Here is a 144,179-nt window from a genome sequence, read left to right as displayed (position 1 = left end):
ACACACAGCGAGGGAGGGACATGCTCACACACAGCGAGGGAGGGACATGCTCACACACAGCGAGGGAGGGACCCGCTCACACACAGCGAGGGAGGGACATGCTCACACACAGCGAGGTAGGGACACGCACACACACAGCGAGGGAGGGACACGCTCACACACAGCGAGGGAGGGACATGCTCACACACAGCGAGGGAGGGACCCGCTCACACACAGCGAGGGAGGGACATGCTCACACACAGCGAGGGAGGGACACGCACACACACAGCGAGGGAGGGACATGCTCACACACAGCGAGGGAGGGACATGCATACACACAGCGAGGGAGGGACACGCACACACACAGCGAGGGAGGGACACGCTCACACACAGCGAGTGGGGGACACGCATACACACAGCGAGGGAGGGACATGCTCACACACAGCGAGGGAGGGACACGCTCACACACAGCGAGGGAGGGACACACACACACACAGCGAGGGAGGGACATGCTCACACACAGCGAGGGAGGGACACGCTCACACACAGCGAGGGAGGGACATGCTCACACACAGCGAGTGGGGGACACACACACACACAGCGAGGGAGGGACATGCTCACACACAGCGAGGGAGGGACACGCTCACACACAGCGAGGGAGGGACACGCTCACACACAGCGAGGGAGGGACATGCTCACGCACAGCGAGGGAGGGACACACACACACACAGCGAGGGAGGGACATGCTCACACACAGCGAGGGAGGGACACACACACACACAGCGAGGAGGGACATGCTCACACACAGCGAGGGAGGGACACGCTCACACACAGCGAGGGAGGGACATGCTCACACACAGCGAGTGGGGGACACGCATACACACAGCGAGGGAGGGACATGCTCACACACAGCGAGGGAGGGACATGCTCACACACAGCGAGTGGGGGACACACACACACACAGCGAGGGAGGGACACACACACACACAGCGAGGGAGGGACACACACACACACACAGCGAGGGAGGGACACACACACACACAGCGAGGGAGGGACACGCTCACACACAGCGAGGGAGGGACACACACACACAGCGAGGGAGGGACACGCTCACACACAGCGAGGGAGGGACATGCTCACACACAGCGAGTGGGGGATACGCACACACACAGCGAGGGAGGGACATGCTCACACACAGCGAGTGGGGGATACGCACACACACAGCGAGGGAGGGACACGCTCACACACAGCGAGTGGGGGACACGCATACACACAGCGAGGGAGGGACACGCACACACACAGCGAGGGAGGGACATGCTCACACACAGCGAGTGGGGGATACGCACACACACAGCGAGAAGGGACACACACACACACACACACAGCGAGGGAGGGACACGCACACACAGCGAGTGGGGGACACGCTCACACACAGCGAGGGAGGGACACACACACACACAGCGAGGGAGGGACATGCTCACACACAGCGAGTGGGGGATACGCACACACACAGCGAGAAGGGACATGCTCACACACAGCGAGTGGGACACACACACACACACAGCGAGGGAGGGACACACACACACACACACAGCGAGGGAGGGACACACACACACACACACAGCGAGGGAGGGACACACACACACACAGCGAGGGAGGGACACACACACACACAGCGAGGGAGGGACACACACACACACACACAGCGAGGGAGGGACACACACGCTCACACACAGCGAGGGAGGGACACGCTTACACACAGCGAGGGAGGGACACGCTTACACACAGCGAGGGAGGGACACGCACACACACAGTGAGGGAGGGACACACGCTCACACTCAGCGAGGGAGGGACTCACACACAAACAGCGAGGGAGGGACACGCACAAACACAGCGAGGGAGGGACACACACACACAGCGAGGGAGGGACACACACACACAGCGAGGGAGGGACACGCTCACACACAGCGAGGGAGGGACACACTCACACACAGCGAGGGAGGGACATGCTCACACACAGCGAGGGTGGGACATGCTCACACACAGCGAGGGAGGGACATGCTCACACACAGCGAGTGGGGGACACGCACACACACAGCGAGTGGGGGACACGCACACACACAGCGAGGGAGGGACATGCTCACACACAGCGAGGGAGGGACACGCTCACACACAGCGAGGGAGGGACATGCTCACACACAGCGAGGGAGGGACACGCACACACACAGCGAGGGAGGGACACGCTCACACACAGCGAGGGAGGGACATGCTCACACACAGCGAGGGAGGGACATGCTCACACACAGCGAGGGAGGGATACGCTCACACACAGCGAGGGAGGGACACGCTCACACACAGCGAGGGAGAGACATGCTCACACACAGCGAGGGAGGGACACGCACACACATAGCGAGTGAGGGACACGCTCACACACAGCGAGGGAGGGACACGCTCACAGACAGCGAGGGAGGGACATGCTCACACACAGCGAGGGAGGGACATGCTCACACACAGCGAGGGAGGGACATGCTCACACACAGCGAGGGAGGGACACGCACACACACAGCGAGGGAGGGACATGCTCACACACAGCGAGGGAGGGACATGCTCACACACAGCGAGGGAGGGACATGCTGACACACAGCGAGGGAGGGACATGCTCACACACAGCGAGTGGGGGACACACACACACACACAGCGAGGGAGGGACACGCACACACACAGCGAGGGAGGGACACACACACACACAGCGAGGGAGGGACACACACACACACAGCGAGGGAGGGACAAGCTCACATACAGCGAGGGAGGGACACGCTCACACACAGCGAGGGAGGGACATGCTCACACACAGCGAGGGAGGGACACGCACACACACAGCGAGGGAGGGACACTCTCACACACAGCGAGGGAGGGACACGCTCACACACAGCGAGGGAGGGACATGCTCACACACAGCGAGGGAGGGACACGCACACACACAGCGAGGGAGGGACACTCTCACACACAGCGAGGGAGGGACACGCTCACACACAGCGAGGGAGGGACAAGCTCACACACAGCGAGGGAGGGACACGCTCACACACAGCGAGGGAGGGACACGCTCACACACAGCGAGGGAGGGACACGCTCACACACAGCGAGGGAGGGACCCGTTCACACAAATCGAGTGAGGGACACGCTCACACACAGCGAGAGAGGGACACGCTCACACACAGCGAGGGAGGGACACGCTCACACACAGCGAGGGAGGGACCCGTTCACACAAATCGAGTGAGGGACACGCTCACACACAGCGAGAGAGGGACACACACACACACACAGCGAGTGGGGGACATGCACACACACAGTGAGGGGGACACAAACACACAGCGAGTGAGGGACATGCACACACATAGCGAGGGAGGGACACGCTCACACACAGCGAGTGAGGGACACGCTCACACACAGCGAGTGGGGGACATGCTCACACACAGCGAGGGAGGGACACGCACACACACAGCGAGGGAGGGACACAAACACACACAGCGAGGGAGGGACACACACACACACAGAGCAAGAGAGGGACATGCGCACACCCAACGAGGGGGAGACACATGCACACAGAGCGATGGAGGGCCAGGCACACACACAGCGAGGGAGGGACACGCTCACACACAGCGAGGGAGGGACGAGCTCACACACAGCGAGGAAGGGACGTGCTCACACACAGCGAGGGAGGGACCCGCTGACACACAGCGAGGAAGGGACATGCTCACACACAGCGAGGAAGGGACCCGCTGACACACAGCGAGGAAGGGACCCGCTCACACAAATCGAGTGAGGGACACGCTCACACGCAGCGAGGGAGGGACCCGCTCACACACAGCGAGGGAGGGACCCGCTCACACACAGCGAGTGAGGGACACGCTCAAACACAGCGAGGGAGGGACACGCTCACACACAGCGAGGAAGGGACCCGCTCACACACAGCGAGGGAGGGACACGCTCACACACAGCGAGGGAGGGACACACACACACAGCGAGGGAGGGACACACACACACAGTGAGGGGGACACACACACACAGCGAGGGAGGGACACGCTTACACACAGTGAGTGAGGGACACGCTCACACACAGCGAGGAAGGGACCCGCTCACACACAGCGAGTGAGGGACACGCTCACACACAGCGAGGGAGGGACACACACACACAGCGAGGGAGGGACACACACACACAGTGAGGGACACACACACACACAGCGAGGGAGGGACACGCTTACACACAGCGAGTGAGGGACACGCTCACACACAGCGAGGGAGGGACACGCTCACACACAGCGAGAGAGGGACACGCTCACTCAGCGAGGGAGGGACACGCACACACACAGCGAGGGAGGGTCACACACACACAGCGAGGGAGGGACACACACACACTGTGAGGGGGACACACACACACAGCGAGGGAGGGACACGCTTACACACAGCGAGTGAGGGACACGCTCACACACAGCGAGGAAGGGACCCGCTCACACACAGCGAGTGAGGGACACGCTCACACACAGCGAGGAAGGGACCCGCTCACACACAGCGAGTGAGGGACACGCTCACACACAGCGAGGGAGGGACCCGCTCACACACAGCGAGTGAGGGACACGCTCACACACAGCGAGAGAGGGACACACACACACGCAGCGAGGGAGGGACACGCTCACACACAGCGAGGGAGGGACACACACACACAGCGAGGGAGGGACACACACACACAGTGAGGGACACACACACACACAGCGAGGGAGGGACACGCTTACACACAGCGAGGGAGGGACACGCTCACACACAGCGAGTGAGGGACACGCTCACACACAGCGAGTAAGGGACCCGCTCACACACAGCGAGTGAGGGACACGCTTACACACAGCGAGGGAGGGACACGCTCACACACAGCGAGTGAGGGACACGCTCACACACAGCGAGGGAGGGACCCGCTCACACACAGCGAGTGAGGGACACGCTCACACACAGCGAGGAAGGGACCCGCTCACACACAGCGAGTGAGGGACGTGCACACACACAGCGAGGGAGGGACACACTCACACACAGCGAGTGAGGGACGTGCACACACACAGCGAGGGAGGGACACGCACACACACAGCGAGGGAGGGACACGCTCACACACAGCGAGAGAGGGACACGCTCACACACAGCGAGAGAGGGACACGCTCACACACAGCGAGGGAGGGACACACACACACAGCGAGGGAGGGACACGCTCACACACAGTGAGGGGGACACGCACACACACAGCGAGGGAGGGACACGCAAACACACAGCGAGGGAGGGACAAACACACACGCAGCGAGGGAGGGACACACACACAAAGCGAGGGAGGGACACGCACACACACAGCGAGTGGGGGACATGCACACACACAGCGAGGGAGGGACACGCTCACACACAGCGAGGGAGGGACACGCACACACACAGGGAGAGAGGGACATGCTCACACACAGCGAGGGAGGGACGTGCTCACACACAGCGAGGGAGGGACGTGCTCACACACAGCGAGGGAGGGACGTGCTCCCACTGCGAGGGAGGGACACACACACAGCGAGGGAGGGACACACACACACAGCGAGGGAGGGACGTGCTCCCACAGCGAGGGAGGGACACACACACAGCGAGGGAGGGACACACACACACAGCGAGGGAGGGACACGCACACACACAGCGAGTGGGGGACATGCACACACACAGCGAGGGAGGGACCCGCTCACACACAGCGAGGGAGGGACCCGCTCACACACAGCGAGGGAGGGACACGCTCACACACAGCGAGGGAGGGACACGCTCACACACAGCGAGAGAGGGACACGCACACACACAGCGAGAGAGGGACACGCTCACACATAGCGAGGGAGGGACACACACACACAGCGAGGGAGGGACACACACACACAGTGAGGGGGACACGCTCACACACAGCGAGAGAGGGACACGCTTACACACAGCGAGGGAGGGACACGCTCACACACAGCGAGGAAGGGACCCGCTCACACACAGCGAGAGAGGGACACGCTCACACACAGCGAGGGAGGGACACACACACACAGCGAGGGAGGGACACGCACACACGCAGCGAGTGGGGGACATGCACACACACAGCGAGGGAGGGACACGCTCACACATAGCGAGGAAGGGACCCGCTCACACACAGCGTGGGAGGGACCCGCTCACACACAGCGAGGGAGGGACACACACACACAGCAAGGGACACACACACACAGCGAGGGAGGGACACACACACACACAGCGAGGGAGGGACACGCACACACGCAGCGAGGGAGGGACACGCTCACACACAGCGAGGGAGGGACACGCACACACGCAGCGAGGGAGGGACACGCAAACACACAGCGAGGGAGGGACACACACACACGCAGCGAGGGAGGGACACGCACAAATAGCGAGGGAGGAATACGCACACACAGCGAGGGAGGGGCACACACACACAGCGAGGGAGGGACACACACACACAGCGAGGGAGGGACGTGCTCACACACAGCGAGGGAGGGACACGCACACACACAGCGAGGGAGGGACACGCTCACACACAGCGAGGGAGGGACGTGCTCTCACACAGCGAGTGAGGGACACGCTCACACACAGCGAGTGAGGGACACGCTCACACACAGCGAGAGAGGGACACGCTCACACACAGCGAGGGAGGGACACGCACACACACAGCGAGGGAGGGACACGCTCACACACAGCGAGGGAGGGACACACACACACAGCGAGGGAGGGACACACACACACAGTGAGGGGGACACACACACACAGCGAGGGAGGGACACACACACACAGCGAGGGAGGGACACACACACACAGCGAGGGAGGGACACACACACACAGTGAGGGGGACACATACACACAGCGAGTGAGGGACACGCTCACACACAGCGAGGAAGGGACCCGCTCACACACAGCGAGGGAGGGACACGCTCACACACAGCGAGGGAGGGACACGCTCACACACAGCGAGGGAGGGACACGCACACACGCAGCGAGGGAGGGACACGCAAACACACAGCGAGGGAGGGACAAACACACACGCAGCGAGGGAGGGACACGCACAAATAGCGAGGGAGGAATACACACACACAGCGAGGGAGGGACACACACACAAAGCGAGGGAGGGACACGCACACACACAGCGAGTGGGGGACATGCACACACACAGCGAGGGAGGGACACGCTCACACACAGCGAGGGAGGGACACGCACACACACAGGGAGAGAGGGACATGCTCACTCACAGCGAGGGAGGGACACACACACAGTGAGGGAGGGACACACACACACAGTGAGGGAGGGACACGCACACACACAGGGAGAGAGGTGCATGCTCACTCACAGCGAGGGAGAGACGTGCTCACACACAGCGAGGGAGGGACGTGCTCACACACAACGAGGGAGGGACGTGCTCCCACAGCGAGGGAGGGACACACACACAGCGAGGGAGCGACACACACACACACAGCGAGGGAGGGACACACACACACAGCGAGGGAGGGACACGCACACACACAGCGAGTGGGGGACATGCACACACACAGCGAGGGAGGGACCCGCTCACACACAGCGAGGGAGGGACCCGCTCACACACAGCGAGGGAGGGACACGCTCACACACAGCGAGGGAGGGACACGCTCACACACAGCGAGAGAGGGACACGCACACACACAGCGAGAGAGGGACACGCTCACACATAGCGAGGGAGGGACACACACACACAGCGAGGGAGGGACACACACACACAGTGAGGGGGACACGCTCACACACAGCGAGAGAGGGACACGCTTACACACAGCGAGGGAGGGACACGCTCACACACAGCGAGGAAGGGACCCGCTCACACACAGCGAGAGAGGGACACGCTCACACACAGCGAGGGAGGGACACACACACACAGCGAGGGAGGGACACGCACACACAGCGAGTGGGGGACATGCACACACACAGCGAGGGAGGGACCCGCTCACACACAGCGAGGGAGGGACACGCACACACGCAGCGAGGGAGGGACACGCTCACACGCAGCGAGGGAGGGACACGCACACACGCAGCGAGGGAGGGACACGCAAACACACAGCGAGGGAGGGACACACACACACGCAGCGAGGGAGGGACACGCACACATGCAGCGAGGGAGGGACACGCACACACGCAGCGAGGGAGGGACACGCAAACACACAGCGAGGGAGGGACACACACACACGCAGCGAGGGAGGGACACGCACAAATAGCGAGGGAGGAATACGCACACACAGCGAGGGAGGGACACACACACACAGCGAGGGAGGGACATGCTCACACACAGCGAGGGAGGGACACGCACACACACAGCGAGGGAGGGACACGCTCACACACAGCGAGTGAGGGACACGCTCACACACAGCGAGAGAGGGACACGCTCACACACAGCGAGGAAGGGACCCGCTCACACACAGCGAGGGAGGGACACACACACACAGCGAGGGAGGGACACACACACACAGTGAGGGGGACACACACACACAGCGAGGGAGGGACACGCTTACACACAGCGAGTGAGGGACACGCTCACACACAGCGAGGAAGGGACCCGCTCACACACAGCGAGGGAGGGACACGCTCACACACAGCGAGTGAGGGACACGCTCACACACAGCGAGGAAGGGACCCGCTCACACACAGCGAGGGAGGGACACGCTCACACACAGCGAGTGAGGGACACGCTCACACACAGCGAGGAAGGGACCCGCTCACACACAGCGAGGGAGGGACACACACACACACAGCGAGGGAGGGACACACACACACACAGCGAGGGAGGGACATGCTCACACACAGCGAGTGGGGGACACGCATACACACAGCGAGGGAGGGACATGCTGACACACAGCGAGGGAGGGACATGCTCACACACAGCGAGTGGGGGACACGCATACACACAGCGAGGGAGGGACATGCTCACACACAGCGAGGGAGGGACACGCACACACACAGCGAGGGAGGGACATGCTCACACACAGCGAGGGAGGGACACACACACACACAGCGAGTGGGGGACACGCATACACACAGCGTGGGAGGGACACACACACACACAGCGAGTGGGGGACACACACACACACAGCGAGGGAGGGACACACACACACACAGCGAGTGGGGGACACACACACACACAGCGAGGGAGGGACATGCTCACACACAGCGAGGGAGGGACATGCTCACACACAGCGAGTGGGGGACACGCACACACACAGCGAGGGAGGGACATGCTCACACACAGCGAGGGAGGGACATGCTCACACACAGCGAGTGGGGGACACGCACACACACAGCGAGGGAGAGACACACACACACACAGCGAGGGAGGGACATGCACACACACAGCGAGGGAGGGACACGCTCACACACAGCGAGTGGGACACACACACACACACAGCGAGGGAGGGACACACACACACAGCGAGTGGGGGACACACACACACACACAGCGAGGGAGGGACACACACACACACAGCGAGGGAGGGACACGCACACACACAGCGAGGGAGGGACACACACACACACAGCGAGGGAGGGACACGCACACACACAGCGAGGGAGGGACACACACACACACAGCGAGGGAGGGACACACACACACACAGCGAGGGAGGGACACACACACACACAGCGAGGGAGGGACACGCACACACACAGCGAGAAGGGACATGCTCACACACAGCGAGTGGGGGACACGCTCACACACAGCGAGAAGGGACATGCTCACACACAGCGAGTGGGGGACACGCACACACACAGCGAGGGAGGGACATGCTCACACACAGCGAGGGAGGGACATTCTCACACACAGCGAGTGGGGGACACGCACACACACAGCGAGTGGGGGACACGCACACACACAGCGAGGGAGGGACACGCCCACACACAGCGAGGGAGGGACATGCTCACACACAGCGAGGGAGGGACACGCACACACACAGCGAGGGAGGGACACACACACAAACAGCGAGGGAGGGACACACACACACAGTGAGGGGGACACGCACACACACACACAGCGAGTGGGGGACACGCACACACACAGCGAGGGAGGGACATGCTCACACACAGCGAGGGAGGGACACGCACACACACAGCGAGGGAGGGACACGCACACACACAGCGAGGGAGGGACTCACACACAAACAGCGAGGGAGGGACACGCACACACACAGCGAGGGAGGGACACGCTCACACACAGCGAGGGAAGGACATGCTCACACACAGCGAGGGAGGGACACACACACACACAGCGAGTGGGGGACACACACACACACAGCGAGGGAGGGACACACACACACACAGCGTGGGAGGGACACACACACACACACACACACAGCGAGGGAGGGACACGCTCACACACAGCGAGGGAGGGACATGCTCACACACAGCGAGTGGGGGACACGCACACACACAGCGAGGGAGGGACATGCTCACACACAGCGAGGGAGGGACACACACACACACAGCGAGGGAGGGACATGCTCACACACAGCGAGGGAGGGACACACACACACAGCGAGGGAGGGACACGCTCACACACAGCGAGGGAGGGACATGCTCACACACAGCGAGGGAGGGACACACACACACACAGCGAGGGAGGGACACGCACACACACAGCGAGGGAGGGACACGCTCACACACAGCGAGGGAGGGACACACACACACAGTGAGGGGGACACACACACACAGCGAGGGAGGGACACGCTTACACACAGCGAGTGAGGGACACGCTCACACACAGCGAGGAAGGGACCCGCTCACACACAGCGAGGGAGGGACACGCTCACACACAGCGAGTGAGGGACACGCTCACACACAGCGAGGAAGGGACCCGCTCACACACAGCGAGGGAGGGACACGCTCACACACAGCGAGGGAGGGACATGCATACACACAGCGAGGGAGGGACACGCACACACACAGCGAGGGAGGGACATGCTGACACACAGCGAGTGGGGGACACGCATACACACAGCGAGGGAGGGACATGCTCACACACAGCGAGGGAGGGACACGCACACACACAGCGAGGGAGGGACATGCTCACACACAGCGAGTGGGGGACACGCATACACACAGCGAGGGAGGGACATGCTCACACACAGCGAGTGGGGGACACACATACACACAGCGAGGGAGGGACATGCTCACACACAGCGAGGGAGGGACACGCACACACACAGCGAGGGAGGGACATGCTCACACACAGCGAGTGGGGGACACACACACACACAGCGAGGGAGGGACACACACACACACAGCGAGGGAGGGACACACACACACTCAGCGAGGGAGGGACACACACACACACAGCGAGGGAGGGACACACACACACACAGCGAGAAGGGACATGCTCACACACAGCGAGTGGGGGACACGCTCACACACAGCGAGGGAGGGACATGCTCACACACAGCGAGGGAGGGACATGCTCACACACAGCGAGTGGGGGACACACACACACAGCGAGGGAGGGACACACACACACACAGCGAGGGAGGGACACACACACACACAGCGAGGGAGGGACACGCTCACACACAGCGAGGGAGGGACATGCTCACACACAGCGAGTGGGGGACACACATACACACAGCGAGGGAGGGACACACACACACACAGCGAGGGAGGGACACACACACACACAGCGAGGGAGGGACACGCACACACACAGCGAGGGAGGGACACACACACACACAGCGAGGGAGGGACACGCACACACACAGCGAGGGAGGGACACGCACACACACAGCGAGGGAGGGACACACACACACACAGCGAGGGAGGGACACGCACACACACAGCGAGGGAGGGACACACACACAGCGAGGGAGGGACACGCTCACACACAGCGAGGGAGGGACATGCTCACACACAGCGAGTGGGGGACACACACACACACAGCGAGGGAGGGACACACACACACACAGCGAGGGAGGGACATGCTCACACACAGCGAGGGAGGGACACACACACACACAGCGAGGGAGGGACACACACACACAGTGAGGGAGGGACACACACACACACAGCGAGAAGGGACATGCTCACACACAGCGAGGGAGGGACACGTTCACACACAGCGAGAAGGGACATGCTCACACACAGCGAGTGGGGGACACGCACACACAGCGAGGGAGGGACACACACACACAGCGAGGGAGGGACACACACACACAGCGAGGGAGGGACACACACACACAGCGAGGGAGGGACACGCTCACACACACAGCGAGGGAGGGACAGGCTCACACACAGCGAGGGAGGGACACGCACACACACAGCGAGGGAGGGACACGCACACACACAGCGAGGGAGGGACTCACACACAAACAGCGAGGGAGGGACACGCACACACACAGCGAGGGAGGGACACGCTCACACACAGCGAGGGAGGGACACACACACACAGTGAGGGGGACACACACACACAGCGAGGGAGGGACACGCTTACACACAGCGAGTGAGGGACACACACACACACAGCGAGGAAGGGACCCGCTCACACACAGCGAGGGAGGGACATGCTCACACACAGCGAGGGAGGGACATGCTCACACACAGCGAGGGAGGGACACACACACACACAGCGAGGGAGGGACATGCTCACACACAGCGAGGGAGGGACACGCACACACACAGCGAGGGAGGGACACGCACACACACAGCGAGGGAGGGACACGCTCACACACAGCGAGGAAGGGACCCGCTCACACACAGCGAGGGAGGGACATGCTCACACACAGCGAGGGAGGGACATGCTCACACACAGCGAGGGAGGGACACACACACACACAGCGAGGGAGGGACATGCTCACACACAGCGAGGGAGGGACACGCACACACACAGCGAGGGAGGGACACGCTCACACACAGCGAGGGAGGGACACACACACACAGTGAGGGGGACACACACACACAGCGAGGGAGGGACACGCTTACACACAGCGAGTGAGGGACACGCTCACACACAGCGAGGAAGGGACCCGCTCACACACAGCGAGGGAGGGACACGCTCACACACAGCGAGTGAGGGACACGCTCACACACAGCGAGGAAGGGACCCGCTCACACACAGCGAGGGAGGGACACGCTCACACACAGCGAGGGAGGGACACACACACACACAGCGAGGGAGGGACATGCTCACACACAGCGAGGGAGGGACACGCACACACACAGCGAGGGAGGGACACGCTCACACACAGCGAGGGAGGGACAGACACACACAGTGAGGGGGACACACACACACAGCGAGGGAGGGACACGCTTACACACAGCGAGTGAGGGACACGCTCACACACAGCGAGGAAGGGACCCGCTCACACACAGCGAGGGAGGGACACGCTCACACACAGCGAGTGAGGGACACGCTCACACACAGCGAGGAAGGGACCCGCTCACACACAGCGAGGGAGGGACACGCTCACACACAGCGAGGAAGGGACATGCATACACACAGCGAGGGAGGGACACGCACACACACAGCGAGGGAGGGACATGCTGACACACAGCGAGTGGGGGACACGCATACACACAGCGAGGGAGGGACATGCTCACACACAGCGAGGGAGGGACACGCACACACACAGCGAGGGAGGGACATGCTCACACACAGCGAGTAGGGGACACGCATACACACAGCGAGGGAGGGACATGCTCACACACAGCGAGTGGGGGACACACACACACACAGCGAGGGAGGGACACACACACACACAGTGAGGGAGGGACATGCTCACACACAGCGAGTGGGGGACACACACACACACAGCGAGGGAGGGACACACACACACACAGCGAGGGAGGGACACACACACACTCAGCGAGGGAGGGACACACACACACACAGCGAGGGAGGGACACACACACACACAGCGAGGGAGGGACACGCACACACACAGCGAGGGAGGGACACACACACACACAGCGAGGGAGGGACACACACACACACAGCGAGGGAGGGACACACACACACACAGCGAGGGAGGGACACGCACACACACACACACACAGCGAGGGAGGGACACGCACACACACAGCGAGGGAGGGACACGCACACACACAGCGAGGGAGGGACACACACACACACAGCGAGGGAGGGACACACTCACACACAGCGAGGGAGGGACACACACACACAGCAAGGGAGGGACACGCACACACACAGCGAGGGAGGGACACACACACACACAGCGAGGGAGGGACACGCACACACACAGCGAGGGAGGGACACACACACAGCGAGGGAGGGACACGCTCACACACAGCGAGGGAGGGACATGCTCACACACAGCGAGTGGGGGACACACACACACACAGCGAGGGAGGGACACACACACACACAGCGAGGGAGGGACACACACACACACAGCGAGGGAGGGACACACACACACACATCGAGGGAGGGACACACACACACAGCGAGTGGGGGACATGCTCACACACAGCGAGGGAGGGACACACACACACAGCGAGGGAGGGACACACACACACAGCGAGTGGGGGACATGCTCACACACAGCGAGGGAGGGACACGCTCACACACAGCGAGAAGGGACATGCTCACACACAGCGAGTGGGGGACACACACACACACAGCGAGGGAGGGACATGCTCACACACAGCGAGTGGGGGACACGCTCACACACAGCGAGGGAGGGACACACACACACACAGCGAGGGAGGGACATGCTCACACACAGCGAGTGGGGGACACACACACACACAGCGAGGGAGGGACATACTCACACACAGCGAGTGGGGGACACACACACACACAGCGAGGGAGGGACATGCACACACACAGCGAGTGGGGGACACACACACACACAGCGAGTGGGGGACACGCATACACACAGCGAGGGAGGGACACACACACACAGCGAGGGAGGGACACGCTCACACACAGCGAGGGAGGGACACACACACACACAGCGAGGGAGGGACATGCTCACACACAGCGAGTGGGACACACACACACACACAGCGAGGGAGGGACACACACACACACAGCGAGGGAGGGACACACACACACAGCGAGGGAGGGACACGCTCACACACAGCGAGTGGGACACACACTCACACACAGCGAGGGAGGGACACACACACACACAGCGAGGGAGGGACACACACACACACAGCGAGGGAGGGACATGCTCACACACAGCGAGTGGGGGATACGCACACACACAGCGAGAAGGGACATGCTCACACACAGCGAGTGGGGGACACGCACACACACAGCGAGGGAGGGACACACACACACACACACAGCGAGGGAGGGACACACACACACAGCGAGTGAGGGACACGCACACACACAGCGAGGGAGGGACACACACACACACACACAGCGAGGGAGGGACTCACACACAAACAGCGAGGGAGGGACACGCACACACACAGCGAGGGAGGGACATGCTCACACACAGCGAGGGAGGGACACGCTCACACACAGCGAGGGAGGGACATGCTCACACACAGCGAGTGGGGGACACGCTCACACACAGCGAGTGGGGGATACGCACACACACAGCGAGAAGGGACATGCTCACACACAGCGAGTGGGACACACACACACACACAGCGAGGGAGGGACACACACACACACACACAGCGAGGGAGGGACACACACACACAGAGCAAGAGAGGGACATGCGCACACCCAACGAGGGGGAGACACATGCACACAGAGCGAGGAAGGGACATGCTCACACACAGCGAGGAAGGGACCCGCTGACACACAGCGAGGAAGGGACCCGCTCACACAAATCGAGTGAGGGACACGCTCACACGCAGCGAGGGAGGGACCCGCTCACACACAGCGAGGGAGGGACCCGCTCACACACAGCGAGTGAGGGACACGCTCAAACACAGCGAGGGAGGGACACGCTCACACACAGCGAGGAAGGGACCCGCTCACACACAGCGAGTGAGGGACACGCTCACACACAGCGAGGAAGGGACCCGCTCACACACAGCGAGTGAGGGACACGCTCACACACAGCGAGGAAGGGACCCGCTCACACACAGCGAGAGAGGGACACGCTCACACAGCGAGGGAGGGACACGCACACACACAGCGAGGGAGGGACACACACACACAGCGAGGGAGGGACACACACACACAGTGAGGGGGACACACACACACAGCGAGGGAGGGACACGCACACACACAGCGAGTGAGGGACACGCTCACACACAGCGAGGGAGGGACACGCTCACACACAGCGAGAGAGGGACACGCTCACACAGCGAGGGAGGGACACGCACACACACAGCGAGGGAGGGACACACACACACAGCGAGGGAGGGACACACACACACAGTGAGGGGGACACACACACACAGCGAGGGAGGGACACGCTCACACACAGCGAGTGAGGGACACGCTCACACACAGCGAGGAAGGGACCCGCTCACACACAGCGAGTGAGGGACACGCTCACACACAGCGAGGAAGGGACCCGCTCACACACAGCGAGTGAGGGACACGCTCACACACAGCGAGGGAGGGACCCGCTCACACACAGCGAGTGAGGGACACGCTCACACACAGCGAGAGAGGGACACGCACACACGCAGCGAGGGAGGGACACGCTCACACACAGCGAGGGAGGGACACACACACACAGCGAGGGAGGGACACACACACACAGTGAGGGACACACACACACACAGCGAGGGAGGGACACGCTTACACACAGCGAGGGAGGGACACGCTCACACACAGCGAGTGAGGGACACGCTCACATACAGCGAGGAAGGGACCCGCTCACACACAGCGAGGGAGGGACACGCTTACACACAGCGAGGGAGGGACACGCTCACACACAGCGAGTGAGGGACACGCTCACACACAGCGAGGGAGGGACCCGCTCACACACAGCGAGTGAGGGACATGCTCACACACAGCGAGGGAGGGACATGCTCACACACAGCGAGGGAGGGACATGCTCACACACAGCGAGGGAGGGACATGCTCACACACAGCGAGGGAGGGACACGCTCACACACAGCGAGGGAGGGACATGCACACACACAGCGAGGGAGGGACATGCTCACACACAGCGAGGGAGGGACACGCTCACACACAGCGAGGGAGGGACATGCTCACACACAGCGAGGGAGGGACACGCTCACACACAGCGAGGGAGGGACATGCTCACACACAGCGAGGGAGGGACATGCTCACACACAGCGAGGGAGGGACACGCTCACACACAGCGAGGGAGGGACATGCACACACACAGCGAGGGAGGGACATGCTCACACACAGCGAGTGGGGGACACACACACACACAGCGAGTGGGACACACACACACACACAGCGAGGGAGGGACATGCTCACACACAGCGAGTAGGGGACACACACACACACAGCGAGGGAGGGACATGCTCACACACAGCGAGTGGGGGACACACACACACACAGCGAGGGAGGGACATGCTCACACACAGCGAGGGAGGGACATGCATACACACAGCGAGGGTGGGACACACACACACACAGCGAGTGGGGGACACACACACACACACAGCGAGGGAGGGACACACACACACACAGCGAGGGAGGGACACACACACACACAGCGAGTGGGGGACACACACACACACACAGCGAGGGAGGGACACACACACACACAGCGAGGGAGGGACACGCACACACACAGCGAGGGAGGGACACACACACACACAGCGAGGGAGGGACACGCACACACACAGCGAGGGAGGGACACACACACAGCGAGGGAGGGACACGCACACACAGCGAGGGAGGGACATGCTCACACACAGCGAGGGAGGGACACACACACACACAGCGAGGGAGGGACACGCTCACACAGCGAGGGAGGGACACGCTCACACAGCGAGGGAGGGACACACACACACACAGCGAGGGAGGGACATGCTCACACACAGCGAGTGGGGGACACGCTCACACACAGCGAGGGAGGGACACACACACACACAGCGAGGGAGGGACACGCACACACACAGCGAGGGAGGGACATGCTCACACACAGCGAGGGAGGGACATGCTCACACACAGCGAGTGGGGGACACACACACACACAGCGAGGGAGGGACACACACACACACAGCGAGGGAGGGACATGCTCACACACAGCGAGGGAGGGACATGCTCACACACAGCGAGTGGGGGACACACACACACACAGCGAGGGAGGGACACACACACACACAGCGAGGGAGGGACACGCACACACACAGCGAGGGAGGGACATGCTCACACACAGCGAGGGAGGGACATGCTCACACACAGCGAGGGAGGGACACACACACACACAGCGAGGGAGGGACATGCTCACACACAGCGAGGGAGGGACACACACACACACAGCGAGGGAGGGACACGCACACACACAGCGAGGGAGGGACATGCTCACACACAGCGAGTGGGGGACACACACACACACAGCGAGGGAGGGACACACACACACACAGCGAGGGAGGGACACGCACACACACAGCGAGGGAGGGACATGCTCACACACAGCGAGGGAGGGACACACACACACACAGCGAGGGAGGGACATGCTCACACACAGCGAGGGAGGGACACACACACACACAGCGAGGGAGGGACACGCACACACACAGCGAGGGAGGGACATGCTCACACACAGCGAGGGAGGGACATGCTCACACACAGCGAGGGAGGGACATGCTCACACACAGCGAGTGGGGGATACGCACACACACAGCGAGAAGGGACATGCTCACACACAGCGAGTGGGGGACACGCTCACACACAGCGAGTGGGACACACACACACACACAGCGAGGGAGGGACATGCTCACACACAGCGAGTGGGGGACACGCTCACACACAGCGAGTGGGACACACACACACACACAGCGAGGGAGGGACATGCTCACACACAGCGAGTGGGGGATACGCACACACACAGCGAGAAGGGACATGCTCACACACAGCGAGTGGGGGACACGCACACACACAGCGAGGGAGGGACACACACACACACACACAGCGAGGGAGGGACACACACACACACACACAGCGAGGGAGGGACACACACACACACAGCGAGTGAGGGACACGCACACACACAGCGAGGGAGGGACATGCACACACACAGCGAGTGGGGGACATGCTCACACACAGCGAGGGAGGGACATGCTCACACACAGCGAGTGGGGGACACGCACACACACAGCGAGTGGGGGACACGCACACACACAGCGAGGGAGGGACATGCTCACACACAGCGAGTGGGGGACACGCATACACACAGCGAGGGAGGGACACGCTCACACACAGCGAGGGAGGGACATGCTCACACACAGCGAGGGAGGGACACGCTCACACACAGCGAGGGAGGGACACACACACACAGTGAGGGGGACACACACACACAGCGAGGGAGGGACACGCTTACACACAGCGAGTGAGGGACACGCTTACACACAGCGAGTGAGGGACACGCTCACACACAGCGAGTGAGGGACACGCTTACACACAGCGAGTGAGGGACACGCTTACACACAGCGAGTGAGGGACACGCTCACACACAGCGAGGAAGGGACACGCTTACACACAGCGAGTGAGGGACACGCTTACACACAGCGAGTGAGGGACACGCTCACACACAGCGAGTGAGGGACACGCTTACACACAGCGAGGAAGGGACCCGCTCACACACAGCGAGGGAGGGACACGCTCACACACAGCGAGTGAGGGACACGCTCACACACAGCGAGGAAGGGACCCGCTCACACACAGCGAGGGAGGGACACGCTCACACACAGCGAGGGAGGGACATGCATACACACAGCGAGGGAGGGACACGCACACACACAGCGAGGGAGGGACATGCTCACACACAGCGAGTGGGGGACACGCATACACACAGCGAGGGAGGGACATGCTCACACACAGCGAGGGAGGGACACGCACACACACAGCGAGGGAGGGACACACATACACTCAGCGAGGGAGGGACATGCTCACACACAGCGAGTGGGGGACACACACACACACAGCGAGGGAGGGACACACACACACACAGCGAGGGAGGGACATGCTCACACACAGCGAGGGAGGGACCCGCTCACACACAGCGAGGGAGGGACATGCTCACACACAGCGAGGGAGGGACATGCTCACACACAGCGAGGGAGGGACACGCACACACACAGCGTGGGAGGGACACGCTCACACACAGCGAGGGAGGGACATGCTCACACACAGCGAGGGAGGGACACGCACACACACAGCGAGGGAGGGACACGCTCACACACAGCGAGGGAGGGACATGCTCACACACAGCGCGGGAGGGACATGCTCACACACAGCGAGGGAGGGACACGCTCACACACAGCGAGGGAGGGACACGCTCACACACAGCGAGGGAGGGACATGCTCACACACAGCGAGGGAGGGACACGCACACACATAGTGAGTGAGGGACACGCTCACACACAGCGAGGGAGGGACATGCTCACACACAGCGAGGGAGGGACATGCTCACACACAGCGAGGGAGGGACATGCTCACACACAGCGAGGGAGGGACATGCTGACACACAGCGAGGGAGGGACATGCTCACACACAGCGAGGGAGGGACATGCTCACACACAGCGAGTGGGGGACACACACACACACACAGCGAGGGAGGGACACGCACACACACAGCGAGGGAGGGACACACACACACACAGCGAGGGAGGGACACGCACACACACAGCGAGGGAGGGACATGCTCACACACAGCGAGGGAGGGACACACACACACACAGCGAGGGAGGGACACGCACACACACAGCGAGGGAGGGACATGCTCACACACAGCGAGGGAGGGACAAGCTCACACACAGCGAGGGAGGGACACGCACACACACAGCGAGGGAGGGACATGCTCACACACAGCGAGGGAGGGACACGCACACACACAGCGAGAGAGGGACACGCTCACACACAGCGAGGGAGGGACACGCTCACACACAGCGAGGGAGGGACACGCACACACACAGCGAGCGAGGGACACGCTCACACACAGCGAGGGAGGGACACGCTCACACACAGCGAGGGAGGGACAAGCTCACACACAGCGAGGGAGGGACACGCTCACACACAGCGAGGGAGGGACACGCTCACACACAGCGAGGGAGGGACACGCTTACACACAGCGAGGGAGGGACACGCTCACACACAGCGAGTGAGGGACACGCTCACATACAGCGAGGAAGGGACCCGCTCACACACAGCGAGGGAGGGACACGCTTACACACAGCGAGGGAGGGACACGCTCACACACAGCGAGAGAGGGACACGCTCACACACAGCGAGGGAGGGACACGCTCACACACATAGCGAGGGAGACAAACGCTCACACACCGAGAGGTAGGGACACACACACACACAGTGAGGGACACACACACACACACAGCGAGTGGGGGACATGCACACACACAGCGAGGGAGGGACACACACACACAGCGAGGGAGGGACACGCACACACACACAGCGAGTGAGGGACACGCTCACACACAGCGAGTGGGGGACATGCTCACACACAGCGAGGGAGGGACACGCACACACGCAGCGAGGGAGGGACACAAACACACACAGCGAGGGAGGGACACACACACACAGAGCAAGAGAGGGACATGCGCACACCCAACGAGGGGGAGACACATGCACACAGAGCGATGGCGGGCCAGGCACACACACAGCGAGGGAGGGACGTGCTCACACACAGCGAGGGAGGGACCCGCTGACACACAGCGAGGAAGGGACATGCTCACACACAGCGAGGAAGGGACCCGCTGACACACAGCGAGGAAGGGACCCGCTCACACAAATCGAGTGAGGGACACGCTCACACGCAGCGAGGGAGGGACCCGCTCACACACAGCGAGGGAGGGACCCGCTCACACACAGCGAGTGAGGGATATGCTCAAACACAGCGAGGGAGGGACACGCTCACACACAGCGAGGAAGGGACCCGCTCACACACAGCGAGTGAGGGACACGCTCACACACAGCGAGGAAGGGACCCGCTCACACACAGCGAGGGAGGGACGCGCTCACACACAGCGAGGAAGGGACCCGCTCACACACAGCGAGGGAGGGACACGCACACACAGTGAGGGAGGGACACACACACACAGTGAGGGGGACACACACACAAAGCGAGGGAGGGACACACACACACAGTGAGGGGGACACACACACAAAGCGAGGGAGGGACACGCTTACACACAGCGAGGGAGGGACACGCACACACACAGCGAGTGAGGGACACGCTCACACACAGCGAGGGAGGGACACGCTCACACACAGCGAGAGAGGGACACGCTCACACAGCGAGGGAGGGACACGCACACACACAGCGAGGGAGGGACACACACACACAGCGAGGGAGGGACACACACACACAGTGAGGGGGACACACACACACAGCGAGGGTGGGACACGCTCACACACAGCGAGTGAGGGACACGCTCACACACAGCGAGGAAGGGACCCGCTCACACACAGCGAGTGAGGGACATGCTCACACACAGCGAGTGAGGGACACGCTCACACACAGCGAGTGAGGGACACGCTCACACACAGCGAGGGAGGGACCCGCTCACACACAGCGAGTGAGGGACACGCTCACACACAGCGAGAGAGGGACACGCACACACGCAGCGAGGGAGGGACACGCTCACACACAGCGAGGGAGGGACACACACACACAGCGAGGGAGGGACACACACACACAGTGAGGGACACACACACACACAGCGAGGGAGGGACACGCTTACACACAGCGAGGGAGGGACACGCTCACACACAGCGAGTGAGGGACACGCTCACACACAGCGAGGAAGGGACCCGCTCACACACAGCGAGGGAGGGACACGCTTACACACAGCGAGGGAGGGACACGCTCACACACAGCGAGTGAGGGACACGCTCACACACAGCGAGGGAGGGACCCGCTCACACACAGCGAGTGAGGGACACGCTCACACACAGCGAGGAAGGGACCCGCTCACACACAGCGAGTGAGGGACGTGCACACACACAGCGAGGGAGGGACACGCACACACACAGCGAGGGAGGGACACACTCACACACAGCGAGTGAGGGACGTGCACACACACAGCGAGGGAGGGACACGCACACACACAGCGAGGGAGGAACACGCTCACACACAGCGAGAGAGGGACACGCTCACACACAGCGAGGGAGGGACACACACACACAGCGAGGGAGGGACACGCTCACACACAGTGAGGGGGACACGCACACACACAGCGAGGGAGGGACACGCTTACACACAGCGAGGGAGGGACACGCTCACACACAGCGAGGGAGGGACACGCACACACGCAGCGAGGGAGGGACACGCAAACACACAGCGAGGGAGGGACAAACACACACGCAGCGAGGGAGGGACACGCACAAATAGCGAGGGAGGAATACACACACACAGCGAGGGAGGGACACACACACAAAGCGAGGGAGGGACACGCACACACACAGCGAGTGGGGGACATGCACACACACAGCGAGGGAGGGACACGCTCACACACAGCGAGGGAGGGACATGCACACACACAGGGAGAGAGGGACATGCTCACTCACAGCGAGGGAGGGACACACACACAGTGAGGGAGGGACACACACACACAGTGAGGGAGGGACACGCACACACACAGGGAGAGAGGTGCATGCTCACTCACAGCGAGGGAGAGACGTGCTCACACACAGCGAGGGAGGGACACACACACAGTGAGGGAGGGACACACACACACAGTGAGGGAGGGACACGCTCACACACAGCGAGGGAGGGACACGCACACACACAGGGAGAGAGGGACATGCTCACTCACAGCGAGGGAGAGACGTGCTCACACACAGCGAGGGAGGGACGTGCTCCCACAGCGAGGGAGGGACACACACACAGTGAGGGAGGGACACACACACACAGCGAGGGAGGGACACACACACAGTGAGGGAGGGACACACACACACAGCGAGGGAGGGACACACACACACACAGCGAGGGAGGGACACACACACACAGCGAGGGAGGGACACACACACACACAGTGAGGGAGGGACACACACACACACAGCGAGGGAGGGACACACACACACACAGCGAGGGAGGGACACACACACACAGCGAGGGAGGGACACGCACACACACAGCGAGTGGGGGACATGCACACACACAGCGAGGGAGGGACACACACACACGCAGCGAGGGAGGGACACACACACACACAGCGAGGGAGGGACACACACACACAGTGAGGGAGGGACACGCTCACACACAGCGAGGGAGGGACAGGCTCACACACACATAGCGAGGAAGGGACCCGCTCACACACAGCGAGGGAGGGACACGCTCACACACAGCGAGGGAGGGACACACACACACACAGCGAGGGAGGGACACACACACACAGTGAGGGAGGGACACGCTCACACACAGCGAGGGAGGGACAGGCTCACACACACATAGCGAGGAAGGGACCCGCTCACACACAGCGAGGGAGGGACACACACACACACAGCGAGGAAGGGACCCGCTCACACACAGCGAGGGAGGGACACGCTCACACACAGCGAGGGAGGGACACGCACTCACACAGAGAGGGAGGGACCCGCTCACACACAGCGAGGGAGGGACATGCTCACACACAGCGAGGGAGGGACACGCACACACACAGCGAGGGTGGGACACGCTTACACACAGCGAGGGAGGGCCAGGCACATACACAGTGAGGGAGGGACACGCTCACACACAGCGAGGGAGGGACACGCACACACACAGCGAGGGAGGGACACGCTCACACACAGCGAGGGAGGGACACGCACACAGCGAGGGAGGGACATGCTCACACACAGCGAGGGAGGGACACGCTCACACACAGCGAGGGAGGGACACGCACACACACAGCGAGGGAGGGACACGCTCACACACAGCGAGGGAGGGACACGCTCACACACAGCGAGGGAGGGACCCACTCACACACAGCGAGGGAGAGATGTGCTCACACAGCGAGGGAGGGACACGCACACACACAGCGAGGGAGGGACACGCTCACACACAGCGAGGGAGGGACCCACTGACACACAGCGAGGGAGAGACGTGCTCACACACAGCGAGGGATGGACGTGCTCACACAGCGAGGGAGGGACACGCACACACACAGCGAGGGAGGGACACGCTCACACACAGCGAGGGAGGGACCCGCTGACACACAGCGAGGAAGGGACATGCACACACAGTGAGGGAGGGACACACAGACAGAGCAAGAGAGGGACATGCGCACACGCAACGAGGGGGAGACACATGCACACACACAGCGAGGGAGGGGCGTGCTCACACACAGCAAGGAAGGGACACGCTCACACACAGCGAGGGAGACACACGCTCACACACCGAGAGGTAGGGACACACACACACACAGTGAGGGGGACACACACACACACAGTGAGGGACACACACACACACAGCGAGGGAGGGACACACACACACACACAGTGAGGGACACACACACACACAGCGAGTGGGGGACATGCACACACACAGCGAGGGAGGGACACGCTCACACACAGCGAGGGAGGGACACGCACACACACAGGGAGAGAGGGACATGCTCACTCACAGCGAGGGAGAGACGTGCTCACACACAGCGAGGGAGGGACGTGCTCCCACAGCGAGGGAGGGACACACACACAGCGAGGGAGGGACACACACACACAGTGAGGGAGGGACACGCTCACACACAGCGAGGGAGGGACACGCACACACACAGGGAGAGAGGGACACGCTCACACAGCGAGGGAGGGACACGCACACACACAGCGAGGGAGGGACACACACACACAGTGAGGGAGGGACACGCTCACTCACAGCGAGGGAGAGACGTGCTCACACACAGCGAGGGAGGGACACACACACAGTGAGGGAGGGACACACACACACAGCGAGGGAGGGACACACACACAGTGAGGGAGGGACACACACACACAGCGAGGGAGGGACACACACACACACAGCGAGGGAGGGACACACACACACAGCGAGGGAGGGACACACACACACAGCGAGGGAGGGACACACACACACAGCGAGGGAGGGACACACACACAGTGAGGGAGGGACACACACACACAGCGAGGGAGGGACACACACACACAGCGAGGGAGGGACACACACACAGCGAGGGAGGGACACACACACACAGCGAGGGAGGGACACACACACAGTGAGGGAGGGACACACACACACAGCGAGGGAGGGACACACACACACACAGCGAGGGAGGGACACACACACACACAGCGAGGGAGGGACACACACACACACAGCGAGGGAGGGACACACACACACACAGCGAGGGAGGGACACACACACACACAGTGAGGGAGGGACACACACACACACAGCGAGGGAGGGACACACACACACACAGCGAGGGAGGGACACACACACACAGCGAGGGAGGGACACACACACACACAGCGAGGGAGGGACACACACACACACAGCGAGGGAGGGACACACACACACAGCGAGGGAGGGACAGGCACACACACAGCGAGGGAGGGACAGGCTCACACACACATAGCGAGGAAGGGACACGCTCACACACAGCGAGGGAGGGACAGGCTCACACACACATAGCGAGGAAGGGACCCGCTCACACACAGCGAGGGAGGGACACGCTCACACACAGCGAGGGAGGGACACGCTCACACACAGCGAGGGAGGGACACGCACACACACAGCGAGGGTGGGACACGCTTACACACAGCGAGGGAGGGCCAGGCACATACACAGTGAGGAAGGGACACGCTCACACACAGCGAGGGAGGGACACGCACACAGCGAGGAAGGGACACGCTCACACACAGCGAGGGAGGGACACGCACACAGCGAGGGAGGGACACGCTCACACACAGCGAGGGAGGGACACGCTCACACACAGCGAGGGAGAGACGTGCTCACACAGCGAGGGAGGGACACGCACACACACAGCGAGGGAGGGACACGCTCACACACAGCGAGGGAGGGACCCACTGACACACAGCGAGGGAGAGACGTGCTCACACACAGCGAGGGATGGACGTGCTCACACAGCGAGGGAGGGACACGCACACACACAGCGAGGGAGGGACACGCTCACACACAGCGAGGGAGGGACCCGCTGACACACAGCGAGGAAGGGACATGCACACACAGTGAGGGAGGGACACACAGACAGAGCAAGAGAGGGACATGCGCACACGCAACGAGGGGGAGACACATGCACACACACAGCGAGGGGGACACACACACACACAGTGAGGGACACACACACACACAGCGAGGGAGGGACACACACACACACAGCGAGGGAGGGACACACACACACAGCGAGGGAGGGACACGCACACGCGCAGCGAGGGAGGGACACACACACACACAGTGAGGGACACACACACACACAGCGAGGGAGGGACACACACACACAGCGAGGGAGGGACACGCACACACACAGCGAGGGAGGGACACGCACACACACAGCGAGGGAGGGACACGCACACACAGCGAGGGAGGGACACGCACACACACAGCGAGGCAGGGACACGCACACACACAGCGAGGGAGGGACACGCTCACACACAGCGAGGGAGGGACACGCTTACACACAGCGAGGGAGGGACACGCTCACACACAGCGAGGGAGGGACACGCTCACACACAGCGAGGGAGGGTCACGCTTACACACAGCGAGGGAGGGACACACACACACACAGCGAGGGAGAGACGTGCTCACACACAGCGAGGGAGGGACGTGCTCACACACAGCGAGGGAGGGACACGCTTACACACAGCGAGGGAGGGACACGCTCACACACAGCGAGGGAGGGAAACGCTCACACACAGCGAGGGAGGGTCACGCTTACACACAGCGAGGGAGGGACACACACACACACAGCGAGGGAGGGACACACACACAGAGAGGGAGGGACACACACACACACAGCGAGAGATGGACACGCACACACACAGGGAGGGAGGGACACACACACAGAGAGGGAGGGACAGGCACACACACAGTGAGTGAGGGACACGCTCACACACAGCGAGGGGGTACACAGACACAGCGAGGGAGGGACACGCTTACACACAGCGAGGGAGGGACACGCATACACACAGCGAGGGAGGGACATGCTCACACACAGCGCGGGAGGGACACGCACACACACAGCGAGGGAGGGACACACTTACACTCAGCGAGGGAGGGACATGCTCACACACAGCGAGTGGGGGACACACACACACACAGCGAGGGAGGGACACACACACACACAGCGAGGGAGGGACATGCTCACACACAGCGAGGGAGGGACATGCTCACACACAGCGAGGGAGGGACATGCTCACACACAGCGAGTGAGGGACACGCTCACACACAGCGAGGGAGGGACACACACACACACAGCGAGGGAGGGACACACACACACACAGCGAGGGAGGGACACACACACACACAGCGAGGGAGGGACATGCTCACACACAGCGAGTGGGGGACACGCTCACACACAGCGAGGGAGGGACACACACACACACAGCGAGGGAGGGACACACACACACACAGCGAGTTGGGGATACGCACACACACAGCGAGGGAGGGACATGCTCACACACAGCGAGTGGGGGACACGCTCACACACAGCGAGGGAGGGACACACACACACACAGCGAGGGAGGGACACACACACACAGCGAGGGAGGGACACACACACACACAGCGAGGGAGGGACACACACACACACAGCGAGTGGGGGATACGCACACACACAGCGAGAAGGGACATGCTCACACACAGCGAGTGGGGGATACGCACACACACAGCGAGGGAGGGACATGCTCACACACAGCGAGGGAGGGACATGCTCACACACAGCGAGTGGGGGATACGCACACACACAGCGAGAAGGGACATGCTCACACACAGCGAGTGGGGGACACGCTCACACACAGCGAGTGGGGGACACACACACACACAGCGAGAAGGGACATGCTCACACACAGCGAGTGGGGGACACACACACACACAGCGAGGGAGGGACACACACACACACACACAGCGAGGGAGGGACACACACGCTCACACACAGCGACGGAGGGACACGCACACACACAGCGAGGGAGGGACATGCTCACACACAGCGAGGGAGGGACACGCACACACACAGCGAGGGAGGGACACGCACACACACAGCGAGGGAGGGACTCACACACAAACAGCGAGGGAGGGACACGCACACACACAGCGAGGGAGGGACACGCTCACACACAGCGAGGGAGGGACATGCTCACACACAGCGAGGGAGGGACATGCTCACACACAGCGAGTGGGGGACACGCACACACACAGCGAGTGGGGGACACGCACACACACAGCGAGGGAGGGACATGCACACACACAGCGAGGGAGGGACACACACACACACAGCGAGGGAGGGACATGCTCACACACAGCGAGGGAGGGACACACACACACACAGCGAGGGAGGGACACGCACACACACAGCGAGGGAGGGACACGCTCACACACAGCGAGGGAGGGACATGCTCACACACAGCGAGGGAGGGACATGCTCACACACAGCGAGGGAGGGACACGCTCACACACAGCGAGGGAGGGACACGCTCACACACAGCGAGGGAGGGACATGCTCACACACAGCGAGTGAGGGACATGCTCACACACAGCGAGGGAGGGACATGCTGACACACAGCGAGGGAGGGACATGCTCACACACAGCGAGGGAGGGACATGCTCACACACAGCGAGTGGGGGACACACACACACACACAGCGAGGGAGGGACACGCACACACACAGCGAGGGAGGGACACACACACACACAGCGAGGGAGGGACACGCACACACACAGCGAGGGAGGGACAAGCTCACACACAGCGAGGGAGGGACACGCACACACACAGCGAGGGAGGGACATGCTCACACACAGCGAGGGAGGGACACGCACACACACAGCGAGAGAGGGACACGCTCACACACAGCGAGGGAGGGACACGCTCACACACAGCGAGGGAGGGACACGCACACACACAGCGAGGGAGGGACACGCTCACACACAGCGAGGGAGGGACACGCTCACACACAGCGAGGGAGGGACAAGCTCACACACAGCGAGGGAGGGACACGCTCACACACAGCGAGGGAGGGACACGCTCACACACAGCGAGGGAGGGACACGCTTACACACAGCGAGGGAGGGACACGCTCACACACAGCGAGTGAGGGACACGCTCACATACAGCGAGAAAGGGACCCGCTCACACACAGCGAGGGAGGGACACGCTTACACACAGCGAGGGAGGGACACGCTCACACACAGCGAGAGAGGGACACGCTCACACACAGCGAGGGAGGGACACGCTCACACACATAGCGAGGGAGACAAACGCTCACACACCGAGAGGTAGGGACATACACACACACAGTGAGGGACACACACACACAGCGAGTGGGGGACATGCACACACACAGTGAGGGGGACACAAACACACAGCGAGTGAGGGACATGCACACACACAGCGAGGGAGGGACACGCTCACACACAGCGAGGGAGGGACACGCACACACACACAGCGAGTGAGGGACACGCTCACACACAGCGAGTGGGGGACATGCTCACACACAGCGAGGGAGGGACACGCACACACGCAGCGAGGGAGGGACACAAACACACACAGCGAGGGAGGGACACACACACACAGAGCAAGAGAGGGACATGCGCACACCCAACGAGGGGGAGACACATGCACACAGTGCGATGGAGGGCCAGGCACACACACAGCGAGGGAGGGACGTGCTCACACACAGCGAGGGAGGGACCCGCTGACACACAGCGAGAAAGGGACATGCTCACACACAGCGAGGAAGGGACCCGCTGACACACAGCGAGGAAGGGACCTGCTCACACAAATCGAGTGAGGGACACGCTCACACGCAGCGAGGGAGGGACCCGCTCACACACAGCGAGGGAGGGACCCGCTCACACACTGCGAGTGAGGGACACGCTCAAACACAGCGAGGGAGGGACACGCTCACACACAGCGAGGAAGGGACCCGCTCACACACAGCGAGTGAGGGACACGCTCACACACAGCGAGGAAGGGACCCGCTCACACACAGCGAGGGAGGGACACGCTCACACACAGCGAGGAAGGGACCCGCTCACACACAGCGAGGGAGGGACACACACACACAGCGAGGGAGGGACACACACACACAGTGAGGGGGACACACACACACAGCGAGGGAGGGACACGCTTACACACAGCGAGGGAGGGACACGCACACACACAGCGAGTGAGGGACACGCTCACACACAGCGAGGGAGGGACACGCTCACACACAGCGAGAGAGGGACACGCTCACACAGCGAGGGAGGGACACGCACACACACAGCGAGGGAGGGACACACACACACAGCGAGGGAGGGACACACACACACAGTGAGGGGGACACACACACACAGCGAGGGAGGGACACGCTCACACACAGCGAGTGAGGGACACGCTCACACACAGCGAGTGAGGGACATGCTCACACACAGCGAGTGAGGGACACGCTCACACACAGCGAGTGAGGGACACGCTCACACACAGCGAGGGAGGGACCCGCTCACACACAGCGAGTGAGGGACATGCTCACACACAGCGAGTGAGGGACACGCTCACACACAGCGAGTGAGGGACACGCTCACACACAGCGAGTGAGGGACACGCTCACACACAGCGAGGAAGGGACCCGCTCACACACAGCGAGTGAGGGACATGCTCACACACAGCGAGTGAGGGACACGCTCACACACAGCGAGTGAGGGACACGCTCACACACAGCGAGGGAGGGACCCGCTCACACACAGCGAGTGAGGGACACGCTCACACACAGCGAGAGAGGGACACGCACACACGCAGCGAGGGAGGGACACGCTCACACACAGCGAGGGAGGGACACACACACACAGCGAGGGAGGGACACACACACACAGTGAGGGACACACACACACACAGCGAGGGAGGGACACGCTTACACACAGCGAGGGAGGGACACGCTCACACACAGCGAGTGAGGGACACGCTCACACACAGCGAGGAAGGGACCCGCTCACACACAGCGAGGGAGGGACACGCTTACACACAGCGAGGGAGGGACACGCTCACACACAGCGAGTGAGGGACACGCTCACACACAGCGAGGGAGGGACCCGCTCACACACAGCGAGTGAGGGACACGCTCACACACAGCGAGGAAGGGACCCGCTCACACACAGCGAGTGAGGGACGTGCACACACACAGCGAGGGAGGGACACGCACACACACAGCGAGGGAGGGACACACTCACACACAGCGAGTGAGGGACGTGCACACACACAGCGAGGGAGGGACACGCACACACACAGCGAGGGAGGGACACGCTCACACACAGCGAGAGAGGGACACGCTCACACACAGCGAGGGAGGGACACACACACACAGCGAGGGAGGGACACGCTCACACACAGTGAGGGGGACACGCACACACACAGCGAGGGAGGGACACGCTTACACACAGCGAGGGAGGGACACGCTCACACACAGCGAGGGAGGGACACGCACACACGCAGCGAGGGAGGGACACGCAAACACACAGCGAGGGAGGGACAAACACACACGCAGCGAGGGAGGGACACGCACAAATAGCGAGGGAGGAATACACACACACAGCGAGGGAGGGACACACACACAAAGCGAGGGAGGGACACGCACACACACAGCGAGTGGGGGACATGCACACACACAGCGAGGGAGGGACACGCTCACACACAGCGAGGGAGGGACACGCACACACACAGGGAGAGAGGGACATGCTCACTCACAGCGAGGGAGAGACGTGCTCACACACAGCGAGGGAGGGACGTGCTCCCACAGCGAGGGAGGGACACACACACAGTGAGGGAGGGACACACACACACAGCGAGGGAGGGACACACACACACAGCGAGGGAGGGACACACACACAGTGAGGGAGGGACACACACACACACAGCGAGGGAGGGACACACACACACAGCGAGGGAGGGACACGCACACACAGCGAGGGAGGGACACGCTCACACACAGCGAGGGAGGGACACGCACACACACAGCGAGTGGGGGACATGCACACACACAGCGAGGGAGGGACACACACACACACAGCGAGGGAGGGACACGCACACACACAGCGAGGGAGGGACACGCTCACACACAGCGAGTGGGGGACATGCACACACACAGCGAGGGAGGGACACACACACACACAGCGAGGGAGGGACATGCACACACACAGCGAGGGAGGGACACGCTCACACACAGCGAGGGAGGGACAGGCTCACACACAGCGAGGAAGGGACACGCTCACACACAGCGAGGGAGGGACACGCTCACACACAGCGAGGGAGGGACACGCACTCACACAGCGAAGGAGGGACATGCTCACACACAGCGAGGGAGGGACACGCACTCACACAGCGAAGGAGGGACATGCTCACACACAGCGAGGGAGGGACACGCACACACACAGCGAGGGTGGGACACGCTTACACACAGCGAGGGAGGGCCAGGCACATACACAGTGAGGGAGGGACACGCTCACACACAGCGAGGGAGGGACACGCACACAGCGAGGAAGGGACACGCTCACACACAGCGAGGGAGGGACACGCACACAGCGAGGGAGGGACACGCTCACACACAGCGAGGGAGGGACATGCTCACACACAGCGAGGGAGGGACCCACTCACACACAGCGAGGGAGAGACGTGCTCACACAGCGAGGGAGGGACACGCACACACACAGCGAGGGAGGGACACGCTCACACACAGCGAGGGAGGGACCCACTGACACACAGCGAGGGAGAGACGTGCTCACACACAGCGAGGGATGGACGTGCTCACACAGCGAGGGAGGGACACGCTCACACACAGCGAGGGAGGGACCCGCTGACACACAGCGAGGAAGGGACATGCACACACAGTGAGGGAGGGACACACAGACAGAGCAAGAGAGGGACATGCGCACACGCAACGAGGGGGAGACACATGCACACAGTGCGATGGAGGGGCGTGCTCACACACAGCAAGGGGGGGACTCACACAAATAGCGAGGGAGGGCCAGGCACACACACAGCGAGGAAGGGACACGCTCACACACAGCGAGGGAGACACACGCTCACACACCGAGAGGTAGGGACACACACACACACAGTGAGGGGGACACACACACACACAGTGAGGGACACGCTCACACACAGCGAGGGAGACACACGCTCACACACCGAGAGGTAGGGACACACACACACACAGTGAGGGGGACACACAGACACACAGTGAGGGACACACACACACACAGCGAGGGAGGGACACACACACACACAGCGAGGGAGGGACACACACACACAGCGAGGGAGGGACACGCACACGCGCAGCGAGGGAGGGACACACACACACACAGTGAGGGACACACACACACACAGCGAGGGAGGGACACACACACACAGCGAGGGAGGGACACGCACACACACAGCGAGGGAGGGACACGCACACACACAGCAAAGGAGGGACACGCTCTCACACAGCGAGGGAGGGACACACACACACAGCGAGGGAGGGACACGCACACACACAGCGAGGGAGGGACACGCACACACGCAGCGAGGGAGGGACACACACACACAGCGAGGGAGGGACACACACACACAGCGAGGGAGGGACACGCACACACACGGCGAGGCAGGGACACGCACACACACAGCGAGGGAGGGACACGCACACACACAGCGAGGGAGGGACACGCACACACAGCGAGGGAGGGACACGCACACACACGGCGAGGCAGGGACACGCACACACACAGCGAGGGAGGGACACGCTTACACACAGCGAGGGAGGGACACGCTCACACACAGCGAGGGAGGGACACACACACACACAGCGAGGGAGAGACGTGCTCACACACAGCGAGGGAGGGACGTGCTCACACACAGCGAGGGAGGGACACGCTTACACACAGCGAGGGAGGGACACGCTCACACACAGCGAGGGAGTGACACGCTCACACACAGCGAGGGAGGGTCACGCTCACACACAGCGAGGGAGGGACATGCTCACACACAGCGAGGGAGGGACACGCTTACACACAGCGAGGGAGGGACACGCTCACACACAGCGAGGGAGGGACACGCTCACACACTGCGAGTGAGGGACACGCTCAAACACAGCGAGGGAGGGACACGCTCACACACAGCGAGGAAGGGACCCGCTCACACACAGCGAGTGAGGGACACGCTCACACACAGCGAGGAAGGGCCCCGCTCACACACAGCGAGGGAGGGACACGCTCACACACAGCAAGGAAGGGACCCGCTCACACACAGCGAGGGAGGGACACACACACACAGCGAGGGAGGGACACACACACACAGTGAGGGGGACACACACACACAGCGAGGGAGGGACACGCTTACACACAGCGAGGGAGGGACACGCACACACACAGCGAGTGAGGGACACGCTCACACACAGCGAGTGAGGGACACGCTCACACACAGCGAGAGAGGGACACGCTCACACAGCGAGGGAGGGACACGCACACACACAGCGAGGGAGGGACACACACACACAGCGAGGGAGGGACACACACACACAGTGAGGGGGACACACACACACAGCGAGGGAGGGACACGCTCACACACAGCGAGTGAGGGACACGCTCACACACAGCGAGGAAGGGACCCGCTCACACACAGCGAGTGAGGGACATGCTCACACACAGCGAGTGAGGGACACGCTCACACACAGCGAGTGAGGGACACGCTCACACACAGCGAGAGAGGGACACGCACACACGCAGCGAGGGAGGGACACGCTCACACACAGCGAGGGAGGGACACACACACACAGCGAGGGAGGGACACACACACACAGTGAGGGACACACACACACACAGCGAGGGAGGGACACGCTTACACACAGCGAGGGAGGGACACGCTCACACACAGCGAGTGAGGGACACGCTCACACACAGCGAGGAAGGGACCCGCTCACACACAGCGAGGGAGGGACACGCTTACACACAGCGAGGGAGGGACACGCTCACACACAGCGAGTGAGGGACACGCTCACACACAGTGAGGGAGGGACCCGCTCACACACAGCGAGTGAGGGACACGCTCACACACAGCGAGGAAGGGACCCGCTCACACACAGCGAGTGAGGGACGTGCACACACACAGCGAGGGAGGGACACGCACACACACAGCGAGGGAGGGACACACTCACACACAGCGAGTGAGGGACGTGCACACACACAGCGAGGGAGGGACACGCACACACACAGCGAGGGAGGGACACGCTCACACACAGCGAGAGAGGGACACGCTCACACACAGCGAGGGAGGGACACGCAAACACACAGCGAGGGAGGGACAAACACACACGCAGCGAGGGAGGGACACGCACAAATAGCGAGGGAGGAATACACACACACAGCGAGGGAGGGACACACACACAAAGCGAGGGAGGGACACGCACACACACAGCGAGTGGGGACCATGCACACACACAGCGAGGGAGGGACACGCTCACACACAGCGAGGGAGGGACACGCACACACACCGGGAGAGAGGGACATGCTCACTCACAGCGGGGGAGAGACGTGCTCACACACAGCGAGGGAGGGACGTGCTCCCACAGCGAGGGAGGGACACACACACAGTGAGGGAGGGACACACACACACAGCGAGGGAGGGACACACACACACACAGCGAGGGAGGGACACACACACACAGCGAGGGAGGGACACACACACACAGCGAGGGAGGGACACACACACAGTGAGGGAGGGACACACACACACACAGCGAGGGAGGGACACACACACACACAGCGAGGGAGGGACACACACACACAGCGAGGGAGGGACACGCACACACAGCGAGGGAGGGACACGCACACACACACAGCGAGTGGGGGACATGCACACACACAGCGAGGGAGGGACACACACACACACAGCGAGGGAGGGACACACACACACAGCGAGGGAGGGACACACACACACAGCGAGGGAGGGACACGCACACACACAGCGAGGGAGGGACACGCACACACAGCGAGGGAGGGACACACACACACACAGCGAGGGAGGGACACACACACACAGCGAGGGAGGGACACGCACACACAGCGAGGGAGGGACACACACACACAGCGAGGGAGGGACACGCACACACACAGCGAGGGAGGGACACACACACACAGCGAGGGAGGGACACACACACACAGCGAGGGAGGGACACACACACACAGCGAGGGAGGGACACGCACACACACAGCGAGGGAGGGACACACACACACAGCGAGGGAGGGACACACACACACAGCGAGGGAGGGACACGCACACACACAGCGAGTGAGGGACATGCTCACACACAGCGAGGGAGGGACACACACACACACAGCGAGGGAGGGACACACACACACACAGCGAGTGAGGGACATGCACACACACAGCGAGGGAGGGACACGCACACACACAGCGAGTGAGGGACATGCACACACACAGCGAGTGAGGGACACGCTCACACACAGCGAGGGAGGGACAGGCTCACACACACATAGCGAGGAAGGGACCCGCTCACACACAGCGAGGGAGGGACACGCTCACACACAGCGAGGGAGGGACACGCTCACACACAGCGAGGGAGGGACACGCACTCACACAGAGAGGGAGGGACCCGCTCACACACAGCGAGGGAGGGACATGCTCACACACAGCGAGGGAGGGACATGCACACACACAGCGAGGGTGGGACACGCTTACACACAGCGAGGGAGGGCCAGGCACATACACAGTGAGGGAGGGACACGCTCACACACAGCGAGGGAGGGACACGCACACAGCGAGAAAGGGACACGCTCACACACAGCGAGGGAGGGACACGCACACAGCGAGGGAGGGACACGCTCACACACAGCGAGGGAGGGACACGCTCACACACAGCGAGGGAGGGACACGCACACAGCGAGGGAGGGACACGCTCACACACAGCGAGGGAGGGACACGCTCACACACAGCGAGGGAGGGACCCACTCACACACAGCGAGGGAGAGACGTGCTCACACAGCGAGGGAGGGACACGCACACACACAGCGAGGGAGGGACACGCTCACACACAGCGAGGGAGGGACCCACTGACACACAGCGAGGGAGAGACGTGCTCACACACAGCGAGGGATGGACGTGCTCACACAGCGAGGGAGGGACACGCACACACACAGCGAGGGAGGGACACGCTCACACACAGCGAGGGAGGGACCCGCTGACACACAGCGAGGAAGGGACATGCACACACAGTGAGGGAGGGACACACAGACAGAGCAAGAGAGGGACATGCGCACACGCAACGAGGGGGAGACACATGCACACACACAGCGAGGGAGGGGCGTGCTCACACACAGCAAGGGGGGGACTCACACAAATAGCGAGGGAGGGCCAGGCACACACACAGCGAGGAAGGGACACGCTCACACACAGCGAGGGAGACACACGCTCACACACCGAGAGGTAGGGACACACACACACACAGTGAGGGGGACACACACACACACAGTGAGGGACACACACACACACAGCGAGGGAGGGACACACACACACACAGCGAGGGAGGGACACACACACACAGCGAGGGAGGGACACGCACACGCGCAGCGAGGGAGGGACACACACACACACAGTGAGGGACACACACACACACAGCGAGGGAGGGACACACACACACAGCGAGGGAGGGACACGCACACACACAGCGAGAGAGGGACACGCACACACACAGCGAGGGAGGGACACGCTCACACACAGCGAGGGAGGGACACACACACACAGCGAGGGAGGGACACGCACACACACAGCGAGGGAGGGACACGCACACACGCAGCGAGGGAGGGACACGCACACACACAGGGAGGGAGGGACACGCACACACACAGCGAGGGAGGGACACGCACACACACAGCGAGGGAGGGACACGCACACACAGCGAGGGAGGGACACGCACACACACGGCGAGGCAGGGACACGCACACACACAGCGAGGGAGGGACACGCTTACACACAGCGAGGGAGGGACACGCTCACACACAGCGAGGGAGGGACATGCTCATACACAGCGAGGGAGGGTCACGCTTACACACAGCGAGGGAGGGACACACACACACACAGCGAGGGAGAGACGTGCTCACACACAGCGAGGGAGGGACGTGCTCACACACAGCGAGGGAGGGACACGCTTACACACAGCGAGGGAGGGACACGCTCACACACAGCGAGGGAGGGACACGCTCACACACAGCGAGGGAGGGTCACGCTTACACACAGCGAGGGAGGGACACACACACACACAGCGAGGGAGGGACACACACACAGAGAGGGAGGGACACACACACACACAGCGAGAGAGGGACACGCACACACACAGGGAGGGAGGGACACACACACAGAGAGGGAGGGACACGCTCACACACAGCGAGAGAGGGACACGCACACACACAGGGAGGGAGGGACACACACACAGAGAGGGAGGGACAGGCACACACACAGTGAGTGAGGGACACGCTCACACACAGCGAGGGGGTACACAGACACAGCGAGGGAGGGACACGCTCACACACAGCGAGGTGGTACACAGACACAGCGAGGGAGGGACATGCTCACACACAGCGAGGGAGGGACGTGCTTACACACAGCGAGGGAGGGATTCACTCACACACAGCGACATAGGGACACGCACACACACAGCGAGTGAGGGACACGCTCACACACAGCGATGGAGGGACACACACAGAAGGGAGGGACACGCACAAATAGCGAGGGAGGAATACGCTCACACAGCGAGTGGGAGACACGCACACACACAGCAAGTGGGACACACACTCACACAGCGAGGGAGGGACCCGCTCACACACAGCGAGGGAGGGACACGCTTACACACAGCGAGGGAAGGACACGCTCACACACAGCGAGTGAGGGACACGCTCACACACAGCGAGGGAGGGACCCGCTCACACACAGCGAGTGAGGGACACGCTCACACACAGCGAGGGAGGGACACGCTCACACACAGCGAGTGAGGGACGTGCACACACACAGCGAGGGAGGGACACGCACACACACAGCGAGGGAGGGACACGCTCACACACAGCGAGAGAGGGACACGCTCACACACAGCGAGAGAGGGACACGCTCACACACAGCGAGGGAGGGACACACACACACAGCGAGGGAGGGACACGCTCACACACAGTGAGGGGGACACGCACACACACAGCGAGGGAGGGACACGCTTACACACAGCGAGGGAGGGACACGCTCACACACAGCGAGGGAGGGACACGCACACACGCAGCGAGGGAGGGACACGCAAACACACAGCGAGGGAGGGACAAACACACACGCAGCGAGGGAGGGACACGCACAAATAGCGAGGGAGGAATACACACACACAGCGAGGGAGGGACACACACACAAAGCGAGGGAGGGACACGCACACACACAGCGAGTGGGGGACATGCACACACACAGCGAGGGAGGGACACGCTCACACACAGCGAGGGAGGGACACGCACACACACAGGGAGAGAGGGACATGCTCACTCACAGCGAGGGAGGGACACACACACAGTGAGGGAGGGACACACACACACAGCGAGGGAGGGACACGCTCACACACAGCGAGGGAGGGACACGCACACACACAGCGAGGGAGAGACGTGCTCACACACAGCGAGGGAGGGACACACACACAGTGAGGGAGGGACACACACACACAGTGAGGGAGGGACACGCTCACACACAGCGAGGGAGGGACACGCACACACGCAGCGAGGGAGGGACACGCAAACACACAGCGAGGGAGGGACACGCACACACGCAGCGAGGGAGGGACACGCACAAATAGCGAGGGAGGAATACGCACACACAGCGAGGGAGGGACACACACACACAGCGAGTGGGGGACATGCACACACACAGCGAGGGAGGGACACGCAAACACACAGCGAGGGAGGGAAACGCACACACGCAGCGAGGGAGGGACACGCACAAATAGCGAGGGAGAGACGTGCTCACACACAGCGAGGGAGGGACGTGCTCCCACAGCGAGGGAGGGACACACACACAGCGAGGGAGGGACACACACACGCAGCGAGGGAGGGACACACACACACAGCGAGGGAGGGACACACACACACACAGCGAGGGAGGGACACACACACACACAGCGAGGGAGGGACACGGACACACAGCGAGGGAGGGACACGCACACACGCAGCGAGGGAGGGACACGCACACACAGCGAGGGAGGGACACGCACACACGCAGCGAGGGAGGGACACACACACAGCGAGGGAGGGACACACACACACAGCGAGGGAGGGACACACACACACGCAGCGAGGGAGGGACACGCACACACAGCGAGGGAGGGACACGCACACACGCAGCGAGGGAGGGACACACACACAGCGAGGGAGGGACACACACACACAGCGAGGGAGGGACACGCACACACGCAGCGAGGGAGGGACACGCAAACACACAGCGAGGGAGGGACACACACACACGCAGCGAGGCAGGGACACGCACACACAGCGAGGGAGGGACACGCTCACACACAGCGAGGAAGGGACACGCTCACACACAGCGAGGGAGGGACACGCTCACACACAGCGAGGGAGGGACCCGCTCACACACAGCGAGGGAGGGACACGCTCACACACAGCGAGGGAGGGACACGCTCACACACAGCGAGTGAGGGACGTGCACACACACAGCGAGGGAGGGACACGCACACACACAGCGAGGGAGGGACACGCTCACACACAGCGAGAGAGGGACACGCACACACACAGCGAGAGAGGGACACGCTCACACACAGCGAGTGAGGGACACACACACACACAGCGAGGGAGGGACACACACACACACAGCGAGGGAGGGACACACACACACACAGCGAGTGAGGGACGTGCACACACACAGCGAGGGAGGGACACGCACACACACAGCGAGGGAGGGACACGCTCACACACAGCGAGAGAGGGACACGCACACACACAGCGAGAGAGGGACACGCTCACACATAGCGAGGGAGGGACACACACACACAGTGAGGGGGACACGCTCACACACAGCGAGAGAGGGACACGCTTACACACAGCGAGGGAGGGACACGCTCACACAGCGAGGGAGGGACACACACACACAGCGAGGGAGGGACACGCTTACACACAGCGAGGGAGGGAGACGCTCACACACAGCGAGGGAGGGACACGCTCACACACAGCGAGAGAGGGACACGCTCACACACAGCGAGGGAGGGACACACACACACAGCGAGGGAGGGACACACACACACAGCGAGGGAGGGACACACTTACACACAGCGAGGGAGGGAGACGCTCACACACAGCGAGGGAGGGACACGCTCACACACAGCGAGGGAGGGACACGCTCACACACAGCGAGGGAGGGACACGCTCACACACAGCGAGGGAGGGACACGCACACACACAGCGAGGGAGGGACACACGCTCACAACAGGGAGAGAGGGACACGCTCACACACAGCGAGGGAGGGACACACACACAGCGAGGGAGGGACACACACACACAGCGAGGGAGGGACACACACACACACAGCGAGTGGGGGACATGCTCACACACAGCGAGGGAGGGACACACACACACAGCGAGGGAGGGACACACACACACAGCGAGGGAGGGACACACACACACAGCGAGGAAGGGACCCGCTCACACACAGCGAGTGAGGGACACGCTTACACACAGCGAGGGAGGGACACACACACAGCGAGGGAGGGACACGCACACACACAGCGAGTGAGGGACGTGCACACACACAGCGAGGGAGGGACACACACACACAGTGAGGGGGACACGCACACACACAGCGAGGGAGGGACACGCTTACACACAGCGAGGGAGGGACACGCTCACACACAGCGAGGGAGGGACACGCACACACGCAGCGAGGGAGGGACACGCACACACAGCGAGGGAGGGACACGCACACACACAGCGAGTGGGGGACACACACACACAGCGAGTGGGGGACATGCTCACACACAGCGAGGGAGGGACACGCTCACACACAGCGAGTGGGGGACATGCACACACACAGCGAGGAAGGGACCCGCTCACACACAGCGAGGGAGGGACACGCTCACACACAGCGAGGGAGGGACACGCTCACACACAGCGAGTGGGGGACATGCACACACACAGCGAGGAAGGGACCCGCTCACACACAGCGAGTGAGGGACACGCTTACACACAGCGAGGGAGGGACACACACACAGCGAGGGAGGGACACGCACACACACAGCGAGTGAGGGACGTGCACACACACAGCGAGGGAGGGACACACACACACAGTGAGGGGGACACGCACACACACAGCGAGGGAGGGACACGCTTACACACAGCGAGGGAGGGACACGCTCACACACAGCGAGGGAGGGACACGCACACACGCAGCGAGGGAGGGACACGCAAACACACAGCGAGGGAGGGACACACACACACGCAGCGAGGGAGGGACACGCACACACAGCGAGGGAGGGACACGCACACACACAGCGAGTGGGGGACACACACACACAGCGAGTGGGGGACATGCACACACACAGCGAGGGAGAGACACGCAAACACACAGCGAGGGAGGGACACACACACAGCGAGGGAGGGACACACACACACAGCGAGGGAGGGACACGCACACACACAGCGAGGGAGGGACATGCTCACACACAGCGAGGGAGGGACACGCTCACACACAGCGAGGGAGGGACATGCTCACACACAGCGAGGGAGGGACACGCTCACACACAGCGAGGGAGAGACACGCAAACACACAGCGAGGGAGGGACACACACACAGCGAGGGAGGGACACACACACACACAGCGAGGGAGGGACACGCTCACACACAGCGAGGGAGGGACATGCTCACACACAGCGAGTGGGTCACACACACACACAGCGAGGGAGGGACCCGCTCACACACAGCGAGGGAGGGACCCGCTCACACACAGCGAGGGAGGGACACGCACTCACACAGAGAGGGAGGGACCCGCTCACACACAGCGAGGGAGGGACATGCTCACACACAGCGAGGGAGGGACACGCACACACACAGCGAGGGAGGGACACGCACTCACACAGAGAGGGAGGGACCCGCTCACACACAGCGAGGGAGGGACATGCTCACACACAGTGAGGGAGGGACACCATACACACAGTGAGGGAGGGACACGCTCACACACAGCGAGGGAGGGACACGCACACAGCGAGGGAGGGACACGCTCACACACAGCGAGGGAGGGACCCACTCACACACAGCGAGGGAGAGACGTGCTCACACAGCGAGAGAGGGACACGCACACACACAACGAGGGAGGGACACGCTCACACACAGCGAGGGAGGGACCCGCTCACACAAATCGAGTGAGGGACACGCTCACACACAGCGAGGGAGAGACACGCTCACACACAGCGAGTGAGGGACCCGCTGACACACAGCGAGGGAGAGACGTGCTCACACACAGCGAGGGATGGACGTGCTCACACAGCGAGGGAGGGACACGCACTCACACAGAGAGGGAGGGACACGCACACACACAGAGAGGGAGGGACCCGCTCACACACAGCGAGGGAGGGACATGCTCACACACAGCGAGGGAGGGACACGCACACACACAGCGAGGGAGTGACACGCTTACACACAGCGAGGGTGGGCCAGGCACATACACAGTGAGGGAGGGACACGCTCACACACAGCGAGGGAGGGACACGCACACAGCGAGGGAGGGACACGCTCACACACAGCGAGGGAGGGACCCACTCACACACAGCGAGGGAGAGACGTGCTCACACAGCGAGGGAGGGACACGCTCACACACAGCGAGGGAGGGACACGCACACACACAGCGAGGGAGGGACACGCTCACACACAGCGAGGGAGGGACACGCTCACACACAGCGAGTGAGGGACACGCTGACACACAGCGAGGGAGAGACGTGCTCACACACAGCGAGGGAGGGACACGCACACACACAGCGAGGGATGGACGTGATCACACAGCGAGGGAGGGACACGCACACACACAGCGAGGAATGGACGTGCTCACACAGCGAGGGAGGGACACGCTCACACACAGCGAGGGAGGGACCCGCTCACACACAGCGAGGAAGGGACATGCACACACAGTGAGGGAGGGACACACAGACAGAGCAAGAGAGGGACATGCGCACACGCAACGAGGGGGAGACACATGCACACACACAGCGAGGGAGGGGCGTGCTCACACACAGCAAGGGGGGGACTCACACAAATAGCGAGGGAGGGCCAGGCACACACACAGCGAGGGAGGGACACGCACACACACAGCGAGGGAGGGACACGCACACACACAGCGAGGGAGGGACACGCTCACACACAGCGAGGGAGGGACACACACACACAGCGAGGGAGGGACACGCACACACACAGCGAGGGAGGGACACGCACACACGCAGCGAGGGAGGACACGCACACACACAGGGAGGGAGGGACACGCACACACACAGCGAGGCAGGGACACACACACACAGCGAGGGAGGGACACGCACACACAGCGAGGGAGGGACACGCACACACACAGCGAGGGAGGGACACGCACACACACAGCGAGGGAGGGACACACACACACAGCGAGGGAGGGACACGCACACACACAGCGAGGGAGGGACACGCACACACACAGCGAGGGAGGGACACACACACACAGCGAGGGAGGGACACGCACACACAGCGAGGGAGGGACACGCACACACACAGCGAGGCAGGGACACGCACACACACAGCGAGGGAGGGACACGCACACACGCAGCGAGGGAGGGACACGCACACACGCAGCGAGGGAGGGACACGCACACACACAGCGAGGGAGGGACACGCACACACGCAGCGAGGGAGGGACACGCACACACACAGCGAGGGAGGGACACGCACACACACAGCGAGGCAGGGACACACACACACAGCGAGGGAGGGACACACACACACAGCGAGTGAGGGACACGCACACACATCGAGGGAGGGACACGCTCACACACAGCGAGGGAGAGACGTGCTCACACACAGCGAGGGAGGGACGTGCTCACACACAGCGAGGGAGGGACACGCTTACACACAGCGAGGGAGGGACACGCTTACACACAGCGAGGGAGGGACACGCTCACACACAGCGAGGGACGGACACGCTTACACACAGCGAGGGAGGGACACGCTTACACACAGCGAGGGAGGGACACGCACACACACAGCGAGGAAGGGACATGCTCACACACAGCGAGGGAGGGTCACGCTTACACACAGCGAGGGAGGGACACACACACACACAGCGAGGGAGGGACACACACACAGAGAGGGAGGGACACACACACACACAGCGAGAGAGGGACACGCACACACACAGGGAGGGAGGGACACACACACAGAGAGGGAGGGACAGGCACACACACAGCGAGGGAGGGACGTGCTTACACACAGCGAGGGAGGGATTCGCTCACACACAGCGAGGGAGGGACGTGCTTACACACAGCGAGGGAGGGATTCGCTCACATACAGCGAGGGAGGGACACACACACAGCGAGGGAGGGACACGCACACACAGCGAGGGAGGGACACACACACACAGCGAGGGAGGGACACACACACACACTGAGGGAGGGACACGCACACATACAGCGAGGGAGGGACACGCTCACATACAGCGAGGGAGGGACACACACACACACAGTGAGGAGGACACGCTCACACACAGCGAGGGAGGGACGTGCTCACACACAGCGAGGGAGGGACGTGCTCACACACAGTGAGGGAGAGGCATGCTCACACACAGCGAGGGAGGAACACGCTCACACACAGCGAGGGAGGGACACGCTCACACACAGCGAGGGAGGGACACACACTCACACAGCGAGGGAGGAACACGCTCAAACACAGCGAGGGAGGGACACACACTCACACAGCGAGGGAGGGACACACACACACACAGCAATGGAGGGACACACACACACACAGCGAGTGGGGACACACACACAGCGAGGGAGGGACACGCTCACACACAGCGAGGGAGGGACACACACACACACAGCGAGGGAGGGACACACACAGCGAGGGAGGGACATGCTCACACACAGCGAGGGAGGGACACGCACACACACAGCGAGGGAGGGACATGCTCACACACAGCGAGGGAGGGACACGCACACACACAGCGAGGGAGGGCCAGGCACACACACAGTGAGGGAGGGACACACACACACACAGCGAGGGAGGGACACACACACACACAGCGAGGGAGGGCCAGGCACACACACAGTGAGGGAGGGACACACACACACACACTGAGGGAGGGACACACACACACACAGCGAGGGAGGGACACACACACACACAGCGAGGGAGGGACATGCTCACACACAGCGAGGGAGGGACACACACATACACAGTGAGGGGGACACGCACACACGCAGCGAGGGAGGGACATGAACGCACGCATCGAGGGAGGGACACACACACACAGCGAGGGAGGGACGTGCTCACACACAGCGAGGGAGGGATGTGCTCACACATAGCGAGGGAGGGACATGCACACACAGCGAGGGAGGGACATGAACGCACGCATCGAGGGAGGGACACACACACACACAGTGAGGGGGACACGCTCACACACAGCGAGGGAGGGACGTGCTCACACACAGCGAGGGAGGGACGTGCTCACACACAGTGAGGGAGGGGCATGCTCACACACAGCGAGGGAGGAACACGCTCACACACAGCGAGGGAGGGACACGCTCACACACAGCGAGGGAGGGACACACACTCACACATAGCGAGGGAGGGACATGCACACACAGCGAGGGAGGGACACGCACACACACAGCGAGGGAGGGACACACACACACACAGCGAGGGAGGGACACACACTCACACAGTGAGGGAGGGACTCGCAAACACACAGCGAGGGAGGGACTCGCAAACACACAGCGAGGGAGGGACACACACACACGCAGCGAGGGAGGGACACACACACACACAGCGAGGGAGGGACACACACACACACAGTGAGGGAGGGACACGCTCACACACAGCGAGGGAGGGACACACACACACAGTGAGGGAGGGACACGCTGACATACAGCGAGGGAGGGACACACACACACAGCGAGGGAGGGACTCGCAAACACACAGCGAGGGAGGGACTCGCAAACACACAGCGAGGGAGGGACTCGCAAACACACAGCGAGTGGGGACACACACACAGTGAGGGAGGGACACACACACACACAGTGAGGGAGGGACACACACACACACAGTGAGGGAGGGACACACACACACAGCGAGGGAGGGACACACACACACAGCGAGGGAGGGACACGCTCACACAGCGAGGGAGGGACACACACACACAGCGAGGGAGGGACACGCTCACACAGCGAGGGAGGGACACACACACACACCGTGAGGGAGGGACACACACACACAGTGAGGGAGGGACACACACACACACACAGCGAGGGAGGGACACACACACACAGCGAGGGAGGGACACGCTCACACACAGCGAGGGAGGGACACGCTCACACACAGCGAGGGAGGGACACACACACAGTGAGGGAGGGACACGCTCACACACAGCGAGGGAGGGACACACACACACAGCGAGGGATGGACACACACACACAGCAAGGGAGGGACACGCACACAGGCAGCGAGGGAGGGACACACACACACACAGCGAGGGAGGGACACACACACACACAGCGAGGGAGGGACACACACACAGCGAGGGAGGGACACGCACACAGGCAGCGAGGGAGGGACACACACACACACAGCGAGGGAGGGACACACACACACACAGCGAGGGAGGGACACGCTCACACACAGCGAGTGAGGGACACGCTCACACACAGCGAGGGAGGGACCCGCTCACACACAGCGAGTGAGGGACACGCTCACACACAGCGAGGGAGGGACACGCTCACACACAGCGAGTGAGGGACGTGCACACACACAGCGAGGGAGGGACACGCACACACACAGCGAGGGAGGGACACACACACACACAGCGAGGGAGGGACACACACACACACAGCGAGGGAGGGACACACACACACAGCGAGGGAGGGACATGCTCACACACAGCGAGGGAGGGACACACACACACACTGCGAGGGAGGGACACACACACACAGTGAGGGAGGGACACACACACACAGCGAGGGAGGGACACACACACACACAGCGAGGGAGGGACACACACACACACAGCGAGGGAGGGACACACACACAGCGAGGGAGGGACACGCACACAGGCAGCGAGGGAGGGACACACACACACACAGTGAGGGAGGGACACGCTCACATACTGCGAGGGAGGGACATGAACGCACGCATCGAGGGAGGGACACACACACACACAGTGAGGGAGGGACACACACACACTCAGCGAGGGAGGGACGTGCTCACACACAGCGAGGGAGGGACATGAACGCACGCATCGAGGGAGGGACACACACACACACAGTGAGGGGGACACGCTCACACACAGCGAGGGAGGGACGTGCTCACACACAGCGAGGGAGGGACGTGCTCACACACAGTGAGGGAGGGGCATGCTCACTCACAGCGAGGGAGGAACACGCTCACACACAGCGAGGGAGGGACACACACTCACACAGCGAGGGAGGAACACGCTCACACACAGCGAGTGGGGGACACACACACACAGCGAGGGACGGACAAGCTCACACACAGCGAGGGAGGGACACACACACACAGCGAGGGAGGGACATGCTCACACACAGCGAGGGAGGGACAAGCTCACACACAGCGAGGGAGGGACACACACACACAGCGAGGGAGGGACATGCTCACACACAGCGAGATAGGGACACACACACACACAGCGAGATAGGGACACACACACACACAGCGAGGGAGGGACATGCTCACACACAGCGAGATAGGGACACACACACACACAGCGAGGGAGGGACATGCTCACACACAGCGAGATAGGGACACACACACACACAGCGAGGGAGGGACACACACACACACAGCGAGGGAGGGACACACACACACACAGCGAGATAGGGACACACACACACACAGCGAGGGAGGGACACACACACACACAGCGAGGGAGGGACATGCTCACACACAGCGAGATAGGGACACACACACACACAGCGAGGGAGGGACATGCTCACACACAGCGAGATAGGGACACACACACACACAGCGAGGGAGGGACATGCTCACACACAGCGAGATAGGGACACACACACACACAGCGAGGGAGGGACATGCTCACACACAGCGAGATAGGGACACACACACACACAGCGAGATAGGGACACACACACACACAGCGAGGGAGGGACACACACACACACAGCGAGATAGGGACACACACACACACAGCGAGGGAGGGACACACACACACACAGCGAGGGAGGGACACACACACACAGCGAGTGGGGGACACGCTCACACACAGCGTGGGAGGGACACGCTTACACACAGCGAGGGAGGGACACACACAGCGAGTGGGGGACACGCTCACACACAGCGAGGGAGGGACACGCACACACAGCGAGGGAGGGACACACACACACAGCGAGGGAGGGACACACACAGCGAGTGGGGGACACGCTCACACACAGCGAGGGAGGGACACACACACACAGCGAGGGAGGGACACACACACACACAGCGAGGGAGGGACACGCACACACAGCGAGGGAGGGACGTGCTCACACACAGTGAGGGAGGGGCACGCTCACACACAGCGAGGGAGGAACACGCTCACACACAGCGAGGGAGGGACACGCACACACACAGTGAGGGAGGGGCACGCTCACACACAGCGAGGGAGGAACACGCTCACACACAGCGAGGGAGGGACACGCACACACACAGCGAGGGAGGGACACACACACACACAGCGAGGGAGGGACACACACACGCACAGCGAGGGAGGGACACACACACACAGCGAGGGAGTGACACGCACACACACAGCGAGGGAGGGACACACACACAGCGAGGGAGGGACACGCACACACACAGCGAGGGAGGGACACACACACACACAGCGAGGGAGGGACACACACACACAGCGAGGGAGGGACACACACACACACAGCGAGGGAGGGACACACACACGCACAGCGAGGGAGGGACACACACACACACAGTGAGGGAGGGACACACACACACAGCGAGGGAGGGACACACACACACACAGCGAGGGAGGGACACACACACACACAGCGAGGGAGGGACATGCACACACACAGCGAGGGAGGGACACACACACAGCGAGGGAGGGACACGCACACACACACAGCGAGGGAGGGACACACACACAGCGAGGGAGGGACACGCACACACACACAGCGAGGGAGGGACACACACACACACAGCGAGGGAGGGACACACACACACAGCGAGGGAGGGACACACACACAGCGAGGGAGGGACACACTCACACACAGCGAGGGAGGGACACACACACACACAGCGAGGGAGGGACACACACACACACAGCGAGGGAGGGACACACACACACACAGCGAGGGAGGGACACACACACAGCGAGGGAGGGACACGCTCACACACAGCGAGGGAGGGACACACACACACACAGCGATGGAGGGACACACACACACAGCGAGGGAGGGACACACACACACAGCGAGGGAGGGACACACACACACAGCGAGGGAGGGACACACACACAGTGAGGGAGGGACACACACACACAGCGAGGGAGGGACACACACACAGCGAGGGAGGGACACACATACACAGCGAGGGAGGGACACACACACACACAGCGAGGGAGGGACACACACACACACAGCGAGGGAGGGACACACACACACAGCGAGGGAGGGACACACACACAGCGAGGGAGGGACACACACACACACAGCGAGGGAGGGACACGCTCACACACAGCGAGGGAGGGACACACACACACACACACAGCGAGGGAGGGACACACACACACAGTGAGGGAGGGACACGCTCACACACAGCGAGGGAGGGACACACACACACACAGCGAGGGAGGGACACACACACACAGTGAGGGAGGGACACACTCACACACAGCGAGGGAGGGACACACACACACACAGCGAGGGAGGGACACACACACACAGTGAGGGAGGGACACGCTCACACACAGCGAGGGAGGGACACACACACAAACAGCGAGGGAGGGACACACACACACAGTGAGGGAGGGACACACACACACAGTGAGGGAGGGACACACACACACAGTGAGGGAGGGACACGCTCACATACAGCGAGGGAGGGACACGCACACACACAGTGAGGGAGGGACACACACACACAGCGAGGGAGGGACACGCACACACAGCGAGGGAGGGACACACACACACAGCGAGGGAGGGACACACACACACACTGAGGGAGGGACACGCACACATACAGCGAGGGAGGGACACGCTCACATACAGCGAGGGAGGGACACACACACACACAGTGAGGAGGACACGCTCACACACAGCGAGGGAGGGAATTGCTCACACACAGCGAGGGAGGGACACACACACACACAGCGATGGAGGGACACACACACACACAGCGAGTGGGGACACACACACAGCGAGGGAGGGACACGCTCACACACAGCGAGGGAGGGACACACACACACACAGCGAGGGAGGGACACACACACACACAGCGAGGGAGGGACACGCTCACACACAGCGAGGGAGGGACACACACACACACAGCGAGGGAGGGACACACACAGCGAGGGAGGGACATGCTCACACACAGCGAGGGAGGGACATGCTCACACACAGCGAGGGAGGGACACGCACACACACAGCGAGGGAGGGACACACACACAGCGAGGGAGGGACATGCTCACACACAGCGAGGGAGGGACACGCACACACACAGCGAGGGAGGGACATGCTCACACACAGCGAGGGAGGGACTCACACATACACAGTGAGGGGGACACGCACGCACGCAGCGAGGGAGGGACATGAACGCACGCATCGAGGGAGGGACACACACACACACAGCGAGGGAGGGAGGTGCTCACACACAGCGAGGGAGGGATGTGCTCACACATAGCGAGGGAGGGACATGCACACACAGCGAGGTAGGGACACACACACACACAGCGAGGGAGGGACTCGCAAACACACAGCGAGGGAGGGACAAGCTCACACACAGCGAGGGAGGGACTCGCAAACACACAGCGAGGGAGGGACTCGCAAACACACAGCGAGGGAGGGACACACACACACAGCGAGTGGGGACACACACACAGCGAGGGAGGGACACACACACACACAGTGAGGGAGGGACACACACACACAGCGAGGGAGGGACACACACACACACAGTGAGGGAGGGACACACACACACAGTGAGGGAGGGACACGCTCACACACAGCGAGGGAGGGACACACACACACAGTGAGGGAGGGACACGCTCACACACAGCGAGGGAGGGACACACACACAGCGAGGGAGGGACACGCACGCAGGCAGCAAGGGAAGGACACACACACACACAGCGAGGGAGGGACACACACACACACAGCGAGGGAGGGACACACACACACAGTGAGGGAGGGACACGCTCACATACAGCGAGGGAGGGACACGCACATACACAGTGAGGGGGACACGCACGCACGCAGCGAGGGAGGGACATGAACGCACGCATCGAGGGAGGGACACACACACAAACAGCGAGGGAGGGACACGCACACACACAGCGAGGGAGGGATGTGCTCACACACAGCGAGGGAGGGACACGCTCACACACAGCGAGGGAGGGACGTGCTCACACACAGCGAGGGAGGGACGTGCTCACACACAGCGAGGGAGGGACACGCTCACACACAGCGAGGGAGGGACGTGCTCACACACAGCGAGGGAGGGACGTGCTCACACACAGTGAGGGAGGGGCATGCTCACACACAGCGAGGGAGGAACACGCTCACACACAGCGAGGGAGGGACACGCTCACACACAGCGAGTGGGGGGGACACACACACAGCGAGGGAGGGACAAGCTCACACACAGCGAGGGAGGGACACACACACACACAGCGAGGGAGGGACAAGCTCACACACAGCGAGGGAGGGACACGCACACAGGCAGCGAGGGAGGGACACACACACACACAGTGAGGGAGGGACACACACACACAGTGAGGGAGGGACACGCTCACATACAGCGAGGGAGGGACATGAACGCACGCATCGAGGGAGGGACACACACACACACAGTGAGGGAGGGACGTGCTCACACACAGCGAGGGAGGGACATGAACGCACGCATCGAGGGAGGGACACACACACACACAGTGAGGGGGACACGCTCACACACAGCGAGGGAGGGACGTGCTCACACACAGCGAGGGAGGGACGTGCTCACACACAGTGAGGGAGGGGCATGCTCACTCACAGCGAGGGAGGAACACGCTCACACACAGCGAGGGAGGGACACGCTCACACACAGCGAGGGAGGGACACACACTCACACAGCGAGGGAGGGACACACACACACAGCGAGGGAGGGACACGCACACACACAGCGAGTGGGGGGGACACACACACAGCGAGGGAGGGACAAGCTCACACACAGCGAGGGAGGGACACACACACACACAGCGAGGGAGGGACAAGCTCACACACAGCGAGGGAGGGACACACACACACACAGCGAGGGAGGGACACACACTCACACAGTGAGGGAGGGACTCGCAAACACACAGCGAGGGAGGGACTCGCAAACACACAGCGAGTGGGGACACACACACACACAGCGAGGGAGGGACACACACACACACAGCGAGGGAGGGACACGCTCACACACAGCGAGGGAGGGACACACACACACAGTGAGGGAGGGACACGCTCACACACAGCGAGGGAGGGCCACACACACACACACAGCGAGGGAGGGACTCGCAAACACACAGCGAGGGAGGGACAAGCTCACACACAGCGAGGGAGGGACACACACACACAGTGAGGGAGGGACACACACACACACAGTGAGGGAGGGACACACACACACAGCGAGGGAGGGACACACACACACAGCGAGGGAGGGACACACACACACACAGCGAGGGAGGGACACACACACACACAGCGAGGGAGGGACACACACACACACAGCGAGGGAGGGACACACACACACACACACAGCGAGGGAGGGACACAAACACACAGCGAGGGAGGGACACACACACAGCGAGGGAGGGACACACACACACAGCGAGGGAGGGACACACACACACACAGCGAGGGAGGGACACACACACACACAGCGAGGGAGGGACACACACACACACAGCGAGGGAGGGACACACACACACAGTGAGGGAGGGACACACACACACAGTGAGGGAGGGACACGCTCACACACAGCGAGGGAGGGACACACACACACACAGCGAGGGAGGGACACACACACACAGTGAGGGAGGGACACACACACACAGCGAGGGAGGGACACACACACACACAGCGAGGGAGGGACACGCACACACACAGTGAGGGAGGGACACACACACACAGCGAGGGAGGGACACACACACACACAGTGAGGGAGGGACACGCTCACACACAGCGAGGGAGGGATACGCTCACACACAGCCAGGGAGGGACACACACTCACACAGCGAGGGAGGGACACACACACACACAGCGAGGGAGGGACACACACACACAGTGAGGGAGGGACACGCTCACATACAGCGAGGGAGGGACACGCACACACACAGTGAGGGAGGGACACACACACACAGCGAGGGAGGGACACACACACACAGCGAGGGAGGGACACACACACACACAGTGAGGGAGGGACACACACACACAGTGAGGGAGGGACACGCACACATACAGCGAGGGAGGGACACGCTCACATACAGCGAGGGAGGGACACACACACACACAGTGAGGGGGACACGCTCACACACAGCGAGGGAGGGACATGCTCACACACAGCGAGGGAGGGACATGCTCACACACAGCGAGGGAGGGAATTGCTCACACACAGCGAGGGAGGGACACACACACAGCGAGGGAGGGAATTGCTCACACACAGCGAGGGAGGGACACACACACACACAGCGAGTGGGGACACACACACAGCGAGGGAGGGACACACACACACACAGCGAGGGAGGGACACACACACACACAGCGAGGGAGGGACACACACAGCGAGGGAGGGACATGCTCACACACAGCGAGGGAGGGACATGCTCACACACAGCGAGGGAGGGACACGCACACACACAGCGAGGGAGGGACACACACACAGCGAGGGAGGGACATGCTCACACACAGCGAGGGAGGGACACGCACACACACAGCGAGGGAGGGACATGCTCACACACAGCGAGGGAGGGACACACACATACACAGTGAGGGGGACACGCACGCACGCAGCGAGGGAGGGACATGAACGCACGCATCGAGGGAGGGACACACACACACACAGCGAGGGAGGGAGGTGCTCACACACAGCGAGGGAGGGATGTGCTCACACATAGCGAGGGAGGGACATGCACACACAGCGAGGTAGGGACTCGCAAACACACAGCGAGGGAGGGACAAGCTCACACACAGCGAGGGAGGGACTCGCAAACACACAGCGAGGGAGGGACTCGCAAACACACAGCGAGAGAGGGACAAGCTCACACACAGCGAGGGAGGGACTCGCAAACACACAGCGAGGGAGGGACACACACACACAGCGAGTGGGGACACACACACAGCGAGGGAGGGACACACACACACACAGTGAGGGAGGGACACACACACACAGCGAGGGAGGGACACACACACACACAGTGAGGGAGGGACACACACACACAGTGAGGGAGGGACACGCTCACACACAGCGAGGGAGGGACACACACACACAGTGAGGGAGGGACACGCTCACACACAGCGAGGGAGGGACACACACACAGCGAGGGAGGGACACGCACGCAGGCAGCGAGGGAGGGACACACACACACACAGCGAGGGAGGGACACACACACACACAGTGAGGGAGGGACACACACACACACAGCGAGGGAGGGACACACACACACAGTGAGGGAGGGACACGCACATACACAGTGAGGGGGACACGCACGCACGCAGCGAGGGAGGGACATGAACGCACGCATCGAGGGAGGGACACACACACACACAGTGAGGGGGACACGCTCACACACAGCGAGGGAGGGACGTGCTCACACACAGTGAGGGAGGGGCATGCTCACACACAGCGAGGGAGGAACACGCTCACACACAGCGAGGGAGGGACACGCTCACACACAGCGAGGGAGGGACACACACTCACACATAGCGAGGGAGGGACATGCACACACAGCGAGGGAGGGACACGCACACACACAGCGAGTGGGGGGGACACACACACAGCGAGGGAGGGACAAGCTCACACACAGCGAGGGAGGGACACACACACACACAGCGAGGGAGGGACAAGCTCACACACAGCGAGGGAGGGACACACACACACACAGCGAGGGAGGGACACACACTCACACAGTGAGGGAGGGACTCGCAAACACACAGCGAGGGAGGGACTCGCAAACACACAGCGAGTGGGGACACACACACAGTGAGGGAGGGACACGCTCACACACAGCGAGGGAGGGACACACACACACACACAACGAGGGAGGGACACACACACACACAGCGAGGGAGGGACACGCTCACACACAGCGAGGGAGGGACACACACACACAGTGAGGGAGGGACACGCTCACACACAGCGAGGGAGGGACACACACACACACAGCGAGGGAGGGACACACACACACACAGCGAGGGAGGGACAAGCTCACATACAGCGAGGGAGGGACACACACACACAGCGAGGGAGGGACACACACTCACACAGTGAGGGAGGGACTCGCAAACACACAGCGAGTGGGGACACACACACAGTGAGGGAGGGACACACACACACACAACGAGGGAGGGACACACACATGCACAGCGAGGGAGGGACACGCTCACACACAGCCAGGGAGGGACACACACACACAGTGAGGGAGGGACACGCTCACACACAGCGAGGGAGGGACACGCTCACACACAGCCAGGGAGGGACACACACACACAGTGAGGGAGGGACACACACACAGCGAGGGAGGGACACACACACACACAGCGAGGGAGGGACACACACACACACAGCGAGGGAGGGACACACACACACACAGCGAGGGAGAGACATGCTCACACACAGCAAGGGAGGGACACGCTTACACGCAGTGAGGGAGGGACACACACACACACAGCGAGTGGGGGACACACACACACACAGCGATGGAGGGACACACACACACACAGCGAGGGAGGGACACACACACACACAGCGAGGGAGCAACACACACACACACACACAGCGAGGGAGGGACACACACACACACAGCGAGGGAGGGACACACACACACAGTGAGGGAGGGACACGCTGACATACAGCGAGGGAGGGACACACACACACAGCGAGGGAGGGACACACACACACAGCGAGGGAGGGACATGCTCACACACAGCGAGGGAGGGACACGCACACACACAGCAAGTGGGGGACACGCACACACACAGCGAGGGAGGGACATGCTCACACACAGCGAGGGAGGGACACACACACACACAGCGAGGGAGGGACACGCACACACACAGCGAGGGAGGGACACACACACACACACAGCGAGGGAGGGACACGCACACACACAGCAAGTGGGGGACACGCACACACACAGCGAGGGAGGGACATGCTCACACACAGCGAGGGAGGGACACACACACACACAGCGAGGGAGGGACACGCACACACACAGCGAGGGAGGGACACACACACACACACAGCGAGGGAGGGACACACACACACACACAGCGAGGGAGGGACACGCACACACACAGCAAGTGGGGGACACGCACACACACAGCGAGGGAGGGACATGCTCACACACAGCGAGGGAGGGACACACACACACACAGCGAGGGAGGGACACGCACACACACAGCGAGGGAGGGACACACACACACACACAGCGAGGGAGGGACACGCACACACACAGTGAGGGAGGGACACGCTCACACACAGCGAGGGAGGGACACGCACACACACAGCGAGGGAGGGACACACACACACACACAGCGAGGGAGGGACACGCACACACACAGCGAGGGAGGGATACGCTCATACACAGCGAATGGGACACACACACACAGCGAGGGAGGGACACACACACACACAGCGAGGGAGGGACATGCTCACACACAGCGAGGGAGGGACATGCTCACACACAGCGAGGGAGGGACATGCTCACACACAGCGAGGGAGGGACACGCATACACACAGCAAGTGGGGGACACGCACACACACAGCGAGGGAGGGACACGCACATACACAGCGAGGGAGGGACACGCACACACACAGCGAGGGAGGGACACGCACACACACAGCGAGGGAGGGACACACACACACACACAGCGAGGGTGGGACACACACACACACAGCGAGGGAGGGACATGCTCACACACAGCGAGGGAGGGACACGCATACACACAGCAAGTGGGGGACACGCACACACACAGCGAGGGAGGGACACGCACATACACAGCGAGGGAGGGACATGCTCACACACAGCGAGGGAGGGACACGCACACACACAGCGAGGGAGGGACACACACACACACAGCGAGGGAGGGACACGCATACACACAGCAAGTGGGGGACACACACACACACAGCGAGGGAGGGACACGCACATACACAGCGAGGGAGGGACACGCACACAAACAGCATGTGGGGGACACGCACACACACAGCGAGGGAGGGACACGCACATACACAGCGAGGGAGGGACATGCTCACACACAGCGAGGGAGGGACACGCACACACACAGCGAGGGAGGGACACACACACACACAGCGAGGGAGGGACACGCATACACACAGCAAGTGGGGGACACACACACACACAGCGAGGGAGGGACACGCACATACACAGCGAGGGAGGGACACGCACACAAACAGCATGTGGGGGACACGCACACACACAGCGAGGGAGGGACACGCACACAAACAGCAAGTGGGGGACACCCACACACACAGCAAGAGGGGGACACGCACACACACAGCGAGGGAGGGACACGCACACACACAGCAAGTGGGGGACACGCACACACACAGCGAGGGAGGGACACACACACACACACAGCGAGGGAGGGACACACACACACACACAGCGAGGGAGGGACATGCTCACACACAGCGAGGGAGGGACTCGCAAACACACAGCGAGGGAGGGACATGCTCACACACAGCGAGGGAGGGACACGCATACACACAGGCTATTTTAAGTGCTTATGGATTGCTTATGAAACGGAAGCCACTACAATTCCCTTTACTGTACCATCGCTATCTGTCAAAGCTCCTTCAGGTCTATATCCTCCGAATTGTTGAAACCTACTCTCACCATTGCAACTCCCATTATTTCCTAACATTGTTGAGTCTCTAAAAGCTTCCCTATCGGGTTAATCTCCTCCACTGCATACAACACTCCTAGCCTGTGTAATCTCTTCAATTCCTTCAGTTCCTATATCCCTATGTATAGGCGTGACTGCTTTGTGGCCATTGTATCCTCATTTATATCTGCAAAAGGCTCTGCTCACTGCAGCACATCCTATGCTCATAAGTGAATCTGGTCTCTCACAAGACTCTCTATCACTCTCTCCTCCAGTCTCTACAAGCTTCCCTATCCCTGTCGTATCTTGCAGCATGCACGCCACTCACTCTCTCTGATGTACCTTCCAGTGCATAAATTTATCTCTCCTTCTAACTGTATCCAGTCTACAACTTCATCCCTGTCTGTGCAACATCCTCCAGTCCATATACTCCTCTCTATTGCTGCAGCATTCTCCAGCTTATATCATCTTCCATGTGCTTGCAACATCCTCCAGTCCATACTAGCCAGCCTTTCCCTGTAATATTCTCCACTCCATACCATCCTCCCTATCACTGTGATATTCTCCAGATCCCACAACTATTGTTAAATGTACGACATCCTGGAATCCTGTGAATGTTTCTACGCCCTGATCAACATAGTCCATGTAACGATCCACAACCCTATACACATCCCTATCTCTGGAATCTAATCAAAGACGCTTTATCTCTCTAACTTCCTCCAAACAATAAAATGTTTTCTCCTGCGAACATTCTGTAGCAACTGTAACTATGTTTAAACCTGCAACATTGTCGCATCCCCAAACATCTCTCCCACTCTGTGACCTCTAACCATCCCTCAAAGGCCCTCACTCGGTGACACGCACCATGTATTTGCAACAAGGCAGATGGAATGACAGCATTAACTGAAGGGAACAGATATGATCGAACTGTTATTGTGGAGGGGTGGCTGCAGAATGATCATGGCTGGGATGTGATTATTGAGGGGTTGTAGGGATTTAGGCAGGATCAGCAAAAAACCAAACAAGGCCCCGTTTTGTTGTGAAGAAAGGACGCAGTCAGTGCATTAGTGAGACAGCCAATTTAACCTGGGAATCAAAATAGAGTCATTTTGAATGGACAGCTTCCAAATAGCAAGGGGGATCTGGAAGATCAAATCACAATCCATGCTCGTTGGTAAGTTGGATACAATATTTTCTTGGTGAGAGTCGACAGAGGCATGTGGAGTGGTCACTTTCTGATTGGACGTCTGTGGGCAATGGTGTTTCACAAGGATCAGTGCTGCGATGTCTGTGTGTAATTTATATCTGTGATTCAGATGGAAAGGTCAGCAGTTTGAGTGGTAATTTTGCAGACAACATTTGGAAAGGCATGCAATGATTCGGGATAGTTAGGGGAATTGTGGATAGTGAGGAAGAGTGTTAAAGGTTGCAGCAGTGTGTAGATCAGCTGGAACGCTGGGCAGAGATGTGGCAAATTGAATTTCATCGGGACAGGTGTGAAGTGATGCATTTATGAAGTCAAATGGAAGAGAGAAGTACACTAATTGACTAGTTGGAAACATTGATAAACAGAGAGACATTGGAAGCAAATCCATAGCTCCCTAAAAATAACAACACAACAGGATGTGGTGGTTGAGGGGGAGTATGGTATGCTTACCTTTATTAGGCACAGTATTGAGTACAGACGTTTACATGTCATGTTGTGACTGAATGAAACTTCATTCGGCCATGTTTGGAAGGTTGCGTGTCATTCTCATCACCACACTACAGGAAGGATGTGGAGGTTTTGGGGAGGTTGCAACAGAGGGTTGGCAGAATGTTGCCTGGATGAGAATGTGTTGACTGTAAGGAGGTTGGACGCAGTTGGATTGTTTTGCGTGAGTATCGGAGACTGAGGGGTGACCTGGTACAGTTATATAGTGTTAGGAGAGGCGTGAATAGTGCGGATAGTTGGAATCCTCCTTCCAATGTAGAAATATCATATACTAGGGCACTTCAGTTTAAGGTGAGAGTGAGAAGTTTTAAGTGAGATGAATGAGGCCAGTTGTCTTTACCGAGAGGGTGGAAGCTGCCCAGGAGGTGGGAGAGGTGGCAACGAGAGCAAATGTTTTAAGGGCATTTAGACAGAAACACGAACAGGCAGAGAATAGAGGGATATCGCCCATGTGCAGGCAGATGGGATTAGTTTAGAATAGCATCATTTTCAGCACAGCCATGGTGGGCTGAAGGGCCTATTACTCTGCTGTACTGTTCGATTTTCTAACTTAACGACATCTAACCTGTCAAAGCTCCTCCGAATCCTGGATGTTTCATTCAATTTCTCTCCCATTCTTCAAAATCCCAATAGGTTCTAGGGCAATCTACTCCACCTCTTCTCATTGGAAAATCCCGCCATCTCCAGGATCAGCCGAGGGAACCTTCCCTGGCCTGCCTCCTTAGGGCACGCATACTGTTCGTTATAATCTAGGTGTGGTCTGACTTGTACCTTGCATCGTTTTACCAAGACCTCCCTATTTTTAGACTCCATTCCCTTTGCCTTCTCGATTACCTGCTGATCCTGTAAGCTACCTGTTTCAGATTGATTCACAAGGATTCCCAAAACCCTTTGTGCAGTCAGTCTGAAACCAAACGGTGTTAGCCTGACCGTAAGTCGGGAATGTGCTGGAATGTGCTATAAAGAATATGACAATAAATGATAACTAGATACTTAGAAACAATGGGAGATGTATGATTTTATAAAAGGGGAATATTTTTAAATCTGTTGGATTCTATATTTTGGTCTAACCTTAAATGGCAGAATAGATAAGGGTCGGGGAGGCTAGTTGCGGTAGAGGGATATTTGAAATTTCAGAAGCATTTTGACAAGTTTCAACCAGGGCTAAAAATTAGCTCCGGAGAGAATAGGGCCCCTGAAAGGTCAATGAGGCTGTCTGTGTGGAATCACTGCTGATGGGTCAGATACTGAACACCTATTTTGCGTTTGGATTTACTACGGAGAAAGACATGGAAGCTCGGGAACTTAGGGAAATACATAATGATGTCTTGAAAAGAGTTCACATTGGAGTATAGGAGGTGCTGGATGTCTTAAAATGCAATAAGTTAGATAAAACCTTGGGACATGATCAGATGTATCCCAGCGCCTTTTAAGAAGCGAGGAAGAAAATTGCAGGAGCCCTCCCAGAGATATTTGCATCATCGACAGCCACTACAGCCCAGTGAGACTGATGGTAAGTTGGTAAGCCCTAAGGTGGTAAGTTGTTGGAGGAGATTCTGAGGGAAACGATCATCATGCCTTTGGAAAGGTAAGGACAGATTAACGATCGTCAGCATGGCTTTGTGAATGGGAAATCATGCCTCAAACCTGACTGTGGGGGTAGACAAGTGAGAGATCAAAGCAGAGCAGTACACGATGTGCACATGAACTTTATCAAGGCCTTTGACAAGGTTCTGCATGGCAGACTGGATAGTAAGTTTAGATCACACATAACCAGGGAGCGCTCACCAACCGGATACAAAACAGATTGACGGTAGGAGACAGGGCGTTTTTATAGAGGGTTGCCACTCAAACTGCAGGCCTGTGACCAACGGTGTGCCCTGGGGTTCGGTGCTGGGTCACTGTTGTGCATCATTTATATAAACAGTTTGGATGATAATACAGGAGCCATGGTTAGCAAGTTTGTGAGTGAGACTGAAATTGGTGATAATGTGGACAGTGAAGAAGGTTATCGAAGAGTACAATGGGATCAACAGTACTGCTGGACCAGTGAGGTGAGGAATAACAGGTGGAGAAATGCTAGATGTTATATTGTGGTAAAGCAGACCAGGCTGGACTTGTACAATTAATGTTCGGGCCCTGGGTAGTGTTGTCAATCAGTGACCCAGGGATGCAGGTACACAGTTTTTTGAAAGTAGCGTCATGGGTAGGCAGGCTGGTGAAGCAGGCGTTTGGGATGGTTCCCCTTCATTGGGCAGAGCATTGAGAGTAGGAGTTGGGATATCATGGTGTATCTGTACAGGACATTAGTGAGGACATCGTATAAACATTGTTGATTATCTGGAAAAAATCAACTTGTTCACGTATGTCCATTAGAGAGGAACATCTGACATTCTTACCTGGTCTGGCTCACATGTGACTCCAGTCCCACAGCAATATGGCTGACTCTGAGCTGCCTCTGGGCAATTAGCAGTGGGGCAATGTATGTTGGTCCATCTGGTGACATCCTCAGGCCATGAATGAATCAATGAAATTACAGATGTCTATCCCTACCTCTGCAAACAGCTCTAGCTGCAGCAATTCGTACTGACTTTGTAACATTGTTCAGGCCTTTTCCCCTCTCTGTGACACCCTCACCACCTCCAGCACCTTCACCTCTCCCCGTTCATCTGATTAAACGCTGAGCATGTTTCCTCTTCCTACTGCACTCCTCCTGCTCGGAGACTCCCTAGCGATCTCTTTAACACTGTGTCCACATTTCTAAACGTTGGCTTCTTCAGAATTGATAGGTTTTTTTTCATCGCTTAATCAACTCTGATAAGTCCTGGACCAAGATCGTCCAAAGAGGGGGAGGAGTATTGGGAAGGTGTCGAGTACCTCGAGACTTTCTGTGGGGAAAATAGGAATCCAGGGAAAAACAGCACAAGGGGTGCATGACCACACCAACGCCCCACACACCCCCTTCCCATGGCCACTTTCTGCGTCAAGTGTAACAGAGTCTGTGGAAGGCCACATCGGTCTATACAGCCAACTCCAGACCCCGCCCCCGAGAGTGGGAGAGAGTCAGCCTCGTCTGTGACCCACCGCCAAAGAGATGATGAGATAGGAAGGTTGAATCCCCTCACAATTATCCCAGTGTCTTTGTTACAAATTCAAACAATTCCCTGTTAATGCAGTGTCTAATAATGTGCTATCACTCAGTATCTCTCCATGTGGTATTGCTCGCTGTGTCAGTCTATTTGCTGCCACTGTCAGCATTTCTCCCTCTTACATCCTGAGTCAACAGAATTGTCCACTCCAGAGAGACGCAGCAGCACGGGCACGGGATGGAGACTGGAATTTTCGAGATCTCTGCTGGACTCTGTGCCACTCTGCATGAATTATCCTCATTGCATCAGTCTAATTTCCCATTCTGTCTATCTCTGTCTCATGCAGGTAATCAGGATGTTCCTAACTCTTGTCTCATCCATCACCTCATTGAAGCTGGTTAGTCAGCCAGAGAGGGATGGAGAGGGAGATCTGGAGCCTTCAGTAAATCCTGCAGCCCATAAGATCACTCACAGTAAACAGTACAGGGTGGAGGTAGTAGACGCCTATATTCAGATCCGGAAGACAGGGCATAGACACAGAGCTGGGCAAGGAGCAGCAACATTCTAGACTTCATTTCCACCATCTTGTGAGGGTCCTGCCTTCACCTCTGCTGTACTGGTCCTCGATACGACAGCACAGGGAATCGCAGGCATCAATCCTGGCCCATGCTGTGTTCGTGATCTCTGTAATATCCTCCAGTCCCGATAATCCTACCTCTGTCTGGAATCTCCTCTAGTCCACACCATTTTCTCTCTCTCTCTCTGTCAGGTTCTCCAATCCCTAACACCCTAATTCCTAAACTTCTATGTAGATACTAAATTCCTTCATCCCTGTAAACCCTGAGAGTCCTGTCTATCCCTGTAAGATCCTCCCACCAATACCACCTCCATGTCAATGTATTTGTCTTTAACCTCTCCATCGGTCCCTATCTATGTAATCTTCTCCAGCTCCTACCACCCTTCCTTGGCTGTGAAAAATTTGTAATCTCCTTATCCTTCTCCAATTCTTTGATCTTTATCTTGTTAAATTTCACCCTCATTTCCGACACCATACCCCTCGCGACCATAGGAACCTCTTTCAGTTTGTGCAACCCTCCCCATCTATGTAACTGTCTCCATCCCAGCAACCTGGCATTCTCCATTGCCTTCCGATCTCTGTAACCTTCAGAACCGAGAAGCCTTCTTATAACTGTAAACGTCTTCAATCACTACAATCTTCCATATGTCTGTTAGTATTCACAATACACTTCTCCCGGAAACACTCCCTGTCTGTGCCTCTCAGTCTGCCTGCCTCTCCCTACATCCATCCCTATCCCTACCTCCAGAATTTAATCCAGCTCCCTCTATCTCTGTAAATTCCTCCAATCCCCAAACCCCTTTGTGCCTCTGACATTCTTGACCAGATGTAACTCTGTTTAACTCTAACATCCTCGAGTCCCTGTAAGCCTCCCTATCTCTGTAACCTCTACGCATCTGTTCAACCCCCCATTACTGAGGAATGACACCCTGCATTCGCCATAAGGCAGATGGAATGACAGTGAAGAGATATGATGGAACTATCTGTTAGCTGCTGAATGACCATCGCTGGGAGGTGAATGCTGAAGGTTTGTTGGGATAGAGTCATAGAGTCAGACAGATGTACAACATGGAAACCGACTCTTCGGTCCAACCCATCCATGCTGAGCAGATATCCCTACCCAATCTAGTCCCAAACGACAGACTAGGCAAAAAGCCAACAAGTTGTGAAGGAAGGATGAGGTTAAGACATTAATGAGACAGTCATGTGGATCTGAATATGAAAAATGGAGCTGAGAATAAGCAAGCAGCAGCAACCGTTAGCAGGAGTTCTTTTGTAGGCACCAACCAGTAATGAAATGTCAATATGGTTACAGTCAGGACACTGAATGTACTTATGGCAAGGGCAGTACAGTAACTGTGTGAGACAGTGGTCTCCATCCCGACTGATACAGCAATGAGTATCAGTGCTGTAACAGATAGAATCCTGGATTGTATGTGAGATGGTTTTCTATAACATCATATCATATTTGTAGATCAAATGCTGTGTACTAATAAATATCCAATAATCCCATTATAAAGGAGTTTTGTGAGCAGAGACCCATTATATTATGCAGGACATATTGAGTTTGTGCTCAGACAATGAGATGTAGAAGGGGAATGAGGCCATTTGGCCCATTGAGTATGCTCTGTCCTTCAATCAGATCATGACTGATCTGATACTGTTCAACTCTACTTTCCTGCCTTTTCCACAAAATCCTTGTTTCGCTGATTCATTAACATCTGTAGGAGGTTACAGAACAGTTGGAGAGATAGACAGAAATGGCAAATTGAGTTTAACCTGGACAAGTGTGAGATGATGTCAAATTCAATAAGAACGTTAGCATACTGAGAGATATTGATATACAGAAGGATCTTGGTGCAAGTCAGTAACTCCCAGAAAATGGCAACAGAAGTGTTTCAGATGGGAAAAAATGGAGTACTAGCCTTCATCAGTCACAATGTTGGGTATAGTGGTTTGCATCTGATGCTGTGGTTCTATAAAACGTTTGTTTGGCCACATTTGGAGTACTGTGTGCAGTTCTCATCTCCACACAATAGGGAGGCTTTGGAGAGGTTGCAAAACAGGTTTATCAGCATGTTGCCTGTGTTAGGGTTTTTAAGGGTGTGTTAGGTGTAAGAGGAAATTAAACAAAGTTGGATTGTTTTGTGAGAGTATCAAAGGCTGACAGGTGATCAGGTACAGGAATATAACATTTGGAACAGGGATAAATAATGTTGATAGTCAGAATCTTCAGAGTGGATGTTACCGAGGGAGGTCGTAGAAGCAGAAATGTGAGTAAAGTTTTGAAGTGGGATTTAGACAGAAACATGAACAGGCGGAGAATAGAGGGATATAGACCCAGGTGCTGGCAGATGGTATAAGTTAGAATAGCATCATGGACAGCTCAGACGTGGTGGGCCGAAGGGCCTGCTGCTGTGCTCTACTGTTCTATTTACTAACTTCCCAGCATCTGCCCGATCAGACCCCCTCAGAATCTTGGATGTTTCATTCCATTTCTCTCTCATTATCTAAACTTCAATGGGTTCAACCTCAACCTGCTCCACCTCTTCTCATTAGAAACTCCCTCCATTCCCAGGATCAGCCGAGTGACCCTTCTCTGGACTGCCTCCACTGCGACAATATCTTTCCTGCGAGCACTCTCACTGTTCATAATATTCGAGGTGTGGTCTGACTTGTACCTTTCATAGTTTTAGCTAGACCTGCCTATTTTTAGACTCCATTCCCTCTATAATAAATGTCAGCATTTGATTTGCCTTCTCTGTTACCTGATGACTCTGTAAGCTACCTTTTTCAGATTGATAAACAAGAACTCCCTCAACCCTTTCTGCTGTCGGTCTGAAACCAAATAGTGTTAGCCTGATAGTAAGTCGGGAGCATACTGAAATTGTTAGAAAGGGTATGTCAATATATAATAACTGGCCACTTAGAAACACATTTGATAAAAGAGAATGTGTTTTTGAGCCGGTTGGATTTAATTTGTTGGTGTGAATATAAATGGCAGAATTGCAAGTTTGCAGGAGAGGTGTAGTGGTATAGGGGATATGGTGTATTTGAATTATCAGAAGCCTTTGTGCAAGTTTCAATAAGGGCTAAAGAGTAACTTGGTAGCGAATAGGGCCTCTTAAAGATCAATAAGGTCACCCATGTGTGGCACCAGAGGAGATAGGTGAGATATTAGACAAAATAATCTTGTCAGTATTTACTGTGGCGAAAGACATGGAAGCTCGGGAACTTGAGGAAATAAATAGTGATGTCTTGGAAAGAATCCTCACCAGAGAAGAGCAAGTGCTGGAATCTTAAAACAAATAAAGGGAGATCAATCATCAGCAGCTCATTAGGTCAATCCTAGAATATTGTGGGAAGCTAGGGAAGAGATTGCAGTGTCCCTAACAGAGATATTTATATTATCAACAGACACAGTGAGGTGTTGGAAGACTGGAGGGCGGCTGATGCTGTTCCATCGCTTAAGGACTGCAGGGAAAAGCCAGGAAATTACAGCCCCGTGAGTCTAGTGATGGGGAAGTTGTTGGAGGAGATTTTGAGATAAAGGAGCTCCTTACATTTACAAAGGCAAGGGCTGATTCGAGATGGTCAGCATGACTTTGTGAGTGGAAAACCACGTTTCACAAACCGGATTGACTCTTTGAGGAGGTGGCCAAAGGTAGATGAAGGCAGAGCAGTCAACGTTGTCCACATGGACTTTGGCATTTAGTCAAGAGGAAGAAGGAAGCTGACTTAAGGTTGAGGAAGCAGGGATCAGACAGGTTTCTAGAGGGGAACATGGAGCAGCACGGTGTCTCAATGGTTAGCACTGCTACCTCATAGCACCACGGACTCCATTTTGATTCCAGCCTCAGGCGACTGTCTGTGTGGAGTTTGCACATCCTCCCCGTGTCTGCATGGGTTTCCTCCAGGTGCTCCGGATTCCCCCCACAGCCCAAGGATGTGTATGTTAGGTGACTCAGCCATGCTAAATTACCCATAGTGTTCAGTGATGGGTAGGTTTGGCGCATTAGTCAGGGCAAATGGAGAGTAATAGGGTGGGGGAATGGGGCTGAGTTGGATACTGTTTGGAGGGTTGATATAGAGCTGTTGGGCTAAATGGCCCGTTTCCACACAGTAGGGATTCTCTGAAGGTACCAGAAAGGAACCGAGGAATGGACGTAGGTCAACTAGAAGGGGCATGAAAAAACATTGTTGGGAAGGATTAAGGAAAATCGTAAGGCATTCTCCACTTATGGGAGGAACAAGAGCATGGCCAGAGTGAGGATAGGGCCGGTCAGGGATAGTGGAAGGAACTTGTGCCTGGAGTCACAGGAGGTAGGGGAGGTCCTTAATGAATACTATGTCTCAGTAGTCACTGCTGAGAGGGACCTTGTCATTTGTTAGGACAGCGAGAAACAGCCTGATGTACATGAACAGGTGAATGTTACGAAGGAGGATGTGCTGAGAATTTTGTAAAAGATAAGGATAGATAAGTCGCTGAACCAGACTGGATGTGTCCAAAGTTACTACATGAAGCGAGGGTGTGAATTGCTGCGCACCTGGATGATGACCTTTGCACCCTCACTGTCCACTGGAGTCAGACCAGATGATTGGAGGCAGGAAAATATTATTCCCTTGTTCAGGAAAGGGAATAGGGATAATCCTGGGAATTGCACACCTGTCAGTCTTCTGTCTGTGGTTTGCAGACTATTGGAGAGGACTCTGGGAAACAGGATTTATTATTCTTTGGGAAACCATAGTTTAATTAGAGGTGGTTAGCATGGTTTTGTAAGGTGCAGGACATGCCTCACAAATCTTATTGAATCTTTTGAGAATGTGACAAAACACCTTTATGGCTCATTCAGAAAGTACGGAGGCCTGGGATACAGGGAAACCTGTCTGTTTGGATACAGAATTACTGGCTCACAGAAGACAGAGGATGATGATAGATAGAAAGAAATCATCCTGGAGCTCAGTGACCAGTGGTTTTCTGCAGGGAGTGGTTACAGGACCTCTGCTCTTTGTAATTTTATGAATAACTTGGATGTGTGAGTGGAAGAGTTGGTTAGTAAGCTTGCCAATGACACGAAGGTTGGTGGAGTGGTGGATAGTGTGGAGGTCTGTTGTAGGTCGCAACGGGACATTGACAGGATGCAGAGCTGGGCTGAGAAATGGCAGATGGAGTTCAATCTGGAAAAGTGTGAAGTCATTCATGTTGAAGATTGAATTTGAATGCAGAATACAGGGTTAAAGGCAGGATCTTTGGCAGTGTGGAGGAACAGAGGGATCCTGGGTTCCAAGTCCCTAGATCCCTCAAAGTAGCCACCCAAGCTGATACACTTGTTAAGAAGGAATATATTGTGTGGGATTTCATTAGTTTGGGGATTGAGTTTTAAAGCTGTGAGGTTATGCTGCAGCTGTACAGAGCCCTGGTTAGACCCCACTTGGAATATTGTGTTCATTTCTGGTCCCTTCATTACAGGAAGGATGTGGAAGCTTTAGAGAGGGTAAGGAGGAGATTTACCAGGATGCTGCCTGTACTGGAGAGCATGTCTTATGAAGAAAGGTTGAGAGAGCTTTTCTCAGTTAAGTGAAGTAGGGTGAGGGGTGACTTGGCAGAAGTGAACAAGGTGACGAAAGTCATAGAGTGAATAGAGAGAGACTTTCTACCCTGACATAAATAGCTATTACAAGGGGGTATAATTTTCTGGTGATTAGCGGATGGTTAAGGGGAGATTGCAGAGGTAGGTTTGTTACATACAGAGTGGTGGCTGAGTGGAATGCACTGCCAGCGGTGGCAGTAAAATTAGATGCATTAGGGACATTTAATATACTTCTGGATAGGCACATGGATGATAATAAAATGAAGGGTATGGAAGTTAGAGTCATAGAGGTGTACAGCATGGAAACAGACCCTTCGGTCCAACCCGTCCATGCTGACCCGATATCCCAACTCAATCTAGTCTCACCTGCCAGCACCCATCCATATCCCTCCAAACCCTTCCTATTCATATACACAACCAATTGCCTCTTAAATGTTGCAATTGTACCAGCCTCCAACACTTTCTCTGGCAGCTCATTCCATACACGTACCACCCTCTGTGTGAAAAAGTTGCCCCTTAGGTCTCTTTTATATCTTCCCCTCTCACCCTAAACCTATGCCCTCTAGTTCTGGACTCCCCAACCCCAGGGAAAATACTTTGTCTATTTACCCTATCCATGCCCCTCATAATTTTGTAAACCTCTATAAGGTCACCCCTCAGCCTCCGACGCTCCAAGGAAAACAGCCCCAGCCTGTTCAGCCTCTGCCTAGAGGTCAAATTCTCCAATCCTGGCAACATCCTTGTAAATCTTTTCTGAACCCTTTCAGGTTTCCCAACATCTTTCCGATAGTAAGGAGACCAAAATTGCACGCAGTATTCCAACCGTGGCCTAACCAATGTGCTGTACAGCCGCAACATGACCTCCCAACTCCTGTACTCAATACTCTGACTAATAAAGGAAAGCATACCAAATGCCTTCTTCACTATCCTATCTACCTGCGACTCCACTTTCAAGGAGCTATGCACCTGCACTCCAAGGTCTCTTTGTTCAGCAACACTCCCTAGGACCTTACCATTAAGTGTATAAGTCCTGCTAAGATTTGCTTTCCCAAAATGCAGCACCTCGCATTTATCTGAATTAACTCTACCTGGCACTTTTTTTTTATCTTACGGTCGGATAAAAGATTGGCAGATCATCACAGCCGAAAGGTCTTGTTCTGTACTGTTCTGTGTTCTACATGTCGTATGGTAAACTGGGTAATAAGCTCAGATCAGTGTAAAAGGATATAACATTCAGGAGGAGCTAGTCAACTGGACAGAAAATTGGGCTTGATGGTAGGAGACAGAGGGTGATGGGGGACATGCTGTTTTTCTGACTGGAGACATGTGACCAGCGGTGGAGTGGGTCCCCTGTTGTTTGATATTTGGATAAATGGTTTGGATGGGAATATTGGTTTCCTGGTAAGTAAGTTTTTTGGGTGACACTGAAATTGGTGGTAAAGTGGACAGTGATGAAGGTTATCTGTGATACAACAGGATGAACAGTCCTGCTGGGATAGTGGGCTGAAGAATATCAGATGGAGTTTAATTAGATAAATGTGAGGTGTTCCATTTTGGTGAAACAAACCAGGGCGGGACTTGTACAGTTAATGTTCGGGCCCTGGGTCGTGTTGTCAGTCAGTGACCCAGGGATGTAGGTACACAGCTCTTTGAAAGTGGTGTCACAGGTAGACAGGCTGGTGAAGCAGGTGTTTGGGATGGTTACCTTCATTGGTTTGAGCATTAAGAGTTGGGATGTTATCTTATATCTGTACAAGACATTGGTCAGGCCATCATAAAAACATTGTTGATCAGTGGGAAGAACTCATCTGGTTCACTGACCTCCTTTTGTATAGAACATCTGATGTTCTAACCTGGTCTGGCTAACATGTGACTCCAGACCCACTGCAGTTTGGCTGACTCTGAGCTGTCCTCTGAGTAGTTAGCAAGACACCCACATCCCATGAATGAATAAATAAAAATACATATGTCCCTCCCTACCTCTGCAAAGACCTCCAGCTGCAGCAATCCGTACTGGTTTTGTAACACCGTTCTGGACCTGACCACTTTCTATAACACTCTTACCACCTCCAGCACCTTCACCTCTCCATGTTCCTTTTGTGACATGAAACCCTGACAATGATTCCCCTTCCCACAGCCCTCCTTCTGCTTGCAGACTTTTTGCAATCCCTTTCAAACTTACTTCTAAAACACACTCTCACTTCAGGATTTTAAGTACTTTTTGGTAATTTTCTCAGCCTCATAATCTAATATGATACATTTTGTCCTGAGTGAGGGGCCGGTGGGGATTTCTTGCTGAGGTTTTGTCTGTTTCAATGGAATGTCCTTTTGTTGAGTGTTTTACACTGTTCCTTCAAATGTTTTCCACTGTTCATTTACAGGCACATATTTCAGTCGGTTTCACCTCTTTACCTTGGTCAGTTCTCATCTCAAATCATTTCATTGGCCATTTATGTTTCTAGTTGTAGCTGCCCTTTCTGTGATTCACTTTAAAACTTTATATTTCTTTAAACTGCACTTTATCACAATTTCCCAGAGGATCTCTCCAGGTGACATTACTCATTTGCTTAGTTTCATCACACAACTCTGAGATAGTTACGTCCCTAGCCACTTGCACAATTTGTTTTTCAAAGCAACACTGAAAAAAATTCTCTGAACACCTCTTCCAATATCACTGTTGCCAGTGTGACTGTCCCAGATTATGTGAATATTGAAGTTTCCCAAAATTATCACAATGTGTTTGTTAAAAAATTCCAATGAGTTCCTGTTTAATGCAGTGATGAGCAATGGAATGCTTTTCGATGGCGAAAACTGTTCTGCTGCTTGTGTCCTTGGCAAAATGTAGCCAGAATTTACATTCAGACTGACTCTACTTCATGATCTGATGCCAAGTGCTTTCTCTGTAAGGCCTTTGTTATCCATTATTGTTTGTGTTACCCATTTTGCCTGAGTTTCCGCAAGGTTGTGATCCATTGAATATTTATGTCCACCTTTTGTTCACCCTGTAACCACATCACACTGGTGTCTAAATCTTTTATCTCTGTGTCACAAATCAATCTAACTTATTGATGAGACATTACCCATTCCAAAAAAAACCATAATTTACTCTTTCCCACAATTTCCTGTCACAAACCGATTCCCTGATGCAGTTTTAGTTAAACTCTGTCCCATCCTGTTCCTTTCTGCTTGTCTAGAGTCACATTTCCATGCTGCTCCCATACTTTACCTTTCCTCTGTGGATTTGGAAAGCTCCTTTCACCTGAATCCTGTCACTGCATCCTCTCTGTCAGTTTGAAGCCGTGTCCATAAACCTACTGACATGACTTGTCAGGACACTGGTCACAATACAGTTCCAGTGGGACCATCCCAATGGATTATCTTTTTAAATCAGGTATGGGATGTGGGAGTCTCTGGCTGATCAGCTTTCTTCCTCAGCCCTAGCTGCCCTTGAGCTGAGTAACGTGCTTGGCCATTTCAGAGGGTAATTGAGAGGCAAACACTTTGCTGTGGGGATGTTGTGCAGACCACGTGAGGATGGGCAGATGTCCTTCTTGAAAGGACAAGTGTTTGGGCTTTTTTTTGGGTACATCAGCAATGGTTTCATACGTATTTATCGACTGTTAATTACCTTTTCTTTTAGTTATTGATTTCAAATTTCTGCATTTCTGATGGTGGGATTGAAACCTGCCTCCACAGAACATTCTCTGAGGTTTGGCATACGTGCTCTCGCAATAATACTACAAGGCCAGCAATTCACCTGCTCACCGGTTGCTCATCCCTGAGCACTGATACATCATGAAGTGCGTCATGAAGCTAAACCCGTTTTTCCTACATATTTGTTTGATCCTGAAATCATCCTGAACTCTGGTGATATCACTCATTATCTCTCTATGTGGTTTCCCTCACTGTGTGGGTCTGATTGCTGCCTCTCACTCACTCAGTGTCTCTCACTCTTGCAGCTACTCCCACCCTGAGCCAACAGAATTCTCCACTCCAGAGGGTCACAGCAGCACATGCCAAGGATGGAGACTGGTATTTTCCAGATCTCTGTGGGATACAGTATCATTCTCCCTGTGTAACCTTCACTGCATATGTCTAATTTCCCAATCCATCTATCTCTCAGTCTCCTGTAGGTACTCAGGAAGTTCCTGACTCAGTAGCCTTTCCAGCTGCTGGGTGTTTTGTCCATCACCTCATTGTTTCTCTGGTTGACCAACCATTTTCAAAGTGCAGGGACGTCTGGAGCCTTCAATAAATCCTGCAGTGAGGAAAGATCACTGACATGCACAGAGCAGAGAGCAATGAGAAGGCTCCAAGCATTGGCTAAAAAGACATGACACAGATACAACGCTGGAGGGGGAGCACAGTACAGACACACTCCAGGCTCAATCACCGCCCCTAATCTAACTTACTTTGTACTGAGTCAGCATCGGGAGTGTCACAGTTATCGATCCAGGCCTGTGCTGTCTTAGTGAGCATCAGTATAACAAAGGGAAAAACAGGCTTCCCACGTGAGGGTAGGAATGCTGCCTGGGATCTTTCTGTTCTGCGTTCCCTCTCCAAAACTGTATCTATGTCATGTCTCCTTGACTAGTGTCTTCAAAAATGTGTAACTCCTACATCAGTTCCAGTCCCTGTAACCTCCTCCCTTCCCTTTCGTCCCTCCACATATTTGAAACGTGCTGCATTTCAGTCGACCATCCCTGTCTCTGTAACCTGCTTCAGTGTCTACAACATGCCTTATCTCAGTAGTCTCCTCCTCCAATAACTGGAGACACAGTCATGCAGCACGGAAACAGAAGCTTCAGTCTGACTAGTCCGTGCTGACCAGGTTTACCAAACTGAACGAATCGCTTCAGCCTGTGTTTGGCCCATATCCATTCAAACATTCTCCTGTCCATGTACCTGCCCAAATGTCTTTTCCATGTTGTAATTGTTCTTGTTTCTCCATGTGGCCCTGGCAGTCTGTTCAGTCTACGCACCATACTCTGTGGATAATTTTGCCCCTCAGCTCCCTCTTTAAATCCTTGCTCTCTCACCTCCCGTTTATACCCTCTAGCTTTGGACTCATCTAACCTTGGCTATTCAACTTACTCAGGGCCCACAAGATTTTGTAAACCTTGATAAGTTCACCCCATAGCCTCCTCTGCCCAAGGGAAATATTTTGGACGATGTTACAATTATCTCCAACTCATATATCAAACTGCTGGCCAATGAAGGCAAGTCTACCAAATGCTGCTTTCCCCACACAGTCCACCTGTGATGCCATTTCCAAGGAACAATGTAACTGTAGCCCTTGGTCTCTCTCTGTTTGACAACACTGCCCAGGGCCCTGCTATTTACTATGTTAGTCATCCTTGGTTTGACTTAACAAAATCCAACATCTGAATTCAACTCCATCTTTCATTCCTTGGTTCACTGCCTCAGTTGGCCGAGGTCCCCTTTGATAACTGTATTCATTGCCCACTACACCATTAAATTGATCATCCATAAAATTACAAACAATGACTCCTATATTCTCAACCAAATCGTTTACGTAGATGATATACATCAGTGGACCCAGCCCCGAAAGTTATGCCAAGCTGCTGGTCACAGGCCACCACTCTGAACAACGACCCTCTGTCTCCTACTGTCAAGCCAATTTTGTATCCAGTTGGTGAGTTCTCCCTGATCCCATGTGATCTAATCTTATGAAGCAGTATATCATGCTTAACCCTGTCAAAGGCCCTGCTTAGGTTGGTGTAGACCATGTATGGTCACAACTTCAATGAAAGCAATCAAGTTAGTGAGACCTGATTTTGTACGCACAAAGCCATGCTGACTATCTTGCATTAATCCTTGCCTTTCCAGATGCATGTAACTCCTATCTGGCAGAATCACTTCCACCACCGACATGTGGCTAATTGGTGTTTACTTCCATGGCTTTCCATCGCAGCCTTTCTTAAATAATGGAACAACACCATATTCTTGTCATTGTTGAACAGCATGGAAACTGACCCTTCATGATTTCAAACAAATCTCATCCCAGCTGTCTGTTGAAGGACCATATCCCTCTAACCCTTCCCTATTCCCGTACTTAACCAAATGTCTTTTAAACATTGTAATTGTACCCACATCCACCCCTTCCTCAGGAAGTTCTTTCCACACTCAAACCAACCTCTGTGTAACAATTTGCCCCCATGTCTTTTTGTTTTGAACATATCCCTCCTCTCAACTTAAACATGCGGCCCCTCCACTTGCGACTCCCCATCCTGGGGAAAAGGCAACTGCCATTAACTCTATCTATACCTCTCATCTTTTTCATAAACTTCCATCAGGTCATCTATCACCCTCCAGGCTCCAGTGAAAAAAGACTCTGGCTGGATAGGCTTTTTTCCAGAACTCAAGCCTTCCATACCCAGCAACATCCTGGTAAAACTCTTCTGAAACCCATGCAGCTTAATAATATCCTCCCTATAACTGGGCGACCAGAACTGGACAGAGTATTGCAGAAGAGGCCTCACCAATGTCTGTGCAATCTCAACCTGACGTTGCAAATCCTACACTCAATGGACTGAGCAATAGTCAAGCATGCAAAGCACTGTCTTATCCATCCTGTGATGCAAACTTCAAGAATTATGTACCTGAACCTGGAGGTCCTTCTGCTCTACAAAACTAACCGAGGCCCGAACATTAATTGTATAAGCTCTACCCTTGTTTGTTTTACCAAATGCATTACCTCGCATTTATTGAGATTGAATTCCATCGACAGCTTTTCAGCTCATTCGCCCATATTATCAAGGTCCCTTTGTAATCGTAGCAAACCTCCTTCACTGTCCACGATTCCACAATCCAGTCTTCCAGCCATCACACATGGTTGTCAATTGTACAAATACCTTTGCTTGGGGCTCCACAATTTCTTGCCTAGCATCACAAAATGTCCTGTGATACACTTAATGAGGTCATAGGGCTTTCCATACCTTTGTGTTTTAAAGCCTCCAGCACCACCTCTTCTATAATATTCACTCTTTTCAAGTCATAGAGATGAACAGCATGGAAACAGAGCCTTCAGTCCAACTCATTCATACTGACCAGAAGATCTAAATGCATCCATCTGATTTACCAGCATTTGGCCCATGTACCTCAAAACCTTTATTATTCATATACCCATCCAGATACCTTTTAAATGTTGTAATTGTATCAGTCTCTGTTACTTTCTCTCTCAGCTCATTCCATACACACACATCACTATGTGCATGAGAAAGCTGTCCCATCAAACCCTTTTAAAACTTTCCCCTCGAAAGTTAAACCTATGCCCCCTCGTTTTGGACTCCCCACCCCTGGGAAAAGTCCTTGAATGTTTATCCAATCCATACACCTCATGTTTATATAAATCTCTGTCAGGTCACCCCTCAGTCTCCGATGCTCCAGGGAAAATAACCCCAGCTTATTCTGCAACAACCCTGGCAACATCTTGTGAATCTTTTCTGAGCACTTTCAGGTTTCACAGCATCATTCCTATAGCAAGGTGACTGGAATTGCAGAGAACTCCAATTGTGATCCAACGTAATTCCCTGAGTTCCCCAGTGTTTTGTCCACAGTAAGTTCTGGTGTGAAAAATTTGTTTAGGATCTTAGTAAGTATCCTGCAGTTCACACATTAATGGCCTCATTGATCTTTAAGGGTCGCTATTTTGTCCTGAGGTACTCGTTTACTTTTAATATTTTTCCAATCACTTTTGAATTCTCCTTATCCTTCTCTGCCGATGCTATTTCATGTACCCTTTCTGAATTCCTGATTTCTACCCAAAGTATATTCCTACAGCCCCTGAAATCCTCAGGGATTCCCTTGATCCAGCTGGCTATACCTGACATGTGCCCCCCTTTTCCTTGACCAGACCTTCAATAGACAGTCAGTGTTTACAAATGCTGTCAGCATTGAGCTGCACACAAACAGGAACATGCTGGTGGTGATCGCTCAATTTATCTCACTTTTGAAATATTCTCACTTGCCAGACTTCCCTTTCCCTGTAAATAGACTCCGCAATCACCTTTTGAAAGTTCCTGCCAAATACGATCATGATTGGTCTGGCCCCATTTTATAACTTGAACTTGTGGTCCAGGCCTGTCCTTTTCCATAGCTGTTTTCAAACTAGTAGAACTGGTCACTTTAGCAAAATGCTTTCCCACTAACGCCTCAGTCCCTTTCCCTACCTTAATTCCCAAGGAGAGGTCAGGTTTTGCCCATTTCTGTTTTCAGGCCATTTACACATTGATTGGGAGTTTTCTGGAACGCACTTACCAAATTCCTTCCTTGCAAATGCTGGACACTGGCAGTTCCAGACTAGGTTTGGAAAGTTTAAAAACCTCTACCATAACAGCCCTATTAATTTTGATTAATATTTGAGACCTCCCGACATATTTGTTCTTCAGTCTGCCACTGACTATTTGGGGTCAATAGGACAATCGTGTCAGAGTGATGACCAATTCTTATTTCTCAGTTCCACTAACGTAGCTTCACTGGATAATCCCACAGGTATATTCTCTGTAAGCACTGATGTGGTGACACATGAAATCAAAACCCACAACCACGCGTCCTCTCTTGCCTCCTTTTCGATGCTTCCTGCAGTCTCTCTAACTTGAAACAATGAGTTGCCAGTCCTGCCCCTCCCTCAGCTGTGTTTCTGTAATAACTATAAACTCCCAGTCCCATGTTCAAATCCATGTCCTGAGTTCATCTGTCAGGCCTCTTTCATTGAAATAAATGTAGTTTGATTATCAGTTTTTCCCCCATTCCCTGTTATGTTCTTGCCTGCCTTATCTGTTGAATTTGCTCTCTTTAACTTGTGCACCAGCCTCAATCTTCTTTCTGGCCTTACGACTGTTTAAGATCCAACACCCTCCAAGATTAGATTATATCCTGTCAAGCAGCTCTAACAATTCACCACATCAGGATATGGGTCCCCCCACCTCCTGCTCCCAGCTCAGGTACCTTTCCCACCTTGTCTCCCTGTGCTGACACCTACAGGGTCTCGGGACTTGTCCACTAAGTTCCCTGTGTTCCTCAGTACTCCACAAGGACCAACCATTCATTATGTCTTATCGCTTATCACAGGGTATGACCTCACATTGATCAGAACTAAACTCTGATCAGATTATCATCTGATCGTCATCAGACTGTAGCTAGAGACCATCCTCTTCAGTGTGGACAACACCCTCACCTTTCATGTCATCTGCAAACCTATTCATGATTCCTTCTACTTGCACATCCAAGTTATTATTCGACAATAACCAGCAATATTTGCTGTACAGATCCCTATGGTACAGCCGCTGTTGAAAGGAAATCAAACACGAAGAGGTTTATCCACCAATTGTGTATCCAATTTACCAACTTGCCTTGAATCCCAGTGGCTCTTCCCTTTTGAACAAGCCTTCCATGTGGGACCTTGTCAAATACCTTAATGAACTCCATGTAACCCAGACCATTTGCACTGCCCTCATCAATATTTTCAGACCCATTTAAAAAAAATGCAACTGAATTCCTCAGACAGTATCTTCCTCTGCCAAATCCGTGATGATTCAGCCGAGTTGATTCCTGCCTTTTCAAGTGTTGATGCATCCTCAGAATGTTCCCAGAAATGTCCCTCCCTCTGCTGCCAGACCATCTGCTATGTAATTACCTGGCCTATCCCTGCTGCCCTTCTTGAACAAAGGAACCACAATAGCGGCCCACATGATTCACCCGGACCAGTCCTACACGGTCCCGGGCCGGAGGATACACGATAACGTCCACCTGGTCCGGGACCTGATCCATTTCTGTCGATGGGCTGGTCTGCCGAGCGCCTTCATATCTCTCGACCTGGAGAAGGCGTTCGACAGGGTCGATCACGAGTACCTGCTCGGGACTCTGCGGGCATTCGGGTTCGGGACGCAGTTCGTCGCCCGGATCCAACTTTTGTACGCCGCCGCAGAGTGTCTGGTTAAAGTTAACGGGTCCCTGACGGCGCCCCTTCGCTTCGGGAGAGGAGTGCGTCAAGGCTGCCCCCTGTCCGGCCAGCTGTATTCCCTGTGCGTGGAGCCTTTCCTGCATCTCTTGCGGAGGAGGTTGTCGTGGCTGGTTCTGCGCGGCGCGGTCAGGGGGGTGGTCCTCTCGGCCTACGCCGACGACGTGCTCCTCACTTTCACCGACTCGGCTGACCTGGGGAGGATGCGCGAGTGCCAGGCCGTGTACTCGGCGGCGTCTTCCGCCAGGATCAACTGGGCCAAATGTTCCGGACTACTGGTCGGCCCGTGGCGGGTGGACTCTCTGCCGGAGGAGTTACGGGGGTTCAGCTGGAGTACCACCCATCTCCTCTACCTGGGGGTCTACCTCAGCCCGGCTGAGGAATCCTGGCCGGCCAACTGGCAGGAGCTGGAGGCCAAAGTCTCGGCTCGCCTAGGCCGCTGGACAGGACTGCTCCGAGTGCTATCTTACAGGAGTCGAGTGCTGGTCATAAACCAGCTGGTGGCCGCCATGCTGTGGTACCGGCTGGTCACTTTGGTCCCTCCTCCTGGCTTTGTCGCTGACATCCAGAGAACGTTGGTCGATTTCTTCTGGGACAAAAAGATGCACTGGGTCGCCGCGCAGGTTCTGAGTCTCCCTATTGAGGAGGGCGGTCAGTCGCTGGTGTGCGTCTGCACCCAGGTCGCGACGTTCCGCCTTCAGACCTTGCAGCGATACCTTTACGTCGAGCCTCCTCCTAGATGGTGCGCCCTGGCGACGTATTTTTTCCGCCAGGTGCGTAACCTCAACTACGACACGCAGCTCCTGTTCGTCGACCGAGACAGTTTGGAGGTCGCCCTCAAGACGCTGCCTGTCTTTTACCAGGACCTGATCACTGTTTGGAACATGGTCGAATCGCGTCGCGCCTACCCTCCGGCTGGAGTAGCAGCTGTCGTCAGGGAGCCGTTGCTCAGGAATCCGCACCTCCGTACTCGCGGGTTCGAGTGGCTGTCGGAGGGGAGGGCCGTGGCGGCGAGGGTGACCAGGATCGGGAACGTGCCGGGGGCCTGGGCTGGACGCTGCCGCAGGATATAGCAGGCAGGGCAGCGGTAGACGTCCGGTACGTGGCCACCGCCATCCGACGCCTTAAAACGGCGGTGCTCGGACCCGACGTAGTGCACCAGTTGGAGTACGCTCAGGTGTGCGGTGGGATCCCGTCCGCGCTCACCCCAGCCCGGACGGAATTTCACATTGGCCCCAAGGTCCCGTACTTCCCGCGGGAGCCTGTGCCCCACAACCTGAGCCGCCTCCGGAATTTTAATTTTGTTTTGTTTAGGGAAATAAAAAGAAGAGCCCTGTATCGACTGCTGCTGCACACCGTCCACCTCTTCTCCCTCATCCACCGTCCGGACACGCCTTGGCGTGCCCATTTGCCACCGGGCGGTGGGGATCCCCAGTGGAGGGCTCTCTACGCGGGAGTCCTCCCCCTTTCTCTCGGGGATCTGGGGTGGAGGGTGCTGCACGCAGCAGTCCCCTGCAACCGCAGATTGCGGTGGTTCACGGACTCCCAGCCCAACTGCTTGTTCTGTGGCGCTGTGGAGTCCGTGGACCATGTATATATTGGGTGTGGGCGTTTGCACTCCCTTTTTGATTTCCTTAAAAACCTTCTCCTCTGTTTTTGGCTGCACTTCAGTCCCACGTTCCTGATCTTTGGGCACCCGGTACGGAGGAGGGAGGGCAGGTGTGAAGACCTCCTCGGGGGTCTGCTCCTGGGCCTGGCCAAACTGGCCATCAACAGGTCGAGGCAGCGGGCCGTGGAGGGGGTCGTTAGGGCCGACTGCCTGCCCCTCTTCCGCGGTTATGTTAGAGCCCGGGTGTCCTTGGAGAAGGAGCACGCGGTGTCGACCAACACCCTGGAGTTGTTCAGGGAGAGGTGGGCGCCGCAGGGAGTGGAGTGCATCATTTCTCCCTCCAACTCTATTTTGATTTAGTCCCTACCCTCCCCTTCACTGTTTTGATCACACAGCACTGCCTTTTGATGTGAAGGGCAGTGTTTGTCACTGGCCACCCGGGTGTTTTCCTATCTTCCTGGTGGTGGAAATTGAATAAAGATTAGTGCACTTTGTGTCTTTCACTGTGTCTCACACCTGCACACACACACCATGGGTGCTGGGGATAAAATAAGCACTACCGCACTTAGGTGGTAGTGTGGGGGTTAAATAAAAAAAAAAGGAACCACAATAGCGATCTTCCAGTCATTCGGCACTTCACCTGTGGCCAGCAAAGTTTTAAATATATCCACCAGGGCCCCAGCAATCTCCTCCCTTATCTCCCATAGCAGCCTGGGATATATTTCATTGGGTTCTGGGGATTTATCCACTTTTATGCCTGTGAAAACATTTAATACCTACTCCTTATTGATCTTTACATGTCCTAGAACCTCATCATTCCAACTGAAATCCCCAACTACAATGCCTTTCTCCTGTGTGGATACAGATGGGAAGTATTCATTGAAGACCTCACCTGCTTCCTCTGGCTCCATGCACAGATTGTCCCTTAGGTCTCTAACAGGCTGCACTCTTCAACTGGTAATCTTCTTCCTCTAACTGTACTGATAAAATACCTTGTGGCCTTTCCTTAACAATATCTGCCAAGGATATTTCATGCCGATTCTTTGACCCTCATTTTTAATGACCCCTTGCACTCTCTATACTATTGAAGGGCTTCGCCTGTTTGCATCGCACTGCACTTCCTTTATCCAGGTCATGATATCGCTTTAGCAGGATTCGCTGGAGTTACTGCCTTTGTCATTCACTCTTCAGGGAACACACTGGCTCTGAATTCTCCCTGTATCACTTTAACGTACTTCCTCTTTCCGAATATGAACTCAACTGCAAATAGTTCCTCCGTGTCTGTGTTTGCCAGAATCTGTCTCGTGATTATGATAATGCCCAGTGACAGTAACATTACAATGATTAGGGGGCTTCCCCAAATTTGGACCTTCACTTCTGCACTGTCCTTATGTCTTTCCAAAATGTCTTTGAAACTTAGTGTTATGTCCACTATCCCCAAAACGCCACAAAAGTCCTTATGTCTGTCATCTTGTCCAGCACCTGCAGCCCACACTGTCTGTAACATCCAGCCCTTACTGACCTGCCCTCCAACCTCTCCGTCATGTGATATCACTATAACCGTCTGCAGACCCCACAGCACTCCTCCATCCTGTCCTACAGCCCCTCATTAACTCTAAGCATTCAGAAAGTACGGAGGCATGGGATACAGGGAAACCTATCTGTCTGGATACAGAATTCCTGGCCCATAGAAGACAGATGGTGATGATAGATGGAATGCATTCAGCATGGAGCTCGGTGACCAGTGGTTTTCTGGAGGGATCGGTTCCGGGATCCATGCTCATTGTGATTTTTATAAATGACTTGGATGTAGGAGTGGAAGAGTGGGTTAGTAAATTTGCCAATGACACACAGGTTGGTGAAGTGGTGGCTAGTGTGGAGGTCTATTGCTGGTTGCAATGGGGCATTGACATGATGCGGAGCTGGGCTGAGAAGTGACAGATAGAGTTCAATCTGGAAAAGTGTGCAGTGATTCATTTTGGAAGGTCGAACTTGAATTCAGAATACACTGGGTTAAAAGTAGGATTCTTGGCAGTGTGGAGTAACAGTGGATGTTTGGCTCTGCGTCCATAGATCCCTCAAAGTTGCCACCCAAGTGGGTAGGGTTGTTAAGAAGTAATTTGTGTTGGCTTTCATTAGCTGAGGGATTACGTTTCAGAGCCATGAGTCTATGCTGCAGCTCTATAGAGCTCTGCTTAGACCACAATTAGACATTACATTCAGTTCTGGTCCTCTCATTACAGGAAGAATGTGGAAGTTTAAAGAGAGGGTAAAAAGGAGATTTACCAGGATGCTGCCTGGACTGGAGGCCATTTCTTATGAAGAAAGGATGAGGGAGCTAAGGCTTTTCTCATTGGAGTGAAGAAGGATCAGGGGCGACTTGGTAGAGGTGAAAAAGATAATGAGAGGCACAGAGAGAGTGAACAATGAAAGAGTATTTTCCCCATGGCAGAAATGGCTATCACAAGGGAGTATAATATTAAGGTGATTGGAAGAAGCTTAAGGGGAGATTTCAGAGTTTGGTTCTCAGCACAGAGTGGTGGGTACGTCGAATTTACTGCAGTGGTGGTTGTAGAGTTAGACACATTAGGGACATTTAATAGACTCTTGGAAAGGCACATAGATGATAGTAAAATGAAATGTATGTAGGTTAGTTTGATCTTAGAGGAGGATAAAAGGTCGGCATAACATTGAGGACCGAAGGGCTGTACGGAATGTTCTATATTCTGTATGGTAAACTGGGGAATACGTTCCGATCAAGGTAAAAGGATACGGCATCCACGAGGAGCTAGTCAACTGGATATAGAATCTCCTTCATTGTAGAAGATAGAGGGTATTGGGAAACATTTTGTTTTTCTGACTGCAGATGTACTTAGTCCAGTGTTGTTTGTCATTTGGATAAATGATTTGGCTGAGAATATTAGTTTCCTGGTAAGTACGTTTGTGGGTGGCATTGGTGATATACTGTACAGAAAAGAAGGTTAACTATGACTAAACAGGATGAACATTACTGCTGGGATAGTGGGCTGAAGAATAGCAGATGGAGTTTAATTAGATAAATGTGACGTGTTCCATTTTAGTGAAACAAACCAGGGTGGGACTTGTACAGTTAATGTTCGGGCCCTGGGTAATGTTGTCAGTCAGTGACCCAGGGAGGCAGGTACACAGTTCTTTGAAAGTGGTGTCACAGGTAGACAGACTGGTGAAGCAGGCATTTGGGATGGTTACCTTCATTGGTTTGAGCATTGAGAGTAGGAGTTGGGATGTCATGTTCTGGTGGGCATTGGTGAGGCCACTATAAAAAAACATTGTTGATCAGTAGGAAGAACTCATCTCGTTCACTTACATCCTCCAGAGAAGGACATCTGGCATTCTAACCTGGTGTGGCCTACACATCAATCCAGACCCACAGCAATATGGCTTACTTGGAGCTGCCCTCTGGGTAATTAGCATTGGGCAATATATGCTGGTCCAGGCAGTGTCACTCACATCCCATGAATGAATAAATAAAAATACATATGTCCCTCCCTACCTGTGCAAACCCCTCCAGCTGCAGCAATCCATACTGGTTTTGTAACACCGTTCAGGCCCTGACCACTCTCTGTAACACTCTCACCACCTCCAGCACCTTCACCTCTCCCTGTTCCTATCATGTCATTAAACCCTGACAATGTTTCCCCTTCCCACAGCCCTCCCCCCTGCTAGCAGACACTACGCAATCCCTCTAACACTTACTGCATCAACACTCTCTTGCTTTAGAATTGTTAGTACTTTTTGGTGATCTTCTTAGCCTGATAATCTGATATGGTGCATTTTGTCCTGAGTGAGGGACAGGTGGGAATTTCTTGCTGAGGTTTTGACTGTTTCAATGGAATGTCCTTTTGTTGAGTGTTTTACACTGTTCTTGAAGTGTTTTCAACTGTTCATTTACAGACACACATTTCAATTTGTTCATCCTGTTAACCCTTGGTCAGCTCTCCTCTCAAGCCCATGTAAATGGGCTATTTTTTTTCTAGTTGTATCTTGTTCGTTTTGTGATTCATGTTAAACCTTTATAATTAATTAAATTTCACTTTCTCCCAATTTCCCGGAGGATCTCTCTGTGTGACATTACTCATTCACTCTGCTTCATCAGAAAACGGTCGCTATGAGGTAGTTACATCCCTCGCCAGTTGCACAATGTGTTATTCAAAGAAATACTGAGAAAAAAAAGTTCTTCAAACTTCTCTTCGAATACCACTCTTGTCAGTGTGATTGTCCCAGATTATGCAAATATTGAAGTTTCCCAAAATTGTTACAATGCCTTGGTTAAAAATTTCATTGAGTTCCTGTTTAATGCAGTGATGAGCAATGAAATGCTGTTCGGTGGCCTAAAATACCTGAAATCGTAGCCAGAATTTACATTCAGACTGACTCTACTTCATGATCTGAGGCCAAATGCTTTCTCTGTAATGCCTTTGTTACCCATTTCTGTCAGCGTTACCCAACCCTCCTTTCCCATTCTTAGACCCTGCAAGATTGTGAACCATTGAATATTTATTTCCCACCTTTTGTTCGTCCTGTAACCATGTCTCACTGGTGTCTAAGTCCCATTTATCTCTGTGTCACAAATCCATCTACCTTATTGAAGATACTTTGTCGATTCCAAAATAAAACATAAGTTACTCTTTCCTACAATCTCCTGTCACAAACCTATTCACTGATTTACAGTTTTAGTTAAACTCTCTCCCTTGCTGTTCCTTTCTGCTTATCTTCAGCCACATCCCCATGCTGTTCTGATGCTTCACCTTTTCTCTTTGGATTTGGAAAGCTCCTTTCATTTGAAGCCTGTCCCTGCATCCTCCATGTCAGCTCAAAGCTCTGTCCATAAATCTACCAACATGATTGGCCAGGACTCTGCTCCCATCATGGTTCCATTGAGGCCCAATGTATTGGGATTGTTTTCATTTACTCGTGGGATGTGGGTGTCTCTGACTGACCAGCCTTTCTTGCCTAGCCCTAGCTGCCCTCGAGCTGAGTAACTTGGTCGACAATTTCAGAGGGTAATTGAGAGGCAATCACTTTGTTTCTGAAGGACAGTTGTCTTTTTGATGAACAAAGGTTATTTTGGACATCAGCAATGGATTCATATTTATTCATGGATTGTTAATTGCAATTTTAAAAAAAATTGATTTAAAATTCCCCCATTTCTGACAGTGAGATTCAAACCTGCCTCCACTGAACAGTAGCTGAGGTTTTGGGTACCTGCTCTAGCAATGCTCGGCCACCACTTCACTTGCTCACAGGTTGCTCATTCCTAACCAGTTATACCAGTGCATGATGAAGCAAAACCCATTCTTCCGACACAATTGTTTGATACTGACATCTTCCAACACTCTGGTGATATCACTCAGTCTCTCTCCATGTGGTATCCCTCACTGTGAGGGTCTAATTGCTGCCTCTGTCAGCGTCTCTCGCTCTTGCAGTTACTCCAGATCCTGAGCCAACAGATTTCTCCACTCCAGAGAGACCCAGTAGCACATGCTAGGGATGGTGACTGGGATTTTCCAGAACTCTGTGGGACTTAGTGCCATTCTCCATGTGTAACTCTCACTATATCAGTATAAATTCCTATTCTGTCCATTTCTCTGTCTCCTAGTGGTACTCAGGAAGTTCCTGATTCAGTAGACTTCTCAACTGCTGGGGTGTCTCGTCCATCACCACATTGAAGATGTTTGGTCAGCCAGAAAGACAAAGGGCAGGGAGATCTGGAGCCTTCAATAAATCCTGCAGTGAGGTAAGACCACCCACAGTGCACAGAGCAGAGAGCAATGAGAGGGCTCCAAACATCGGCTAACAAGACATGACATAGATACAATACTGGAGGGGGAGCACATTACGACACACCCTTGGCTCAATCGCCACCTCTACTGTAATTTCTGTTGTTCTAAGGCTCAGTACTCTGCAATACAGTATTTGTGGCATGTCTTGTGGACCAGTGTCTTCCAGATGGTAGTCTGGAATTGAGTACATTTCAAGTATGTGGAGGGACTATCGGGGAGGAAGGAGGTTACATGGACAAGGATTATTGTAGGAGTTACAGACTACCATCACTATCGCTGTAACTTGCTTCAGTGCCTACAACATGCTTCATCTCGGTCGTCTCCTCCTCCATTAATTGGAGACAGAGCCAAGCAGCACAGAAACTGTTCCTTTGATCCAACCAGCCGTTGCTGAGCAAGTTCCTGAAAGAGTCGTGTTTGACCCATATCCCTTCAAACCTTCTCCTCTCCATGTACCTGCCCAAATGTCTTTTACATGTTGTTATTGTACTTTTCTCCCACACTTCCTCTGGAAGCTCATTCCACACCTGCACCACCCTCTGTGTGGAAAATGTTCTCTTCCAATCCCTTTTCAGTTTTTCCTCTTCCATCGGATACTTATGCCCTCGAGAACACAGAACATAACAGTACGGTACGGGCCCTTCGCCCCTCAATGTTGTGCCAACCTGTGGAAACAATCTGAAGCCCATCTAACCTTCCCTATTCCATTCTCATCCATATGCCTGTCCAATGACTGTTTAAATGCCCTTAAAATTGGCGAGTCTACCACTGATGCAGGCAATGCATTCCATGTCCCGACTATTCTGAGTAAAGAACCTACCTCTGGCATCTCTCCTATATCTATTAATTAATAATAATAATATTAATATCTACCTCAATTTAATTCTATCTCCCCTCGTGCTAGGTATCACCATCCGAGGGAAAAGACTCTCACTGTCCAACCCATCTAACCCTCTGATTATCTTATATGTCTCAATTAATTGACCTCAAATGTCTTCTCTCGAACAAAAACAGATTCAAGTCCCTCAGCCTTCCTCATAAGACCTTCCCTCCATACCAGGTCATATCCTAGTAAACTTCCTCGAAACCCTTACCAAACCTTTCACATCCATCCTCTAATGCGGGGATCTAAACCATAGGCAACACTCCAATTGTGGCCGCACCAGAGTTTTGTACAGCTGCAGCATTATCTCATGATTCCGAACTCAATCCCTGTACCAATAAAAGCTCACATGCTGAATGCCTTCTTAACAACCCTATCACCCTGGGTGGCAACTTTCAACCATCCATGTACATGGACACAGTGATCTGCACCATCAAGTTCTGCTTTACCCACATCCACCTGTTTGGTCACCTCCTCAAATAAGTCAATAAGGTTTGTGAGGCATGATCTACCCTTCACAAAACCATGCTGACTATCCCTCATCAACTTATTCATCTCCAGATATTTATAAATGATAGCTTTTACAAGCCTTTCCAACACTTTAACCAGAATCGAAGTAAGGCTCACAGCTCTATAATTACCAGGGCTGTCTCTATTCACCTTCTTGGTCAAGGGGACCACATTTGCTGTCCTCCAGCCTTCTGATACTATTCCTGTAAACAATGACGACATAAAGATCAAAGCCAAAGGCTCAGCAAATTCCTTTCTGGCTTACCAGAGAATACGAGGATAAACCCTATCCAGCCCAGGGGACTTACTTATTTTCACACTTTCCAGAATTGCTAACACCTTCTCCTTCTGCAGTTCAATCCCATCTAGTTATGGACCCCATTACCCTGGGGTAAAGACGTTGGCTAAATCACCTGACTTATACCCCTCATGGTTTTCTAAACCTTTATAAGGTCACCCCTCAGCCACCTACGCTCAATGGAAATCCAAAAGACAATGATATAAATATTTCTGCTCGTGTCCCTGCCATTAATTTGTCACAATGTTCTGGGATACACTTGTTTAGGACCAAGGGTTTTCTCTACCTTTGTGTTCTAAGACCTCCAGCACCACCTCTTCTGTAATAGGGACTCTTTACAAGCCATCACTGTTTCTTTCCTTTGTTTCCTAGTCTTTGTCCAAAGTACGTTCTGACATGAAATGTTCATTTAGCGTCTCGCCCATCTCCTGTGGTTCGACACTTGCATGGCCTCACTGATCCTTGTGGAGCCCTTGTGTCTCTCCAGTTGCATTTTTGTACGTGTGTGCTGTAGAAAATTCTTTGCATTCTCCTTAACCTTATCTGCCAAATCTATTTCATCTCCCCATGTTGCTTTCCAGCTTATCCGACCTCTCCGATTCTGTCACTCCCTCCAGTATCAGTAATATCTTCGTCAATCTTTTCCCCATTCACAGTTTCAGGAAATGCTTCCTCAATCAGGATGATCAGAATTCTACGCAGCGTTCCAAAGCTGTGCTGACAATCCCTAATCAATCCTTGCCTTTACAAATGCATGTAACTCCTGTCCCGCAGAATCACTTCCAACAACGTATGCATCGCTGACATCAAGCTAATTGGTGTTGATGTCCCTGGCTTTCCCTCGCAGCCTTTCCTAAACACTGGCACAACATTAGACACCCTCCAGACTTCCAGCTCATCACCCGTGTCTGTCAGTGATAGAAACATCTCTTTATGGGATCCCTCAATTTCTTCCCACAATATCCAGGGATATACTTGATTAGTTCCCAGGGATTTGTCTACCTTTTATGCATTTTAAAATCTCCAGTACCTCCTGTAATGTGGAATCTTTTGAAGACATCATTGTTTATTTCCCTGACTTTCCCAGTCTTTTTTCACAGTAAGTTGAAACGTGAAATTTTCGTTTAGGAATCAACCATCTCCTCTGGTTCCACACTTGGTTGGCCCCATTGATCATTAAGGAACCATATTCCGTCCTTATTCAATCTTCTGTTGTTAATATGCTTGTATTTTACTCAGTTTGATCTGCCAGAGCTTTCTGTGGTCCCCTTTGGGCCCTCCTGATTTCCCACTTTAGTGTATTCCTCCTTCCACAATGTTCTTCAATGGATTCCCTTAATCCAGCTGGCTATATGTGACACGTGCTCCATTTCTCTTGATCAGAACCTCAATATCTTCAGTAATCCAGTGTTTCTTACTTGCATCAGCATTATCCTTCACACTAACAGGAATATGCTGGCCCTGAACTCTCATTTTATCTCTCTTTTGAAAGCTTCCCATCTGCCTGACGTCCCTTTACCTGCAAATAGCCTCCACAAACAATTGTTAAATGCTTTTGACTCATACTTTCTGGATTCAGGCAGGGCCAGTTTTGATCATTAACTTGTGAACCAGTCATGTTCTTTTCCATCGCTATTTTCAAACTAATACGATTGTTGTGACTTTGCCAAAGTGCTGCCCCACGAACACCTCAGTCCCTTTCCCTCCCTTGTTCCCCAAGGGGAGGTCAGGTTATACCCCTTCCTGCACTCCGACCATTGACATTCTGACTGGGACAGTTTTGTTGAGCATGCCTAACAAATCCCTCCCATCCAAGCTCTGAACACTCTGGCAATCCCAGTCTAAGTTTGGAAAGTTAAAATCCCCAACCATAACAATCCTATCCTTCTTATAGATATCTGCGATCTCCGATATACTTGCTGCTCAATTTCCCACTGACTATTGACGGCCTGTAGTACAGTCGTATCAAAGTGATGACCAATTCTCATTTCTCATTTCTACCATTACAGCATCACTGGGCTATCCCCAGGAATATCCTCTCTAAGTGCTGCAGTGATGTTTCACTGATCAAAAGCTCCAATCCCCCTCCTCTCTCACCTCCTGTTCTCTCCATTCTGTAGAATCTGTACCTGGAACATTGAGCTGCCAGTCCTGTCCCTCCCTCAGCTGTGTTTCTGTCATACCTATGGTGTCCTACTCCCATGTCCATGTACCAAGTTTATCTGCCTAACCTGTGAGGCCTGTAATGTTGAAATAAAGTAGTTTAATTGATCAGTTTTCGCTTATTTCCTGCTGTGCTCTTGCCTGCCTTGTCTATTTAAATGACTCCCTTGAAATTCTGTCCCAGCCTCAACCTTCAGACTGTAGCCTGAGACCATCCCCCTCACTGTGGACAACACCCTCACCTTTCATGTCATCTGCAAACTTGCTAAACATACCTTCTGCTTTCAGAGCCAAGGTATTAATGTACATATAAACAGCAATAGTTCCTACACAGATCCCTGTGGTGCACCCACTGGTGGAAGAATTTCAAGCACAAAACCAACACTCCACCAATTGTGGATCCAATTTGCCAACTTGCCTTGGATCCCATTGGTCTGTTGGACCAGCCTTCCATGTGGGACCTTGTCAAAGGCCATAGTGAATTCCAAGGAACACACATCATCTGCACTGCCCTCATCAATATTTTTATTCGTGATTTCAAAGAAAACTCAGCTGAATTCATCAGATAGGATCTTCCTTTACCAAATCCGTGCTGACTATTCCTAATTGTCCCTCAGGACTGTTTCCAATGATTTCCCTCCCCCTGCTGTCAGACTATCTGCTCTGTACTTACCTGGCCTATCCCTGCTGCCCTTCCTGAGCAAAGGAACCACATTAGTGGTTCAACACTTCACCTGTGTCCAGCAAACTATTAAATATATCCACCAGGGCCCCAGTAATCTCCTTTTTTACCTCCCATAGCAGCCTGGGATACATTTCATTGGGCACTGGGGATTTCTCCCCCTTTATGCCTGTGAAAACATTTAATACTCTTCCTGATTGATCTTTACATATTCCCGAACCTCACCATCTGAACGGAAATCCACAGCTACAATGTCTTTCTCCTGCCTGAATATAGATGGGAAGTATTAATTGAAGACCTTACCGACTTCCACTAGCTCCATGTACAGATTATCCCTTTGTTTCCAACAGGTTGCACTCTTTAGCTGGGAATCCTCTGACTCTGATTGTAGTCATAAAGTATCTTGTAGCTTTTCCTTAATTGTGTCTACCAAGGATATTTCATGGCCATTGCTTGCTCCTCATTTTTAAGGACCCCTTGCCCTCTCTATACTTGTGAATGGCTTCACCTGATTTTATTGCACTGTATTTTCTTTATCAAACTCACGATATCACTTGATCAGTATTCACTGGACTTGCTGTCTTTGTCATTCCCACTTTATTAACACACTGGCCATGGATTCTCACTGTATCACTTTAACATACTCCACTTTCCTAACATAGCCCTAACTGCAGGTAGTTCAGCCCAGTCTCTGTTTGCCACGTGCTGTCTAATTATAGGAGACTCCGTTGTGAGGGGGACAGACAGGAGACTGTGTGGCTGCAGCAGTGACCCCAGGGTGGTGTGCTGCCTCACGGGTACCAGGGTCAAGGATGTCTCTGAGCGGTTACTGAACATTTTGAAGGGGGAGAGCCAGAGGTTATTATGCACATCGGCCCACATGACAGTGGTAGACAAAGGGATGGGGTTCTGTGAAATGCATATCAGGCGTTAGGTTAGAAGTTAAAAACAATGACCTCAAGGATAGTGATCTCCAGATTACTCCCAGTGCAACGTGCCAGTGAGAATAGATATAAAAAGATAGCCGTGATGGATGTGTGGCTGAGGGGCAGGTGTCGGGGGCAGGGTTTTCAGTTGTTGGATCATTGGGATCTCTTCTGGGGTAGAGGTGACCTGTCAAAGTGAGGGGGGGGGGGGCGGGTTGGACTTGAACCAGAGGGAAATCAGTATCCCTTGGTTGGGGGTAGGGGTGGGCAGGTTGGCTGACTGGCAACGCATGAGGCCTGACTGGTAAGGCAGATGAGCTCAGAACATGGATTGGCTCTTGGGACTGGGATATTCCAGCCATAACAGAAACATGGCTGACAGATACAGGACATAGTTACAATGCTGGACAAGGAACACCTACATTCAAGGCTTCAATCCCACCATCTTGTGAGGGTCCTGCTTCCCCCTCTGCTGTACTGGTCCTCGCTGAGACAGCACAGGAGGTCCCAGGCATCAATCCTGGCCCATGCTGTATTAGTGGTCTCTGTAATATCCTCCAGTCCCGATAATCCTTCCTCTGAATCTCCTCTATAATCAACAAGATGCTCTCTGTCTCTGTCAGGTTCTCTAACCCCTAACACCCTAATCCCTAAACCTTCTCCAGTAGATACTAAATTCCTTCATCCCTGTAAACCCTGACAGTCCTGTCTATCCCTGTAAGCCCCTCCCACCAATACACACTACATGTCAATGTATTTGCCTTTAATCTCTCCATCTGTCCCTATCTGGGTAAACTTCTCCAGCTCCTACAACCCTGCCTTATCTGTGAAAAATTCTTCAGTCCATTGAGCTGTCCAGATCTGTGTAATCCTTCCAGACCTGAAATACCTCCCTGTCTTTGTAACTATGTCAGGCTCCTACCTGAGAATCTCACTATCTGTGTAATGTCCCAAGGCATCCTGACCTTAGGAACTTCCTCCACCTGTTAACATCCTCCATGGCTGTGGATACCATCCAGTTCTACAGTCCCTATCATGGGATTTAGTCTCTACAATCCTAATGATGCCAATAACCTCTTCCTCTCTCAACCAGACTCAGTCTCTGTTAACTCTAGTAGTCCCTACTCCCCTTGCTGTGCATGTAATCTCCTTCAGACATTACAAATCTTTATACCTTTAATGTGCTCCCCTTATCACTACACTACTTATTTCTGTTACCTTCATGAGCTGCCATAATTGCCACTGTGACTCTCACCATGTTCCATCCCTACATCCTTCCGTTTCTCTGAGAAGTCCTCCTTATTCTTAAAACCCTCCCTCTCTATGTCACCTGTTCTAGTCTCCACAACCCTCCCTATCTCTGGAGAAACTATGCAGTTAAAGCTGCTGCAACAACCTCAAATCCTCCTGATCTTTCTAACTCCCTTTAGTTGTGAAACTCTCCCCATCTCTGTAACATACTATCCTACAGGGTTGAAAGCCCTCCCTATCTTTGCTCCTCCAATCCCTAGAGCTGTCCCAGTCTTTGTAAATTTGTCCTGCAACTTGAAACCTCCTGGTTGCTGAACCCTCTTCAAACACTGCACTTTGTCTATTTCTGTTACTTTTCCCTGCTCTTAGAAATCCCCCTGATTGTATGATCCCCTGCAGTCTCTGCAATGCTCCCTATCTCTAACCACCAACTGCTTCCACAACCATCCCTACATTTTTTACCACTTCAGTTCCTTCAGCACCTTCTATAGTTGCAAACTCGCCATTTTCCACTTCGTACAATGGCTGTCATAATCTGAAGCCCACACTCTCTCTCACCTGGAACTCTGTCTATAATCCGTTAGCATCTGCAGCCACCACTGCTGTCTGTTCCTTTCTTCACTCCTCCAGTCCTATTAAGCTTCCCATTATTGCACTAACTAAAGCCTGTGTAATTTGTACTGTCCTAAAAGTTTTCATGTCACTGCAAACTGCTTCAGCCCTGCCACTATCTCCATAAACATCTACAGCCCTTAAAGCCCTCCCTTTCTGTGTAACCTTTTCCAGTCCTGACAACGCCCCAATCTATGCAGCCCCTTTAATCTTCACTTGTTGGGTAATCCCTTGGAATCCCTGATGATTTCCCGATCTTAGCACAAACCCCAATCTTTGAGACTCTACAGTTCCCATAAGACTCACTTTCAATGTCAGCTCACCCAATCCATACATCTGTAACCTCCTTATCCTTCTCCAATTCTTCGATCTTAATCTATTTAAACCTCCCCCTCCCCCCCACCCCTCAACCCTCCTGACCACAGGAACCTCTTTCAGTTTGTGCAATCTTCCCCATTTGTGTAACTGTCTCTAACCCAGTAACCTGGCATTCTCTATTGCCTTCCTATCTGTGTAGCCTTCAGAACCTGGAAGCTGCCTTATAACTGTAAATGTCTTCCGTCACTACAACGTTCCATATCTCTGATAGTATATACAATACACTTCTCCCTCAAACACCCACTGTCTCTGCCTTTCAGTCTGCCTGCCTCTCCCTACATCCATCCCTATCCCTATCTCTAGAATTTAATCCAGCTCCCTCTATCTCTGTGAATTCCTTCAATCCCCAAACGCGTTTGTCCCACTGACATTCTTGACCAGATGTAACTCTATTTAACTCTAACAGCCTCGAGCCCATGTAAGCCACCCTATCTCTGTAACCTCTGCCCATCCGTTCAACCCTCCACTACTGAGGAATGACTCCCTGTATTCGCCATAAGGCAGATGGAATGACAGTGAACAGATATGATGGAACTGTCATTCCGGAGATGTAGCTGCAGAATCACCATCACTGGGAAGGGAATATTGAAGTGCTGTGGGGTTGAGTCATAGAGTCAATGAGATGTACAGCATGGAAACAGATCCTTCAGTCCAACCCATCCATGCCGACCAGATATCCCCACCCAATCTAGTCCCAAGAGGTAGACTAGGCAAAACATCAACAAGTTGTGAAGAAAGGATGAGGTTAATGCATTAATGAGACAGTTATGTGGATCTGAAGATCAAAAGTTGGAGTCCAGTTGGGTGGAGCTGAGAATAAGCAAGCAGCAGCAATCATTAGCAGGAATTCTTTTATATGCACCAACCAGTGATGGTAATATAAATGTGATTACAGTCAGGACACTGAATGTACTTGTAGCAAGGGCAGTACAGTAACTGTGTGTGACAGTGGTCTCCATCCGCACGAGATAACTAATGAGTATCAGGGCTGTAAGGGATGGAATCCTGGATTGTATACGAAATGGTTTTCTATAACATCATATCAAGGAACCATCAACAAAATTGTCTATTGTAGATCAAATGCGGTGTAATAATAAATATCCAATAATGCCATTATAAAGGAGTTTTGTGAGCAGAGACCCATAATGTTGTGCAAGACATACTGAGTTTGAGTTCAGACCACGAGATGTAGGAGCGGAATTAGGCCATTTGGCCCATTGCGTATGCTCTGCCCTTCAGTCAGATCATGGTTGATCTGATGATCCTCTACTCTATTTACCTGCCTTTTCTACAAAACCCTTGTTTCCCTGATTCATTAAAACCTGACCATCTCTGGTGTAAATATTCTTAATGACCCAGCCTCGGCAGCCCCCTGCAGTCAGGAATTCCCACAGAGTCACTATCCTCTGAGTGAAGACATTCCTCCTCATCTCCATCTTAAATGGGTGAGCCCTTGCTGGGATTTTCTGCCCTCTGGTTACACATTCTCTCACAATTGAAATGAAAAGGAGTGACAAATATAATTATTGCAGATGAAATGAGAATTGGTGGAGTTGGGATTAATAAGGTGATCCAAGGTTGCAGGAGGTTACAGATCAGTTGGAAAGATGTGCAGAGAAATGGCAAATTGAGTTTAATCTGGACAAGTGTGAGATGATGTCAAAGTCAAGATGAAAGTTAGTATACTGAGGGACATTGATATACAGAAGGATCTTGGTGCAAGCCAGTAACTCCCTGACAATGGCAACAGAAGTGTTTTAGCTGGGAAAGAAAGCAAATGGAGTACTGGCCTTCATCAGTCACAACGTTGGGTATAGTGGTTTGCATCTGATGTTGTAATTGTACAAAACTTCTGCTTGGCCACATTTGGAGTACTGTGTGCAGTTCTCATCTCCACACAATAGGGAGGATGGGGAGGCTTTGGAGAGGGTGCAAAAGGGGTTTATCAGCATGTTACCTGTATTATGTTTTTAAGGGTTTGTTAGGTGTTAAGAGGAAATTAAACAAAGTTGATTGCTTTGTGAGACTATCAGAGGCTGACAGGTGACCAGGTACAGGGACAGATAATGTGGATAGTCAGAATCTCTTTTCCAATGTGTAAGTTTCAAACACTAGAGCGCAGAGGTTTAAGGTGAGAAAGAAAAAGTTTAAATGAGGTGCGTGAGGCAAGTTTTTTTCTTTACAGCGACTGGAAGTTTTCGAGGAGAAAGTGAGGACTGCAGATGCTCGAGATCAGAGCTGAAAATGTGTTGCTGGAAAAGTGCAGCAGGTCAGGCAGCATCCAAGGAGCAGGAGAATCGACGTTTCGGGCATGAGCCCTTCTTCAGGAATGAGGAAAGTGTGCCCAGCAGGCTAAGATAAAAGGTAGGGAGGAGGGACTTGGGGGAGGGGCGTTGGAGATGCGATAGGTGGAAAGAGGTCAAGGTGAGGGTGATAGGCCGGACTGGGGTGGGGGCGGAGAGGTCAGGAAGAAGATTGCAGGTTAGGAAGGCGGTGCTGAATTCGATGGATTTGACTGAGACAAGGTCGGGGACGGGGAAATGAGGAAACTGGAGAAACCTGAGTTCATCCCTTGTGGTTGGAGGGTTCTTAGGCGGAAGATGAGGCGCTCTTCCTCCAACTGTCGTGTTGCTATGGTCTGGCGATGGAGGAGTCCAAGGACCTGCATGTCCGTGGTGGAGTGGGAGGGGGAGTTGAAGTGTTGAGCCATAGGGTTGTTGGGCTGGTTAGTGCGGGTGTCCCAGAGGTGTTCTCTGAAACGTTCGCAAGTAGGCGGCCTGTCTCCCCAATATAGAGGAGGCCACATCGGGTGCAGCGGATGCAATAAATGATGTGTGTGGAGGTGCAGGTGAATTTGTGGTGGACATGGAATGATCCTTTGGGGCCTTGGAGGGAAGTAAGGGGGGAGGTATGGGCGCAAGTTTTGCATTTCTTGCGGTTGCAGGGGAAGGTGCCGGGAGTGGAGGTTGGGTTGGTGTGGGGTGTGGACCTGACGAGGGAGTCATGGAGGGAGTGGTCTTTTTGGAACGCTGATAGGGGAGGGGAGGGAAATATATCCCGTTTGGAGGTGGCGGAAATGACGACGGATGATACGATGTATATGGAGGTTGGTGGGGTGGTAGGTGAGGACCAGTGGACTTCTGTCCTGGTGGCGATTGGAGGGGCGGGGTTTAAGGGCGGATAAGCGGGAAGTGGAGGAGATGCGGTGGAGGGCATCGTCGATCATGTCTGGGGGAAATTGCGGTCTTTGAAGAAGGAGGCCATCTGGGTTGTACGGTATTGGAACTGGTCCTCCTGGGATCAGATACGGCGGAGACAAAGGAATTGGGAATATGGGATGGCATTTTTACAGGGGGTCAGGGTGGGAGGAGGTGTAGTCTGGGTAGCTGTGGGAGTCAGTCGGTTTATCGTAAATGTCCGTGTTGATTCAGTCGACCGAGTTAGAAATAGAAAGGTCTAGGAAGGGTAGGGAGGAGTCTGAGACGGTCCAGGTGAATTTGAGGTCGGGGTGGAAGGTGTTGGTAAAGTGGATGAACTGTTCAACCTCCTCGTGGGAGCATGAGGCAGCGCCGATACAGTCATCGATGTAGCAGAGGAAAAGGTGGGAGGTGGGGCCAGTGTAGTTGCGGAAGATGGACTGTTCCACATATCCTACGAAGAGGCAGGCATAGCTGGGGCCCATGTGGGTGCCCATGGCTACTCCTTTGGTTTGGAGGAAGTGGGAGGATTGGAAAGAGAAGTTTTTTAGGGTGTGGACCAGTTCAGTCAGTCGAAGGAGGGTGTCAGTGGAAGGGTACTGGTTGGTACGGCGGGAAAGGAAGAAGCGGAGGGCTTTGAGTCCTTCGTGATGGGGATAGAGGTGTACAGGGACTGGATGTCCATGGTGAAGATATGGCGTTGGGGACCTGAGAAGCGAAAATCATGGAGGAGGTGGAGGGCATGGGTGGTGTCCCGAACGTAGGTGGGGAGTTCTTGGACTAAGGGGGACAGGACCATGTCAAGGTATGCGGAGATGAGTTCGGTGGGGCAGGAGCAGCTGAGACAATAGGTCGGCCGGGGCAGTCAGGTTTGTGGATTTTGGGCAGGAGGTAGAAACGGGTGGTGCGGGGTTGTGGGACTATGAGGTTGGAGGCAGTGGATGGGAGATCCCCTGAGGTGATGAGGTTATGGATGGTCTGGGAGATGATGGTTTGGTGGTGGGAGGTGGGGTCATGGTCAAGGGGGCAGTAGGAGGAGGTGTCCGCGAGCTGGCATTTAGCCTCAGCGGTGTAAAGATCGGTGCGCCAAAATATGACCGCGCCTCCCTTGTCTGCTGGTTTGATAGTGAGGTTGGGGTTGGAAGAGAGTGGAAGTTGCCAAGCGAGGTCATAGAAACAGAAATGTGAGTAAAGTTTTGAAGTGACATTTAGACAGAAACATGAACAGCCAGAGAATAGAGGGACATGGACCATGTATATACAGATGGGGTGAGTTGAGAATGATATCAAGGTGGGCTGAAGGGCCTATTGCTGCATTGTTCTATTTTCGAACTTCCCAGCATTTAACCGGTCAAAGCACTTCAGAATCTTGCATGTTTCATTCAATTTCTCTCTAATTTTTCTCAACTTCAATGGGTTCATTCTCAATCTACTCCACCTCTTATTATATAATCCCTCCATTTCCAGCATCAGCCAAGTGGACCTTCTCTGGCCTGCCTCTGATACAAGAATATCTTTCCTTCAGGCACACACACTATTCATAATATTCTAGGTGTAGTCTGACTTGTACCTTGCATCGTTTTAGTAAGACCTCCCTATATTTAGACTCCAGTCCCTTTGTAATAAATGGCAGCATTTGATTTGCCTTCTCTATTACTTGATGACCCTGTCAGCTACTTTTTTTCAGATTGATAAACAAAAACTCGCACAACCCTTTCCAGTCTAAAAACAAATACTGTTAGCCTGACAGTAAGGCAGGAGCATTCTGAAATGAGTGAGAAACGACATATCAATAAAAAATAACTGAACCCTTAGAAACACATTTTATAAAAGAGAATTTGTTTTTGAGCCTGTTGGATTTATTTGTTGGTGTGAATATAAATGGCAGAATAGATAAGGATGTTGGGGGGGGGGGAATGTTGGTACGGAAAATATGGTTTATTTGAATTTTCAGAAGCCTTTGTGCAAGTTTCAATAAGGGCTAAAGAGTAACTTGGTAGAGAATAGGGTCCCTTAAATATCAATAAGGTCACCCATGTGTGGAACCAGAGGAGATAGGTGAGATATTAAACAAAAAAAAGTCTTGTCAGTATTTACTCTGGAGAAAGACATGGAAGCTCGGGAACGTTGGGAAATAAATTGCCATGTCTTGGAAAGAATTCTCAACAGAGAAGAGAAAGTGCTGGAATATTAAAACAAGTAAAGGTGGCTCATTAGGTCAATCTGAGAATATTGTGGAAAGCTAGGGAAGAGATTGCAGTATCCCGAACAGAGGTATTTTAATTTATATTATCAACAGACGCAGTGATGTGCCAAAAGACTGGAGGGCGGCTAATGCTGTTCCATCACTAAAGGATTGCAGGGAAAAGCCAGGAAATTACAGCCCCGTGAGCCCAGTGATGGGGTGGTTGTTGGAGGAGATTCTGAGAGAAAGGAGCTACATATATTTGGAAAGGCAAGGGCTGATTCGAGATGGTCAGCATGGATTTGTGAGTGGGAAACCGTATTTCACAAACCGGATTGACTCTTCGAGGAGGTGGCCAAGAGATAGAAGAAGGCAGAGCAGTGAACATTGTCCACGTGGACTTTAGCGAAGCATTTAACAAGGTTCAAAGGGATGTAGAACATCTAGTCAAGAGGAAGTAGGAAGCTTACTTAAGGTTGAGGACGCTAGGGTCGTTAGACATCTGTAGGGTTATATGAGGGCGGCACGATGGCTCAGTGGTTAGCACGGCTGCCTTATAGCACCAGGGACCCGATTTCGATTCCAGTCCCGGGCGACTGTCTGTGTGGCGTTTACACGTTCTCCCCATGTCTGCGTAGGGTTCCTCCAAGTGCTCTAGTTTCCACCCAAAAATGTGCAGATTAGGTAAATCAGCCATGGTAAATTACCCATAGTGTTCAGGGAAGTGCAGGATTGACACATTAGTCAGGGTAAATGGAGAGTAATAGGGTGGGGGAATGGTTTTCGGTGGGATGTTCTTCAGAGGGTCCGTATGGAGATGTTGGGCCAAATGGCCTGTTTCCACAATCTGGGGACTCACTGAAGATAGCCAGGTAGGAAATGAAGAATGGACTTAGGACAGCTAGAATGGGACATGAAAAATCTTTTTTGGGAAGGATTAAGGAAAACCGCAAGGCATTCTCCACTTATGTGAGGAACAAGAGGATGGTCAGCGTGAGGGTAGGGCCAGTCAGGGATAGTGGAGGGAACATGTGCCTGGACTCACAGGAGGTAGGGGAGGACCTTCATGAATACTATGCTTCAGTATTCACTCCTGAGAGGGACCTTGTCATTTGTGGGGACAGCGTAAAAAGGACTGCTATATGTGAACAGGTTGTTGTTGAGTGGGAGGATGTGCTGAGGATTGTGTAAAACATAAAGATAGATAAGTCTATTGGACAAGACCAGATATGCCCAAAGTTACTGCGAGGGAAGGGATTGCCTTTGGTGATGACCTTTGGACCCACTCTAGGAGAAAGGACCTGAAGAAGAGCTTATGCCCGAAACGTCAATTCTCCAACTCCTCGGATGCTGTCTGGCCTGCTGTGTTTTTCCAGCACCACCCTTTTGAACTTTGCGCCCACACTGTCCACCAGAGTCGTACCAGATGATTGGAAGGCGGCACATGTTGCTCCCTTGTTCAAGAAAGGGAATAGGGCTAATCCTGGGAATTACATACCTCCACTTTCTTTTGTCTGTGGTATGCAATTTATTGGAGAGGACTCTGAGAGAGTGGCTTTATGACTCCATAGAAAACCATAGTTTGATTAGAGATAGTCAGCATGGCTTTGTAAGGGACAGATCTTACAAATCTTATTGAATCCTTCGAGAATGTGACAAAACACACTTATGGCTCATTCAGAAAATACAGAGGCATGGGACACAGGAAACTTGTCTGTCTGGATATGGAATTCCTGCCTCATAGAAGACAGAGGGTGATGATAGATGGGAAGCATTCAGTATGGAGCTCGGTGACCAGTGGTGTTCTGCAGGGATCGGTTGCAGGAACTCTGCTCTTTGTGATTCTATTTTATAAACTACTTGAATGTGATTGTGGAAGAATGGGTTAGTAATTTTGCCAATGACTTGGAGGTTGGTGGAGTGGTGGATAGTGTGGAGGTCTGTTGTAGGTTGCAGCAGGATATTGACAGAATGCGGAGCTGGGCTGAGAAGTGGCAGATGGAGTTTAATCTGGAAAAGTGTGAAATGATTCATTTTGGAAAGTCTAACTTGAATGCAGAATACAGGGTTAAAGGCAGAATACTTGGTAGTGCTGTGGAACAGAGAGATCTTGGGTTCCACATCCATCTATCCCTCAAAGTTGCCATCCAAGCTGATAGGGTTGTTGAGAAGGAATATGATGTGTTGCCTTTCAATTGCTGGGGGATTGTGTTTTCAAGTGTGAGGTTATGCTGCAGCTCTATAGAGCCATGGTTAGACCCCACTTGGAATATTGTGTTCAGTTCTGATCCCCTCTTTACAGGAAGGCAGTGGAAGCTTTATGGAGGGTAAATTGGAGATTTACCAGAATGCTGCCTGTACTGGAGAGCATGTTTTACGAAGAAAGGTTCAGGGAGGTAAGCCTTTTGTCATTGAAGTGAAGAAGGGTGAGGGGCAACTTGGTAGAGGTGATCAAGATGATGTGAGACATAGATAGAGTGAATAGTGAGAGACTTCTTTATACCATGGCATAAATGGCTATTGTCAGTGGGCATAAATAATTTTAAGGTGATTGGTGGATGGGTAAAGAGAAATTTCAGAGAAAGGTTCTTTACAAAGAGTGTTGCGTGGTTGGAATGCACTGCCAGTGGTGGTAGGATAGTCAGATACATGAGGGACATTTAATAGACTCTTGGATAGGCACATGGATGGCAGTAAAATGAAGGGCATGTAGGTTAGTTTGATCTTACAGAGGGATAAAAGGTTGGCATGGCATCATGGCCGAAGGGTTTTGTACTGTACTGTTATGTGTTCTATGTTCCATGTGGTAAAATGGGTAAGAAGCCTAGACCATTGTAAAAGGATACGGCATTCAGGAGGAAAATGGATACAAAATTGGGCTGGATGGTAGGAGACAGAGGGTGATGGGAGACATGTTGTCTTTCTGACTGGAGGCATGTGACCAGCGGTGTAGTGGTCCTCTGTTGTTTGTCATTTGGATAAATGGTTTGGATGGGAATATTGATTTCCTGATAAGAAAGTCTTTTGGGTGACACTGAAATTGGTGGTAAAGTGGACAGTGAAGAAGGTTATCTATGAAACAACAGGATGGACAGTACTCCTGGGATAGTGGGCTGAAGAATAGCAGATGAAGTTTAATTAGATAAATGTGAAGTGTTACATTTTGGTGAAACAAACCAGGGCAGGACTTGTACAGTTAATGTTCGGGCACTGGTTAGTGATGTCAATCAGAGACCCAGGGATGTAGGTACACAGTTTCTTGAGAGCGGTGATACTGGTAGACAGGCTGGTGAAGCAGGTGTTTGGGATGGTTACCTTCATAGGGCAAAGCATTAAGAGTAGGAGTTGGGATGTCATGTTGTGGGTGTACAGGACATTGGTGCGGCCTCCATAAAAGCATTGTTGATCAGTGGGAAGAACTCATCTGGTTCACTTAGCTCCTTTTAGGGAAGGACACCTGACATTCCAAGCTGGTCTGGCTGACGTGTGACTCCAGACCCACAGCAATATGGCTGACTCTGAGCTACCCTCTGGGTAATTAGCAGTGGGGCAAAGAATGCTGGTCCAATCACCCTCATCCCATGAATGAATAAATAAAAATGCATTCGTCCCTCCCTACCTTTGCAAACTCCTCCAGCTGCAGCTGGCTTTGTCACACTGTTCAGGCCCGGACCACTCTCTCACCACCTCCAGCATCTTCACCTCTCCCTGTTCCTATTGTGTCATTAAACCCTGACAATGATTCCCCTTCCCATTGCCTTCCTCCCTGATAGCAGATCCTTTGCAATCCCTTTAAAACTTACTGCTTAAACTCTCTCTTATTTCAGGATTTTAAGTACTTTGTGGTAATCGTCTAAGCCTCATAATCTGATATGATCCATTCTGTCCTGAGTGAGGGATGAGTGGGAATTTCTTGCTGAATATTTTCTATTTCAATGGAACGTCCTTTTGTTGAGTGTTATACACTGTTCCTTCACATGTTTTCCACTGTTCATTTACAGACACATGTTTCAGTCTATTCCTGATGAAGATTCAGTTTTATTCCTGATGAAGGGCTTTTGCCCGAAACGTCGATTTTGCCTGTCCTCGGATGCTGCCTGAATTGCTGTGCTCTTCCAGCACCACTGATCCAGAATCTGGTTTCCAGCATCTGCAGTCATTGTTTTTACCTCTTTCAGTCTATTTAGCCTGTTTACCTTGGTCAGGTCTCCTCTCAAACGCATGTAATTGGCTGTTTTTGTTTCCAGATGTAGCTTGTCCTTTCTGTGATTCACTTTAAAACTTTATATTTCTTTAAACTGCACTTTACACAATTTCCCAGAGGAACTCCCCAGGTAACATTACTCACTAAGTTTCATGACACAATGGTCGCACTGAGATAGCTACATCCCTAGCCAGTTGCATAATGTGTTATTCAAAGAAACACTGAAAAAAAAATTCCACAATCTCTTCTTCTAATATCACTTTTGCCAGTATGATTGCCAAGATTATATGAATATTCAAGTTTCACTAAATTATCACAATGCCTTTCTTAAAAATTCCAATGAGTTCCTCTTTAATGCAAATGATGAGCAATGAAATGTTGTTAAGTGGCCGAAAACTGTTCTGCCGCCTGTGTCCTTGGCAAGTAGTAGCCAGAAATTACATTCAGACTGACTCTACTTCATGATCTGATGCCAAATGCTTTCTCTGTAATACCTTTGTTATCCATTATTGTTAGCATTGCCCATTTTGCCTGAGTTTCCGCAAGGTTGTGAACCATATTTATGTTCCAACTGTTGTTCGTCCTGTAATCATATCTCCCTGGTGTCTAAATCTCTTTTATCTCTTTGTCACAAATCAGTCTACCTTGCTGCAGAGACTTTGTCCATTCCAAAAAAAAACATAATTTACTCTTTCCCACAATTCCCTGTCACAAATTGATTCACTGATATTCCTGTTCCTTTCTGCTTGTCTTCAGCCACATCCCCATGCTGTTCACACGCGTCATCTTTTCTATTTGGATTTGGAAAGCTCCTTTCACCTGAACCCTCTAAGTTTACCTGTCCATAAACCTACCGACATGATTGGCCAGGACACTGGTCCCAGCTCAGTTCCAGTGGGACCCCATCCTAATGGATTTTTTTTAAAATCAGATATGGGATGTGGGTGTCTCTGGCTGACCAGCCTTTCTTGCCCAGCCCTAGCTGCCATTGAGCTGAGTAGCTTGCTCGGCCATTTCAGAGGGTAATTGGGAGGCAAACACTTTGCTGTGGCTATGTCGTACAGACCACCTGAGGGTGGGCAGATGTCCTTCTCCGAATGACAAGTGTTTGGATTTATTGTACATCAGTAATGGTATTTATAGATGGTCAATTACTATTTTTAAAATAATTTATTTCAAATTCCACGATTTCAGATGAGGTGGTTCAAATCTGCCTCTCCTGAACATTAGCTGAGGTTTGGGATACATGATCTAGCAACAATATCACTAGGCCATTACTTTGTCTGCTCATAGGCTATTTATCTCTGAACACTGATACCAGTGTATCATGAAGCTAAACCTGTTTTCCTTCATGATTGTTGGTTCTTGATACCTTCCTGCACTCAGATGATATCACTCAGTCTCTCTCCATGTGGTATCCCTCACTGTGTGGGTCAAATTGCTGCCTCTGTCAGTGTCTCTCACTCTTACAGCTACTCCAGATTCTGAGCCAACAGAATTCTGCACAGGCCAGGGATGGAGACTGGGATTTTCCAGATCTCTGTGGGACACAGTACTATTCTCCATGTGTAGCCCTCACTGCATCAGTCTAATTTCCCATTCTGTCTATTTCTCTGTCTCCTGTAGGTACTCAGGAAGTTCCTGACTCAATAGATTTCCCAGCTGCTGGGTGTCCCATCCATCACCACATTGAAGATGGTTGGTCAGGCAGAGAGACAAAGGGCAGGGAGATCTGGAGCCTTCAATAAACCCTGCACTGAGGTAAGATCACTCACCGTGCAGAGAGCAGCGAGAGGGCTCCAAACATCAGCTAACAGTGCTGGAGGGGGAGCAGTGTACAGACACACCCCAGGCTCAATCACCACGTCTACTGAAAGTTTTGTTGTTCTGAGACAGTATCAGGAGAGTCACAGTTATCAATCCTTGCCTGTGGTGTCTTAGTGAGCATCAGGACAACAGAGGGGAAAGCAGGCTTCCCATGAGTGGGTGGGAAAGATGTCTGGGATCTTTCTGTTCTGTGTTCCCCCTCCAATACTGTACATATTCCATGTCTCGTGGACCAGTGTCTTCAATAATTTGTAACTCCTACAACAGTGCCTGTCCCTGTAACATCCACCTTCCCTATTGTCCCTCCCCATATTTGAAATGTACTGCATTTATTATCCTTCCATGCAACTAGTCCATGCTGACTACTGTTCATGAACGAGTCGCATTTGCATGTGTTTGGTCCATATCCCTTCAAACCTTCTCTTCTCCATGTATCTGCCCAAATGTCTTTTCCATGTTGTAACTTTACTTTTCTCTACCCCTTCCCCAGACGCTCATTCCATACATGCACCATTCTCTATGTGGAAATGTTCTCCTCTGGTCACTTTTAAGTATTTCTTCTCTCACCTCATATTTCTGCCCTCTAGTAATGGATTCCCCTACCCTGGGATAGAAACCTTTACTATTCACATTAAGTATACCCTTCATGGTTTATAAACCTTTATAAGGTCACCCCTCAGCCACCTCTGCCCAAGGGAAATACGAAGGATAATGATACAAATATCTCTGCCATGGTCCCCGCTGCGACTTTGCCACAATGTTGTGGCATACACTTGTTCAGGACCTCGGGCTTTATCTACCTTTGTGTTCTAAGACCTCCAGCACCACCTCTTCTGTAATGGGGACTCTTTTCAAGACATGACTGTTTCTTTCCTTTTGTTTCCTAGTCTTTGTCCACAGTACATTCTGACATGAAATATTCATTTCAGGTCGCGCCCATCTCCTGTGGTTCCAGGCACGGAAGGCCTTCTTGATCTTTGAAGGGCTCTATTGTCTCTCAAGTTGCTTTCTTGTAGTTGTGTGCTGTAGAATCTCTTTGGATTCTCCTTAACTTTATCTCCCAAAGCTATCTCATCACCCTGTTTTGCTTTCCAGCTTCTCCAGCCTCTCTGTTTCTCCACGTGTGAAGCCACATCCAAGGAACAATGTAACTGCACCCCTTGGGTCTCTCTCCAAGAAACAACACTGAACAGAGCACTGCCATTAACTGTGTCAGTCCTCCCTGGTAATCCAACACCTGAATTCAACTCCACCTTTCATTTCTTGACCCACGGCTCAGTTGGTTAAGATCACCTTTGATAACTATATTCATTGCCCACTATAATACGTATTTTACTATCCACAAACATGCTAACACTAATTCATATATTCTCATTTATGTCAATAATACACCTGTATGGACCCTGCACCAATCCTCATGGCACACCACTGGTCAGAGGCCCCCAGTCTGCACAACAACCGTCTCCCACCATCCTCTGTCTCCTACTGTCAAGCTCATTTGTGTTTGTTTGGCTTGCTCTCCCTGATCCCATGTGATCTAATCTTACTAACCAGTGCACCAGGCTAAACCCTGTCTAAGGCCTTGCTGAAGTCAGGATAGACAACGGCTACTGCTCTGTCTTCATCCATCTCCTTGGTCACCTCTTCAACAAACTCTATCAAGTTTGAGAGACACCCCTTTGTATGCACAAAGCTGTGCTGACTATCCCTAATCAATCCTTGCCTTTCCAAATGCATGTGACTCCTGTCCCGCGGAATCGCTTCCAACAAAATTGGCACCACTGACATCAAGCTAATTGGTGTTTATGTCCCTGGCTTTCCCTCGCAGCCTTTCCTAAATGCTGTCACAACATTAGCCACCTCCAGGCTCCCAGCTCACCACCCATGGCTGTCAGTGATAGAAATATCTTTGTAAGTTTCTTCCCTAACTTGCCCCAATGTCCTGGGATGTACTTGATTAGTTCCCTGGGAGTTGTCTAATTTTAATGCGTTTTAAAACCTTCATCACCTCCTGTTCGCCAATGTAGACTCTTTTGAAAACATCACTGTTTATTTCCCTGCTTTCTCAGTGTTTTTTCCACAGTAAGTTCTGACTTGAAATTTTTGTTTCGGATCTCACCCATTTCCTGTGGGTTCACACACGGATGGCTTCATTGGTCTTTAAGGGGTCACATTCTGTCTCGAGTTAATTTTCTGTTGTTAATATACTTGTAGAATCTCTCTGGATTTTCCTGAACCTTATCTGCCAAAGCTCTATCAGTTCCCCTTTAGGCCCTCATGGTTTCCCTCTTAAGAGTATTACTACACCCACAATGTTCTTCAAGGGATTGACTTAATCCAGCTGGCTATATAGGACATATGCCCCCTTTTGTCTTGACCAGAACCTCAATATTCCTGAAGAAGGGCTTATGCCCGAAACGTCGATTCTCCTGTTACTTGGATGCTGCCTGACCTGTTGCGCTTTTCCAGCAACACATTTTCAGCTCAGAACATCAATATCCCAAGTCATCCAGTGTTTCCCATTTGTGTCAGCATTGTCCTTCATACTAACAGGAATATGCTGTCCCTGAAATCTTAATTTATCTCTCTTTTGAAAGAATCCCACTTGCCTGACGTCTCTTTACTTTCAAATAGCCTCCACGAACAAACTTTTGGACAGTCTTGCCGAATACCTTCTGGACTGGGGCAAGGCCAGGTTTGATCTTTAACTTGTGGACCAGGCCTGTCCTTTTCCATCGCTATTTTCAAACTAATAGAATTGTGGTGACTTTGCCAAAGTGCTCCCCCAAGAACTCTTCAGCCACTTTCTCACACTTGTTTCCCAAAGTGAGGTCAGTTTTTATCCTTTCCTCCAGTCGGACCAGTTACATACGCCTGAGACAGTTTTCTTGAACACACTGAACAAATTTCTTCTATCCAAGCTGTGAACACTCCGGCAATAACAGTCTAGGTTTAGAAAGTTAAAATCCCCGACCATTACAGCCCTATCATTATTACAGATATCTGAGATCTCCAGCATATTTGCTGCTCAATTTCTCACTGACTGTAGTACAGTCATATCAAACTGATCATTCAGTATAATTTCTCAGTTCCACTAACACAGCTTCATTGGGCGATCCCCAGGAATATCCTCTCTGTGCTGCAGTGATGTTTTCACTGATCAAAAACTCCAATCCTCCTCCTCCCTTGCCTCCCCTTCTATCCTTCCTGTAGCATCTGTCCTGGGAACATTGAGCTGCCTGTCCTGCCCTGCATTCTCAGCTGTGTTTCTGTAATTCCTGTGATATCCCTGTCCCATGCTCCCATCCATGCCATGCGTTAATTTGTATAACCTGTTAGGCCTTTTACATTAAAGTAGATGCAGCTTAGTTGATGCATTTTCCCTCATTGCCTGCTGTGTTCATGCCTGCCTTGTCAATTGAAATGACTCTGTTGAAATTCTGTCCCAGCCTCAACGTTCAGACTGTAGCCTGGGACCATCCCCCTCAATGTGTTCAACGCCCTCACCTTTCATGTCATCTGCAAACCTACTAATGATACCTTCTGCTTCACATCCGAGTGATTAATGTCCATAATGAACAGCAATGGTTCCTGCACAGATCCCTGTGATACACCCGCTGGGCAAAGGCTTTCAATCACAAAAACAACCCTCCAACAATTTTGGATCCAATTTCCCAACTTGCCTTTGATGCCATAGGCTCTTCCCTTCTGGACCAGCCTTCCACGTGGGACCTTGTCAAAGGCCTTAATGAACTCCATGTAAACCACAACATCTGCACGGCCCTCATCAATATCTTCAATCGTAATTTCAAAGAAATCCCAGCTGATTTCATCAGACATTATCTTCCTCTTCCAAATCCATGCTGACTATCACTAATCAATCCCTGCCTTTCCAGTTATTGATCTATCCTGTCCCTCAGAATTGTTCCCAATTTCCCTCCCCCTGCTGTCAGACTATCGGCTCTGTAATTACCTGGCCTATCCCTGCTGCCCTTCTTGAATAAAGGAGCCACATTAGCGATCCTCCAGTCATTTGGCATTTCACCTGTGGCCAGCAAAGTATTAAATATATCCACCAGGGCCCTAGCAATCTCCTCCTTACCTCCCATAGCAGCGTGGGGTACATTTCATTGGGTCTGGGGATTTCTCCACCTTTATGCCTGTGAAAATATTTAATACCTCCTCCTTATTGATCTTAACATATTCTGGAACCTCACCATCCCGACTGAAATCCCTGGCTACAATGTCTTTCTCCTGTGTGAATACAGATGGGAAGTATTCATTGAAGACCTCACCTACTTCCTCTGGCTCCATGCATAGATTGTCCTGTTGGTTACTCACAGGCCTCCCTCTTTCGCTGGGTGGAGCAGATATGTGAGTGAGAAGATGGACAGGTGGGTCTGGTCAGGGAGAAGGGACAGGGGATAAGGCTGCGTGTGGAGGAATTTTGAAGCTTCTGCAGTCAATATTGAGGCCATTGGGTATCAGCTTCAAAGGTAGACTCTCAGGTGTTGTTCCTCTGACAGTGGACAGGCTAAGGATGGGCATGTCCCCAGAAGAGTTGAAGGGGGAATTGAAATGGAAGTTAACTGGAAAGTCGGGTTGGTTGTTGTGTTCAGAGCACTGGTGCTCCATACAGAGCCTGATCCTGCCCCACCAAGCACGGCTCCATACTCCCGATGTGGTCTCCTCTCTATCAGGGAGACCAAAGGGAGATTCAGGGACATATTCATGGAGCACCTGCTCTTTGCACACTTTAACCAACCCTACATTCCAGTTGCCATTCAATTACTCCCTCACCCCCCCCTCTTGCTCATCCAGCGACAGGTCCATCCTTGGCCTCCTCTACTGTCAGAGTGAGGCCAAATAGAAACTAGGAAACACAACCTGATCTTTCAGTTTCAGTGCTTACAGTTCACTGTTCTCAATATTGACTTCACTGGCTTCAAAACTCTCCACCCACAGCCTTATTCCATGTTCCCCTTCCCTTACCTGACCTCAGCTGTCCATCTTTCTATTCGCATATCCGCTGCACCCTTCCCACTGACCAATCACATTATCCCCCTACTTGCATCCCCTATCGTCATCCCATCTACGCTTACCTCAGCCCCACGCCCCTCCCTCTATTTTCTTCCCGGCTCCCCTTCCCTCGGACCAATCCTGATGAAATCTTCCAGCCTGAAACGTTGACCTTCCTGTTCCATGGATGCTGTCTGACCCGCTGTGCTTTTTCAGCTTCATATGTATTGCTATATCCGCAACAACAGATTTTATTGTGCTTTCTATACATTTTATTTTAGTCTGCTTACTGATAAGCTTATCTCAACATTCTCACTACAGGGTCAAGGAAACAATCTCTTTGTCATGAATGCTCCTATCTGCTTCGAAATGATTTCCTTTGTTTTAACCGTACTTTCAAGTCTGATGTTCGCAATAGTATTGTAAATTTCACTCTTGTTATGCTGTAGCTTAATCACACCACGTCCAAAATACTTCAGAACTTCCTTGTTCTTATACTCCACGCATCTATTCATAAACGTAAGGATCCATTAAGTCCTTTTATACAACAGTTTTAACTTGCCTGGCCATTGGTAATTTCCTGTCTTCTGTGTCGCTCTCTCCTTACATTTACCAGTCCTCCCTCACTCCAAACTTTCCTGAAAAATCACCAGCAATGCCTCCACAATCACCTTTGGCATCTATTTACAACTACGGGGTGTTCTCCAACTGGTCTCGCTGATTGATCCAACTTCACCTTCCCCAGCACTTTCTCCTTGCCGGTGGTCACTATACCCACCTCTACCCTCTGACTGTCTTGAAGTTCTGACATTTTGCTGGTGTCTTCCACCGTGAAGATCGTTGCAATGTATTCAATTCCTCTGCCATTCCATTGCTTCCCATAATTATTCAAGCTTCATTTTCCAATATTCCTCTGTTTGCTCTTTACTCCCTGTCTTCCTTGTTATATATCTAAAAATCTCTTTCAATGTTCTATTACATCATTAACAAGCGTAATATCATATTTCACCCTCTCCTGCCATTTGCTGTTCTTAGTTATCCGTACTGGAATTTATAGGCTTCGTAATCGTCTAGATTCCCAATAATCTTCACCACATTGTGCGCATTTTCTTTTACTTTTATGCTGTCCCGGAGTTCGTTATCACGCACGGCTGCCTTGTCTTCCACTGAATATCTTTCTTCTTACTTGGGATGAATTTCTGATGTGCTGCTGAATTATCTCCAGAAACTCCTGTCATTGCTGCTTCATCATATTCCCGTGCTCAGCTCCCCTTCCAACTAACTCTGGCCAACGCCACCCTCATGTCTTTTTAGTTACATTACTCAATTATAAGCCATCTCATCCAAAAGTGAACAATAGATGTAAACTTAAGGAGGGGAGTTTGAGACATGGGACACGAAGAACAATTGGAGGACTTATTAACTAGACGGAAAGATAGAGACAGAGAGAGAGAATATAGACGTGGAGATGTAAAAATAGGGAAGTCTACATGATTGATAGAATTAGATGTGCTTCCGTATTTGGTTTAACAATTCCTTTGTGCTATGGTCCTTTGTACAGTATATGTGCAACAGATTAATCTGTTGAAATCCTGGGTTTGATGCCAGAACTTTTATCTCCATCACTATCACAGGCCCCAACTGTTGACAGAACCCAGCATATGTTTCCTGGTAGAAAATGGATTAACTGAAACAAGTTGGAACGCCAGAAGCAGGAATTTATAACATCCATCCGATAAGAATGGGAGATTAGATCAGGGAATGCCAGAAAGGGGCAGGAGGCAGACGGTACGTTGAGAGTAGGGGAACATAACATCTCAGCTGAAGATTAAATAACATATTAATATTTTATAAATTTTGTACATCACATGCATCATGTTTGTTAAGTATGTCTCTCGTTCATTCTGAATATGTTGCACTCATACGAACAATCTTATCTATCTGCACACACACACACACGCACACTGACACACACGCACACACACACAGACACACAGATACACACGCACACGCACACCATCACTGTTCAGCCATTCCATTTGAAATGATTCGGTTTTGTTTACATTGTCACTTGCCATTCCTTCTTCCGAATATATTCTGTTTCTTTCACTGCATTTTATTTTATTCTGTCTGTCAAGAAGACATTGGGGACTGGCGGGGATGTCACTTTACTCCTCGTCAGTCTCCACAGCCACTGTCTTCGAATCCTTTCTGTTTCTTAACCCATGAAAAATATGTACTGTGTCTGACCCTTGAATCCCAATAAACAGGTCAATTTCAAACAGAACACTTACTTTTGCGCTAAGGCTACAAAAAATCTCAAAAAGAAAAGGCATATAAATTGTGCAATAAGATGTTTGCATCTTGACAAACAGATTATAGAATTGCATTGTGTAAACGATAAACAATTAACTGGTAAGATCTGTGAGAGTAAAATCGAGGGAAATCCGTATTTCTTGTGTATGTTCAGGGCAGTCGTGCCCAGAAGCAGTTTTTATATTGGAAGTTGTTGTGGTGGAGGAGACTTCAGTGTAGTAACAACATCTCTATTGACGCTGTGTACTGATGACTATTCAGGCAGGTTACTATCCCATCCTCGCTATTGTTGGTGTTCCTGGTGAGTCTATCTCTGCCCATTTACTAATTCTCTAACCCATTGTGAATGTTAACCTTTTTTTCTGTAGTGTATACTTGGCAAAGATCCAAACTATTGTCTTCGCTTTCAATCACAATCTCCATTTCTATGCCATGAATTTCATATCCCTCGCTTACAAGCATCTGAGGAGAAACGGAAGTGTTCATAACCACGATTACCCCATTTTATCCTGAACGGAATATCTCAATATTCCGTCTACCACAAAACCTGTCCACTCCCACCTTCATAATATCCCAGTCTTCACTTCTGCCTCAACACTGTTTCTGAATAAACCATCATCCACACCTTTCCAGGTACAATTCTCTTCTGGCAACTCTTCTCGTTACACATATTTTGATCACAAACTTTTTCTTACCTCGACCTGGACCTATGCCAGGTGCAAAGTGTGAAGTCAGTTTGATTCTAAAATGAGTTTCAGCATAACCTGTAACCTCCCAGGAGGGAGAGGACTATGCTGTCAGTGACCAGGAAGTGACAGTTTCATTGAACTGTCTTGATTCGGGAACGTTCTGAGCAGGAGTGGGTGTCACATCCATTATCTCCCGTCTCCAATGTATTCACACAGTGACGGAATCCATCTCTGCCTGCTGCTGAGGGTAATACCTTTGTGTTGTCTCCATAATCGAAGGTACCAAAACTCTTCTAGAAATAATATGGGACAGATTGACTAGTGAAAATAAGAACATGATTAGAATTAATAAAGTGAGCTTAGTCAAACACTAATTGAATTGAAGGGTGGCAAGTTACTGCACCAAATGAGTTCCATCCGAGTTTTCAGGGAAGTGGCATTACAGCAAGTGAATGACTTATAGAGTCATACAGGACAGAAACAGAGGCTTCGGTCCAACCAGGCCATGCTGACTATTCCAATTCCAAACAACCTGCCCACGGTTGGCCCAAATCCGTCCAAACCTTTCCTCTTCATGTACTTATCCAAATGTATTTTAAATGTTGTAACGACAAGTAAGAAGTATTGATTACCTACAAATTTCTTTACACTCTGGAATTTCTCGTTCCTGCAGACTGGAAAGTAGTTATTGTAATCCTAAATATTTAAAACCGGAGTGGGAGATAAAACAAAAAAAGGTACCTTGATGTTAGGTCTGAGGAAAATATTAGAACCTTTTATGAAAAATTTTATAACTCGACACTTGGGAAACCATGATGTGACTTGGTACAGTCAGCTTAGACTTAGAAACCGGAAATCATCGTTGAGAAACCTGTGGAGTTTGTGTTAGTTGATACATCCACAAGAGAGAAAGAGTGCGAGTCGTGTGTTTGAATTTGCAGAATACTTTTTTACATTGTTGCTAACAAGTGAGCAAAGGAAGTTAGAGTACATTGATAAGTTGCAGACGGGGTGATCTGAATATACCACATGGATTGAGAATTAGCCAGTGGAAGCAATGCTGAGCTTCTTGCACTTTTATGGATTGAAGGCAGTCCATGGGATATCACAAGTTTCAGTGTTTGAACCACAACAATTTGTAAGGCATAGAAATGATTTGGATGTGAGAAATAAACAGCATGCATCTCATTTTGTATTGACTAAACAGTACAAGGTTTAGAAGTGTTGTTTTTCAAAAGGACCTGAATGTCCTTGATCATGAGTCATCAAAAATAGCACACCCAAGGCCGTAAGTATTAGCATCTTATATAGTATGCTGCCCTTCATTGTAATATGATTCAAGTATTTGTAGGGCCTTGATGAGAGAGTATTTGGGACACTGTGAAGAGGTATGATCTCCTTTGTAAGGCACGATCTCATTAACACTGACACAACTCTAATCCATGAGATGATGACTCCATGAGGAGACAGTGATGGAACTGAGTAATTAATCTGTCGGGTAGGAGACAAATAGGGATGATTGTGCTGAAACGTGAGGGTTAGCGACTATTACATATTTCTAAAAGAGACACTGTTAGGGTGAGAAATAATTAATTTATTAGATTTATTGTCACATGTGCCTAAGTCCAGTGATGCTTTATTTGCGAGCAGTACAGGCAGATGACAGTAAGCAAGGACACACAGATCATAGTGTGAAAAATAAACTTGGACAGAGTAAGGCATGCAGGTTACAATGCGCAGGACATTAAAAAAAAACATGATCAACATGAACAAGATCATTATTATTTGGAGTGACAGAGTCCATTCATCAGTCTAACATAGCATACTTTATGTGCCTGAATGATCTCTCCCCACATTAATGTGCCGTCGGCATGAGGTCCTACAAGAAAAGTTTAGGGAGTTAGGAACCAACTTAACAAAGTAGGACCACGGAGATAGTAATCTCAGGATTGCTGCCAGTGTCAAGTGCTAGTCAGCGTAGGAATGATCGAATAATCAGGAAGAATGTGTGGCTGAAGAGATGGTGCAGGAGGGAGGGGTTCCGATTTTTGGGATATTGGGGAGGTGGGATTATTACAAATTGGACGGTCTACAGTGGGGGATTACTTTGGAAATAATGATCACAATTCCCTTAGTTTTATAATAGTCATGGAGAAAGATGAGAGTGGTCCGAAAGGAAGAGTGCTAAACTGGGGGAAGACCAACTATAGCAAAATTCGGCAAGAGCTGGGGAACGTGGATTGGGAACAGCTGTTTGAAGGGAAATCCATATTTGATATGTGGAAGGCTTTTGAAGAGAGGTTAATTAGTGTTCAGGAGAGATATGTTCCTGTGAAAATTATGGATAGAAATAGCAAGGTTAGGAAACCATGGATGACAAGTGATATTGTGAGACTAGCTAAAAGGAAATAGAATGTGTACATAATATCGAGGTGAATGAAAATAAAGGAAGCCTTGGAAGAATATTGTGACTGTAGGACCAATCTGAAGTGAGGAATTAAGAGGGCGAAAAGGGGTCATGAGATATCCTTAGCCAGCAGGATTAAGGAAAACCTTAAAGCTTTTTGGTCACATATAATGAAAAAGAGGGTAGCTAGAGAAAGGCCCACTCAAGGACAAAGCAGGAAAGATATGTTTGGAGGCAGAGAAATCGGGAGAGATTCTTAATGAGTACTTTGCATCGATATTCACCAAAGAAAGGGGCTTGGTGGATGTTGAGGTTAGGGAAAGATCTTTGATTACTCTTGGTCAATTCTGCGTAAGGAGGGACGAAGTGGTGTGATTTCCAAAAGACATCAAGAAGGACAAGTCCCCAGGTCTGGATAGGATCTATCCAAGGTTACTGAAGGAAGCAAGAGAGGAAATAGCTGAGGCTTTAACAGATATTGTTGCAGCGTCCTTGAACACAGGGGAGGTACCTGGGGAATGGACAATTGCTAATGGTGTCTCCTTGTTTAAGGAATAATCCAGGAAATTACAGACCTGTGAGCCTGACGTCAGTGGTAGGGAAGCTACTGGAGAAGATACTGAGGGATAGGATATATACCTATTTAGAATGCAATGACTTCTCAGTGCTAGGTAGCATGGCTTTCTGCAGGTAAGGTAATGGTTTACAAACTTAATAGAATTGTTTGAAGAGGTGACAATGTTGATTGATGAAGGAAGGGATATAGATGTCATACAGATGGACTTTAGTAAGGTATTCGATAAATTTCCCCATGGTAAGCTGATGAAAAAGGTGAAGTTGCATGGGTGTTCTAGCTAGATGGATAGAGAACTGGTTAGGCAACAGGAGACACAGAGTAATGATGGAAGGGAGCTTCTCAAAATGGAGATCTGTGATAGTCATGTCCACAGGGGCCCTTGCTGGGACATTGGTTTTTGTGGTATACATAAATGATTTGGAGGAAGGTGTAGCTTGTTTCATTAGCAAGTTTGCAGGTGACACTAAGATTGGTGGAGTAGCAGACAGTGAAGGGGACTGTCTGAGAATACAGCAGAATATAGATAGATTGGGGAGATGGGCAGAGAAATGACAGATGGAGTTCAATTTGGACAAATGTGAGGTGATGCATTTTGTACGATCCAATCCAAGAGCGAACTATACAGTAAATAGAAAAGTATTGGGGAAAATTGATGCACAGAGACATCTAGGTGTTCAGGTCCATTGTTCCCTGAAGGTGGCAAGGCAGATCAGTAGAGTGGTGAAGAAGATGTACGGCATGGTTTCCTTCATTGGACTGGGAACTGAATATAAGAGTTTGCAGGTCGTGTTACAGTTGTATAAGACTTTAGTTTAGCCACATTTGGAATACAGCATACAGTCTGGTCGCCACATGAGCAAAACGATGTGGATGCTTTGGAGAGGGTACAGAGGAGGTTCACCAGGATGTTACCTGGTAAGAAGGGTGCCAGCCATGAAGAGAGATTGAACAAATTGGGATTATTTTCACTAGATAGACGGTGGTTGAGGGGGAACCTGACCCTTGGATGGCAAAGGATATTGAGGATCTGATAAGGACATTAATGAAGGCATACATTGGGTTTAAGGCTTAAGTCAATCCTTAGATGACTACACAAAGTGTAGAAGCACCCTTAAGAGGGGAATGAGAATCCCAAAAAAAGGACATGACATAGATCTCTCAGAAAAGGTGAAAGATAATCCCAAGAGGTGCTCTAGCCATATTAAGAGTAGAAGCGTGACTCAGGATAGAATAGGTCCCCTTACTGATGAGCATGGCTGTCCTTGTGTGGAATCACCAGGAGGTGGGGGAATTGTTAATGAATATTTCTTCTCCATGTTTAATCAGGAGCAAATGATGCTTACTAAGGAAATAAGGAAAGCAAGTGGGAATGTTTTGGTCTGCATGCATATTATCAGAGTGGAGGCATTTGCTACCTTAAAGCACAATAAGGTGAATAAATCCCCTGGGCAAGAACATGTCCATCCTCGGATATTATGGGAGGCTAGGGAAAATATTGCAGAGGCTCTTGCACAGATTTTTGCTTCATCGTTTGCCACTGGAGTGGTTCCATTGTTTAAGAAAGGTAGCAAAGACAAGCCAGGGAGCTCTTAGTCAGTGAGTGGGATATCAATGTTAGGCAAGTTGTTGGAGACGATAATGAGAGACAGGATGAACCAACATTTGTAAATGCAAGATCTGATTAGAAATAGTCAGCATGGATTAGTGTGCGGGAAATCATGTCTGACACATCTTTTAAATTGTTTCAAAGAGATAACCGCGAGAATAGATAAGGGTAGGACAATGGATTATCTGTATACGGACTGTAGTAAGACGATTGACAAGGTCCCATACGGCAGGTTAGTCAGTGAGTTTAGGTGACATGGGATCCAGAGAGAGCTAGCTAATTGGATTCAAAATTAGCTCGATGGTAGGAAGCAGAGAGTGATGGTTAAAGATTGTTTCTCAGACTGGAGGTCTATAACTAATGGTGTGCCACAGGTGTCGGTGCTGAGACCTTTGTTATTTGTTATTTACATAAATGTTCTGAATGTGAATATACAAGGCATGATGAGGGCCATAAGACATAGGAACAGAAATTGAGATATTCAGCCCATCGAGTCTGCTCCACTATTCAGTCATGGTTCATAAGTTTCTTAACCCCATTCTTCTGCTTTCTCGCCATAACCCTTGATCCCCTTGACAATCAAGAACCTGTCCATCTCAGTCTTATATATACTCATTAACCTGGCCTCCACAGCCTTCTGTGGCATTGAATTGCATGGATTCCCCACTCTCTGGCTGAAGAAGTTTCTCTTTATCTCCGTTCTAAAAGCTGTTCCATTTACTCTCAGGCTGTGCCCTCGGGTCCTAGTCTATTCTACCAATGGAAACATCTTCACAACATCTATTCTGTCCAGACTATTCAGTATTCGATATATTTCAATTAGATCTCCTCTCATCCTTCTAAAATCCATTGAGTAAAGATCCAGAGTCCTCAAAGTTTCCTCATATGTCAAGTTTTTCATTCCTGATACCATTCTCGTGAAACTCCACTGAGCACATTCCATGGCCAGTACATCTCTTCTGAGATAAGAGGCCCAAAACTGCATAACATACTCCAAGTACTCCCAAGAAGGTTACTACATTTATGGATGATACAATTAGGAGCTATCGTTGATAACGATGAACATTATCAGAAATAACAGAGGGATTTTAATCTGATGGGGAAGTGAGCTGAGGATTGGCAACTGCAATTAAATACAGATAAGTCGGAGGTGTTACACTTTGGAAAGGAAAACAAAGATATAACTTATACAGTAAATGGTCAGGTTCTGAGGAGTGTTGTGGAACAGAGGGACCTCGGATCACAAGTCCATATTTCACTGGAAGAGGCATCACGGGTAGAAAGGGCGGTAAAAAGGCATTCATCGTTCAAAGCATTGAATATAGGAGTTGGGACATTATGCTACCATTCTGTAAGTCGTTGGTGAGGACACACTTGGAGTATTGTGTACAGTTTTGGTCATCCTGTTAACCTGAAACGAGTGCAAAGAAGTTTGACAAGGATGTTGTCAGGACTAATAGGCCAGCGTTATAAGGAGGGGTGGGCCAGGTTCGGATATCATCCCTTGGGATGTAGGAGAATGAGGGGGTGTTTTTATGGAGATGCATAATTTACGTGGGCCATAGACAGGATAAATGCATAGAGTCATTTTTCCAGAGATTACGGACTGAAAACTACAGGGCATTTTTTAAGGTGAGACGGGAAAGATTTAAGAAGCACCAGAGGGCCAACTTCATTATGCAGAGAATGTTTTTTAAATGGAATGGACTGCCAGAAAAAGTGGTTGAGGCAGGTACAATCGCAACATGTAAAAAATGAATTGATACATAGATGGGAAGGGTTGAGAGCGATATGGTTCAAATGGGGGCAATTGGAATTAGTTGAGTGGGCAGCATGTTCAGCATGGACCAGTTTGGGCCGAAGGACCAGTTCCCGTGCTCGATCACTCTATGACTCAATGACACTCCATTTAAGTCAGTGACACAGTGACACTCCGGCTTACACCAGCCCACACCATGTCACTGTCAGGGGGATACTTTGGGCCACATCAGCTCACACCATGTCACTGTCAGGGGGACACTCCGGGCTACACCAGCCCACACATATCACTGTCAAGGGAACACTCTGGGCTATACCATCTCAAGGGGACACTCGTGGATACAGCAGCCCACATCATCTCGCCTTGCAGTGGCTTCTATCATTTGATTGTCAAAGTTGCAGATGTTATCTACCTGCTTGGTAATGTTCTCTATGAGGTCAGTAATCCCCATCATACACTTGCCCTTTACTATGGAACAAGCCTGACCCTCTTTGCCGTGTAGGTAGTCAAGGGCATACCGGTTTTGCTGAGGAGATAGACGTAATTCCAAGAGCATGTCCGTACCTCCTGCTAAGTCCAAACGGTTTCCTTGCCCAAGCGGGTTAGACCATAAATAAGATAGTTTCAATTTTCATTGCTAATAATTCCTGCAGATCCTCCTCAGGAAAAGGTACTGAGAAATGTATAAGCCAGAACCTGGGCTTTACTGTTACCCAAAGCCTTACCATCCCCCCAATGCGCGCAGAATACAGGTCAAACTGAACGCTTAGTAGGGAAACCCCAGCCCCATTCCCAGGTAGTTGGGCAGGGAACAGTAGTTATGAAAACTGCCCCTACAGCTACAGCACAGGGATTACCTATTTCATTAAGAACAATGAAGTTAGTCACTTTGTCTTGGCTGACAAAAATAATATCCGGATTTAGTTTAGATAATGGAGGGGGCTTTCCAATATGAAGCAGGCCTGTCTTTGTGACTCCCCTGAAAATATGGGTAGTCCGTAGCTGCAAAGTATGGTCGCACTGGGCTCTTAGGGTGAAAGCTGTTCAATAAAAAGTGGTGGGTCTTTCAGTCAGAGATGTGATTATTGTCCCTGACTGGTTCATTCCATCCCACAATTGAGAAGATGGAGGTGCTGTTAGGGGTCATAGTAAGGTGTGTGCCATTAAATACCACAAAGCGCCTGAATATCCACAGTAACAGAGACACACTCCTCCAGTAGGCATATGCATGAGATGCGAGGCGCCACAGGGAAGCAGTAGCAGTTGGTAAGTTGGACCAAGGCACACGGAATAAACATAGTCACATTCACTTAAGTGCATCCCCATCCTGTATAGTTGTAACAAATTGGATAGGCTTCCCCGGACTTATTATAGGAATTCCACAGGCTAGCAGGTGGGGATAAGTAATAATCAAAGGAAAGATTATAACCGATAAATGCTAACAGGTATTCCATACTCCATAGTTGGGATTCAGGAGGGGGAAAGGGGTCAAAGAGTCCTTTGCTAATGTGTGGATGTAACGCACCACCTCATGCTGGCTGAATATTTTATGATAACTTTGCAAAAGCAAATTTTCAGTGAAGGACGACATCTCCCCCTTTCTCTTTTGCGACGTGCCGATTTAGGCCTCTTTGAGTAGAGGCAACGCTTACCAGGAACACCTAAAGGACAACTGAAATCAAACTGGCACAAAACACCTTGACAGGGTAAAGCCCATTGAGACTTGTTCTGTAAATGAACTGTCCGATCTTCTTGGTGCAGTTAACCATTGCAGCAGTCATTCTTGGTAACATTCCATGCATCGAAGGAATCAGTTTCTCGGGCACGTAAGGACATCTTTTCAGCTTAATCGGGACGCAGTTTCTGGTTGCTCAGGATCACACAGGTAAACAGTCCCCTCTTCAGCGACAAAGAGTCCATATAACAGGGTAAGTTCGATCTTCAGCTTAATGGTCGCTCTGCATTAAGGATTAGGGTATGTAAAACATTAGGAGAATTATGATTCGAAACTTGAAGCTATATCATAGTAGTCTGGTTTGTTTTCAACTGATTCCGGTTCGTCTTCCAGTTCCCCATCGTCTCCATCTCCATCATCACCACCACCACAACCCCCCGGAAGGAGCTCATCTAATGACCTTGGAGCGATGAAGGTGAACCCAGGCGGAATGCCCGGCGACCTTTGCAGCAGGCAGGCTGGTGTGGAGACCCTGGAAGGGCCCTTGCCATTGAGGTTGGAGGTTGCAGCTTGTCCAAATCATGATGAGAATAAAAGAGTTGGGAAATTCAACAGTTGGGATATTGTTGAGGGAGGGGAGCAGCACAGACCTTAGAGTGAAGATCTCTCAAAACTTTGGTCAAAGAAAGAACACAGGAGGACATATCCTCCGTCATGTGTTTGAAAGCAATAGGGGAGGAGGCATCATTCCAAGGCGAGAGTACAGCTCGACCCCGGATGATTTCGGCTGGGGACAAGCGGGTTTTCCCCACAGGAGTTCCTTGTAGGTGGAACAATACCAGAGGCTCCACCCTAACCCAGGAAAGACCTGTATCAAGTCCATTTGGTAAGTTTACTTTTCAGACTCTGATCACCATGCTCCACGAGCCCTGCAGCCTGTGGGCAACAAGCACAATGAAGTTGGTGGTGGATCCCAAAATGAGAGCATAATTCCTCATTAATATCTCCAATAAAATGGGGGGCATTGTCAGAACGTAGACAAAAGCAAATACCAAAGCAGGTAATAATCTCCTTGAGTAAAATATTTACAACAATTTTAGCAGTAGCATTGGAAGTGGGGTAAGCTTCAACGCATCATGGAAAAAAAATCAACACTGACCAAAATATACTTATAGTGCTGACAACTTTGCAACTCAATGAAGTTTTAAACATCTTGAAGTTGGCATTATTTTGTCAGAGGTCGACTCACACTTGTCAGAGAACATAGAACATAGAACGTACAGCACAGAACAGGCCCTTTGACCCACGATTTTGTGCCGAGATTTAATCCTAATGTAAAATATAGTAACAACCTACGCACCCCTCAACTCACTGCTATTCATGTGCATGTCCAGCAGTCGCTTAAATGTCCCCAAATGACTCTGCTTCCACCACTACCAGTGATAACGCATTCCATGCATTCACAACTCTCTGTGTAAAAAAAAACTACCTCTGACATCTCCTTTATACCTTCCTCCTAATATTTTCAAACTATGAGTTCTAATACCAGTCATTCCTGCCGTGGGAAAAAATTCTCTGGCTATTGACTCTATCTGTTCCTCTCATTATTTTGTACACCTCTGCCTGGTCACCTCTCTTCCTCCTTGTCTCCAGAGAGAAACGTCCGAGCCGACTCAACCATTCTACATAAAGCAAGCCCTCCAGTCCAAGCAGCATCCTGGTAACCTTCTTTGCACCCTCTCCCAAGCCTCTGTATCTTTCCTATAGTAGGACGACTAGAACTGGACACAATATTCCAAGTATTGCCTCACCAGGGACTTGTAGAGCTGTAGCAAAACCTCACGGCTCTTAAACTCTATCTCCCTGTTAATGAAGGCCAAAACACCATATGCTTTCTTAACAACCCTATCCACTTGTGTGGCAACTTTGAGGAATATATGTACTTGCACACCAAGATCCCTCTGTTGCTCCACCCTGCCAAGAATCCTGTCTTTAATCCTATATTCAGCATTCGAGTTCCACCATTCAAAATGCATCACTTCACATTTATCCAGGTTGAACGCAATCTGCCATTTCTCAGCCCAGCTCTGCATTCTATGTCGCGCTGCAGCCTGCATAGCCTTCTATACTATCAACGACACCTCCAAACTTTGTGTCATCTGCAAATTTACAAACCCACCCCTCAACCTCCTCATCCAAGTCATTTATAAATACTACAAAGAGCAGAGGCCCAAGTACAGAGCCCTGCGAGATCCCACTTAACACTGTCGTCCAGGCAGAATACATTCCATCTACAGCCACTCTCGGCTTTCTGTCAGCCAGCCAATTCTGTATATACCTGTTTAATGCCTGGAAACAGAGTGTTGATGGAGGGTTGTCTGTGTATGTCTGATTAATGGTCGGTGATCGGGTGTTGGTGCAGGATTGTGTGTGTTTTCTGTACATATCTGTTTAATGACAGGAGACTGACTGGTGGTGGTCAAAGGTTGTGTGTGTATTTCTGTGCATATCTGCTCAATGGAAGGAGAATAGGGTGGTGGAGGAGGGTTGTGTGTATGTGTGTGTTTCTGTGTATCTCTGTTTAATGGCAGGAGATAGGGTTATCGTGGAGGGGTGTGTGTGATCCTGTGTATATCTATTTAAGGGCTGGAGACAGGGTGGTGGTAGAGGGTTGTGCGTGTGTATTTCTGTGTATATCTGCTCAATGGCAGGAGACAGAGTGGTGGTGTGTGTGTTTCTGTGTATATCTCTTCAATGGCAGGAGACAGGGTGGTCAAGGAGGGTTGTCTGTGTGTTCCTGCATATATCTGCTTAATGGCAGGAGGCACATTGTTCATGGAATATTGTGCGTGTGTTTCTGCGTATATCTATTTAATGGCAGGAGACAGGGTGGTGGTGGAGGGCTGTGTATGTATGTGCGTTTTTGTGTATATCTGTTGAAGGGCAGTAGGCAGGGCGTTTGTGGAAGGTTCTGTGTGTGTATTTCTGTGTATAACTGTTTGATGACAGGAGACAGGGTGGTCAAGGCGGTTTGAGTGAGTGTGCGTGTGTGTTTCTGTGTATATGTACTTAATGGCACAAGACAGTTTGGTGTATGTTATTGTGTATATCTGTCCAATGGCAGGAGGCAGGGTGTTCATGGAGTGTTGTGTGTGTGGGTGTTTCTGCGTATATCCTTTTAATGGCAGGAGTCAGGGTGGTGATGGAGGGTAGATGTCTGTGTTTCTGTGTCCAAGTGCTTACTTCTAGGAGACAGGGTTGTGGTGGAGGATTGTGTGTGTTTGTGTTTCTGTGTATATCTGTTAAATGGCAGGAGACAGAGTGTTGGTGGATGGTTGTCTGTGTGTTTTTTTCTGAGTCTGTCTGTTTAATGCTGGTATTAGGGTGGTGGTGAAGGGATGTGTATGTTTATCTGTATTTATCTGCTCAATGACAGGAGGCAGACTGGTGGTGATGGAGGGTTTTGTGTGTGTCTGTTTCTGTGTATATCTGATTAATTGCAGGAAACAGGGTGGCGGTGGAGCGTTCTGCATGTATATGTGTTCCTGTGTGTATCTGTTTTCAGGGCTGGAGACAATGTGGTGGTGGAGGGTTGTGTATGCATGTGTGTATATCTGTTTAAGGTCAGTAGGCAGGGTGTTCATAGACCATAGAACATAGATCATCACAGTGCAGTACAGGCCCTTCGGTCCTCGATGTTGCGCCGACCTGTCATATCAATCTGAAGCCCATCTAACCTACACTATTCCATGTACGTCCATATGCTTGTCCAATGACGACTTAAATGTACTTAAAGTTGGCGAATCTACTACCGTTGCAGGCAAAGCATTCCTTATCCTTACTACTCTCTGAGTAAAGAAACTACCTCTGACATCTGTCCTATATCTGTCCCGCCTCAATTTAAAGCTATGCCCCCCTCATGGTCGCCGTCACCATACTTGTAAAAAGGCTCTCCTTGTCCATCCTATCTAACCCTCTGATTAACTTATATGTCTCTATTAAGTCACCTCTCAACCTTCTTCTCTCCAACAAAAACAGCCTCAAGTCCCTCACACTTTCCTTGTAAGACCTTCCCTCCATACCAGGCAACATCCTGCTGAATCTCCTCTGCACCCTTTCCAAAGCTTCCACATCCTTTCTAATAATGCAGTGACCAGAACTGTACACAATACTCCTAGTGCGGCTGCACTAGTTTTGTACAGCTGTAGCATAACCTCATGGTTCCGGAACTCGATCCCTCTATTAATAAAAGCTAAAACACTGTATGCATTCTTAACAACACAGTCAACGTGGGTGGCAACTTTCAAGGATCTGTGTACCTGGACACCGAGATCTCTCTGCTCATCTACACTACCAAGAATCTTACCATTAGCCCAGTACTTTGCATTCCGGTTACTCCGACCAAAGTGAATCACCTCACACTTGTCCGCATTGAACTCCATTTGCCACCTCTCAGGCCAGCTTGCAGCTTATCTTTATCTCTCTGTACCCTATAACATCTTTCGTCACTATCCACAACTCCACCGACTTTGGTGTCATCTGCAAATTTACTAACCCACCCTTCTACTCCATCATCCAGGTCATTTATAAAAATGACGAACAGCAGTGGACCCAACACCGACCCTTGCAGCACACCACTAGTGACTGGTCTCCAGGATGAACATTACCCATCAACCACCACCCTCTGTCTTCTTTCAGCAAGCCAATTATTAATCCAAACTGCTATAACTCCCACAATCCCATTCCTCCGCATTTTGTACAGTAGCCTCCTGTGGGGAATCTTGTCAAACACGTTGCTGAAATCCATATACACCACATCAACCGGTTTACTCTCATCTACCTGTTTGGTCACCTTCTCAAAGAACTCAATACGGTTTGTGAGGCATGACCTAAACTTCACAAAACCGTGCTGACTATCCATAATCAAATTATTCTTTTCCAGATGATTATAAATCCTGTCTCTTATAACCTTTTCCAACACTTTACCAACAACTGGAGTAAGGCTCACTGGTCTATAATTCCCAGGGTTGTCTCTACTCCCATTCTTGAACGGGGAACCACATTTGCTATCCTCCAGTCTTCTGGCACTATTCCTGTAGACAATAACGATTTAAATATCAATGGGAAAGGCTCGGCAATCTCCTCCCTGGCTTCCCAGAGGATCCTAGGATAAATCCCATCCGGCCCAGGGGACTTATCTACTTTCACACTACACAGGATTTCTAATATCTCTTCCTTGTGAACCTCAATCCCACCTAGTCTAGTTGTCTGGATCTCAGTATTCTCCTCAATAACATTGTCATTTTCTAGAGTGAAAACCGTCGAAAAATATGCATTTAGTGCTTCCACTATGTCCTCTAGGGCCAATCAAGGATATTAATGGGAAGTTGTGTGAGGAGTCATTCTTGTCATTCTTTTATTCCTTAAATACCTATAGAAAGCCGTAGCGTTTACCCTGATTCTATCCGCCAACAACTTCTCATGTCTCCTCCTGGCTCTTCTGAGCTCTCTCTTTCAGTCTTTCCTGGCTACCTTATAACGCTCAAGTGCCCTAACTGAGCCTTCACATCTCATCCTAACATAAGCCTCCCTCTTCCTCTTGACCAGAGATTCCACTTCCTTCGTAACCACGGCTCCCGTGCTCTACAGCGTCCTCCCTGCTGACAGGTACATACTTACCTAGGACACTCTGGAGCTTTTCCTTGAATAAGCTCCACATTCCTGATATGCCCATCCTCTGCAGATTCCTTTCCCATCCTATGCTTCCTAAATCTTGCCTAATCGCATCGTAACTGCCATTCCCCCAGCTGTAAATTTCGTGGAAGGTTGTGAGTGTATTTCCGTGTATAACTGTTTGATGACAGGAGACAGGGTGGTCAAGGAGGTTTGAGTGAGTGAGTGTGTGTGCGAGTGTTTCTGTGTATATGTGGTTAATGTCACGAGACATTTTGGTGTGTGTGTGTGTTTTTGTGTATATCTGTCCAATGGCAGGAGGCAGGGTTTTCATGGAGTGTTGCGTGTGCTTGTGTGCGTGAGTTTCTGCGTATATCTGTTTCATGGCAGGAGACAGGATGGTGGTGGAGGGTAGATTGTCTGTGTTTCTGTGTCTATGTGCTAACTGGTAGGAGACAGGATGGTGGTGGAGGTAGAGTGAGTGTGTGTGTATCTGTTTAATGCCAGGAGACAGAGTGTTGGTTGCGGGTGGGGGACGGTGTCTGTGTGTGTGTTTTATTTTCTATGTATGTCTGTTTAATGGTAGGTGATAGGATGGTGGTGCAGGGTTGTGTGTGTTTTTCTGTATATATCTGCTTAATGACAGGAGACAGACTGGTGGTGATGGAGGGTTGTGTGTGTGTGTGTTTCTGTGTATATTCGATTAATTGCAGGAAACAGGGTGATGGTGGAGGGTTGTGCGTGTGTTTCTGTGTATATCTGATTAACGGTAGGATACAGGGTGGTAGTCGACGGATGTGTGTGTGTTTGTGTGTATATCTGTTTACTGGCAGGAGATAGGGTGGTGGTCGAGAGTGGTGTGCGCGTGTTTCTGTGTATATCTGTTTAATTGCAGGAGACAAGCTGGTGGTGGAGGGTGGTATGTGTTTGTTTCTGATTATATCTGTTTCATGGCAGGAGATGTGGTGGTGGTTGAGGGTTGTGCGTGTGCTTCTGTATATATCTGCTTAATGGCAGGCAACAAGATGTTGGTCGGGGGTTTTGTGTCTGTGTGCGCGTTTCTGTGTATATCTGTCTAATGGCAGAAAACAATGTGGTGGTTAACAGTTGTGTGTTTGTGTATTTCTACATAGATCTGTTTAATGGCAGGAGACAGGGTTGTGGTGTTGAAACGTGTTTGAGTTTCTGTTTACATCTGTTTAATCGCCGGAGAGTGTGCGATGGTCGAGGGTTGTGTGTGTGTTTATATGTATATCTGATTAATGGCAGCAAACACTCTGGTGGTGGAGGGTTGAGTGTGTGTGTTTCTGTATATATCTATTGAATCGCAGGTGGTAGTGGAGGGTTGTGTGTGTGTTTCTGTATATATCTATTGAATCGCAGGGTGGTAGTGGAGGGTTGTGTGTGTATTTCTGTATATATCTATTGAATCGCAGGGTGGTAGTGGAGGGTTGTGTGTGTGTTTCTGTATATATCTATTGAATCACAGGGTGGTAGTGGAGGGTTGTGAGTGTGTTTCTGTATATATCTATTGAATCGCAGGGTGGTGGTGGAGGATTGAGTGTGTGTTTCTGTATATATCTATTGAATTGCAGGGTGGTAGTGGAGGGTTGTGTGTGTGTTTCTGTATATATCTATTGAATCGCAGGTGGTAGTGGAGGGTTGTGTGTGTGTTTCTGTATATATCTATTGAATCGCAGGGTGGTAGTGGAGGGTTGTGTGTGTGTTTCTGTATATATCTATTGAATCGCAGGGTGGTAGTGGAGGGTTGTGTGTGTGTTTCTGTATATATCTATTGAATCGCAGGGTGGTAGTGGAGGGTTGTGTGTGTGTTTCTGTATATATCTATTGAATCGCAGGGTGGTAGTGGAGGGTTGTGTGTGTGTTTCTGTATATATCTATTGAATCGCAGGGTGGTAGTGGAGGGTTGTGTGTGTGTTTCTGTATATATCTATTGAATCGCAGGGTGGTAGTGGAGAGTTGTGTGTGTGTTTCTGTATATATCTATTGAATCGCAGGGTGGTAGTGGAGGGTTGTGTGTGTGTTTCTGTATATATCTATTGAATCGCAGGGTGGTAGTGGAGGGTTGTGTGTGTGTTTCTGTATATATCTATTGAATCGCAGGGTGGTAGTGGAGGGTTGTGTGTGTGTTTCTGTATATATCTATTGAATCGCAGGGTGGTAGTGGAGGGTTGTGTGTGTGTTTCTGTGTATATCTATTGAATCGCAGGGTGGTAGTGGAGGGTTGTGTGTGTGTTTCTGTATATATCTATTGAATCGCAGGGTGGTAGTGGAGGGTTGTGTGTGTGTTTCTGTGTATATCTATTGAATCGCAGGGTGGTAGTGGAGGGTTGTGTGTGTGTTTCTGTATATACCTATTGAATCGCAGGGTGGTAGTGGAGGGTTGTGTGTGTGTTTCTGTGTACATCTGATCATCGGCAGAAAACAACTTGGTGGTGTAGTGTCGTGTGTGTGTTTCTGTGTATCGCTGTTTAATTTCAGGAGACAGGGTTGTGGTGAAGATATGCGCTTATGTTTCTGTATATATCTGTTTAATAGCAGAGGACAGGGTGGTGGAGGAGGATGATGTGTGTGTGTTTGTGTGTATATATGTTTAATTGCAGGAGACAGTGTGGTGTTGGAGGAATGGGTGTGCGCGTTTTTGTGTATATCTGTTTAATGACAGGAGACCGGGTGGTGATGGAGAGTTGTCTGTATGTTTCTGTAAATATCTGTTTAACTGCTTAATGACAGGAAACAAATTGCTGTTCAAGGGTTGTGTGTGTATGTTTCTGTATATGTCTGTTTAATGGCAGGAGACAGGGTGTTGGTGTCGAGATGTGTGTGTTTCTGTTTATATCTGTTTAATCACCGGAAAGTGTGTGATTGGGGAGGAGTGTGTGTGTGTGTGTATCTGATTAATGGCAGCAAACAGGATGTTGATCAAGGGTTCTGTATGTGTGTGTGTTTCTGTGTATATCTGTGTATATCGGGGCGGCACGGTGGCGCAGTGGTTAGCACTGCTGCCTCACAGCGCCAGAGACCCGGGTTCAATTCCCGACTCAGGCGACTGACTGTGTGGAGTTTGCATATTCTCCCCGTGTCTGCGTGGGTTTCCTCCGGGTGCTCCGGTTTCCTCCCACAGTCACAAAGATGTGCGGGTCAGGTGAATTGGCCATGCTAAATTGCCTGTAGTGTTAGGTTAAAGGGGTAAATGTAGGGGTATGGGTGGGTTGCGCTTCGGCGGGTCGGTGTGGACTTGTTGGGCTGAAGGGCCTGTTTCCACACTGTAAGTAATCTAATCTAAGTAATCTAATCTAATCTGTTTCATGGCAGGTGACTGGCTGGTGGTTGATGGTTTTCTGTGCGTATTTCTGTGCATATCTGCTCATTGGCACGAGAACTGTGTGTGTGTGTTTCTGTGCACTTCTGTTTAATGCCAGGAGACAGAGTGTTGGTGGTGGGTTATCTGTGTGTGTTTTTTTTTCTGTGCATGTCTGTTTAATGGTAGTTTCAGGGCGGCACGGTGGCACAGTGGTTAGCACTGCTGCCTCACAGCACCAGAGACCCGGTTCAATTCCCGCCTCAGGCGACTCTCTGTGTGGAGTTTGTATGTTCTCCCCGTGTCTGCGTGGGTTTCCTCCGGGTGCTCCGGTTTCCTCCCACAGTCCAAAAATGTGCAGGTTAAGTGAATTGGCCAAGTTAAATTGTCCGTAGTGTTAGGTGAAGGGGTAAATGTAGGCGAATGGGTCTGGGTAGGTTGCGCTTCGGCGGGTCGGTGTGGACTTGTTGGGTCGAACAGCCTGTTTCCACACTGTAAGTAATCTTGATAGGGTGGTGCAGGGTTGTATGCGTTTTTCTGTATACATCTGTTTAATGACAGGAGACAGACTGGTGTTCGTGGTGCATTGTGTAAGTTTATGTTTCTGTGTATATCTAATTAATGCAGGAAACAGGGCGGTGGTGGAGGGTTCTGCATGTGTCTGTGTTTCGGTGTATATCAGTTTAAGGGCATTTGACAGGGTGGAGCTCGAGGGTTGTGTGCATGTATTTCTGTTTATATCTGCTCAATGGCAGGAGAATAGGGTGGTGTTGGAGGGTTGTGTATGCGTTTCTGTGCATAACTGTTTATGACTTGAGACAGAGTGGTGCTGAAGATATGCGTGCATGTTTCTGTCTATATCTGTTTATTTGCAGAGACAGGGTGGTGGAGGATGATGATGTGTGTGTTTCTGTGTATATATGTTTAATTGCAGGAGACAGGGAGGTGGTGGAGGGATTTGTGTATGTGTTGCTGTGTATATCTGTTTATGGGTAGGAGACAGGGTGATGGAGGAGGATGATGTTTGTGTTTCTGTGTATATCTGTATAATGGCAGGAGAAAGGGTGGTGGTCGATGGTTGTATGTATGTATTTCTGCATATACCTGCTCAATGGCAAGAGAACAAGGTGGTGCTGGAGGTTTCTGCGTAGGCAGGATCTTCGTGGAAGGAGGCAGAGTGGTGTTGGAGGATTGTGTGTGTACCTGTTTAATAGCAGGAGACAGGGTGTTCATGGAGTGTTGTGTGTATGTGTTTCTGTATACATCTATTTAAGGGCTGGAGACAGGGTGGTGGAGGAGGGTAGTGTGTGCGTTTTACTGTGTATAACTGTTTAATGACAGGAGACAGAGTGGTGCTGGAAATATGTGTGTATGTTTCTGTCTATATCTGTTTAATTGCAAGACACAATGATGGAGGAAGGTGGTGTGTGATTATGTATGTTTTTGCGTATATCTATTTAATGGCAAGAGACAGTGTGGTAGTGAAATGTAGAATGTCTGCGCTTCTCTGTCTATGTGCTTACTGGCAGGAGACAGGGTGGTGGTGGAGGGTTGTATATTTATGAGCGTTTCTGTGAATATCTGTTTAAGGGCACTAGGCAGGGTGTACATGGAAGGTTGTGTATGTGTTTCTGTGTATATCTGTTTAATGGCAGGGTTCAGGGTAGTGGTCGAGTGTTTGTGTGTATTTGTTTCTGTGTATATCTATTTAATGACAGGAGACAGGGTGGTGGTCGAAGATTGTGTGTGCATTTCTGTGTATATATGCTCAATGGCAGGAGGCAGGGTGGTGATGGAGGGTTGTGTGTGTGTTTCTGTGTATATCTATTTAAGTGCTGGCGACAGGTGGTGGTGGAGATATATGTGTGTGTTTCATTGCATATCTGCTTAATGACAGGAGACAAGGTGGTGGTAGAGCGATGTATCGATCTGTGTTTCTGTGTATATCCATTTAATGGCAGGAGACAGGTTGGTGGTGGAGGGAGTATATGTGTGTTTCTGTGTATATCTGTTTAATTGCAGGAGACAGGGTAGTGATGGAGAGTTGGATGTGTGTGTGTGTGTTTCAGTGCATATCTGTTTAATGACAGGGGACAGGGCAGTGGTGGAGGGTGGTGTGTCCGCGTTTCTGTGTATATCTGTTTAATTGTAGAAGACAGGGTGGTGATGGAGGGTTGGCTGCATGTTTCTGTAAATTTCCGCTTAATAGCGGGAAACAGTGTGGTGGTGGAGGATGGTGAGTATGTGTTTCTGTGTATAACTGTTTAATGGCCGGAGACAGGGTGGTGAATGGAGTTTTGTGAATGTATTTCTGTCTGTATCAGTTTAATTGCAAGAGACAGGGTGGTCGTGGAGGATTGTTTGTGTGTTTCTGTGTATATCTGCTTAATGACAGGAAACAAATTGGGTGTCAAGAGTTGTGCGTGCGTGTGTGTGCGTTCCTGTGTATATCTGTTTAATGGCAGAAAGCAATGTGGTGGTGAAGGGTTGTGTGTGCGTTTCTGTGTGTGTCTGTTTAATGGCAGGGGACAGGCTGATGGTGTCGAAATGTTGTGTGTTTCTATTTATACCTGTTAATTGCCGGAGAGTGTGTGATGGTGGACCATTGTGTGTGTGAATGTGTGTGTGTGTTTCAGTGCATATCTGTTTAATGGCAGGGCACAGGGCGGTGATGGAGGGTTGTATGTGCGTGTTTCTGTATATATCTGTTTAATCATAGGAGACAGGGCGGTGGTGGAGGGTTGTGTGCGCGTGTTTCTGTGTATACCTGTTTAATCGTAGGAGACAGGATGATGATGGAGGGTTGTGTATGTTTGTGTTCCTGTGTATATCTGTTTAATGACAGGAGACAGGGTACTGGTTGAGGGTTGTCTGCACATTTCTGTAAATTTCTGTTTAATAGCAGGAGACAGCATGGTGGGTGAGGATGGTGAGTGTGTGTTTCTGTCTGTATCTCTTTAATTGTATGTGGCAGGGTTTTCGTTGAGGGTTGTGTGCGTGTTTCTGTGCATATCTGTTTAATGGAAGGAGGCAGGGTGTTAGTGGAGGGTTGAGTGTGTGTGTTTCTGTGTATATCTGCTTAATAGCGGGAGACAGCGTGTTGGTGGAGGGTTGTGTTGTGTGTTTCAGTGTATATCTGATTAATTGCAGGAAACAGGGTGTGGTGGAGGGTTTTGTGTGTGTGTTTCTGTGTATATCTATTTAATGGAAGGTAACAGCGTGATGGTGGAGGGTTGTGTGTGTGTTTCTGAATATATTTGCTTAATGGCAGGAGACAGGGTGGTGGTGGAAGGTTGTGTGCTTGTGTTTCTGTCTATATCAGTTTAATAACAGGAGACAGGTATTGGTGCAGGTTGGTGTGTATGTGTTTCTGCATATCCCTGTTTAATGATGGGAGGCAGGGCTGTGGTGGAGGGTTGTGTGTGTGTTTCTGTGTATGTCTGTTTAATGGCAGGAAACAAATTGGGTGTCAAGGGTTGTGTGCGTGCGTGTTTGTGTGTGTGTGTGCGTGTGTTTCTGTGTATGTCTGTTTAATGGCAGGAAACAAATTGGGTGATAAGGGTTATGTGCGAGCGTGTTTGTGTGTGTGTATGCGTGTGTTTCTGTGTATATCTGCTTAATAGCGGGAGACAACGTGGTGGTGGAGGGTTGTGTTGTGTGTTTCAGTGTATAGCTGAAAAATGTGTTGCTGGAAAAGCGCAGCAGGTCAGGCAGCATCCAAGGAGCAGGAGAATCGACGTTTCGGGCATAAGCCCTTCTTCATGAATGAGGGGGGTTCGCCAAGCAGGCTAAGATAAAAGGTAGGGAGGAGGGACTTGGGGGAGGAGCGTTGGGAATGCGATAGGTGGAGGGAGGTTAATGTGAGGGTGATAGGCCGGAGAGGGGGTGGGGACGGAGAGATCGGGAAGAAGATTGCAGGTCAAGAAGGTGGTGCTGATTCCGAGGTTTGGGACTGGGATAAGGTGGGGGAAGGTGAAATGAGAAAGCTGGAGAAATCTGCATTCATTCCTTGTGGTTGGAGGGTTCCGAGATGGAAAATGAGACGCTCTTCCTCCAGGCGTCGTGTTGCTATAGTCTGGCGATATCCCCAGATGAACAATGAACTTCTTTATTTGCTTGGCTATGGTTTCCAGCTTAAATGGCTATTATCTGTAATCTGCAATATTAGGGCAAGCAATCTTGCAGAAACACTCTGCACTATGAGGGATCTCGAATAGATATCAATACTGAACACCAGAGATGAGGAAAGAGCACAATTTCTGGCCAAAAACACTGGCCACTATTTCCAACCTCTCACATGTGGCTTCCCCCTTCCTGAAATTATTAAGTGATACAAGGCATCGGTTTACTTTCCAGCCTCTCCTTACTCTCTCGTCCCTCTGCTTGCACAAAACAAATCAAGCTTTTGGTCGTTGGGAAACTGAAGACCTGTGTTTGTAGGCCTCCTGGAGAGGGGAGGGTCTTTTAAACCTGAAGCAGGAGGGTGAGAGGGCAGTAATATCACTCACTGGGCTGAGGTGTGGCAGCTTGAGTTTAACTTGGATAAATGCGAGGTATTGCATTTTGGCAAAATAAAAAGCGGGGGGGGGGGCATATACAATTAATAGTAGTGCATTGGTAATGTTGTAGAAAAGAGGGACCCACAGGTGCAGATCAAATTCACAGAGGTTTGTGGCACTTATAGACAAGGTGTTTAAGGTTACTTCTTTGCTCAGAGTTTTGTGGTTAGAAGTTGAGAAGTCATGCTGAGATTGTGCAGGACATGGATGAAGCCTCTTCTGCAATACTGTGTACAGTTCTGTTATTGAAAGGAGATTATTAAGCAGAAGAGGGTTCAGAAAAGATATACCAGGATGTCGCCAGGAGCACCTCATCTTCTGCCTCGGGAGCCGACAAACACACAGCATGAACATTGAACTCACTAATTTGCAAATCTCCCCTCAACGACACAGATCCCAGATCCAACCTTCCGACTCATATCCGCCCTCTCATGGGAACCTACCTGTCCATCTTCCTTTCCACCGATCCACTCCAACTCCACACCGACCGAGAACTATCACCTTTTAGCTTCGCCCACCTATCATCAACCTTGCCCCCAGCCTCACCCCCACCACCCATTTATTTGTCAGCCCCTTTTTTCCTTCACAGTTCTGAAGAAGGGCCCTGCCTGGAACGTTGACTCTCTTGCTCCTCGGATGCTGCCTGACATACTGTGCCTTCTCCACTGTCATGCTTTATCTACATTTAATTCTCCAACATCTGCAGTCTTCATTGTCTCTTAGGTACACTTCTCTGTTAACCCCACATGTCTGTTATAACCCCACGCTCTCTTAGTTATATATTCTCTCCATATCATGGCCTATAATCTCTAACTGATATTGTCATGCCTCAGCAGTAGTTACAGGGTCTATGTTTCCATTTATACGCAGAGAAGCATGTTGGTGTTCCGATAAACCTCTGGCATTACTTCCATATCCAATGCAGACTGAATGGTTACACAATTAATCTACCAGACTCAACATTCGTTCCTTCAGTCACACTCGCATATCCAATCCAGACTGTGTAAATGTTAATCATTATTTTGAATTTTAATAAAACAGTATTGAATTGAAAAGCGTTGGCTGCAGCTATTTGTTCAGTGACTGTGATTAATGTCAGTCTCCGTGGATCCTAAATGCGTCACTGGAGGGCTTGCCTCTTTTATGAATTAAGGATTCAGTTCAGTGTGTTATCCCATAGTATGAGTGGGAGCATCGCTGACAGTACTAACAGGGATCAGCAGCGCCAGAGAGACAGGGGGGAGAGATCAGAATCTGAGAACACTAGACTGGAATGATCCAACATGGACAGGAGTTTATCCAGTAGTCTTTACTGGCTTTCCCAACCTTGGATATCATTAGTATGGAGGATCTATGATGTACTGCTTGTTATTCAAGCTAGTTACTATCCCAGTTGAAACTTTATTGCTGGAACAGCACAGCAGGTCAGGCAGCATCCAGGGAACAGGAGATTCAACGTTTCGGGCACAGGCCCTTCTTCAGGAATGATTCCTGAAGAAGGGCCTGTGCCCGAAACGTCGAATCTCCTGTTCCCTGGATGCTGCCTGACCTGCTGTGCTGTTCCAGCAATAAAGTTTCAACTTTGATCTCCAGCATCTGCAGTCCTCACTTTCTCCTAGTTACTATCCCATCCTCGCTATAGTTGGTGTTCCTGGTAAGCCATTCTAACTAGGAGAAAGTGAGGACTGCAGATGCTGGAGATCAGAGCTGAAAATGTGTTGCTGGAAAAGCGCAGCAGGTCAGGCAGCATCCAAGGAGCAGGAGAATCGACGTCTCGGGCATGAGCTTGAAGAAGGGCTCATGCCCGAAACGTTGACTCTCTTGTTCATTGGATGCTGCCTGACCTGCTGCACTTTTCCAGCAACACATTTTCAAGTCATTCTAACTGTCTATTAAAGCAGGTTAAACTGAATTGTTGTTCATGTTACTAAAATTAGGAATGGTGGAAGTCATCGTTTTCAGCTCCAATGAAAAATTTCATTCCTTAAAAATTGTAATGAACAAATTACTACTTTCAAATGACTCACCAATATGCGAGGAGAAACTCTAAAACTCCATAATCCTTCTAGCCCTGCACAGATCTATACCTCCATACCCTCCCCACTCGCTAATTCAGTCCAATACCACCATCATGATACTCCAACTCCTCCTCAGCCACAGTGCACCTTCTGAGTAAACCATCATTTGAGCCTCTGTTAAATTTGGAATCACCTGTTTCAAGCTCCTTCTAACCACATGTCAATCACAAAATAATTGCATTTGAAATGTTTAAATTGTTCTCTGCACAGAAACTGTCTGACGGGAAGATAATGCATCGTGCTCAAGTCCTTGACTCATGATCTAGAGCCACAGAATAATAATAAGTTAATATGGAGGAAATTGGTGGCATTGAAGTGAAATTACCATTGTTAAGTGTAAAGAGCCCATCTGTTTGCCTCATGTCCTTTAGTGAAGGTCATCCTTCCCTCATCAGGTCTCTGTGTGACTGCAAACCCACAGGAATGTGTTTTACTTTTTACTGTCCTGTGGAAAAGCTGAACCAGCCAGTTAAAGATCGGCATAACATGCTGGCCTGACCTGTGAGGGAAGAACAAAAGGAAAGATAGCTCCCTTCCTCTGCCTGTTTCCCATATTCCTACAGCTCATTTCCATTCAGGTGGGTGACCATTCCTTATTTCAAGTGCATTCATTCTTAGTCTTTCCCTGAGTGTGATGTTCATCTCCCGTAGCAACTCTGCTGCTGGCTTTGTTGATGCTCACATATAGATGTAAGGAGCTTTTAAATTCCCCGTCAGGCGCAGTGTAGCGAGAAGAAAAGGCTTTTTACGCCATAGGAAAGAAACGGAGATGTCTCAGTGAGGAAAAGGAATTATTCTGATCAACCTGAGAGTGTTGTTGAGACAGTCTTTGGGACATTGTGGACAGATTTCCTTTCCTTTATAAGAAATAATCGCTCTGCCACAGAGAGAGTGCAAAGGTTTTTCACCAGACTAATCCCTGGGATGGTGGTAACATGAGGGGTGAATGAAGATTAATCTTTAGCGCTGTGAGAGAATAAAAGATGATTGCACTGAAACTTAAGGGGAATGGACAGTCTCTCATGGTGTTCTAAACAGACATTGATACGGTGATAAAATCCATGTCTTGTTTTTACTCGAGTTACAAGAGCCTCTGAGGACGTTCCCCTCATTCCACCCCTACTGCCTATATCGAGAGAGAGAGAGAAATAGAGAGAGAGAGAGAGAAATAGAGAGAGAGAGAGAGTCAGACATTGAATATAGTGTGTGATCCTACACCGAATACCACGTTATCCTAACTCCTTACAGCAGCGACAATATCTTGATTCTAAAACAGTTAACAATTCCCATCATCTTCTGACCTCCATGGAGAACATGGGTCTGTCTACTCAGAAATGGAAGATGCCTCTTTGAGACTTGATGCATAACATCTGGCTTCCATCCTCACTGCCAGCAAACCACTTTAAAGTAGCAGACGTTCCACCATCAATGGACCCAGGAGGAACCTCCATTTGTTTGTCATATTGGAGCATCAGTGACACCCTCCTGTTCATGTATAACTATTCAATGGGGCTGAAAAGTCCCATGGAACAGGTTCAAGACTCTGATTGGGCACTACCTGATCCTGTTTAACAGCTCGATGTACTGACCAGACCCCTTCTCTTCCTGTAGAACAAGCAGAAGTATTGAATATCCGTCCCTCTTCGTGTTCAGTAGTTTCATTGGGCTGAATGGTTTCCACGTATCTGTATGCAACTAGCTTGAGATGTTGAATGAGCTCCTCTTTTAACTGTGACTGAGAAGATTTTCGGCCCCAACCACAAGACCCCAGCCAGTGGGGAGGGGACACGTGATTCCCATTAAGCTCAAATAAGATGGCGCTTCAGGTGCCATTCTCAGTCAAATACTGCCTTGATATCAAGGCTCTTCACTCTTTGCTGAGCCCCTGTGTTCCCCTCTTGTTCATATCAATAGGTGACGGTGTCTGTGTGGGGAGTGTTTTCCTCTCACAGAGGGTAGTGAATGTCAGGAATTATCTTGTCTCGAGAGCTGGGGGAGCTACATCACGGAAAGTATTTAAAAAGGTGGTAGATTGATTTTTGATCTGCCAGAGAATGAAAGAGTTTGAAGAATTGGACCTGAAAGATGAGTTAATACGAACAGTAGTTTGGCCATGATCGTATACAATGTCTTGACTATCCGAACGACATGATCCTGTTCCTTATGTTCTTATATTCTGTAATTACAAAGCTAATGGTTGTAATTTTCCTGCACGTTCTGTTATCGAACGTTCCAATCAGAGATGAGTCATCACTTAGTGAGGTCTGGGGGCTGAATTCACAATGAGTCTGAGTCTATATCATTACCAATAAATGAAGCACAAGTTGCAGAGAGGAGACACTCTGTAAAGAGACCAGAGCTGTCTTTCGAACCCAGCCTGGGTTTCGAAGTAACATTTTCCAACCCACACCAAACTGTGTGACAGCTTGGAGGGAATGAATGAGATCCTGTGTTAGGTGGACCAGGTATTTGGAGCAAGATGCTCCCGTCAGCACCAGTGCAAGAGGTTTGAGGGGCTGAATTGAACATAGGAACATAGGACTGAGGTGCAGGAATGGGTCATTAGACACGTTGTCACTGCTCCACAAGGCACTAAAATCGTAGCTGCTCTGATTGTGGCTTCAGCAGCACTTTTCTGTCTGCATACAATTTTCCTACATGCAATTGTCTGTCAAATGTTTGAATACAGCACAACTTTGAACAAATGCAAACATCCAGGCACCACAAACGTTTGGTAAAGGGAATTCCCACTTAAACAGTCCAATAAGAATTTCTCATTCGTGTTCCGACAAATGTTGGAGGGTCACTGTGTCCTTTTCCAGTCCCACTCCTCCACTGGTTACAACAAATTTTAAATGTAGCCAGTTTTGTGATATGACCAATTGTATAAAACTTAGACTGGGTCATTTTTGAGAAAAATGTGAAATGCAGGAAGTTGAACTCACAACAAATGGTAAAAAATAGAGTGTCCCAAATGTTCTTCGGTCTTTGAAATTTTTCTGCTCACACAAGCTGCTGGTAATAGGATTTATTTGTGGAACAGTTGGATTTGGCTGAACTCCCTTTGCTTCCAGCAGCGGAGAGATTCCAATGGGTCCTCAGCAGGAATCCTTCACAAGTGGTGAAGTTAACTCAGGGATTTTATGGTCTCACATTTTGCTATCCGGTGGACAAAGTAAGAGAGAGGGATCAATCAGCTGCTGCTTCTCAGGCAGAGAACATTTTCTCCCTCTCTGTGTTGAACCATACAATAACGTCAACTGAACATCAAACTGGGCCATGTGTGCTCTCCTGGAGCATTCTCTGTAACGGATGATAATGGACGATATGAAGGTGCATCATCGCTGTTGTTGTACACAGTGTCTTTCATTCGAAAGAAAATGTCCTTGCTTTAACATCTGATGACATGTTTATGTGTGTCTGTGTAATTTGTAAATATCGGTCGATGTCTATATAATACGTGCGTTGATATCAATACATCTTATTCTTAAATTTATTCTCTACTTTAAACTCCTTAACAAGAGGAAACATGCATCCAGCTGAAACACCTTTCATAAAGTCATGTATGGTTCAAAAAGATTTCTCATTTCAGATCAAAACTGATGATCCCCATTTTAAAAAGGCCTTCCTTCCAGGAATGTGTGAAGGGAAACATCTATGAAAATCTTCTGAAAGAATTATATCTTTTTTTTTAATTTAGGCGATCAAAACTGCACACAGTGTATCTGATGTGTTCTCAGCAATGCCCCGTTCAGAGGCAGTAAAACATTCCTCATTAAACGTGATAACCTTTGCCAGAAACAGCATCATTCCATTTACCTTCCAAATCCCTTGCTGCATCTGCAGACTGACTTCATATGATTATGTCCCAGGAACATGGAAACGGCCTGTATCACAGGATTCTACAATCTCTCTCCATTTAAATTGTTCGCCATTGTTTTATCCTTCCTTCCACAGTAGACAACTCACCTTATGTTCTTTCTGCTGAAGGTTTGCTCACTAGCCTTCCCTTTCTGTATCACATTGCAGACTCAGTACCTCAATTTGACGACATATTGAACGATCATCTTGGTGATGTGCTAATTGAGCTTCGCGTCATTCAGTTCCCTTCCTCCAGATCTTTGATACAGATAATTTGGCATTGATGATCCCACAGTGATCCCA

Source organism: Chiloscyllium plagiosum, unplaced genomic scaffold (genome assembly GCF_037043375.1).
Source record: "Chiloscyllium plagiosum isolate Xiang-an unplaced genomic scaffold, Cpla_swu_hap1 HiC_scaffold_33, whole genome shotgun sequence".
NCBI lineage: Eukaryota > Metazoa > Chordata > Chondrichthyes > Orectolobiformes > Hemiscylliidae > Chiloscyllium > Chiloscyllium plagiosum.
Note: the sequence above shows the minus strand (reverse complement) of the source record.